Source organism: Prionailurus viverrinus, chromosome A2, assembly GCF_022837055.1.
Source record: "Prionailurus viverrinus isolate Anna chromosome A2, UM_Priviv_1.0, whole genome shotgun sequence".
NCBI lineage: Eukaryota > Metazoa > Chordata > Mammalia > Carnivora > Felidae > Prionailurus > Prionailurus viverrinus.
The window spans coordinates 116,270,203-116,414,381 of record NC_062562.1 but is presented as its reverse complement, the minus strand read 5'-3'; the positions used below and the strand labels follow the sequence as shown (position 1 = coordinate 116,414,381).

General features: G+C 36.6%; 2 protein-coding genes and 2 pseudogenes across 6 annotated transcripts; 2 read left to right on the top strand and 2 right to left on the bottom strand.

Moving 5' to 3' along the window:
* Positions 1 to 1,255: 1,255 nt before the first annotated feature.
* Positions 1,256 to 7,361, top strand: LOC125153757 (60S ribosomal protein L4-like; annotated as a pseudogene).
* A 16,216-nt stretch (positions 7,362 to 23,577) lies between these two features.
* Positions 23,578 to 96,789, bottom strand: STK31 (serine/threonine kinase 31). Of its 5 annotated transcripts, none has more exons than XM_047848935.1 (24): positions 96,669 to 96,789; positions 94,962 to 95,008; positions 94,821 to 94,873; positions 90,027 to 90,125; positions 84,452 to 84,526; positions 82,119 to 82,277; positions 76,913 to 77,271; positions 75,605 to 75,779; positions 68,993 to 69,108; positions 66,472 to 66,631; positions 63,562 to 63,684; positions 59,438 to 59,617; positions 57,274 to 57,390; positions 55,849 to 55,968; positions 53,154 to 53,285; positions 51,806 to 51,907; positions 50,054 to 50,134; positions 48,088 to 48,213; positions 47,347 to 47,472; positions 46,873 to 46,959; positions 46,069 to 46,218; positions 41,237 to 41,359; positions 30,862 to 30,930; positions 23,578 to 23,937 (listed from the first exon to the last, which is right to left on the bottom strand). In XM_047848935.1, the coding sequence occupies exons 1-24, from the start codon at positions 96,725 to 96,727 to the stop codon at positions 23,710 to 23,712; spliced, it is 3,066 nt and encodes a 1,021-aa protein (XP_047704891.1). In that variant the 5' UTR covers positions 96,728 to 96,789; the 3' UTR covers positions 23,578 to 23,709. The 5 variants fall into 5 exon arrangements, with proteins under 5 accessions (XP_047704891.1, XP_047704892.1, XP_047704893.1 ...); XM_047848936.1 differs by lacking the exon at positions 96,669 to 96,789 and adding an exon at positions 96,541 to 96,627; XM_047848937.1 differs by lacking the exon at positions 96,669 to 96,789 and adding an exon at positions 96,541 to 96,622 and having other exon boundaries at positions 94,962 to 95,000.
* An 8,165-nt stretch (positions 96,790 to 104,954) lies between these two features.
* On the bottom strand, positions 104,955 to 126,679 carry FAM221A (family with sequence similarity 221 member A). Its single transcript, XM_047851037.1, has 7 exons — positions 126,555 to 126,679; positions 124,083 to 124,256; positions 120,622 to 120,812; positions 118,837 to 119,043; positions 112,153 to 112,260; positions 108,787 to 108,869; positions 104,955 to 105,054 (listed from the first exon to the last, which is right to left on the bottom strand). Exons 1-7 carry the CDS (start codon positions 126,617 to 126,619, stop codon positions 104,986 to 104,988), a joined length of 897 nt encoding a protein of 298 aa, XP_047706993.1. The 5' UTR covers positions 126,620 to 126,679; the 3' UTR covers positions 104,955 to 104,985.
* Positions 126,618 to 129,117, top strand: LOC125161292 (60S ribosomal protein L6-like; annotated as a pseudogene).
* Positions 129,118 to 144,179: the final 15,062 nt, after the last annotated feature.

The following is a 144,179-nucleotide window of genomic DNA, read 5'->3' as shown; positions in this document are numbered from 1 at the left end:
AAAGCTTCTGCACAACGAAGGAAACAATCAACAAAACTAAAAAGCAACCGACAGAATGGGAGAATATTTTTGCAAACGACATATCAGATAAAGGGTTAGTATCCAAAATCTAGAAAGAACTTATCAAACTCAACACCCAAAAAACAAATAATCCAGTGAAGAAATAGGCAAAAGACATGAATAGACACTTCTCCAAAGAAGACATCCAGATGGCCAACCAACACATGAAAAAGTGCTCAACATCACTCATCATCAGGGAAATACAAATCAAAACCACAATGAGATACCACCTCACACCTGTCAGAAAGGCTAACATGAACAACTCAGGCAACAACAGATGTTGGCGAGGATGAGGAGAAAGAGGATCTCTTTTGCATTGTTGGTGAGAACGTGAGCTGGTGCAGCCACTCTGGAAAACAGTATGGAGGTTTCTCAAAGAACTAAAAATAGAACTACCCTATGACCCAGCAATTGCACTACTAAGTATTTATCCAAGGAACGCAGGGTTGCTGTTTTGAAGGGACACATGCACCCCAATGTTTATAGCAGCACTATCAACAATAGCCGAAGTATGGAAAGAGCCCAAATGTCCAATGATGGATGAATGGATAAAGAAGATGTGGTACATACATACAATGGAGTATTACTCGGCAATCAAAAAGAATGAAATCTTGCCATTTGCAACTATGTGGATAGAACTGGAGGGTATTATGCTAAGTGAAATTAGTCAGAGAAAGACAAAAATCATATGACTTCACTCATATGAGGACTTTAACACTCTCCACTCTCTGCCCCTCCCCTGTTCATGCTCTCTCAATAATAAATAAATGTTAAAAATTAAAAAAAAAAGAAAGAAAAGAAAAGAAAAGAAATTATCCTTCCATCTCATTTCAAAAAAATAATACGGGGAAATACATTTTAACTCTTAAGAATATAAGGGCAATAAATAGATTCATGAAAAAATAGTAGAGTTGCACTTCACTTTGGTCTCTAGAATAGTCTCAGATAATTTTTCCAACCCCAAAATTGACTCACTTCTCCCAGGAGATATTACTGTAAGATTTATGGCACTTGCTAAAAAATGAAAGGTCTTATCTCTCTATCTCTCTCTCTCTCTCTCTCTCTCTCTCTCTCTCTCTCTTTTTTTCAGATATGCCTTGTCTCAATAACCCATACTGAAGATTTTCTAGAATAAAGACTCATACCTCTTAGTGTCTTCAGTATCTACCCTGGTTCCCCACACATAATTTCAACGATGATAAATGTGATCCTTGCTAAGAACCTAGCCTCTGTGCCTCATTTTCCTTCATCCTCTGTAAAAGAATACTACTACTATGGTAGGAAAAGATAGGATTCAGTAGGGAAAGATTAGAACCTGAGGTCCTTGGGTAGGGAAAAACACATATTTTGGAACAATGCTGGGAGTGTCTGACCACAGCAAACCCCCTCAGGCATAAGGTTCCTCTTAAGAATGTAACAGACACCACCAACTCCCCCTCAGTTTTCCCTCAGGAATTTGACAAAAAACCTGACTAAAAATAAGTAGACCATAAAACATATGACCCACAAGGAATGGTATGGTCATAGACTACCCCTCACACAATGGAAATGAGCCAATAAGAAATGGACAACACAGCACCTAGAGTTATCCAGCCAATGAGGGTAGAACCTGAGAAGGAATAAGGGGGAAGGGAAGAGGGGGCTGACCAAAACCGTATAAAACAAAGACCCTTGCCTATAGTTGCGGGTATTCACTTTCCAATGCCCCTTCTTTGTAAAGAGTACTTTCATACTATTCTTCCTTTCTGATCTTATACTCTAATAAACTTTTGCCTGCTACTCAGTTTTGTTCATTTCTTTATTCTTTGAAGCAACAAGCCAACGAATCCTGGGTATTGCGGTAAAAATCCTGCAACACTACTTGTACTTTATAGGGTTATGGTAAAGATTCCATGAGATAATGTAGACATAATGCCTAGCACCCACCTCATCTTGGGTATTGTGATAATTGTACATAGCCTTTAATTATGAAACAAAATAACATTTCCATATTCACCAATTTTTAAACACAAAAAGGAGGTGAAAATTGAAAGCAAGGAAATTAAACTAACAACCAACGTATATTTTAAAATCAATTGTTCTCTCAGGGTCTGAAGGTTTACTTAATAATATTGATGGGGTTCAGGACAAGCCACCCTAGAATGTGCCACTTTGGCATATGGATTATTTGACTGGAAGGCAATCAAGGCATCTCTCAGACTCAAGAAGAGCTTTTTACCTCCCCCTTAACTACCTAAAAAATTTTAGATATGGGACTTGTATCAGGAAGAGAGCAATTACCAGAGATAATTTTTAATCAGAAAGACTTAACTGCATAACATGGCAAACATTTGCTCTTCTCGTCTTCCTATGAATTGTCTTCCTTCCCTTTGAGCCCAGATGCCTACCCTTTTCTCTTTAGCCTAAGATGGCATATATACTATCTTTGACCCTCTAATGCCTGTGTCAGGCTCCCATACATACAAAATTAAATTTGTTTTTTAGTCAATCTGTCTTATTTCAATGTAATATTAGTCCAGCCAAAGAGCCTAGAAGAAAAGAAGGGGAAAGTTTCCTTCCCCTAGAACATCAAAGTCTTCTATGGCTACTCTGGCTCTGATTGTTACTGTGAAAGTGCTAAATTCACATGAGAACAAACCACACGCCTTCCCAACTTGCAAAATAAAATGATTTTGTCAAGTTCATTAACTAGTAAAAAATAAAATTTAAAATAACCTCTAAGAATTATGAAACAGAAAAAAAATTGTCATTTAGCAGGGCATAAAGTTTATTATTTAAAGAAAAAGCTGAAAATTCTTACAATAGCCCAGAAGAAATTATCCAGATTTTTCTACTAAAGCAAATTGTAATCGCATATTTATCTGCTATGACTGATGCTTATGTAGGGATTGAAAATATATAGTGGAAATAAAAGTTTCTGAATCATAAATCAGATTGCAGAAGATGATGCAACCCATGACTCAGGCGAGTACAATAATCATGATCAAAATTATGCATGCATTTTTCATATACACTTTCCAATAGGAATTGTAATTTGAAGTTATCTGCTGATTATCATAAGTGGAGCTGATGTTAGATAAAAATGAATCAAGATATTCAAGTAGAAGCAAATAAATGTTAAAATATTAATCTGTATATTTGGGGGCAGTTATAAAGAACATGGTGATAATGACCTAAATCTGTACCTAGTATAACTTTGTTTAACAAGTATTTTATATTCCCCAAATATCTGTTGTAAAATTCTTTCAGCGGTAACTAACCTTTCTCTAAACAAACTAGTAATGGTTTAAAAAAAAAGCGTGAGTTAGAAAAGAGGGGAAAGAGGAGAGAAAAGACAAAGGAAGGGAGAGAAGGTATGCAAGACAGGTATGCAATATAGACATTACTTACTTTTCAAGGAAATGAAGAACAGTAAAGACCCTCAAAGTTCCAGCCCTTCAGGCTATATATGAAATGACTCTTCTTTGTCAAGTATAATTAAAAGAATACATGTAAAAGCAGAATACAGTGACAAAACATAAAGTTTGCCAGTAATTTAATTCTTGAGCTAAGTAATTTTGTGGTCCTATTTCTTAGAATATTTCTTTTTTCTATACAACAAAAATCCTTCTGAAAACAACTATAATGTTTTGGGTTGTTGTTGTTTTTTTTAATGTTTATTTATTTTTGAAACAGACAGAGGGTGAGCAGGGGAGGGGCAGAGAAAGAGGGAGACACAGAATTCCAGGCAGACTCCAGGCTCTGATCTGTCAACACAGCCCAGTGCAGGACTCGACCTCATGAAGCACAAGATCATGACCTGAGCCAAAGTAGGACACTCAACCGACTAAGCCACCCAAGTGCCCCAAAACAACTATAATGTTTATTCATGATGAATCTTTCCATCTTACTATAAAAAATTCTAAAACATGATATTAAATTCCTTGAGAAAGACATCTCTACTTACACTAAAATTCTCCCAACACCTTTTATTCTGAATAGCTTTATTTTATGAGAAAAAAAAAACTACTGTTTCATAGACAGCTTATCAAATATTCTCTCCTTTAAAAAAGGGGCGGGGGGGGAGACTTTAAATTGGAAAATCCTTCCCCCTGGTTATTCCAGTTGAGAGTTTATTTGACCATACCATTAGGTTCTTGCCTCCATGATTTTATCCTCTGGTGTGTAGAAACAAATTGATAGTCGATGGCATCTAACATAGAGAGAAATTGAGGATTCCTTTAAGGGGAAGAAAAGAAGAGACAGTATTTTTGTTTAAAATGGATTTCAACATAGTTAGGCTCTATTTTCCTTTAAAAATGACAATGTTCTTTTTTACAATTAAAAGCAGAAAAATATTTTTATCTGGGAGCTATTTTTAAACTATGAAGAATATTTAAAATTAATCATTCTCTCCTTTATTAAAAGAAAATAAAAAGGAACAATCATACTTCTTAAAGAATAGATTTTCCAATTCCTTCAAAACAGCCTTCAGAAAAATGTTTCAAATTATTCTTTTTGCGTACCTATTCAACAAATATTCACTGCATGCCTGTCATTGTGCTAGACATAGTTCCAAACCTTACAGAGTTTATGTTTAAAGAGATAAGGACATAAATCACACTAAAGAAAAATTATAGTTCAGATGAGTTTTCATTGTACAAAAAAATATGAACATTTGCATTTCCATAACTAATTTTAACCTTCTTAAAATAATCATTTCAAATAACATAACCCAAAACTTTTGACCTGGATGCTGTGGAGTTAGAAAGTCAAGTTCCAGGTAAAAGAAATTGTGGCAAAGACTTTATGAACAATAAAATAAATATGTAACCTAAATTACTTTAGATCTTAATGAAAAAGAGATTTACTGTACCCTTACTGAATGAACAAAACAAGTCTGATTGCATTTGGAAGTTACCTTTCTAAAACGTTCCTTGAAGATGCTTATCCCAGGATGTATGGGTCCAGAGCTACACCTGGTGGCCAGTTTACAAACTTACAAGAAACTGTTCTAAATCTTTTAATGGAAACTTAGAAGTTATGTCTCTGTTAATCAAAAATATGCATAACAGGGGGAATTTTAAATTTTTAATGAAAAATAAATATAAAAATATTACAGTATTATAACTATATGATAAAGTATAACGACATGTTAGTGGCAGCATTTAAGTGGTGATATATGGATATTCACTGTAAAATTCTTTTAACTTTGTTGTATGTTGGGAAATCTCCATAATAAAATGTTGAAAAAATTAAGGATTTTTAAAAACATTCCACCACTGTTATTTGTAGCACAAACACCTTTTTAGGTATTGTTTCCCTTATGTATGAGCATAATGCATGTCTTTATAATTCATGCTTGTGTAACAGTCTATTATATTGACATACAATGAATTATCAAACAATTTACTTGTTTCACATTTATTCAATTTCCAACTGAATATCTAAAAATTCACATTTTTGTTTCTGTTAAATCGTGTTTCTAAGACAAATTTTTATGACTGATATCACTGGAATCAAAGGAGATAAATATTTTTATGGCTCATGAGACATGATCAAACTACTTTATACTAACTTCACACTGCTTTCCTAAATGGAAACCCACACCAATTTAACCACAACCATAGGACCTAACCATTTTAATAATTTGCTGCTTTATTAAGCATAAAAATATAATCCAGAAGTTAATTTGCATTCTTTTATTTTTTAAATTTTTTACATATTTATTTCTGCATTCATCTACTGGAATCTTAATAATTTTCTTATAAATTTGAATAATCACTTTGTTATAACTATTAATCCACTGTCTCCTACACTCAGGTAAGTTTTTCTCATCAGCTACCATTTTTTACCATTTTCATTGTTTATTTTTATACATTCTAATCTGTCAGTATCATCTATTGTGATTTCTTCAATCCATTGAGAACTAAGAAATAGACTATTTCTCCAGAAATATAATAATAAATATTCTAAAATGTTTTGTTTTCTTTTTTTTCCAGTGGGAGCTGTAGGGTTGAGAAGAGCAGGGCTCTCTCCTGTCCCCGCCATTACATATGCTTATCCACTGATATCCATGTACTCTAAAAAAGGGGCAGTCATTGAGCAAAAAATACTTTGCCTGCTGGGTTCAAGGCTCCCATTTGACCTGATATTGTGAACTTTGTTCACACCAACTTGCACAAAAACAACAGATAGTACTATGCTGTCAGTGAATTAGCCAGTCATCAAACCAGTGCTGAATCTTGGGGTACTAGCAGGGCAGTGGCTTGAATTCCCAGAGTTTGAGGTGGTGGGACTCACTCTTCTGGCCAGGGTGCTTCTAGAAATATGTGTCATGGGGGCCACATGTTTGTACCAACCACTGGCACCACAGAGTGAACACAACACAAGCAATACGTAATCTGCTCTGCCTTGGCTGCCTCCTCAGCCTTATCATCACTGCTCATGTCTTAAAGATCATCGTATTGAGGAAGTTCCTGAACTTCCTCTGGTAGTTGAAGATAACGTTGAAGGCTACAAGAAGACCAAGGAGGCTGTTTTGCTTCTTAAGACACTTAAAGCCAAGAATGAGATCAAAAAGGTCTATGCCTCTCTGTACATGAGAAATGGCAAGGGCAAAATGTAAAAAAAAAAAAAAAAAAAAAAAAAAAATTGTTGTATCCAATGCAGGGGATCCTGCATTATCTATAATGAGGACAAAAGTACCATCAAGGCCTGCAGAAACATCCCTGGAATTAATCTACTTAATGTAAGTAAACTGAACATTTTGAAACTTGTTCCTCGTGGGCATGTGGGATGTTTCTCCATTTGTACTGAAAGTGCTTTCTGCAGTTAGACGATCTGTATGGCACTTGGCATAAGGCTGCCTCTCTCAAGAGTGACTATAACCTTCCCATGCACAAGATGCTTAATACAGACCTTAGCAGAATCCTGAAAAAGCCCAGAGATCCAAAGAACCCTCTGAGCACCATCCAAGAAGAGTCATCACAGAGTCCTAAAAAAGAATCCACTGAATAACCCGAGTATCATGCTGAACATAAATCCATATGCAAAGACCATGTGCTGGAACAACCATTCTTCACCAGGCCAGGAATCATAAACTCCAGATGGATAAGGCAGCAGTAGGCTTAGAGGCCAAATCAGATGAGAAGGGGTATCTAGGCAAGAAGCCTGTGGGAAGAAAAGAAAGAAGGCTGTTGGTGTGAAGAAGCAGAAGAACCTTTGGTGGGAAAAAGGCTGCAGCTACGAAGAAACCAGCAGCTGAGAAGAAGCCTGCAGAAAAGCAACCCACCACGGAAGAAGCGAAGCCTGCTGCATAAATGTTTACTCCGTAAATGTCAAACCATTATGGACAGCTAATTTTGAAAAAAGACCTGATCAAAGGCACTGAGAAACATGAAAAAAATAAAATGTTTTCAGGGCACCTAGGTGACTCAGTTGGTTGAGCTTTGGACTACTGATTTCCACTCAGGTCATGATCTCTAGGTTCGTGGGATGAGCCCTGTGTGACTCTCTCTCTCTCAAAATAAATAAATAAACTTTAAAAATAAAATGTTTTTATTTTAATCTATACACATTCAGTTCAGAAAGTAAAGTTCCTTTCCCCCGCATCAGGCTTCACACTGACAGCACAGATCCTGCTTTGGATTCTCTCTCTCTCTCCTTCTCTCTGTCTCTCTGCCCCTCCCCTGCTCATTCTCTCTCTCTCTGTCTCTCTCTCTGTCTCTCTCTCTGTCTCTCTCTCAAAATAAATAAACTTTAAAGAAGAAGAAGAAGAAGAAGAAGAAGAAGAAGAAGAAGAAGAAGAAGGAGGAGGAGGAGGAGAAGGAGAAGGAGAAGGAGGAGGAGGAGAAAATGTCGCTTTAAGAAGAGAAGAAGGAAATAAAAATGTAGCTGGTAAAACTGAGACTTTATTCTCCCATATCACTGTTTTTATTTTTATTTTTTAAGTTTATTCATTTATTTTGAGAGAGAGAGCGCACCTGTGCATGTGTGTGAGCAGGTGAGGGGCAGAGAACAAGTGAGAGAGGATCCCAAGCAGACTCCATACTGTCAGCATTGAGCCCCACCTGGGGCTCAATCTCACAAGCAGTGAGATCATGACCTGAGCCTAAATCAAAAGTTGGACACTTAACTGACTGAGCCACCCAGAAGCCCCCAGAGCACTGTTTTTAAATGTGGTCCCCCCAAGTAGCTGCATCAGAGATACTTAAGGGCACTTGTTATAAACATACATTCTCAAATCCCATCTCTGTTATATTAAGGCTGAATCTCTGGGTATGGACACTGGGAAATTTCCATTTTTTAAAAAGATAACCAAGTGATTTTCATGCTGATTTTGGCCCAAAATCACAAACCAAGAGTAAGATTCTAGGTGAGTCACACAGTGGGGTTATTAAGATGCCTGACAATCAGGAGATACTCAAATATGTTCTGAATGAATAATACATGCATCTTTTTCTCACAGGATAGTTTTTTGAGGTATAATTCACACACCACAAAATTCACCCTTTTAAAAAAGTGAACAATTCAGTGGTTTTACTATATCCAGAATTGTGAAACCATCACCACTATCAACTAGAGAATATTTCCATCACACCAAAAAAGACATTTCATACCCATTAGTAGTCACACCTTCTCCCTACTACTCCCCATCCTCAGGCAATCCCTAATCTACTTTCTGTCTTGACAAATTTACCTATTCTGGACATTCCACAATACCCAGATATGAAATGTTCAGATAAATGAAATCACACAGTATATAGTCTTTTGTGACTGATTTTCACTTAGTGTCATATTTTTAAGGTTCATCAATATTATGACATGTATTAGTATTTTATTCCTTTGCATTGCCCCATAACATTCCATTGTATGAATATACCATATTACATTTATCATCAGTAGATAAATGGATTTTTTCCATTTTCTGATAAATATGCTGCCATGAATGTTCATGTATGAGGTGTTTGTGTGAACATAAGTTTTCATGTTTGCCAGGCTATATGGTAACTCCATGTGTGACATTTAGGAGAATTGTCAAACTGTTTTTCAAAGCAGCTGCACCATTGTATGTTTCCACCAGCATTCCAGTTTCTACCAGTCCTCCCCAACATTGGTCATCTGACTTTTTGATTCTAACTGTCCTAGTAGGTATGAAGTATCTCATTGTAGTTTGTTTTGCATTTCCCTAATGACTAATGATATTGAGTATTTTCTCATGTGCTTATTGGCCATTTTTATCTCTTCTTTGGAGAAATGTCTCTTCAGACCCTTTGCCCATTTTTAAATAGTTTTTTTTTACATTATTATTGAGTTGTAAGAGTTATTTAAACTAATTACAAGTCCTCTAGCAGATATAGGAGTTGAAAGTATTTCTCCCATTCTGTGGGTTGTTTTTTTACTTCCTTAATAGTGTCCTTTGAAGCACAAAATTTATAATTTAATAAATTCTAATATATCTAATTTTTCATCTCTTACTTGTGCTTTTGGCATCGTATCTCAGAAAACTTTGCCTAACCCAAGATCACAGAGATTTACATCTATGTTTTTTTCTTCTAAGAGTTTTATAGTATTAGCTCTACATTAGGTCTGTGAACCATTTTGACTTAATTTTTACATACAGTATGAGATAGGAGGTCCAACTTCATTCCTTTACATATCCAGCTGTCTCAGCATCATTTGTTGAAAATACTTCTTTCCTTAGTGAATGTCCTGATACACTTGTTAAAAATCAACTGACCATAATGAAATTTATAAAAGAAACTGTCAATCTTAGGGGCGCCTGGGTGGCTCAGTCGGCTAAGCATCTGACTCTTGATATCAGCTCAGATCATGATCTCTCTGTCATGAGATGAAGCCCCACATTGGGCTGCACTGACAGTGTGGAGCCTGCTTGGGATGCCCTCTCTCTGCCTCTCCCCCGCTTGCTCTGTCTCTCTCAAAACTAAATAAATAAACATTAAAAAAAACCTCTCAATCCTATTTCATGGATCTGTATGTCTATCCTTACACCAGCACCCACACCATCTTGATCACTGTTGCTTTATAGTAAGTTTTGAAATTAGGAGTATGTTCCTAGAAAAATTAAATTGTTCTCCTTTTTCAGTATTGTTTTGGCTATTCTTAGTCTATTATATTTCCATATGAATTTTAGCATCAGCTTGTTAATTTCTATAAAAACAGAAGCACAGATTTTGATAGAGATTGTGTTGAATCTTTAGATGATTGGGGAGTATTACCAACTTGCCAATATTATCTTCGAATCCATTATTACTTTGAATTTATTTTGGTCTTCTTTACTTTCTTTTACCAATGTTTCATAGTTTTAGTGTACAAGTTTTACACTTCTTTTGTTAAATTTACTAATTATTCTTTCTGATGTTATTGTAAATGGAATTGTTTTCTTAATTTTGCTTTCAGTTATAGACATTTCTAGGGTATAGAAATGCAATTAATTTTTGTGTAATGATCTTGTGTCTGCAACCATGCTGAACATATTCTAAAAGATTTTTAATGGATTTGTTATCTATGTACAAGATCATGTCATTTGCAAATAAGGACAGTTTTACATCTTCCATTTCAATCTAGATGTCTTTTATATCTTTTTCTTGTCTAATTGACCTGGCTAGAACAAAAATAGTCAAGTGTTGAATAGAAGTAGCAGGAGTGGACATCTTTGTCTTGTTACTGGAAAGCATCCATAGCCTTTTACCATGAAGTATAATGTTAACTGTGGGTTATTTATAAATATTATCAGGTTGAGGATGTTCCTTATTATTCTTGGTTTGTAGAGTGTTTTTATAAAAGGGTGCTGGATTTTGTCAAATGCTCTTTCTGTATTTATTAACATGATCATGGAGTTTTGTCTTTATTCTGTTAATATAGTATAGTATATTGATTTTCAAATATTAATCAGCCTTGTATTGAGATAAATCCCAGTTGTTCATAGGTATAATCCTTTTTAAATGTTACTAGATATGGAAGAAGGAAAGATGGCAAAGGAGAAGGATCCTGAGTTTACCATGTCCCAAAGATACACCAAGGTAACAGCTAGCACTATGCAACTAACTCTGAAAATTACTTGCAGACTGGCAGAGCAGACCTACCATCGCTGGTTGCAGAGAAAATGCCACATCAAAAAGGGTAGGAGAGGCAGAGATACTGTTTGGAAACAGACCCCCTGAGTGACCAACCACAAATGGGAGGGACAACACAAGCAAAGAGAAGCAAAGGGATCAGACTCCACACTAGGCACTCCCAGTACTGGGGAACTGCACTGGGAAGACGAGCCACCATAATGTCTGGTTTTGAAAACCAGCAGGGCTTAATTCAGAGATTTAAAACTTAGTGGGCTGGGGGCACCTACGTGGCTCAGTCGGTTGAGTGTCCTCTTGATTTTGGCTCAGAATGTGGTACCAGAGTCAGAGGATCAAGCCCCGTGTCAGGCTCCATGCTCAGATTCTCTCTCTCTCTCCCTCTGCCCCTCTCCCCAACTCATGCACTCTCTCTATATATAATTTAAAATTTATATAAATTTTATATATTATAAAACTCTCCTGGCTTAACTCCAGGAGAGCTGGAAGGAAATAGGAAACCAAGTTTCTGACCTTAATACCCAGCATACTAAATAACTCAGCCCAAGACAAAGCACAAAAGCAGCACCTGGGGTATACATAAAGGACATTTACTGACTAGTATTAGAATTTATGCCAGAGGGGCAAGGACCTACAGATTTCTACAGGAATAAAAGTGCTAGTGGACACCATTTTTCTTCCTCTGCCCAAGCCTGGATAGCCAGACCTTTGCAGGAGCCAGTGCCAACATTCTTCATCTACCTTGCTAGCACCTCGTGCCCTGTTCCATTTTTCCCCTGTGGCCCCACCCCATCCAAACCACTTGCCTCAGAAGTATTCCTTCAAAGCAGCTCCTACCCCACCACACCCAGCAGGAAGTCTCAGCCAGGATCAGTGCCACTCCAAAGTGACACCCTCACTGAGGAGGCAGAGGGGATAACTACACACACCAATGCACCCAGTTCCTGCAGCCAAGCCTTTCAGCTGGCTGTGCAAGGAACAAGCCCGGTCTTTCTGTGGGCATGCAGCTATGACAGAAAGGCTAACTACAGATGGCTATGCTGACTGTTAACCTCACCTACCAATGAGCCTGTAGCAGCTTTCACCAAACCATTCAACAATACAGAGAGCAAACGATGCCCGATGCACCTACAGCAGGCAAAGCAGGTCACTGAAGCAAGCTGGGCTAAAAACAATCATGGCTTAGATACAACAGGAGGGTGTAAAGAGCCCACACAGGGGACATCCAGTTCTGGTGACTGGCAGGTGTTGCACTATAGGGTTCCACAAGACCTCTTCTACATAAGACCACTACTTTAAAGACCAGGAAATGTAGCTTACGTACCTAATACATAAAACAAACAGAGAGTTAGATAAACCAAGGAGACAAATATGTCCTAAATGAAAGAACAAGACAAAATCAACAGTAAAAGAGCTAAATGAAATGGAGATACATATGCATGATATAAAATTCACAGTAATGGTCATAGAGATACACACTGGATTTAAGACTGGATGAACTCGATGAGAACTTCAACAAGGAGACAGAAAATTAAAAAGAAAAATAGAACTAGTCAGAACTGAAGAAGTCAATAACTGCAAAGAAAAATACACTAGAGGGGCGTGTGGGTGGCTCATTCAGTTAAGTGTCGACTTCAGCTCAGGTCATGATCTCTCAGTCTGTGAGTTTGAGCCCTGCATCCGGCTCTGTACTGACAGCTCAGAGCCTGGAGCTGCTTCGGATTCTGCATCTCCCTCTCTCTCTGCCCCTCCCCTACTCACAGTCTCTCAAAAAAAAAATGAATAAATGTTAAAAAATTTAAAAGAAAAAACACTAGAGGGATTCAAAAGCAGGGTAGAGGATGCAGAACAGATCAATGATGTGGAAGAGAGGATAATGGAAAGCAAGAAAGCTGAGCAGCAAAAAGAAAAATAATAAAAGATGAGAAGGGTTTGAGAGAAATCTGTAGCATCATTGAGAATAATAACATTCACATTATAGAGGTCTCAGAAGGAGAAGAGAAAAGGGAAGAAATAATAGCTGAAGACTTCTCTAGCTGGAGGGGGGGTTGGGGGTTGCCAGGGAGCACAGAGAATGCCAAACAAGATGAACTCAAAGAAATCCATATCAAAACACATAATAATTAAAATGGCAAAGATTAAAGATAAAGAAAGAATTGTAAAAGTAGCAAGAGAAAAACAACTAGTTACATACAAAGGAAACCCCATAAGGCTATAACCTGATTTTTTAGCAGAAACTGTGCAGGCCAGAAGGGAGTGGCTTAATATATTCAAAGTGCTGAAAGAAAAGAACCTACAACGAAGAATACTCTATCCAGCAAGATTATCATTCAAATTAGGAAAGATAAAGAGTTTCTCAAATAAACAAGTGTTAAAGGAATTAATCACCACTGAAACAGCCTTATAAAAATGTTAAAGAGAATTTTTTTCTTTTTTTTTTAACTTGTACTGATAATGCTTTATTTTATTTTTTCAGTTGAGAGGTAAGTATACACATAATCATTATGTTTGGTTTTAGGGGTTTTTTTTTGCATCTTTGCATACTTGAAAAACAATTTTTTAACTGAAAACATTAAAAACCCAGCTGAACATCTATAATACAAAATATTCTTATAATAATTTTTTTTAAATTTATTTAATTTTTAGGGAGACAGAGACAGAGCATGAGCAAGGGAGGGGCAGAGGGAGAGGGACAGAGCCTGCTGTAGGGCTCGACTCACAGACCACAAGATCATGATCTGAGCTGAAGTCAGATGCTTAACCAACTGAGCTACTCAGGAACCCCCAGACAGATAATATTCTTAAGCTCTTTCTCTCCAGGAAGCACCCCCAGAGGCAGATAAGCTCCCTCCTTTGGACTGTGGTCCTTCTCCATATTATATGTTTAAAGTCACAAGAAGTCCTTCTCATGTTGCCATCTGGAACATATAAGGTTAAGTACCATAGGTCACATTATTTTTCCTCATGTCATGAGGCACACTGCAGAACACAGATTCCTTGTTTTGTTGGCTTGCACCCTGAAGCTTTCTTCACAACCCATGTAATCCAGGAGTACAATGAAGATTCTACTATTTATTTGTCCCATGTTTTATTTCTCCTGGACCTCCCGTGAGATACCTCAGCAGTAGAGCAGACAATCAAACATTTAATCTATGAAGCAGGAAAACTAATGGTGTTTATCCCTCAAGTCAAATGACCAACTGAGCTACTGGGACTAAAGAGAATTCTTTAAATTAAAAGAAAAGGGTATAACTAGAAAAAATTATAAAAGGAATAAATGTCATGCATAAAAGCAAACATGGTAAAGGTAGGAGATCAATCACTTATAAAGCTACTATGAAGGTTAAAAGAAGTAGTAAAATCAATTATATTTATGAATTCACAAAATTTAAAAATGTAAAATATAACAATATATATATAACATGGAAGGAAAATTAAAAATGTAGTGCTTTTAGAATGTGTTCAAACTTAAGCAACCATCAATTTAATATAGACTGCTATAGGATGTTACATATGAACCTCACAGTAATCACAAAACCTATAATAGATACATAAAAAATAAAGAGTTAAAAAGCTAAGCATAACACTCAAGAAAGCCATCAAACTTTGGGGAAGAGAATAAGATAAGAAAGGAAGAAAGAACTACAAAACAACCAGAAAACAATTAACAAAATGGCAATAAGTACATACCCATGCATAATCACTTTAAATGTAAATGGTCTAAATGCTCTAATAAAAAAACCACAGGGTGGTAGAATGCTTTAAAAAACAAGACCCATCTATATGCTGCCTGCAAGAATCTTACTTCAGACCTAGGGACACATACAGACTGAAAGTGAAAGAATGAAAAAACATAAAACAGGATAGCAATACTTATCAGAGAAAATAGACTTTTTTTTTAAAAAAAGTGGGCTCCATGCCCAACATGGGGCCTGAACTCACAACCCTGAGATCAAGAGTCACATGCTCCAATGACTGGGCCAGCCAGGCACCCTGACAAAATAGACTTCAAAACAAAGACAGTAGCAAGAGAAAAAGGATATTACATAATGATAAAGGGATCAATCCAATAAGAGATAACAATTGTAAAGATTTACATACCCAACATAGAAGCACCTAAATACTTAAAAGTGAATATTAATAGACATAAAAGGAGAAATTGACAGTAATACAATAGTAGGAAACTTTAACACTCCACATACATCAATGGATAGATCACCCACACAGAAAATCAGTAAGGAAAGAGTGTTTTTAAACAACACATTAGACCAAATAGACTAACAGATAAATAAAGAACATTCTATCCAAAAAAAGAATACATATTTGTTTCAAATGCACATGAAACATTCTCCAAGATAGGTCATGTTAGGTTGCAAAACAACCCTCAATAAATTTAAGAAAATTGAAATCATATCAAGCATCTTTCCAACCACAACACGATGAAACTGGAAATCAATTACAAGGAAAAAACTGAAACCTCTTCTTTAAATGTTTGGTCAATTCAGCATGAAGTGATCTTAGCCTGACGTTTCCTTTGTAAGAATTTTATAATTACTAATTCTCTCTCTTTCCTCATTATCTATTCAGATTTTCTGCTTCTTCTAGTGTCAGTTTCACAGGTCTAGGAATTTGTCCATTTCAGTTATGTTATCTAATTTGTTGGCATACAGTTGTTGATAGTACTCCCTTATAATCCTTTTTAATTCTGTAAGGTCTATAGTGAAAATTTTTTCATTTCTGATTTTAATAACTGGAGTCTTCTTTTTCTCGGTCAGTTTAGTTGAAGTTTTGTCAATTTTGTTGACGTTTACTAAGTACCAACTTTTGGTTTCATGAATTTTCTTTATTGTTTTTCTATTCTTTATTTTGGTTCTCATTTCCTTTCTTCAGCTTGTTTTGGCTTTATTTTGCTCATCTCCTTCTAATTGTTAACTAGATAGAAACTAAGATTAGATTAGGTTAGTTTTTGATTGACCTCTTACTTCTTTTTTAAGTAACCTGCTGTCCATTAGGTCTCAGGCCTCCATGGTGTTGCTCAGCAAGCAGATATCCCACTGCACTCTGGTCACATTGCCTCCTGGCATCAAGGCTGGATGGTTGTTGAAACTAGCTGGAAACCAATCTACAAACTGAACAGAGTTCCTTGACTTCATGGCTGTAATTGCAGCATTCACATCCTTAGGGACCATATCCCCTCTGTATAGTAAGCAGCAGGCCATATACTTGCCAAGTTGAAAATCACACTTGACTGGTTGGCTAGAGAACTTAAATAGTGGTATGACTGACACAGAGATCTACTTGCAGTAGGTTTTGTCAGCAGAGATGATGAGGGCAAAGGCTGTCATGGGGAAATGTATTCTCAGATAAGGTACAGTGTTAGTCTGGAACTCAATTAGGTCTACATTCAAGGACCCTTCAAACCAGAGGGAAACAGTAATGGAAGATCTATCAGCCTATTTATGCAGTAATAAGACAGGTGTTCTACCCCAACTACATGATGGCACATGTCATAGATGGTCATGGGTGGTGAGGATAGAGCTGTAAGGCTCTACTGCAGCAGTGGGGATCCTGAGCGCTGGATACACAAAGAACTCCCAATTTAATCTTCCTGCTATATTCTATCAAAAGCCACACTATTAAGAGATATGTGAATCCTAATTCAACATCTCCTCCAAAGCTTAAGAAAATTAAAAATCCCTTTCCCTTAAGTCCTCTAGTGTTCTGCCAGCTTTTGGATCATCTCTAGTTCAAGACTGACAATCTCTGACCCCACAGAGTTGTGAACCCAGGCGTGGCTGTTTGTAGCATCTTCCCTCCGTTATGCTAAGAAGCTGCTCTAGGTGGAAGAGTGAATGGTACTTCCCTGTAAGAATTCCATCTACAACAGTTGGTTCTTGATCTGGGAGGGGTTCCTTGGGCACACACTTCCCAGCTCTTGCCTCACAAAAAAAGGTATCAAAAGGCACTCATAGTCTCCATTTTAATTTTTCCAACTGATGCTTTTTATTGTCAAGAATGATGTCGCCTGGCTGGATTCCATATTCCAGGCAACTGTGTTCCCAGAAAGTGCCCCCAATCTGAATACCAACTTCGCCAATGTTAACAGAAGGGCATTTCCTCTTGTTGATCTGAAGGTGTCAACACTGCCCTGTGATAGTGATTCTAAATTGTCTCCTAAAGACAGCACATAATCTGATATTTTTACATATACTTTTCCAGTTTGTATCTTTTGATTAGAAAGCTTAATATACTTTATATACCATAAAATACATTTTATGTATCATTTTATGTACAATAAAATATATTAAGCTTTCTCTTAATTTTTCTATTGTCTTCTTTAGTGTTCGATATTTCTAATATACCATTCCCTTGTTTCCCCTTTACATTTTTTATTTACTTAATGGCTTCCCCAGTAACTACAATTAAAACTTTACTTAAAACAATCTAGTTTGCTAGCTTTAATTTCAAGAGGAAACAAAAACTTTACCCCAATATATTTCCATTTGCTCCCCTCTCCTTTGTGCTATAATTGTCATACAATTTGTATCTTTACACATTTTAAGCCCCTTCAGTTTTATAATTAATGCTTTATGTAGTTTTCTTTTAAATCAGACAGAAGAATTACAAACAAAAATACATATTGTCATTTGTATTTACCTATGTAGTTACCTTTACCAGTGTCTGTATTTCTGTGTATGGATTGAAGTTACTATCTAGTGTGCCTTTACTTCAGCCTGTATTTTTTTTGTAGAGCAGGTATTCTCTCAATTTTTGTGTATGTAACAATGTCTTAATGTTATAATGTCTTAATAACACCTTCATTTTTGCTAGATATAAAATTTTGGTTGAGAGGGTTCTCTTCTAACACTTTGAATATGTCATCCAAATGAATTCTAGCCTCTATTTTTTTAAGGTTATTTGTTTTGAGTGAGAGAGAGAGAGAGAGAGTGCACATGTGTGCACACACAACAGTGGGGCAGGGGCAGACAGAGAGGGAGAGAGAGAGAATCCCAAGCAGGCTCCACACTGTCAGCGCAGACACGCTGACCACGAACCATGAGATCATGACCTGAGCTGAAATCAAGAGTGGGAGGTTTAACTGACTGAGCCACCCAGGCAGCCCTAGCCTCTGTTATTTCTGATGAAAAATCAGCTGTTACTCTTATTGAGGATACCTTGTACTCAATTAGTCATTTCTCTTGCTACTTTCAAGATTCCCACTTTAGCTTAGCTTTTAATAGCTTATGATATGTTTGGTGGTAGATCTCTTCAAGTTTATCTTACTTGGAGTTTTCTAAACTTGAATATGCAGATTCATAATTTTCATGAAATTTGGAAAATTTTCAGCCATTTCTTCAAATATTCTTTCCATCTCTTTCCCTCCTTTCTGGGACTCCCATTGTGCTGTTGGTATCCTTGAAGGTGGTCCCAAGCCTCAGTCTTTTTTTTTTTTTTTTTTTGGTGTCTGTTTTATTTTCTTATTTTTTATTTTTTCAATATATGAAGTTTATTGTCAAATTGGTTTCCATACAACACCCAGTGCTCATCCCAAAAGGTGCCCTCCTCAATACCCATCACCCACCCTCCCCTCCCTCCCACCCCTCATCAACGCTCAGTTTGTTCTGTTTTTAAGAGTCTCTTATGCTTTGGCTCTCTCCCACTCTAACCTCTTTTTTTTTTTCCTTCCCCTCCCGCTTGGGTTTCTGTTAAGTTTCTCAGGATCCACATAAGAGTGAAACCATATGGTATCTGTCTTTCTCTGTATGGCTTATTTCACTTAGCATAACACTCTCCAGTTCCATCCATGTTGCTACAAAGGGCCATATTTCATTCTTTCTCATTGCCACGTAGTACTCCATTGTGTATATAAACCACAATTTCTTTATCCATTCATCAGTTGATGAACATTTAGGCTCTTTCCATAATTTGGCTATTGTTGATAGTGCTGCTATAAACATTGGGGTACAAGTGCCCCTATGCATCAGTACTCCTGTATTCCTTGGGTAAATTCCTAGCAGTGCTATTGAATCCTCAGTCTTTTCAGTTTTCTTCTTTTTCTTTCTGTTCCTCATTCAAGATAATCTCAACTGACTCATCTTTAAATTCACTGATCTTTTGTCAATCCAAATGTGCTCTTGAGCTTCTCTAATGAATTTTTCATTCCAGTTATTATACTTATCAGCTCCCTAATTTCTATTTGATTCTTTCTTATAATTTCTCTTTATTATTTGGGGGGATATTATTCTCATACCTTCCTTTAATTCTTTATATATGGTTTCCTGTAGTTCTTTGAACATATTTATAATAGATGATCTAAACTCTTTGTGTACTAAGTTCAACATCCAGGCTTGCTTTGGACAGTGTTTCTTGATTGCTTATTCTTTCTTGCACACAGACCATTCTTTCCTGTTTCTTTGCATCGCTCACTTTTGTTGTTTTCAAAACTGGACATTTTAAATATAGCAATTTCCAACTGTGGAATATTTTTTCCCCTCTCAACCCAGAGTTTATTGTCACTACCAGTTTTTATTAACAATGATGATGATGTTTACTTAGTGACTTTCCTGGGCTAATTCTATCAAATGTGTACTCTTTTCATGTTGAGCTTTGTTTAGTGGTCAGTTAATAATTGGACAGACATTTCCTTAAAATGCCTGAAACCAATAAACCTCTGAACCTTTGCTTAGAGGCTATATTTTAGAGCACATTTTCAACACCCTGGCAGTTTAGAACTCTGCCTTAGCCTTCACATCCTGTTTTCCAGAACCTCAAGATCAGCCAGTGTGAAAGATCAAAGTCTTTGCAGGACGTACACACAGCTTTGAACATGTCCACAGCCTTTAGAAATCCAGGAATTCATTACAGTTTTTCAAAGCAGCCTATTAACACCATTCCCAGATTTTCCTATTAAACTGTTTTCCCTCAACAGGTGTTGAGGTGTTACCACCTCAGGCAGCTGTGATGTTCAACAAATGCCATGACTTTTTTTTTCAACAAATGCCCTGGGAAAAGAGTTTTTCCACTGAGCAAACTCTGACTCAGGTCAATAAAGACAAGCCCTGTGCATGGGGCTTTCCAAGAGAGCTGCCATATAGGTCAAATAGTGACAATTCCTGGCAATGGTGCTTTTTGAGAATATTGGTTATTAAGCCATTGGTTTTCACAGCTAACATGACTGTAAGGCTGCTGGTTTATGAGGCTACTGCAGAGCTGGGGGCAGGGGCATGGGAACAGGACAAGTTAAAACATGACAAAGCTTGCAATTCTTACCAAGATTCAGTTGTTTCTCCTTGAATAAATGTTCTTCAAATTGATGCAAGTCCTTGGTTAATTCCCAGAGTTCTGAAAAAGTTGATTTTGACAATATTCTGCCAGTGTTCTTATTGCTTTTATGGAGGATATTTTCAGAAGTCCTTACTCTGACCAATCCAGAACTGCTTCCACATGTAGTTGTAATAACAGAAGATATGTTATACCAACAACTAAGAAATGATAAAGCATGTCACTTGCTGAGTTAACAGATGTTGACATTTAAATACATCCTGAAATGACTTAGCATTGATACTATGAAATGAACCAGAAGCTTCCCATAAATTTCTTTTCAGAAAAAGTTCATATTCTTAATTCTCTCCTTTTCAGTACCTTGATCTAATACAGGACATTTTATTTGCCTCAATTACTTTAGTGAAATGTGCCATCCTTGACTCTTTCCTCACATCCATTATTTCCCTGCCCAAATCATCCTGATTAGCTACTTTATTCTAACATAAACTGGACTGTGCAATTCAGCTGCTCACAAGTTTCTAATAGTTTCATCTCTTATAGAACTCACAATCCTCTATGATCTATGTGCAAAATACTTTTCCAAGCCCATTCTCAGCTCCCCCATTAATGTCCTATACTCCAGCCAAATTCTTGCCTTTTCCCAAATCTACTCTTTGAGCTCTTTTAATTCCCTTGGCCTGAAATACCATCTCCATTTACAAACAAGTGAAATTCCATTGTTCCTCTAAAATGGTTCAAATGTCTATTCCTCAACCTTATCATTCTTCTCTTGCCTTTCTTTCTTGTAGTGACATACATTATTGCTTTTCTTATAGCTCATTATACTGCATCATTCTCAAACTGCCCACAGGACAGTGAACATATCTACTTGCCTTTGCATTGCCGTTAAACATATATACACATATTTCAAGAAACATATGTAGCATTTGGGGTGCCTGGGTAGCTCAGTTGATTAGGCGTCTGACTTCAGCTCAGGTCATGACCTCGCGGTTTGTGAGTTTGAGCCCCGCGTCAGGCTCTGTGCTGACAGCTCAGAGCCTGGATCCTGCTTCGGATTCTGTCTCTCCTTTCTCTATCTGCCCCTCCCCTATTCTGCCTCTCTCAAAAATGAATAAACTTTAAAAAAAATTGTTTTAAATAAACATGTGGCATTAAAGAGATACTTAAGAATTTGTCTCTTTTCATCACACATCATTATTTGCCATTTTAAAACAATAAATAAAAATAAATACTACCTTAGTATGCCACAAAATCTAATTGCCACCCCAGTTTCACAAGAGAAAAGTTGCTAGGCATTATGTGGAAAAAAAAGGATCTCACCAATTTTGGCATACACTGGGTTAAATAAAACTAAACAGTTTCTTTTCTAGACATTTTAGAAATGTTACCATCTAATGTGTATAATCAATCTCCAATTTAGCATTCATTATTTTCCAAACAACTAATCACAGAACTCTTTTTGTGCTGAACATCCCAAGGGACTAGTGTTCAGCAAAACACATTTGGAAAATGCCGGTCTAATTCTTTAAACACTGAGTATAAACAAAGTGATCTATTCTTTGTTCTTTTTAATTATCCAAGTTTACTTTAAACCTAACTACTGCATCTTTATAACTGAATCAGCTAAAATTAAGCTCTACTATAAAACAGGAAACCCAAAAAGTAGCAATGGCTTGAATGTGTGGCAATGGTTCTCTTTACTATGCATTAGAATATGACTTAAAGTGCTTGTTAAAACACAGATTTTCAGGCTCTACCCCTGGATTCTCATTTAGTAAGTCTAGAATGGAGCCAAGAATCTGCATTTCTAATAAGTTCTCAGGTGATGCTGAAGCTGCTAGTACAGGGACCACACTTTGACGTAAGGATTTATTCTCTCAAGTAATATGAAAGGTTGAGGCTGGTACAGAAGCTGCAGAATATTAAGGACATTAGCCCCTTCTAACTTGCTACTCCATCACTCCAGTCAGGGTTTCATCCTGACTTTCATCAAAGTCACTTCATGATCCAAGGAGGCTGCCTAAATTCTAACCACCATGTTCACTTCTAAGCAATAAAAAAGGGGTAAAGGCAAAAGAGCACATCTCCCAGCTAAGTCAGCTCCTTTTAAGGAGCCTTATTTGCAAGAACTTATGCAAAAGACCTCAACTAATGGTTAGGAAATGGTAAATGTAGTCTTTTAGGCAAATACATTACCATCCCAAATGAAACTGGGACCTATTATTAACAAAGAAAGGAAGGCTGGGTTTTAAATAGGCAACTAGATACTCTACCATACTACTTTAGTCCATATACACTTCAATCACCAAGTTCAACTGGTCTGCCTTCTAATTATTTCATAAATTTGTCCCATGAGTTTCATCACTATCTCTATTTCTCTAGACCTTCTTTTCATCATTTCTCACCTACTTTATTTTAACAGCCTTCTAACCAGTCTCCCTACCTCCTATCCTGGTAGTAAGCAGAAGACGGATTTTGAAGAAGGTAAAGCTATTTAAAATTCTTCAACGACTCCACATTTTCTATAAAAGGATTAGGTCTGAGTATTTTGCTATTTTTACAAAGCCTTCACCCACCTACTATAGGACTATTCCCTGCCTATACTATTAAACACAACAAACTGTTTCTCCCTTCAGTGCTTTTATAATGCTTTCTCTGCCAATTAAGATACTCTTGCCCCTCCTTCAACTTTATTACTCATTCTTTAACATTTCACTAAGGTACTACCTCTTCCAGAATGCCTTCCATGACATCCCTCTTCCACAGTGTAAATATCCCTCCTGTGCATTCCCATAAAGCTCTGTACAGGGCTATCACTGGATATTCCACATTGTATGATGAAGATTCATTTGTATCTCTGACTTTCTCAATAGACTGTGTGCTTTATAAGCGTACAGACAATGTTTTAATCACCTTTATATCTCCAGAACTGAGTACAAAACCAATTATCATTTGTTGAATGTATCACCTTTCACCATTAGCTGGCTCATATAACTGAAAATCTGCATATGATTTGTTCAAAAATCTAATAACTTTTCTACTGTAAGTATCATAGTCTAATTATGCAATTTCAAAAAGTAACCACAGACAAAAAATCCTTCCATAACAACTCCAGTTAAATGAAATTTCAAAGTATACAATTTTTTGTATAGCCAAACATCTTTTATTTTTCACAACTGGAATACTAGACACAACCTAACTAGCTCCAGAACACTTCCAGATTTTTTCTGTTTATTTAACTAAACAGTTTTAAAAGGAACATCTGCAACAACAAAAAAATACTAATCTATCAATCAAAGTTGGCTTCACCATTTCTTGTCTTTTCCTTATATTTATTCAAGTTCTCCGTCTTTAATTCTTCTTCCTCTTTATATTGGGTATATTCAGTATCTTTTTCTGGGTTTGGAGGTGATTTCCCCTTTGGCACCAAGAAACATTCAGCATTCCAAACCTGCTCAGCAGTCATTGAACTTCTACAATAGATCAAGCTATAGAGGAGGGATTTGACATTACCATCCTGCAAGGAAAAAGACAGGTTACAAAACAAAAGTAAAATCAAAACAAAAAGACAAACCTCTATAAGGAAGGAGGATCCAATTCAAAAATACTTTTAATCAATAACACAAAGCTAAAATCAATTTTTCCTATTTAGATTTTTTACGATTTCTACAAAATTCAATTAATTTTTATTGGAAAGGAATTATTATTCCTATAATAAAACAATGGCACTGAATTACAAGGAAAAACTGTAATAGGAAAGAGAATCACAGCTGAAATATCTCAAAAACAAGTGAAATTCCAAAAAAGAGTATTTTAAGACTATTCCTTTTCCCTTTTTTTAGGGCACTGGTCAGAGTTTGACACTATGAAATTATTACACTGAAGCTCTGTCTGGAAGGGTAATCTCCTTTACTGATCAACTGTCTCTGGTTTCAGTTTTGAGGTTATCACCTCTAGGAACTCTTCAACCACCACCACCATTGTCATCATTCTCATTTTTTTTTCAATTTTTATATCATCATCATCATGGGAGCCAGAATTTATTAGGTATCACTATTTCAAAGTTATTTGTATTATCAATTTAAACAACACTATAAAACTGCTCTTCCATTATTTCCACCTGACAAAGCATCTGGGTATGTCTTTTTTTCCTCTCTATGATGACTCCTAACAGAACATATTTCACACTGAATAAAAATCACCTATTTATTGCTACTGTCCTCATTAGACTCTAAGATCCTCAAGATCAGAAATTTTAGTATATCACTTCATCCCCAACACATCCCCTAGCACAGTGGTAGGGATATAGCAGATATTCAGTAAACACCTGCTAAATTTATGATTGACAATGCCCACATTGCACTCTACAGAATGTTTTTTAAAATGTTTAAAGACAGAAACTTCAACAGATATAAACAACTAAAAATTACAAAATCTAAATGAGAAAAAATTAGCACATGCTTGTGAAAACCACAAAAGTAGATTTAAAATAAGTAGAAAATCATATCAGGATTTTGAAAAAAGACTCTCATCACAAATGTGCCAACTTTCCCTAAGTTAATTTATAAACCTTATACGATTCTAAAAAAATATAATCATTTTTTTGGAACTAGATTTAGTTAACTGTAAAGATCTTTTAGAAAAACAATAAGCAAAAAGTGACATGAAATCTCTAATAAAAAAATAGCAATGAGGAAGAAATTAGCCCTCCCAAGTATTAAAAGGTAAAAATCTGTTAATTAAAAGAATATAACACTGAAATATGAAAAAAACAAACCAATGAAACAAATTAGAAAAACTAAAAATAAACTCCAGCACAAATGAAATTTTAGTATGCAAAACAATGGTATTTGAAGGGAGGATATAACTTTTTAATAAAAGGCATTGGGACAAAGGGATACCCCATGGAAAAAGATCAGATCTATTCCTCACACCAAAGGATAATTCCAAATGTATCAAAAATCTAAATGTAAAAAATAAAATTATATAAGTACTAGGAAAAAACTACTCAACTCCCGAAAGTAATGACAAACAAAAAATTCTTCCTTAAGCTTTTCCCTCTCATAGATTACTAAATTTCACTAAATCTTAAAACACAATTAAAGAACAAATACAAAAACCATCTCTCTAAAACTCAAACTTAGGGGCACCTGAGTAGCTCAGTCAGTTAAGATCCAACTTCAACTCAGGTCATGATCTCATGGTTTAGTTCACAAATTTGAGCCCCGCATCCGTCTCTCTGCTCTAAGCACAGAGCCCTCTTCAGATCCTCTGTCCCCCCTCTCTTTGCCCTTCCTCTGCTGGTTCTCTCTCTCCCTCTCAAAAATAAAATAAATAAATAAATAAATAAATAAATAAATGTTTTAAAAAATCAAAACCAAAATTAATTATGTATCTGATGATATAATCATATAGAAAATAATTCAAGTAACTTTAAGACATGTATTTTGACTTTACGATCTTAGTGGGATAAAATTCTAATGAGATATATCCTAAGAACAAATAGAAAAACCTACCAAGAAATGTTAAAAACTATATTCAAGAACCTTAAGTATTTCTAATAATATCATTGTTATTACTAAACTATTACATTTGTTGTAGAATAAAGCTATTATGTAACTGCTAATATCATAAATATTAAGATAATTAGTGTAAAAGGAAGAGGAGATTTAAATTTAAGTAAAATGTCTATAATCTTGAATTTGACTTGGAAAAACTTATACAATGTATTCATTTTTACTTTTCTTTTTTTTAAAATTTTTTTTTTTTTTTCAACGTTTATTTATTTTTGGGACAGAGAGAGACAGAGCATGAGCGGGGGAGGGGCAGAGAGAGAGGGAGACACAGAATCGGAAACAGGCTCCAGGCTCCGAGCCATCAGCCCAGAGCCTGACGCGGGGCTCGAACTCCCGGACCGCGAGATCGTGACCTGGCTGAAGTCGGACGCTTAACCGACTGCGCCACCCAGGCGCCCCTACTTTTCTTTTTTTTAAAAAAAAATTTTTTTGATGTTTATTTACTGGTGGGGAGGACAGAAGTGGATGAGACAGAGGATCCAAAGCAGGCTTTGGGCTGTCAGAGCCCAATGTGGGGCTCGAACTCACAAACTATGAGATCATGACCTGAAGCCAAAGTCAGACACTCAACCGAGTCAGGCGCCCCTCATTTTTACTTTTCTAAAAAAAAATATGCACTGCCTTTTGAAAAGATCCAATAACAATGAGCAACCTTTAAACCCAGATCTTTGTCTCCAAATTTCCAACTAAAAGGATTCAGGATTCCTTGGAAAATTGGCCGATCCAGTTATTAGATAAGGATTGTAGAAGATAATTAGGTACATAGTATCATGCAAAAATCAATTTATAAAAGACAGATCTGTGAAAAAAGTCACAGGATGCATCTTAAATAACATTCTCCAAAAAATGGGACGCGAGCAAAAAATTGACTTAAAATTAAATGAGACACATGAAACTATGTTTAAATCTATTACAATTTTAAAATATTTAAAACAAAATTTTGAAATCTGACTGATGTCTTCTGGAGGATACAAAGACACCAACTCACTATTGTTAAAATTGCTTTCCCTGAAATTACTGAATGAAGTAAAATTTAGGGTAACCCAATATCTGGTGAGACAAAGTTTATTTTTACAGAAGGATTCCAATTAATAAACACAGATGCAGTAACAGAACTGAAAAATCACCATTCTTCAATAAAACAAAATACCTATACTACAATCATCAATGCTAAAACTATTAGGCAGTAAATGGAAAAATTAATTAATGCATAGATTAGGCTGAACCCATTGATAACTCTTACTGTGACACCTGACACCTTATGACACCCCTCACATGATACAACAGATGTGGAAAGCACCACCTATAATACATACTTGGTGTAAAAACTGAATCTGAGGGGCGCCTGGGTGGCTCAATCAATTAAGCATCCGAGTTCAGCTCAGGTCATGATCTCGCAGTCCCCCCTGTGTCAGGCCCTGTGCTGACAGCTCAGAGCCTGGAGCCTGCTACAGATTCTATGTCTCCCTCTCTCTCTGCCCCTCCCCCACTCACACTCTGTCTCCCTTACTCTCAAAAAATGAATAAATGTTAAAAAAAAATTTTTTAAACTGAATCTGAATTAACTATGTCTCCATATCTACAAGTTTTTTTTTAACTGGAGAAAGGGGAAATATGAATACCATAAAGATATAATCAATCAATTCCAAAATGTGAAATTAAAGTTTCTTCACCAAATAAATGGCATGTAGAAAAGGATGTGGGTGTGAGGAAACTTTACAGATCACAGGAAATTTGATATATTAACCAAATACAAGTTGATCTTGCTGAGATCTTGATCAGAAAAAATACATATATATAAATATATTTGAGAAAATTAGGAAACTAAAACATGACCTTGAAGAATTATTTCTGGGTGGGGGGAACCTGGGTGTCTCAGTCGGTTGAGTGTCCAACTTCAGGTCAGGTCCGTGATCTCACGGTTCATGGGTTTGAGTCCCACATCAGGCTCTGTGCTAACGACTCAGAGCCTGGAGCCTGTTTCAGATTCTGTGTCTCCCTCTCTCTCTGTCCCTCTCCTACTACCACTCTGACTCTGTCTCTCAAAAATAAATAAACATTAAAAGAAATTTTTCTAATAAAAAAAATAAAAAAACATTGCTGGGAAGGTAAGCTGGTACAGCCACTGTGGAAAACAGTATGGAGGTTCCAAAAAAAATTTTAAATAGAACTACTATATGATCCAGAAATTCCACTTCTGGGTATTTATTTGAAGAAAACAAAAACACTAACTCAAAAAGATATACGCTGCAGTATTATTTTATAATAGCCCAGAACTATAATAGCCCAAAACTAAAAACACTAACCCAAAAAGATGTTCACTGCAGTATTATTTTATAATAGCCAAGATATAGAAACAACCTAAGTGTACATCAACAGATGAAGAAAATGTGGTGTAAATTATGGAAGCAGCCCAAGTGTCTACCCATAGATCAATAGATATAGAAAATGTGGGTACATACACAGACACACACACACACACACACACACACACACACACACACACACACAATAACAATACGAATATTATTCAGCCATAAAAAAGAATGAAATCCTGCCATTTGCAACAACATGGTTGGACCTAGAGAGTATAATGCTAAGTGAAATAAGAAATGCTCAGTCAGAGAAAGACAAATACCATATCATTTCACCCATGTGTGGAATTTAAGAAACAAAACAAACAAGCAGAAGAAAAAGAGAGACAAAACAAGAAACGGCCTCTTAACTGTTATTGTGTAACTGACAGAGGTATTAGAGGATAATTAATTCACTAGTTACCATGTAACTGCATAGTGTTGGCACAAGGATCAATAAACAAGCCAAAGAACAGAATAGAGCCCAGGATTCATGAGTACATGGAAATTTGGCACAGAACAGAGTGGCATCATTCATCAGTGGGGACAGACTGACACTTGAATAAATGGTGCTGGGTCAACTATCTATCCACATATAAAAAGATACAATTAGAACCTTACTGAATATATACAAAAATGGATTCCAGAGAGATTAAAAATACAGAGGGGAAAGAGAGGAAAAAGTGAGTCCAAAAAATGGCAGATGAAGAACATTTACCACAATAGAAAAGATTCATTCATTCAAAAAATATTTAATAAGGTCTTACTATACCTCAAACACTGCTATGGACACTAGGGATACAATGATGCACAACACAAAGTCCCTGCCCTTACTGAGCTACAGATTAAATATAATTTTTTAAAAACTTAATGAAACAATAATCTATTTTTATTTTTTTAATGCTTATTTATCTTGAGAGAAAGTGAGCGAGTACAAACAGGAAAAGGGCAGAGAGACAGGGATAGAGAGAATCCCAAGCAGACTCTGTGCCATCAGCACAGAGCCCAACATGGGCCTCGAACTCACAAACTGTGAGCCAGAATCAACAGTCAGATGGTCAACTGACTGAACCACTGAGGCACCCCACAATAATCTATTTTTAAAAGGACAGATACATACATAGACTTTTCTGGGAAGATTCACAATAACAATGGTGCTTCTGGATGGCTGAGGTACATAATGATAGAGATGTGCTTCTTTTCGTAACTTTTGAATATTTTATCATACATATGATATATTAAGGAACTACCTTGAAATCAACATAAGAGCTGTACAACAGAGAATGAACTGCTCTGAACTTAAGCAGAGGCTGAAGGCCATCTGTTGGATCTATTACTGAAGAAATTCTTCTGAGGGCTAGAAACTAGTGAATTAATCATCCTCTAATACCTCTGTCAGTTACATAATTCCATGATTTCTCTCCACTTGTGATATCGCCCCTGTAAGGTCTAGACTACAGTTCCCTCATTTGTTTGATAACTATGTGTGACTGCAAAACATAAAGACAGCCCCATTCCCAGCACTAACAGCTGCCTCAGATCACACAAGCAAATACTACACAAGCCAAGTATTCTTCTAATTTGATTTCCACAAGTAGCTACCCACATTAAATAAAGACTTCTATTTATTCACCTTCTTTATGTATACACCTAGCAGAGTGCCTAGCACACAGCTAATGGATTACAACCTGCGGTAGGCAAACTTCTAAGATGTTCCCCAATGATTTCTCCTTCCTGGTATTCATGTCCTTATACAATCCCTTCCTGCTGAGTGTAGGATTGACCTAGTGAGTTGGTTATGAAAAACTGTGACTTCAGTCTAGCTAACAGACTCTGTCTACTACTTTCTCTGCTCATACACTTTGATGAAACAAGCTGCCATGATGGAAATACGGCAAAAATTGAGGGCAACTGCTGGTCAACTAGAGGGGAACTGAAGTCTATCAACAATCATGTGAGCTTAAAAGTAGATCTTCCTCAGCTGAGCATTAAGATGACTACTACAGGGGTGCCTGGGTGGCTCAGTCGGTTAAGCGACCGACTTCGGCTCAGGTCATGATCTCGCAGTCCGTGAGTTCGAGCCCCACATCGGGCTCTGGGCTGATGGCTCAGAGCCTGGAGCCTGCTTCTGATTCTGTGTCTCCCTCTCTCTCTGACCCTCCCCCGTTCATGCTCTGTCTCTCTCTGTCTCAAAAATAAATAAACGTTAAAAAAAAAATTAAAAAAATATAATATGATCTTGAAAGATACCATAAAGACTATTTTTAATTATTACTTATATTATTTATATAATTTGTGTGGAAAATAGACAATCTAGCAGCATTTTCTAGCAATAATTCTCTGGCAGTGGTGTAAGCAAGGCATTTGAATTTTTTCAGTATTTCTTTATTGTGAATGCCATTTTGCATTCTTACAAAAAAGTAGAGGGCATTTTCAAATATTTACATTTTACATTACTGCTACACCTACAGCATATGTTTCCAACCAATAAATGACAAAAAGACCACATACCAAATGAAACTGATCCACTTTTGGGATTCCATCTTCATTTGTCTCAAATTTCTGATTTTGAACAAAAAGCTGTTAAAGAAAATGAGAACAAATAAATTCCCAATGTAACAAAACATTAATCCTTACAACCCAGTCAAATCTGGAACTCTTCAGATTCTGCAGAAAAAAGAAGGGCTCACTCAAAGGACACACATTAGCTTTTAAAGAATAAAAACACTTTCATGTTAATAACTACTTGTTCACAGATAACTGAACAGTTCCTGGGGCTCCTCAAGTATCAATCAGATTTGATGAATATACTACATGCAATTTCAATACTTCATCACCTTTTGAGTAAATATATTAAAACTCAGCAGTTTATATCATGTTGGTTGTATACATTAAGTACAAATAAATTAAGCATGTTTCTTTCCTCCCTAATACTTAACCTGTATAATTCAAGAAATACGTGTTAAACTTTTAAAACTCTTACATATGGAGAATTTCTTTCATACACAAAGTATTCCAAATCCTATGTATTTCACCCAGCACCAACAACCATCAACCAATGATCACTTTTACCCTATGCACAAACCCATATATATTATTTTTGAGGTAAATCCTGTATGTTTCATAATTTCATCTGTAAATATTTTAGTACATATTTCTAAAAGATAAAGTCTTTTATTGTGACACAATATTATCACATTAAAAATCAGTAAATTTTTTTTAGTAATTCTTTAATACAGGCATACCTCAGAGATATTATGGGTTTGGATCTAGACCACTGCAATAAATCAAATATCACAATAAAGCAAGTCAAATGAATCTTTTGCTTTCCCAGTGCATATAAAAGTTACATTTATATCATACTGTAGTTTATTAAGTGTACAATAGCATTATGCCTAAAAGAAAAACTATATATATATATAAATTTAAAAATACCTACTGTTAGAAAATGTTAACCATCATCTAAGCTTCAGTGAGTCATAATCACTGATCACAAATCACCATAATGAATTTAATAATAATCAAAAAGCCTTAAATATTATGAAAGTCACCAAAATGTGACACAGACACTACGGAGACAAATGCTGTTGGAAAAACGGCACCAACAAATGCTTGACACAGGGTTGCCACAAACTTTCAATTTGTAAAAAATGCAGCATCTGCAAAATGCAATAAAGTGAAGCACAATGAAACTAAATATGCCTGTATAAAATATCATTTTCAATTTTTTTTAAGGTTTTATTTTTGAGTAATCTCTATACCCAACATGGGGCTCAAACTTAACAACCCCAATCAAGAGTTACATGTTACACCCAATGAGCCAGCCAGGCACCCCTAGTTTTCAAATTTTTACTCATCTCATAAATATCATAAGTTACTTTACTTATATAAAGTTTATTTAAATCCATACCCAAATAAGTTCCACACACTGTAATTTAAAAATGAGCAAAAAGACAGGGTGCCTGGGTGGCTCAGTCAGTTAAGCATCCAACTTTGGCTCAGGTCATGATTTCACAGTTCACAGTTTGGGCCCCACACTGGGCTCTCTGCTGTAAGCATGGATCCTTTGTCCTCCTCTCTCTCTGCCCCTCCCCTGCTTGTTTCTCTCTCTCTCTCTCTCTCTCTCTCTCCCTCCCTCCCTCCCTCCTCTCTCTCTCTCTCAAAAATAAATAAACATTTTTTTTAATGAGCAAAAGGACTTCTGGTTTATTCCTGCTTCTCACCATTAAGTAAAACTATGTTTCAAATAACATAACAACCAAAGGCAATCTCCAAAAGGTCAAAAGAGGAAAATAAACTGATTAGAGACCCTGGGACAGGAGGAGTGAGAGTGACAGGGTGTCTTAAGGCCCCCACATAAAAAAAACAAAAACAAAAAAAATGTGACTCAAATAGGATAAACTCAAATTAATGAAACTTCTGAAAACTAAAAACAAAACAAAATAATCTTGAAAGCAACCAAAGAAAAACATTATCTACTGAGAAATATCAATTTGAATAACAGAGAATTTCTTATGTGAAACCATGGAAACCAGAAGGAAGTGGCACATCTTTCACCCGATAAAAGAACTTTCAACCACAAATTCTATATCCAGCAAAACTATCCATCAGGAAAAAGGGTGAAATCAAAATGCTCTCCGATGAAGGAAAACTAAAAGAATATGTCACCAGAAGACATACTTTTAAAGACTGGCTAAAGGAAGCACTTCAACCAAAAAGGAAATAAATTTTGAAAAGAGTACGGGGTGCAGCACCTGGGCGGCTCAGTTGGTTGAGCATCCAACTCTTGGTTTTGGCTCAGGTCATGATCTCACAGTTCATGGAACTGAGTCCTGCAACACACTCTGTGATGCACAGCCTGCTTGGGATTCATTCATTCTCTCTCTCTCTCTCTCTCTCTCTCTCTCTCTCTCTCAATAAATTAAATAAACATTTAAAAGAAAAATGAATACTGGAGCATCAGGAAGGAATAACAATGGAAAGAACAGAAATATGAGGGAATACCAAAGACTATCCCTCTCACCATAAGTTTCCTAAATCATATACAATGACTGATTGTATTACACTATCTCACATTCAAGACAATGCTGGTTAAAAGTAGGAGGGCAAAGGAACCTAAACAAAAGGCTTCTACACTTCACTCAAAGTGTTGAAACACTGATACCAGTAGAATGTAATAAGACACATACATATAATATCCATACTAACAACTAAGAAAACTATAGAAGGCAATACACTCAAAAACACCATAATAAATCAAGATCAACTCTTAAAAAATATTCAAGTAACCCAAAGGAAGGCAAGAAAAATCAATAAACAAGAAACAGAAGAAAAAAAACAAAACAAATAATAAAATGATAGATTTACCCCCAAAGTATCAATAATCACCTTAAGTGTTACAACAACATAAATTGACCTAGAGAGTATTATACTAAAGGAAAGTCAGACAGAGAAAGATAAATACCATATGATTTCACTTCAATGTGGAATCTAAAAAACAAACAAAATAGACGCATAGATACAGAGAATAATCTGGTGATTGTTAAAGGGGTGGAATTTGGGGGAGATGGACAAAATATGAGACAGGGATTAAAAGATAGAAACTTTCAGTTATAAAATAAACAAGACATTGGGATGCAATGGAAAACATAGGGCATATGGTTAGTAATAATTCAGCAACTTTATATGGTGACAGATGGCAACTAGATTCACTTCATAATGTGTATATATAAATGCTGAATCATTATATTGTGCACCTGAAACTAATATAATATTGTAAGTCAACTGCATTTCAATTAAAAAAATAATAAAATTTCCTAGTGTTAACTAGAAAATTCCCACGTTTTAAAAATATTTCTTAAATCACCATAAGTGTCTACTACCTCCATTAAAAAGCAAAGACTTAGCAAATATAAAACACAATGCAATAGTATGTACAACCATATTTACAAGAAATTGACTTCAAATTCAACACAGTTTTAAAATAAATGGATGGTAAAAAAAAAATACCACACAAAATTAATTTTAAAAACAAAGAGATGGTCATATTAATTATAAGATAAAGTAGATGTTAGAGTAGAGAAAATTAGTACAAAGAAGGATATTACATAATGATAAAAGGATCAATACACCAGAAAGACATTACAATCCTAATATGTACACACCAAACAATAAGATCTTAAGATATAGGAAGCAGAAATGGTAAAGTTGAAAGGAGAAATACACAAATTCAAATTAGAGTTGCAGGCTTCAGCAGCTCTCTCAATAACTAATGAAACTACTAGATGGAAAAACAATAAGGATAAAAAGATATGAAGAACATAATTAACCAACAAGATGTAATTTACATGTATATGTATAGTAAATTCCACCCAATAACAGAATACATTTTTTTCAAGATCTCAAGAAATATTCACCAACATAGACCATATCCTAGCAATAAAACAAACCTCAACCAATGTTCAAGGATGGTATCACATAGATTACACTCTTTGGCCACTATTAAATCAAAGTAGAAATAGAGAAATACAGTAAGAAAATGTCTGAACACACGAAAACTAAATACCACAGTTCTAAATAATTCATGGTCAAGAAGAAATCTCAAAGGAAGTTAAAACATACATAAAACAAAATGAAACGGCAGGTAAGGTTTGCTCACTGATTCCTGAGATTCCCAGCAGCGTCCAGACAAACTCTTAAGAACCATGTGGTTCAAGTGCTACACGCTGAAATAGATTACTATTTCCCTTACCTCTGTTATCCTACACCTTCCAACAAAAGCTTCAATTTCCTGTATTAAAACTCTTCAGAAGTAAAATAAGTGTGGCTTCCGTTTTCCTGACTGAACCCTAACTGAGTCCTCAAAACTACATTCTATCCAGCATCAAAGCAAATTGCAGATTATAAGTTAATAAAAAGAAAACTACAGGCCCAAAAATGGTATCACTCAAGTTAAGCTCCCAAGTCAGTAAACCAAGACTTATTAATATCTAACTTAACTTCAGTTTCAACCTCCCCCCAGGAATGTAACCTCTAGCCAATCAACATGGGAATTTCCTGGTCAGCACTAGGAAATTTACTGACAAATCCCCTTTGTTCCCCTTAGGAGAATGATCTTGCCTAAAACAATGGATTTTTTGCAAATGATTTCTTTTATTCTACTTCCACTTTACCTTTAAAAACCTTTCCTTTTCTATAGTCCTTTGGAGCTCGCTTCTACTTACTAGATGGGATATTGCCAGATCCATGAATTGATTAATAAAGCTAACAGATCTTTAAAATTTATTCAGTTGACATTTTGTTATTTAACAAAGGATTATCTTCTAACAAGCCTCTTACTAAGAAGCTAATTAGCCTCTTATTAGCATGAACTAGCACACTGATCTAAGAGATAATTGGAAAATTTTGAGAATTCATAACAGGTAAAAATGCCAAGGCATGATTAACTAGAAGGCAAAATGAGGGAGATGGAAGAATCAAAGAAGAACACAAGTTGTTGGCTCAGATGACTGGAAAAGGCTATTGGGGGAAAGTTGGGTGAAATGGGATAGTAGTAAAGAGTGCACATTCTGGAGACAGACTGGCTGGGTTTGAATCTTGGTTCCACCTCTTAGCAGCCATGGGATCCTAGACAAATCATCTAATTTCTCTTTGCCTCAGTTTCCTCACTTATAAGGCTGTGGGGAATAAGCTTAGGAATTCCCTGAGCTTGCACCGATGGGTCAACAAGCCATAAAGAAATAGAAAGACACAGGATGTACGCATCCAAAATTAGATAAACAAGATTAGGTAAACAGGGCAAAGGCCCCCAATATAGGACAAAGGTATAGGAACAGGAAATCTCAGGATGAAAATACCCAAGACTGGGTAAACAAGATTAGGTATTCAGGGAGGAAGCACCCCCCAATGTAGCACAATAGCAGAAAGCTGCTTTCACAGGAAGGACGGACCAAAATAGGTAAATAGTTAAACAGGGCTATAGACAGCAGCAGGGCAAAGTTGCCCAGAGTGGAGCTAATTAGCAAAAGATAGATGCCTTGTTGACCCTGATGTAGCATGCTCTGTCTTATTCCCTAGGCTAGCTAAGATAAACAGATGGGGTACTTCATGCCTGCTGTAAACAACCATCTGCCTGGCATCAGGACTTTGTTTTTTATTGACCCAAACCCCTAATATGTTTTTATTGACCAAAACCCCTAATACTACATATCTTCAAAACCCCCTTTCCCTCACACCTATGAGTTAATGTTCACAGTTTAATTGTCTCTTTGTGCACTCCCATCATGCTTATAAGTCTTCTGATCCTAGTAAAAATGGAGCAAGGACCCTTACTCAGGCTCTTGTCTCCTCCTGGATATTAGCCTCTCTCTCATTTCAATCCTGCATCCACTCTCTTGCTGGACAAGAGAGAACTCCAGACCCAGAGTCTACTACACATAAGGCCACTGCAAGAATTAGGTTGGATAAATACATGCAAAGCAACAGATATATAGTAAGCACTCAATAAGTATTACCTATTTTTGTTTTTTAAGTATCACGTAACTCGGGACATAGGGTTAGCAATGTAAAATGTTGTCTTTATAAGGGCCTCTAGTCTTATCCCTAAGAATAGCTTGGTAATTAAATGTTGACAATAGTTGAATCTGGTTGAAGAGTATAGAGTTTCATGATTCTTTGTTTCTGAGTAAAAATTTCCACAACAAAACAAAAACTAATAGTTGTGCTTATCCTAACTGGCCCACTTTGATCTTAGGGATAATGGTTTGTATGACAGACTAGATTTCCTTTCTTATAATTGCTAGAAGAAAGATTCGAGCTATCATAGTGGCTTATCCATAGAAAATGTATTCATCAAGGATAGAAAAAAAGGCTTGTTTTTCAATCAGTACTATTCCTTTTGAGTGCTATTTTCAGGTCATATCTGAGCCCAATGAACATGACCATGATCATTTTGCAGTGTCTGCTATAAGAATGGTAACACATGAATTGTGTATCAGCAGTACTAAACAGGTTTCTGTGGTGGATATTTGGTAGTACTCTCATTCATGGTTTGATTTTATGTTCACACCCTCTTTTTCTTTCTTATCTACTTTCAACTTATCATGTCTTGTTCTATTTTAAAGTACTTCTGTGAATGAATTGCCTTGTGTCCTTTCTGGAACAATATAAGGTATCTAGTAAATTAAGATGAAGTTATGCAGCAGGAATGTACACACTACTGGAAACTCTGGCCAGAGAACTGGGTTACTGTCATAAATGTGGGAGCTCTAACAAATAAATGGTACCAGACACTATGAGAGTAAATAAGAAAACCCAAGGAAAGGCTATACAATGAAAATTTTAGTAGAATGTAAGGAAAAATGGTGGGGGCACTAACACTTAACATGCATTAAAGAAGAGTAAAAGAAATGCCCAGTCACAAAGGTAAAAGGAACTCAGAAGATGTGCCATAGAAAACAATGAGTAAAGAAATTACTGTGGGGGCACCTGGGTGGCTCAGTTGGTTAAGCTGCCGATTTCAGCTCAGGTCATATGATCTCACCATTTGGTAGTTCAAGCCCCATGTTGGGCTCTGTACTGACAGCTCAAAGCCTGGAGCCTGCTTCAGATTCGGTGTCTCCCTCTCTCTCTGCTGCTCCCCCACACACATACTCCCTCCCTCCTCTCTCTCTCTCTCCCTCTCTCTCAAAAATAAACATTAGAAAAAAAAAGAAAGAATTCACACACCCACACAACATTGAGTCTTCAGTCTATGACCATGATGGCTTCGTATCTGTCTTTCTTTGCCCCTGCCCTGCTTGCACTCTCTCCCTCTCTCTCAAAATAAACATTAAAATAAATAAATAAATAAATAAATAAATAAATAAATAAATATGGATTGTTTGTTTTGAAATTTTTTAATGTTTATTTCTGAGAGAGAGAGAACGAGCCTGGGAGGGGTAGAGAGAGAGGGAGACACAGAATCTGAAGCAGGCTCCAGGCTTTGAGCTGTCAGCACAGAGCCTGACATGAGGCTTCAACTCACAAAGTGCAAGTTCATCACCTGAGCTGAAGTCCAACACTTAACTGACTGAGCCACCCAGGCACCCGTTTTGTTTTTGTGATACACCAGACTTAACCATATTTTTAGGCTGACAGAGAAGTACAGAATAAGAAGAAATACACTGAGGCAGTAATTGACATCCAGGTATAATTTATATAAAATACCTTATAAGTCAGTTAAGCACCAACTTTGGCTCAGGTCATGATCTCATGGTTTGTGAGTTTGAGCGCCACGCTGGGCTCTTTGCTGACAGCTCAGAGCCTGGAGCCTGCTTCAGATTCTGTGTCTCCCTCTCTCTGCCTCTCCCCTGCTCATACTCTGTCTCTCTTTCTCAAATATAAACATCAAAACAATTTTTCAAAAAAAAAAAAGGCCTAGAACCATTTTTGCTGAAATTGTATTGAATCCATAGACTTATTTAAGAATTCACATCCAGGGGTACCTGGGTGGCTCAGTCAGTTGAGTGTCCAACTTTGGCTCAGGTCATGATCTCACAGTCCATGAGTTCAAGCCCCACGTCAGGCTCTGTGCTGACAGCTCAGCCTGGAGCCTGCTTCAGATTCTGTGTTTCCCTCTCTCTCTGCCCCTCTCCCACACACATACACTCTCTCTCTCTCTCAAAAATAAACATTAAAAAAAAAGAATTCACATCCACACAACATTGAGTCTTCAGTCCATGACCATGATGCAACTCTCCATTTATTTACATCTTATTTAATTTTGCTCAACAATATATCATAGTTTTCAGGGTATAGGTCTTACGTATCTTTTGTCATGTTTATCCCTAAAAACTCTGTATTTTTGATACCTATATAAATGATTTTAATTTCAATTTCCTATTGTTGGTTGCTAGTATAGAGAAATACAGTTAATTATTATGATGACTACATCCTGAAACCTTGCTAAACTTGTTAGTCGTAGTAGCTCTTAAGTACATTCCTCAAGACTGTACATAATTAATCATGTCATTTTTGAATAAAAACAGCTTTACTTCTTCATTTTTAAACTGTATGCATTTTATTTGTTTTTGTAGTTTTATTATACTGGCTAAAACTAGGATCAGCAAACTCTCACTTGCACACCAAACTTATGCCACTGCTTATTTCTTATACAGCCTACATGCCAAGAATGGTTTTCACATTTTTAAATGTTTAATAGAAAATTAGGAGTGTCTGGGTGGCTCAGTTAGTTAAGCACCCAACTGGATTTCAGTTCAGGTCATGATCTCACAGTCATGAGATAAAAACCCACATTAGGCTCTGCACTGACAACACAGAGCCTGCTTGAGATTCTCTCTCTCCTCTCTCTCTCTCTCTCTCTCTCTCTGCCCCTCCCCTGCCTTCACGCTCTTTCCCTCTCAAAATAAATAAACATTTATTTTATTTTTTTTTAATATGAAATTTATTGTCAAATTGGTTTACATACAACACCCAGTGCTCATCCCAACAGTGCCCTCCTCAGTGCCCATCATCCACCCTCCCTTCCCTCCCACCCCCATCAACCCTCAGTTTATTCTCAGTTTTTAAATAAACATTTAAAAAGTAAAATAAAGGGGCGCCTGGGTGGCACAGTCAGTTAAGCGTCCGACTTCAACCAGGTCACAATCTCGCGGTCCGGGAGTTCGAGCCCCGCGTCAGGCTCTGGGCTGATGGCTCAGAGCCTGGAGCCTGTTTCCGATTCTGTGTCTCCCTCTCTCTCTGCCCCTCCCCCGTTCATGCTCTGTCTCTCTCTGTCCCAAAAATAAATAAACGTTGAAAAAAAAAAAAGTTAAAAAAATAAATAAATAAATAAAAATAAAAAGTAAAATAAAGAAAAGAATACTATTTCGAGGCACCTGGGTGGCTCAGTCAGTTAAGCATCCAACTCTTGATTTCAGCTCAGGTCATGATCTCCCAGTTCGTGAGTTCAAGCCCCATGTCGGGCTCCAGGCTGGCAGTGCAGAGCCTGCTTGGGATTCTCTCTCTCTGTCTCTCTCTCTGCCCCAATCCCTGCTCACTCGCTCTCTCTCTCAAAAATGAATAAATAAACTTGAAAAAAAAAAGAATACTATTTCATGACACATTAAAATTATATGAAATTCAAACTTCAATTCCATATAAGGTTTTACTTATTTACTTATTGCAACAGAGCCATTCATTCATTTACATATTTTATGGCTACCTTATAGAGCAGCAGAGACTGTATGACTCACATAGCCTAAAATATTTACCATCTGGCCCTTTATAGAAAATTTTGCTGACCCCTGGGCTAGAACCTCCAGAACAATGTTAAGCAAAAGAAATAAAAACAGAAAAATATAAAACAAGAAAAACAAAAAAAAGAAGTAAAAACAGATATTCCTCCCTTGTTAATACCAATCCCTCAAAATTCACAGGAAAGAATAGGTTTAAGCCATGGATTAAAAAACAGCTATTTGGTTTATAATGAAAACAGGAACACTTACTCAAGGCTCATTTAACATTTACTTTCCACATATGCAGGAACTGCTTACAGATTAATATAGGACAAAATTATCTTCACTGTTAATATTGTCTTAAAGAAAGGTAAAACAATAGCATAATATGTAAAATATATATCAAGCAAATTGTAGAAAGTATACAATAGGTGACAGGAAGTATATGAATAGTTTTTGAAAAAACTACAAAAAAAAGAAAAAACAATTTTCTACTAAATTTTTCTAATTCTTCTAAAAATCTACCACTGCTTTTCATCCAGAGCAATATGTTGAGCAAAACCACTATAATATTATCACTTTATATACTTAAGTACATACAAATATGTTTGTACATATATATATATACATATATATATGAAACTAATCTATTACAATAAAAAATTACATACCCATAATAAAAGGCAGCCATAAGCATACAAGTCAGAACTTGGAGAAGCAGGCTTTCCCATTTTCAGTTCAGGTGATATCAAACTCAAGTCACCAACCATCATGTTCACTGAGGCTCGCTGGTTCTACAAAAACAACAGGTTAAAAATTTTAGAGGCAACACAGATGAGTTAAGTCCTCTGCATTTAATTAACACAAAAAAAAACAAATTCATTTGAAATATTTCATTCTCTCTTGCTTTAAAATATTTTTATTCAATTTTTGCTATTATAAATTGCTCTTAAAATTAGTCTCATACAATTAATAGTGAGACTTTGGTTACATTTCACATTACAGATTGAAGTAGACTAAAAACCAAAAAACACCAATTATTTAAATAATTGGTACTTCTTGTAAAAATAAAGTTCATTAGGGCAAGAAGGAGTGCTATTTTCTAATTCTGAAAATTCTAAATAACTTTAAAAACTGGAAGTCAACAAAGTACTTTTCTTCCTTACTGATCATTATTTTTTAATTTGCTTTCTAATTTTGTTTATGTTTGTTTGTTTGTTTGTTTGTTTGTTTATTTATTTATTTATTTATTTATTTATTTATTTATTTTGAGAGACAGAGTGTGAGCGGGAGAGGGGCAGAGAGAGGGAGAGACACAGAATTCAAAGCAGGCTCCAGGCTCTGAGCTGTCAGCACAGAGCCCGACTCCAAGCTTGAACTCACAAACCATGAGATCATGACCTGAGCCAAAGTTGGACGCTTAACCGACTGAGCTACCCAGGCGCCTCATTTTTTAAAATTGTTTTAATGTCTATTTTTGAGAGAGAACAGGAGCAAGGGAAGGGCAGAGAGAGAGAAGGAGACATAGAATCCGACGCAGACTCCAGGCTCTGAGCCTCTGAGCTGTCACCACAGAGCAGAAAGTGGGGCTCGAACCCGTGAACTTGTGACCTGAGCCGAAGGTGGACACTTAACCGATTGAGTGACCCAGGCGCCGTGATCGTTTTTTTTTTTTTTTTTAATTTTTGTTGTTGTTGTTGTTGTTTTGTTTTTTTACTCTTGAGAGAAAGAGAGACAGAAAGTGACAGGGGAGGAGCAGAGAGAGAGGGAGACACAGAATCTGAAGCAGGTTCCAGGCTCGGAGCTGTCAGCACAGAGCCCAACACGGGTCTCAAACTAACAAACCGTGCAAGATCATGACATGAGCCGAAGTCAGACGCTTAACTGAGCCACCCAGGCACCCCTGTTTTTTGGGGTTTTTTTGAGGTACCAAACTATTTTACAAAGTGATTCCTCTATCTTTTCACATTCTCATCAGCAATGTTTGAGGATTTCAATTTCTCTGCATTCTTGCGAACATTTTATTGTCTGACCAGTTTTTTTTTTTGAAGTTTGTTTATTTAGAAAGAGAGAGAAAATCCCAAGCAGGCACCCTGTCAGAGCCAAACCCAATGTGGGTCTTGAACTCAGGAACAGTGAGATAATGACCTGAGCCAAAATGAAGAATCAGATGCTTAACAGAGTGCAACACCCAGGTGCCCCAGAGCAATTCCCTTTTGACTAGTATAAGTCATAACGCTTTATACTTCAGTCATCTGCAAATCACAGGGTAATGCCACCTGTGTATATGCAGTCTTAATGGTTTTCATATGGTAGCTCAAAAAGATGAGAAAATGAAAATGTAAAACTATAAAGAAATGCTGGATTATGAAGGATTTATACAATGTATACTTATTGAAATATTTATCCTATTAGTTTATCTGAAAATTCAGATAATGTCCTAAGAAAAACAACTAAGTTAGGAGTTTAAAAAGGTTCTCAGGGGCGCCTGGGTGGCGCAGTCGGTTAAGCGTCCGACTTCAGCCAGGTCACGATCTCGCGGTCCGTGAGTTCGAGCCCCGCGTCGGGCTCTGGGCTGATGGCTCGGAGCCTGGAGCCTGTTTCCGATTCTGTGTCTCCCTCTCTCTCTGCCCCTCCCCGTTCATGCTCTGTCTCTCTCTCTGTCCCAAAAATAAATAAACGTTAAAAAAAAATTTTAAAAAGGTTCTCAACTGGTAAGGGTCCTGGTTAACTCACCTTTTGAGCATGCCATTTGCAATATTATACATATCATGATTACTCCAAGAATTATTCTTCCCCCTTTATACTGATTTGTCAACTGTCGTTATCCCCCAAAACATTGTTTTAATTTTCATTTAAAATTATTGACACTGAAATACTGATTAAACTCACCTTTGCTCAACTTTTTCACACTACTTTCAGATTGAAATATTAATCAGGAAGAAAAATTTGAAAGATAGTCTGTTGTCAAGATCACTGCTTTTCAGACTTTATAGTGCATGTGAATCACCTGGGATCTTGTTAATATGCAAATTTTTATTCAGCATTTTTGGGATGGAGATTGTGCATTTCTTCTTTTTTTTTAAGAGGCTCTTTTTTTTTTTTTAAACATTTATTTATTTTTGAGACGGAGAGACAGAGCATGAACAGGGGAGGGGCAGAGAAAGAGGGAGACACAGAATCTGAAGCAGGCTCCAGGCTCCGAGCCATCAGCCCAGAGCCTGACGCAGGGCTCGAACTCACGGACCGCGAGATCGTGACCTGAGTTAAAGTCGGACGCTTAACCGACTGAGCCACCCGGGCACCCCGTGCATTTCTTAACAAGCTCTCAGGTAATGCTGTAGCTGCTGGTCTTTAGGTTACACTGTGAGAAGCAAGGATAAACATACTGGGAGGAGAAGACATAATTAACAATTAGTGGTATGTGCTAAGTAATTATCGTGCTAATTACCTTTACCTTTACAATCACTCTTTAAGGTAGATATTATTCCCATTTTATAGTTGATTTAGCCTCAAAGAGTTTAAAACCCAAGGTCACACAGCAAGTAAGTGGGAGGGTAAGAATTGCAGCCAAGGTCTGTCTGAATCCAGGGTTCATGTTCTTGTTACTGATCATCCTTTGACATTAGAAATCATTGGAAATGGTATATTTGGAAAATGATGGAGAAAGGGGTAGTGGGAAGAGCCCAGATGGCTCAGTGGGTTAAGCATCCGACTTCAGCTCAGGTCATGATCTTGCGGTTTATGAGTTAGAGCCCCCTATCAGGCTCTGTACTGACAACTCAGAGCCTGGAGCCTGCTTCAGACTCTGTCTCCCTCTCTCTCTGCCCCTCCCCTGCTTGCTATCTCTCTCTCTCTCTCTCTCTCTCTCTCTCTCTCTGTTAAAAATAAACATTAAAAGAAAAAATTTTTTAAAAAGGTGGAAGAGTTACTATAGAGCAAAACAAATATATATAGCAAAAAATTCCACTACCAAGGGAAATGAAAGTATATGTCCACACAAAAATTTGTCCATAGCAGCATTATTCACAATAATCAAAAAGTGGAAACAACCCAAATGTCTATCAAATGATGACTATAAAACCGAAATATGGTATACCCACAGAATAAAATATTACTTGGGCATTTTAAAAAAGGAATGATGTTCAGATGCATGCTATAAGACACATAAACCTTGAAAACATTACACTAAATGAAATAAGCCAATCACAAAAGGCCACATATTAAATGATTCCATTTATAGGAAATGTCCGGAATAGTACATCCACAGAGATGAAATTGAATTAGCAGTTTCCAAAGGGCTGAGTAAAGGAGGAAATGAGGAGTGACTGCAAATTTGTATGGAGTTTCTTTTGGAGGGAGTGTCCTGAAATTAGAAAGGTGATCAATGCACCACTGTGTCAATATACTGAAAAACAATACTGATTGTACACATGTATAATATGTGAATTATATCTCAATAAAGCTGTTGTTTTAAAAAAGAAACTTGGGGCGACTGGGACGCTCAGTCAGTTGAGTATCCAACTCTTGACTTCAGATGAGGGCATGATGCCAGGGTCATGGGATCAGGCCCTGCATCAGGCTCCATGCTGCACATGGAACCTGCTTAAGATCCTCTCTCTCTCCCTCTGCCACTCTCCCTTGCTCATGTGCACATGCACTCTATCTCTAAAAAAAATAAAATAAAATTTAAAAAACTGCTCCCTTGTGATCATATATATTTTGAGGCCACCCATTCTGCCAAAAAAAAAAACAACAGACCACAATATGCTTTCATTGTCTGATATCTCCTATCTCTACAAACTGCTTGTTCTGAAGTTATAAGACACCAAATTAGCAACTAATGTAGTTGAACCAGCACTTAAACTAAATGGAAAAGTCCAGGGATGCCTGGGTGGCTCAGTGAGTTGAGCATCCAACTCTTGATTTCAACTCAGGTCATGATCTCACGGTTCATGGGATCAAGCCCCAGATTCTCTCTCTCCCTCTCTCTGCCCCTCCCCTGCTCACATGTTCTGTATCTGAAAATAAATAAACTTTAAAATAAATACTTTTACATAAACAAACAAAAAAAACCCTGAAAAGTCCAAGGTTCCCAAGTTTCTAAAAATGTCCATTAATCAAAAAATAGCAAAGTACCTATAACTACATTCAATCTACATGGGGGAGGGCACAAGCAGAAGGGGACACAGGAGTTTTCCTTGTATATATCCAAGGAATTAAATATTTCTTGATGATGAAAAAATAATTAACAAGTAGTGTCGTCAATGCCAATGAATATAATGTTAGTCTGCTCCTAATACTTAGGTTTAAAAAATACAATACACAGACTTAGAAACTCTTGTTCTAGCACCTAGCTGGTAACAGTTAATTGTTTATATTACATGCTACATGTCTTAACCAAGGCAAAGATCTTATAATAAATTACCATATTATGTAAAAGGCTGAACTAATGTCTAATAATATTAAATATTAACCTATTTGTAAAACCACTATATTTTACCACAGATTTGGTGAAGTCAAAATCTCCAACAATTCCTTGTTCACGATTTAAAGCAAATACATTGTTCTGATGAAGTGATCCATGAATTATGTCAGCCTTGTGCAATGTATGCAGGCCCTGGGCAACACCTCTCATGACCTTTAAAGCTTCCTACAGATAAGCACACAAAAAAGAAGTCAGGAAGTAGGCAAATCATCTTAACACTGAATCTCTTCTTTAATTAAAAGACTTTCCAGGAGAGTACCTCCAAATGATCCTTTAATAAGAATATAGCATAGAGAAGGAATTAAAGACCTGAAGCCCTGATTATGTAACATCATACACATATAACTTAAGACACTACAGCCCCTAAGATTGAGATTACAAATAATGAACATATAAAGCACCTAGAAAGAGAGACTAAATAGTGTTACCAGATAAGAAAAATCAGGGCATCCTGTATTTTTATTACTAATTCAAATTTACAATACAAATTAAAGCTGTTACTTAAGCACTTATAATATCAAATACACTATACTATGCAATTTACATACAGCACAGCTTACAGGTTGTAAGCATGGGCTTTGGTACCAAAAGACCTAATTTCAATTCTCATCTTTGCCTCTTGCTGAGGACCCTGTGCAAGTCACTGAATCTCTGTGACCCTCATTTTTCTCATCTGTATATAACAGCATCACAGGGTTGATGTGACAATGAAATAGCCTGATACCAGGCAAAATTTTACATAATATATAAAGCATGTAGTATTCCCTCTAACATTAGGTGTTATTTTCTCATTTATTAGAAATAGTGTTTTTTACTCACTTCTGAAGTTAAAGGCACACTGGCTTGAACAGCACTCAGGTTTGCCCGAGGATAGTACGGGACCATCAGATAAGCCATAGGATCAGACTAAAAGCAAAACAGAATGAAACTCAAAGTGAAAAATTCTTCAATGTATTTTCAGTATATAGTGATTATACAAAATAAATTTCTCTTTATGTTAAAAGGAATGAACTACCTTTTTAAAGCTTGGAGGTAAAACTGTAAATAAAATGTTTTCTGTAAGAGATTAGCATAAAAACTTTACCAGGGTACCTGGATGGCTCAGTTGGTTAAGTGTCTGACTTCAGCTCAGGTCATGATATCGCGGATTGTGAGTTCGAGCCCTGTGTCAGGCTCTGTGCTATCAGCGCAAAGCCTGCTTCAGATCCTCTGTCCCCCGGCCTCTCTCTCTGTCTACCCCCATCATGCTCTCTCTCTCAAAAATAAAATAAACATTAAAAAAAAAAACTTTACCTTACACAAAAATAGGAATATCAGTGGTAGCAACCCAGAGTCTTCTTTAGTTTCTCTCCAAGCTCTGTGATAGGCAGCTGTTCTCTGAATCACCCTGGCTTCTGTGTCCACATCTACAGAATAGCCCTGATACCAGAAAAAGAGGCAATGATAATCCCAACATTAAAAATCCTACTATAGTTATACATCATTCCAACTTAAACATAGTAATTATAAATTAAATTACATCTAATTTTATTTTTTAATTGTATAAGTACCTTTTCTACCTGCTTTGAATATATAAATTTCCTTTATAATTTAGAAAGAACAATTCTACCTATACCTTAATAAATATTCTATAACACACTGCCACAATGGCCAAATTAATTATCCTATTATGATAAACAGTTTCCCAGATCAGTAAAGTAGCCAAAGAGAAGACTGTATTGGCAAAATAGCTGAGATTTCTAAGAGAAGCATAAGAAAATAAGAACTTTAAAAGGCTAGAATTGGACAGAAAGTAATAAGTTCACCCAAAAAAGAAAACCAAGTGTATCCAATTAAAGACATGTGTTATTTAGGGAAATGAGGGAAACTCTGAATTCAAAATTAGGTCTGGCAGCCAAACTGGAAGCATAATCATCAGGCTAGTCAACTCATATAATTCAAAAAACAAGCAGTGGATTTTCATTTTCCTGAAAGTAATGCCACCACTCCCCTGTAATATGTCTGAATCTCCCATAAATCAAAACTTAAACTTACCTTTAAAAGAATTATCTGTCCATTTACCTCAGAACAAACCAAAGGGCGCTTGCCACTAAGTTCCTTCATGGGCTCAGCATCAAGAAGATCCCGTTCCAAACTCATAGTAAGAAGACCACCAGATTTCTAGGCACAAATTTTTGTTACAGTTGAAGAATCCAAACAATTCCACTACTTTTAAATCATCGACATAATTAACTACATGCTATGAGATGGTTTGAACATCATCAACCCTACTAGAGAAACCAATAAAATAAAAATACTGAAAGCTTCCTAGTTTTTTTAGTTCCTAGCTCTTGAAATCCTCTCACCCAAAGTATAATTAACATAAATGTAATGGCTGCTACAGTTCCAGAACAAATTCTAAATATAACTGGGTTAATCAGACATGCATCCAAAAAACCCTGATGTTTACTTGGAAAACTTCATGTGTTTCCTAAAAAATATTAAAATGATGACAAATACAAAGAAGGTTGCATAATGAGAATGAGAACTCTAAAAATTATGACCCCTATGAAGTAATTCTAACACCTCTGCCTCTGAAGTGGAATCCTGAAAAGTGAAAATGGCTTTCAAATATTTTAATTCTATTAGATATTTCTGCCACTCTTTAAAAGGAATAAAATTTTTGCACTAAAACCTGACTACCAACATTTTAGATCAAGGTAAATCTTATCGTGGTGTAGTTTTAGTAAGAAGGGTTGCAAAAGTGTTTTCTGGTTTTTATTTTTATGTGTTGTCAATATATTTAAGTAAACCACAAAATATAATCAACCAACAGGGCTTTCCTAGGCATACATCACAAACAACTTAAAATCAATAAAAGAGTCCATCAGCTATGATTAAAATGTTTTATAACGTTCCATAATGAAGAGATCAGCACATTTTTAAAAACTAATTTCCAAGTCCTACACAGCACCACATACTCACCCACCATGCATCCTACATGAGAGAGTGTCTAAGCTAGAATTAAATAATTATGAGGAAAACACCACATTATTTTAAAGTCTAGCCTGGAAAAATTTGATAGTAATTGCTGTAACAATTTAAGGAGACTTTAATTTTACGTATTTATAGTTCATAAGTCTATGTGTACAACCCTTTCTGTACTACATTTAAGCTATTATCATGAGTTTAATGACAATCTTACAGAATAGATATTTCATCTAGTCCCTTATCCTTAGCAGGCAATGTAAAACACAGAGCTAATAGCCCTAAGAGTCAGAGTTTACCAATCCTGCTCTATACTGCCCTTCTATCTAATACATTGATCTCCCACGCTTTGAATCCTGCCTACCTAGAAAACTATACCCATGTCAACATCTCTACTTAACCAGTTCTCTAGAATTCTTTACTACCTGCTTTAACTTAAAAAATATATTCTGCTTAAATTCCTCATGAGTGGCACTGTCCTGCTTTTATTCTAACTCCTTTAAGTTTATTTATTTTGAGAGAGAGAGAGAGAGAGTGAGGGAAAGAGAGAGCATGTGAGTGGAGGAGGGTCAGAGAGAAAGGGAAAGAGAGAATCCCAAAAAGGCTCCAGTTGTCAGCACAGCTGACAGGGGCTCGATCTCACAAACTGTGACATCATGATCTGGGCTGGAATCAGTCACACACTTAACCGATTCAGCCAACCAGGCACCCCTATTCTAACTCTTGAAACAATAGCTAAAACTGTTTTATCATTTAAGAAAATAAACACCTGTCATTCAAACAAGTGCCATGCAATGTACTGAACAGACATGAAGAAAAGAGAAAACAGAAACAAACATGCAAATTAATATAAACATTAAAATACAATATGCCAATACTAAAGACAATCTTGAGGAAAAGTTCTAACATTACCCAGAAACTATTCATCAGGAACATTTTCATAGTAAGGATAAATTTAACACTAACACACGATTGTACCATCACTTTTAACCCTCTCTGCAGAGTAGTAATTTTCAGGGGCAACAAAGCTTACCATGTACTTAAGTAATCCTATTTCAGGAAAAAGGAGAGGCAGCTCAGGAAACCATTTATGTACCAAACTATTCAGCTTCTCCTAAATTTAAAAAATATTTTCATTAAGGATCTATATGTATGCGTATAGGTCATATATATTCAATTGTGACATGTTGGTCTTCAGGAAAAAAAAACATACCAGTAACTCCCTTATTGTATCTCTAACAAGATACATAATCTATTGTATATAGATAGCCTAATAAGATACGTAATCACTGACTTTGCCTTCTACCACAAGAAATATCATCTTGGATCTCAATTACCAAGTCATCTTGGATCTCAATTACCATCTTACTAATAGAAGAAAAACTTAATTACCAATTTTACTCTTGGTATACATAAATAGGCACAATATCTTGCCTAAAATCAAAGTATATAATCACTTCCCAGCTAAAATGAAAATGTGTGTTGATAACATCAATTTGCATCATAGAATTGTCATCATTTCTCAAAATATTAAGAACACACTTAACATTTTAAAATAATAGCTATTTCATTTAGGAGAGAAAAAATCATAAAATCCTTGAAAGAAGAAACAAATATGCAGCCCTACAAAAGCTACTGTGAAGCAAATGTGAAAACTGAGGATCCTTAGAAAAGTCACTTGTCACATTTATTAAGTAAAACTTTTGGATACTTGTCAAGTCACTGGGAGACAGCTATTTATCCAAGGTTCATAAGGCAAATAATTAAATACACATAAGGAAAATAATTAAATACACAGTCAGATGAGATTACTATAAACTATAACACTTTAAATGTGTATTATTTTCATTGTATTTTTAATGTTCAAAGCAGTGTCTACCTTACTTGTTCCCCATAACATCCATGAAACATAAAATAGTCTTTCCATTTTAAAATGGAAAAGATCCTTCCATTTTAAAAAGAAAATACACTCACAAACTCTCCTAAATATTAGCATAAGAATAGAGACTTAAGGGGGCGCCTGGGTGGCGCAGTCGGTTAAGCGTCCGACTTCAGCCAGGTCACGATCTCGCGGTCCGTGAGTTCGAGCCCTGCGTCAGGCTCTGGGCTGATGGCTTGGAGCCTGGAGCCTGTTTCCAATTCTGTGTCTCCCTCTCTCTCTGCCCCTCCCCGTTCATGCTCTGTCTCTCTCTGTCCCAAAAATAAATAAACGTTGAAAAAAAAATTAAAAAAAAAAAAAAAAAAGAATAGAGACTTAAAGAGGTAATTTCCCCCCAAAAATCAGGTAGTTGCATTCTGTTATATTCTTCAACTAAATTATGCTGCCCCATTAGTGTTTTCATTGCAGCATTACGTTAAAACAGTGTTCATTTAGATTTTAATAAAGGAAAAAATCTTTAGCTTTGTATGAAACAGAAAACATGCAGTATGCAAAAGTATGTTTGTGTTATAATCTTGATTCTTGCAAAAACAGGCAGAAAGTAGACTAAAAGGAAGTTAAGTAAAAAGTTAACAGTGATTACTACTGTTATAACTGTATGGAAAAGCTACAGGTGATTTTTTTCCTCTTTATAATTTTCTGTGATTTCCACATTTGGTACAATGGTTATGAATTATTTTCTCATCAGAAATTAATTTCTAAAGTCACATAAACATTACTATGCAAACATAACTATGCCAATATAATCTCCAGCCTTGTCATTATAGTCTACTTCATAAAATGGATATATGAATTCAATTTCTAGAGTAAAAACGAATTCAAAACTTCAAAGAATTAAATACTTACATATTCCTCCTGCTCACGATAAACTTCCTGAAAGACACTATTGCGCAAGTCAGTTATTTCTTGTTTTATTTTCTCAATTTCAGATCCATCATGGTCATCAGACTTTAACCAGAAAGAAAAAAGTGACCTTACAGGTTTATTAAAGTAGACTCAAAACAAGTCTTCCTCGTATACTAGAATATAACTTCTATAACAAATCGCTCTGATTTCTATGTATCCTTCTGTACCTAGCACATAACAGACCCTCATAACACCCGCTGAATTAATATTTATTACTTTATTCTAACACTGATTTTTCCCAAACCTACAAAAAGGATTAAAAACTAAAGACATAAATGAACACAGATTTTTCTGGTCTCTTAATTTGCTATACATTTTCTCCAAGAAGATGACCAACTGCCATCACAAAGTAAATGTCAAGAATAGGAACAAGAATACAATTACATTCCCTGGAATTGTTTTCTACATGAGATTTGGTTTAAAAAAAAAATGAGTAAATGTATGGTATGTCTATTAAAGGAAAGACAATGTAGGACTCACAAAGACTCCACAAAACTCCAATAATAAATTAGCCACCTTAAAAAGTACATATGTTTTCAACATTGTATTTCTCCAAAAGTTAAAAAATTTCAACTAAAAAAGACCCCATTCCCCACAGCCCAAAATAGAATAAGAAGCTAGAAAAATCTTTAAACCATTAAATTAGTTTCACTTCAAGCCCAATTAAGTGCTCCAAAGAGGAAGAGAGACAGTTCAAGTTGGATTAAGATATAATGAGGATTCCTTTTGTCTGTAAATCAAATCCTCAAGGGAACCCAAGGAATTACAAATTTATTCAATTTCAAACCTAAAGCAGAAGGTTAGTCCAGATTAGAGTGTCTTAATTCTTCCAGTTCTATTATCATATGAAAACAACTTAGTATATTCACAAGAAATAGTTTGTCCAGCCATTAAAAAGAGAGCTAACAAAAAACATCATGATCTTAAAAATACTTTAGGACAAAATTCTACCTTTAGAGGAGTACCTTGCTTTAATAGGTGTATATTATAACAGGTATTGTAACAGTCTAAACCAAAAGAATTTTTAAATTATTCTCAAGGATTTACAGTTACTAAAAACCAAGGCAGCAATATAAAATGTTTCTAAAGAACATTTAATGACATGGTAAAATGTTCACACTATTAATGTAATAATTTTACTTACATACAAAGAAAAAACATGAAATATATAAAAAAAAATGTAAATAATGGTTCTCCTATTTTAAAGAATGTATGTACACATTACTTTGACGAAGCAGAGTAAAATGAGGTACACGCAGAATTCAGCAAGAACCAAGAGTTTCCTTACTTCTTCCAAATTATTCTTTTCAACCAATTTCCATCTCAGTCGAGCTTTTAAATTTTTCAGTGTCTTTTTAATGGACAGCAAGTGATCCACATTGGGGCTTTTATTTAAATATTCGATAATCTGCCTCTTAAACTAAGTAAGAAAAAAAGTTATTGTATTTTCAAAACATAGACAACAATATTTATTGAAGTCACTTACTGACCATTTATTATATTTCTATTAAAATTCAACTAGTATTGAACTGAGTTCAGAATGAAATAAGAAATTCTACAATTTTCAACAAGACAATTCTACTAACTGATTTCTTAGTTACCACATTTCTTTTCAGAAGAATATCAGTCCCAGCAATCAAAGTAGCAAAGGGCAAAGAAATATTTCACGCTGAGACCCACAATGAGGCACATTTTGCTAGAGATGATGCAAACTGGCATTTCTAGTGAGGATGTAAACTGAAATTACCTTTCCCCAAAGTAGTTTGACAATATATATCAAGTTTTTCTTTTTTTTTTTTTAATTTTTTTAACGTTTATTTATTTTTGAGACAGAGAAAGACAGAGCATGAACAGGGGAGGGGCAGAGAGAGAGGGAGACACAGAATCTGAAACGGGCTCCAGGCTCTGAGCTGTCAGCACAGAGCCCGACGTGGGGCTTGAACTCACGGATCATGAGATCATGACCTGAGCCCAAGTCAGACACTTGACCGACTGAGCCACCCAGGCGCCCCAGTATGTATCAAGTTTTAAGAGTGTTCATTCCTTTTGGGACACCTGGGTGGCTTAGTAGACTAAGTGTATGCTCTTGATTTCAGCTGAGGTCATGATCTCCGATTTCGTGAGATACAGCCTCACATCAGGCTCCTTGACAGCACAGAGCCTGCTTGGGATTCTTTCTTTTTCCCTCTCTCCGTCCCTCCCTCTCCCTCTCTCTCTCTCTCTCATAATAAGCTCTAAAGACAAATGTTCACTCCTTTTGACTTAGTAATTAACAATTTTTGGGAATCTATCTTAAAAACACAAAAATTATGCAATGTACATAAAAATTATGTACAAAATTATGTATGTACAGTGTTATTCATGGTTAAAAAAAATTAGAAGTAACCTGAACATCTAACACAGATGAAAGGTTAAATCATGTTATACATCTATGCAAATGATGATGTTATAGTTGCTCAAAATGACAGTATAGAAGAATCATTAATCACATAGGCAATATTCATAATACACCATTAAATGAAGAAACATCTTCAAAACAACTTACAACACAGTGCAATCAATGCACGAGACATATATATATATATATATCTCAGTGTGTGTGTGTATAAGTCACCATCCAAAAAGAAAATACTCTGAAACTGGCACTGATCATTAGGCAAGGGGATTATAATTGATATTTTTACTTCTCCTTATCTTTCTGTTTTTAGCAAATTTTCTACTGTAAACTTGTATAGGCATAAAGATAACAATGGTTTTTTTTGTTTCGTCTCCATTATACTTAATTTATTTTTTTATTCTTGCTTATTTATTCTACACAGACATTTAGAATAGAGCAAGGACTCATCAAGTTTAGTTGAATATTACATACCACCTCTAATTCAGTCCCACAGATGAAACCACACTAAGTTTAAACATAAGTAACATTACCACAAGTAACATTATCCATGTTCTGGATACCCATCACCAGGGAAATGTTAAACCCCAATGATACAGATTTAAACCTCAAAAGTATCATTCTAACTATAAGGTTTTTTGGTTTTGTTTTTGTTTTTTGATTTACCAAATTGGGATCTTCACAGATCCTGACTCACAGATTTCTTTCTTTTTTGTTTTTAAAAATTTCAAGTTTTTATTTTAATTCTACTTAGTTAACACGGAGTTGTAATATTAGTTTCAGAAATAGAATTTAGTGATTTATCACTTACATAGAACACTCAGGGCTCATCACAGTAAGTGCTCTCCCAATACCCATCACCCATTTAGCGCATCACCCACCCACCTCCTCTCCAGCAATCCTCAATTTGCTCTCCATAGTTAAGAGTATCTTATGGTTTGTCTCCCTCTCTTCTTTTTTCTTCCTTTCCCCTACGTTCATCTGTTTTGTTTCTTAAATTCCACATGAGTGAAATCATAATGGTATTTGTCTTTCTCTGACTTATTTTACTTAGCATAATACACTGTAGCTCCATCCACACATCCATGTCATTGCAAATGGCAAAATTTCATTATTTTTGATGACTAATATTTCATTGTGTGTCTATGCATATATACACCCCCCACATCTTTACCCAGCAATTGCACTACTAGGTATTTATACAAAGGATAGAAAAATAGGGATTCAAAGGGGCACATGTACCCTGATGTTTACAGTGGCATTATCAACAATAGTCAAATTATGGAAAGAACCCAAATGTCCAACAACTAACGAATTAATAAAGAAGATGTGGTAAAGGTTAGGTTTTAAAGAATACAAGGAAATCAAAGATTTATAACAATCAAAAAATTCAACATTTTTTATCAACTAAATTGTTGTTTCCACTGTAGGATGAATTTAATTACAAATCAGCTAACAATGGCTACACTGTTTTCCTAGCAATAATAATTACCTACACACTGGATATTAAACTATTTGAAAAAAAACTTAAGTCCTAAAAAATTCAAAGCATCAATATATAAGACCAAAAAATAAAGCATAATCCAACCTCAATACTGTCCTTGTACTTGGATTGTACTGTAGCGATAAGCCTTTCCTCTAAACGGATCTTTTGTAGTACTTGACTATATGTATTTAAAATGATCTCCTTGTCTGCATCACCTTGCTCCTAAGTGAAATAAATCATACATATGGAATTAATGACAAAAGAGTATCCAAAATAATTTAAACCTACAATAACAATGAATAAATTTTAAAATGTTGCCTTTAAGAAATTTCTATTTCAAAGTATTTCTTAAACGTGTATATTTTTCTAAGCAAAAGGGAGACTGATGTCAAAGATGTTCATATAGGAAATTTTGCTCCCATTACACTATTATTCCTATACCTTTCTAGAGTAGTATTAAAGGAAATCAGGGATACCACTCCATTAAATGTAGGAACTAAACAGAACTTCAACACTTTAAATTATTTTTAGAAATCATCTATTAAACACTTCTAAAATCAAGTCTGACAAAGAAGTAAGAACTTCCAGTTATAAAATAAATATGTCATGGAGATGAAAAGTACAGCACAGAAAACATAGTCAATAATACTGCAATAATGTTACAAAATAAACATACAGTGACTAAGCTTATCCTGGTGAGCACTGTGTGATGTACAGAATTGTCAAATTACTATGTTGTACACCTGAAACTAATATAATGCTATATGTTAATCATACTTCAACAATAAAATAATAAAATAATAAAAGTAAAGTTTGACTAAACCTTCTAAATACAGACTATTTGAAAATAGGGAATACAGTAACATAGATGTATTTTTTAACGCTAATCTGAATAAGGTTGCAAGAGGTAAAAAAGAAATAAGTAAAATGAACAACATAAGCAATGAAACTTTTGTAAGCAGCCTGAAAAACTGGGAAGGAGTCCCAGTAAGCAATAATAACATAAGGAGTTATACTAATTTCTAACTTGGCACAGCAATAGAGAACATACACAGTACCTAAAGGAAGATACTAATCAGTCTTGTGTATATACTTCGAAAGCTCTCCCAGATTTTATTTCAATTTTTCACAAATTCTAAAGAGTCTTTCTCTTTGAGTATGATAAACCCAAGAATCAAATGACACAGAAAGCTGATACACTCAGATTAAGAAGAATTTTCCTAGAATTTTTCCTAGAATTAATTTCCTAGGAGTTTTCCTAGAATTAAACATTAGGCTTTATTTTTAATGTGAAAGTCCTATTAAATGAAAATATTACTCTGTGGTAGAATAAGAGTTTGCATTGTTCTTGGACTAGAACTTGGATTAGAACTTGACAGGGTTTAAAAAAAAAAAAAAAGAACTTGACGGTGTTACTATTTTAAATAGGTCTATAAGAAGAAAACTAAGATCAGTCTTCATACTTTCTAAATAGCAAGAGAAACTATATTGCTTCAAAGGAAGCAATAATAGACTAACATTACTCACAATCAGAGAGAGCTCCAGCTCTTTGCAGACACTTGACTCAGTCTTCTCTAGGATTTCATCAATAACACCAATTGTGTCTTCAGAAGTTAGTGGTTCTTCCACAGAGAGATTGAAAGCCTCATTTGCAAAAAATTAAAACATGAAATATCTCATTTAATTATTTCAATTAGTATTGTGTCCTTATACCTAGAACAGAGCATTAGCCTATGCACTGGGCAATATGGCGGAAATAAGGATACACAAGAAAGATAAACTACCCTCACAAAACTTACACATCAAAGAAGAAAAGGTAAGGGGCACCAGGGTGGCTCAGTCAGTTAAGCATCTAACTCTTGATTTTGGGTCAGGTCATGATCTCACAGTTCGTGAGACTAAGCCCCCACGCTGGGCTGTGCAGACTGCTTGGGATTCTCTCTCTCCCTGTGTCTCTGCCCCTCCCCTGCTCACATGCACATTCTCACTCTCAAAATAAATAGACATTAAAAAAAAAAGTACACACATATTACACACTAAATACAGATTTTTTTTAACATAATCTGTGGTTAAGAGACAGAAGAGGACAATACAGAGGAAAAGTATGAAAAAAAACAAACAAACAGAAATAAGACCAAGATTTGGGGGGAGGGGGGAAAGTAAAAGAAGCAGTCAGACTAAAAGCTGGTAGGAATCTTGGGGCACCTGGGTGGCTCAGTCAGTTAAGTGACCAACTCTCAATTTCAGCTCAGGTCATGATCTTACAGTCCATCTCATGAGATGGAGCCCATCAGGCTCCATGTTGAGGGTGGAGCCTGCTTAAGATTCTCGCTTCCTCTGCCCCTCCCCCAACTGCATGTACACACACGCATGCACACACATGCTTTCACACTATCTAAAACAAAAAACAAAAAACTGGTAGGAACCTTAAGTGCTCAGGTGAAAAGTTAAAAGCTGATAAACAGTAAGCAGACAATGTCAGGCCTTTCAAATAAAAAAGGCCTTTAATTATACCTGCTATTTGGTGGTGACCTGCTAAGTATTTAGCAATCTGGAGATTAAAAATTAAAGATTAAACCCAGATGACTTCCATCTCATTAGGAAAACAAAGGTATTTTCTATCAGGAAATAGACTTTATTAAAATAAAGTGTTAAACAGAATAAAATCAAGGGCCCAAATTATAGAATATAAAGGTCATAACTAGTCACTTTGATTTCAGAGATTCAGATATGTGATTATGGAGATATGGATTTGGGATATGGAAATGAAAGAAAAGGGTAAGTGAGAGTTAACCTAAGCAGAGACACAATGCTCATCGATAATATAAGAAGATAAAGAAATAACTTAGTTATACTAATATATCTACTAAGAAGTGCCAAAAATGAAGAGTTCTGGAAGTAGCTGGAGATTAAAGACTTTTTTTTCCAAAACAAAGCTAGAAATGCATGTTTGTAAATCATTCACACAGATAAATGCCACCACGGATATCCCTGCCCTTGCTGAGAAGGTTGTAAAGCAGACAGAAGAACAGAAAAAACAGAGAATCAGTATCAAAATGAGGCTGAACTTTAACTAGGTTTCTGAGTTCATTATACAAAACCATATGCCCCCATAGCTTTTAGAAAATTACATGGTGTTTTTACAGTAATAAATAAGAACTAAAAAGAATGATACAAAAAACACCTTTTCTAATATCTAGTATCAACTAAGACTAGTGTTCTTCACTTATTTCAGATATCTTTAAGATATTTAAGATCTCTAGAACAGAAAAGATTTAAACACTGCCAAACAATTCACATATTTTAAGCATGACTAGTCAGTCAACTAATGTTAAAACACGTCTTGCTAAAAAGGAAACTAAACGAAGAGAAAGCTCTACTACCCTCTAAAACACATATATATACAGTTACACTACAGCTATAGAATATACACTACAACTTGTAATAAATTCCAATAATACTGTCTTATACCCACAACAGCTTACTGAAGCTGTTTTCATATATACTCCTAGAGAATAGAAATAGGTAGGTCCCTCACTCCTTCACCCTAGCCCTGTTCTCCTCAATCCCTTTCCTCCTTTTTCCCTCAGATAAGTAGTAAATTATATTTGAAAAATTATTCCTAAAAAGCCCACATTCCCTGGTTTATGCTGCAACACCAACACCACCACTGGGCAGGAGCTCTTATTACCTTCACAGTGTTCTGGAACCATCCTACAAGACGTTGTAGAGAAACCTCTGTTTCACTTCTAACACTGGTGAACTCCTCTCTTTTACCACACTTCCAGTCATAAAATTTCTTAAGTATTTCTTCAGAGTTCACCCCTTCTTTGGCCTTTCCATATACTGCCTCTAAAGAGGTTGACAAATCCTACAAAAAGATATTTCTGTTTATTAAAGTTTAGTAACTTCATATTAGGATTCAAACACTATATTATAATCTATGAGACATAAAAGTAGTATGTTGAATCCCTATCCTTGAGAATATTATAAATAAAACTTAGAAAAGTTAGGTATGAAAGCATAAAACTACGTAGAAGGTGATTTACTTGGACTATAATAGTGTAAGTTAGACAATTCTATTAAGGAAGACACTGAACATATACATGTACTCAAAAAGCATTTTTAGGGGCGCCTGGGTGGCGCAGTCGGTTAAGCGTCCGACTTCAGCCAGGTCACGATCTCGCGGTCCGGGAGTTCGAGCCCCGCGTCAGGCTCTGGGCTGATGGCTCAGAGCCTGGAGCCTGTTTCCGATTCTGTGTCTCCCTCTCTCTCTGCCCCTCCCCCGTTCATGCTCTGTCTCTCTCTGTCCCCCCAAAAATAAATAAACGTTGAAAAAAAAAATTTAAAAAAAAAAAAAAAAAAAAAAAAAAAGCATTTTTAAAAGGACTAGATGAGACCTTAGAGCCTAGTTGCTCTCTCTAGGAATCAAACTCTAAAAATGTTGCTGAGGGGCACCCGGGTGACTCAGTTAGTTGAGCATCCAACTCTTGATTTCGGCTCAGGTCATGATCTCAGGATCATGAGATTGAGCCCCACATTGGGCTCCATGCTCAGTGTGGAGCCTGCTTGGGATTTTCTCTCTCTCTCCCTCTGCCCCTTTCCCCACTCATGCTCTGTCTCTTTCTCTCTCTCTCAATTTTTTTAAAAAAATTTTTTTAAAAATTAGAAATGTCACTGAAGCAAGAGGAAAACTTAAAAGGTCCCAGAAATTTTTATCACAAAACTCTTAAGAAACCTTTGGAAAGACAGAAGACAGTTGGTGCTTAGCAAATAATGAATATAATCACTGCAAAGTGGGAAAAAGCCTGCACTGCAACAGAAAATAGCATGTAGGAAAAGAAAACCTTCTTCATATGCCCTTCTCTCTCACACCGGAAAGCAGAAGTACAAAACAAGAAGCAATGGGTTTATACAAGTACAGTATAGGAACCTAGATGAGGCAAAAACTGATAACCAGTACAGAAAAGTTGCCCACTCCTAAACACTTTTCTTCTCTTTTCCCATGAATACCTGGTACCATTTACACCCAAGGGTAGTAGCCCTGGAAAACAGTAGTTAGTGGCTGAGGCAGAGGGACTGGGAGGTCCACTGAACAGTAAGATCCTCTACAAGAAAAGCCAACAGGAAGTATCTGAACCCAGATTGTAACCCTAGAAGCTCTGACAAACTATCCCATCCTATTCCCTAAACCACCCGAAGTCTTTTAAGTTATGGTCCAAACTTTCACCCCTTCCTAGGACCCCTCTACCACCCTATCCCATACCTACAAAACAGCACAAAACTAAGACAACTTATAGTTTTCAAAGGGAATATAAGATCTTTGAAGGGAGGTTCAGAGGAGGGTGAAATGTGTGAATAAAACAAGAACTCTGAAAGAAATATAACAAATTAAGTCATCTTATAAAAAGGAAAGTCACAAACTCAAAACAAGCATAACAAATACTCTCAACAAAAAGAAATATTGAAAATACAAAGCGAAACCAATTATTTACAAACAAAAACCAACTGAAGTTATTAAGAATAAAAAAATAATCTTTGAAATAAATAACACAATGGGTTGGCTAAGCTGCAAAAAGGATACAGCTAGAGAACCAATTAATGAGCTAGATGGTTAAGTCAAGGATTCCTCAGATACCTCCAAAAAGACACAGAAAAGGATAAAAAAAAAAAACAGAAAAAAATGGATTAACAATTAAAATATGTAGAGAACATTCTGTTAGATCTCCATTTAACAGAAGTCTCAGAATGAGAAAAAGTAAATGGGGGGAAAGGAGGAATAGTTACCAAATATTTCCTAGAGTTAAAGAAAGATATAAAACCCCAGACTAAATTGACTCAGATTAAATCTAAACTTAAATATGTTGAGTGCAATTTAAGGAACAAAGTCAAGGGCAAATGTTAAAGTTTCCAGTGAGGGAAAAGGTCACAGAACAAAAGGCAGACTGATACCAACAACAATGGAAATAAGAAAACAACGGATTACTGTTGTCAAAAGCTTGAAGGAAAAATGGGCTTTGGACCTAATATTTTACAGCCAACTAAACAAATGTTTAAAGTGCTTAAATGTAAGCAATTATTTTAGTGTTTAAATAAGATATCCTGAGACATTTAATACCTCACAAAAATCAACCACACAAAGACATCTTTGAAAGCACTCTTAGAGAAAATACTTTCATACACAGAGAAAAATCAAAAGATACCAACAATTTATAAAACAAGAATGAGGCGATAACTCTAAAGTTTTTTATCTGAGTTATGCTATACAATACCCATAACACTCTGTGCCTAAAATCCTAAACAACTGTGGTTGTTCGGTTACCCGATCTGGGAAAGGGAAATTCAAAGGAGGAAGACACACCACAGGCAAGTGAGAATGTTCTAAGATATAGGGGGAGAAGGTAGAAAAGGAGGGAAAAAAAAGAATCCATGATAAAAATACAAAATAATTACAGAAATAAGTTCTATTAAAACAGTAATTACAAATACATAAATCAAGTTACCCATCAAAAGATAATTTTATACATTAGATTCTTTTAAAAAATGATCCATTAGTTGGGGCACCTACATGGCTTAGTCAGTTAAGCCTCCGACCTTTGATTTCAGCTCAGGTCATGACACAGCTCATGAGTTTGAGCCCCACATCAGGCTCTGCACTAACAGTGTGCAGCCTGCTTGGGATTCTCTCTCTCTCCCTCTTTCTCTGCCCCTCCCCGGCTCAAGCGCGCGCTCGCTCTCTCGCTCTCTCTCTCTCTCTCTCTCTCAAAATCAGTAAACTTCAAAAAAAAAAAAAAAAAGATCCATTAGCATGTTGGCTAAGAAAGACATTTAATTTAAAACAAAGGATGGGAAAAAGGAAAGATCTACAAAGCAATTATTAACCAAAAAAACAGGTGGAATAGGAATTTTTAAAGGAAACAATATTTTAACACCACAAGGGAAAAACAAAGTTATATAGTGGTTAAAAAGAAAACCAAGTTTAAGGGCATCTGGGTGGCTCAGTTGGCTAAGCATTTGAGTCTGGCTCAGGTCACAATCTCATGGTTCGTGGGTTTGAGCTCAGTGTCAGGCTCTGTGCTGACAGCTTGGAGCCTGGAGCCTGCTTCAGATTCTGTGTCTCCCTCTCTCTCTTCCTCTCTCTGTCTCTCTCAAAAACGAATAAGCATTAAAAAAAATTTTTTAATAAATAAATAAACATCCTGGAGTTAAATGAAGAAATGCTGAGGACTTTCAGAGAAAAATTTTAAACATCATTAAAGGAGACAATAAAAAAAAAAGATCTGAATAAGTGAGGAGAAAAATTATGTTAATAGGTAGAATGATAATACTGTCATGCCCGTTCACTCCAAATTAAAGTCATTGCTAGGATGGAGGAAAAGGGCTGAAGACAAAGTGCCATAACATCCTATAGCTATTATACTCTAGCTCCTAATCCTGGATCTTAAAAGCCCTAAAACTCAAGGATCAGGACTCTTGTAACTCTTGACGTGACCCTACCAGATTTTCTGCTAAAAACAGGGATTCACATGCCTGCTACTGCTTCTGTCTCTATGAGCTTTCCCAGTGAATGCTGCTCTAGCAAGCATGATGTGTCTGACCATTTTACCTTATTTGCAAGATAGACACACGCACATATATATAAATATTAAATAGATAAATGTAAAATTTTAATTCTATTAAAAAAATCAGAATTCATCAAAGAAGACAAGAGAAAATTTAGCAGCCATCAGTACTATCTGAGGTCTCTCGGCTCATTTCACCTCTCAAATGATAAACGTATTTTAATGTATATATAATATATTTTTGAATTCTAACCTGCAATGTTTTCAAGCGTTTATTAAGAGGTAACTCATCTACTTCCAGAATAAAAACTTCTACTGCCATGTTCAGCTTCTGTTGCGCTTCATTTCTTTTGGCAATCAAAATACTCACTTCATTCTGGAAAAAGAAAACAAAGAATAACCGTCATTAATATATCAGGTTTTTTTTTTTTTTACATACTGACCTATATCAAAAAAAAATGATCTCTTAAAGTGAATAAAATTTAACATTATAGGAGCGCCTGGATGGCTCAGTCGATTAAGCATCCCACTCTTGGTTTTGGCTCAGATCATGATCTCACAGTTTCATGAGTTCAAGCCCCAGGTTGCACTCTGCACTGACAATGCAGAGCCTGCTTGGGATTCTGTCTCCCTCTCTCTCTGCCCATCCTTACTTGCACTGTCTCTGTCTCTCTCAAAATAAATTAATTTTAAAAAATTTAACATTACATTCTTCAAACACAGTAGCCTTTAAGACAAATCTCTCAAAACCAAACAAAAAAAGACAAATATATCTCTCCTGAGATCGCCAAACTCACAGAGTTCTTTCCCTTAATTAGAAATAAGATATTTAACAATCCTAATTTTTCCTGTTATTTGTGCAACAATGAAATTTTTGTTTTTCTTAAGAAAATTATACAAGTTCTATTATTACATACTACCTCCCTCCTACTCCCATTCCACCCTCAATTCCTTCATCTACTTATCCTTCAAGATTCAGTTAATCACCATAGTAAAACCTCCAATTTGCCTAGGTATATAGAGATATCCAAGAACCCCATACATGATTTCTATTATAGTACTTATCAAACTATATTGAAACTATTTGTATATCTCTCCCATACCCAAGAAGGATAGAGAAGATCATGTCTTAAACAAATCTGTATCTTTGCTACCTGTAACAATATCTGGCATGAACACTTAAAAGCTTTAGTTTTAGGGGTGCCTGGGTGGTTCAGTCAGTTAAGCATCTGACTTTGGCTCAGGTCATGATCTCATGGTTCATGGGTTCAAACCCCATATTGGTCTCTGTGCTGACAGCTCAGAACCTGGAGCCTGCTTCAGATCTGTGTCTCCCTCTCTCTCTGCCCCTCCCCCACTCATGCTGTGTTCTCTTTCTCTCTCTCAAAAATAAATAAACATTAAAAAAAATTTTTAAAGCTTGAATTTTAGAATATTTTTTGTGTCCACCCAGACCATTTTATAGCTTTATAGACTAAAGAAAAGAATCTCTTCATCAAAAATACAAATTCATAAATGAAAATAACAATGCTAAGACCCAAATTAAGTTCAATAAGGGAAATAAAATGGCAACTCTGAGTGGCAGTTATGACTGTATTTATCCAATAATCCACTCTTCGGCCTATCAAATGAGCTTTAGGGCAATGAAGCCTAAAAGTAAGTCCTGAAAATATTAGCAATAAGGAGAAACAAATATCACTTTTAAAAAAAAATCACATTTGTTCTACTAAAATACTAAGTCCTGGAGCTACATTAAGCCCTCTTCCTTTCTGTCTTGAATCACTGTCCTATGCTCAAACCAGAAAAACAAAAGTTAAAAAACAGTTCTTATTCATCTTATTACATGAAAATACATTATGAAATATTTTAATATTGATGGTACAGTTTAAATGGGGAGAGAATAAATATACTCTGCAGACATACCTGGGTTGAAATTCCATATTAACACTTAGAGCTAAGTAATCTTCAGCAATTTCCTTAAGCTACGTGGGCCTCAATTTCCTCATTTATAAATAAGAGCAAAAATGTCCTTTCAAAAGTAAGTGTAAGAAAAAGTTTATAAAGTACCTATTAACATTACCTGTGTTTCATAGAGATTCAAAACTTCTTGCTTCTGTCACTTTTTTTTCTTCTATCATCAGAATTAATCAGTTAGGGTCAAATATGTAAAATGACACAAATATAATCGCTTCTCCAAATTAAACATCCCCGACATTTCCAAAGGCCTAGTGATTCTGTTCACTTCTCAACTGAGAGCCAGCTAGGTTGCCAACTGGGCAGCCCAGGTATGAACTGGGAAGACGACTTTCAGAGTACAATCCCCAGAGGCAGAAATCACCAATACTTACAACAGGGCAACTCCAAACACAAGTATAGAGCTTACAGGTACTTTGGAAAGCTATGACTGTGGTGAATTATCTTTACATGAAAAACAAGGGGTTCCGTTCAGCTCAATATGATAAACTAAAGAAAACTGTGAGAGGAAATAAATATACTTGTACCTATGCTAATAAAGAATTCATCGGAAATAATCCATTCTCCATACCCCTCCCCTACCCACAAATAATCACCTCTAAACAAGGGGTGCTTTAATAGCATTTAATAGTAAGGCAGAGTTGAATACTGAAGCTTAAAACACACCAATCAGACCCAAAAACAAGATACATTATCAAGTGTCAAAGTCACCCTGGCTTACAAGCTTCACTCCCCTCAAAAGCCACCATCTTTTATAGGCATAGCTTCCAAGATCCCTCAAGGATGGTATGCCCAGTTGCAAAAGCCTCCACCAATTCTTTGTACTTTATAGCTCCTCAAGTCCAGATATAAATTACCAACTAGGAAGTTTTATTTATCTAAACTAGTAACATGACTGAATTATCATTTTATCAAATTACCAAGGGAACAGAAAGAGAATTATCCAAAGGTCAAATTCTCATGCAAAAGGGGAAAAGATTTTGTTGACGCTTTATCCGCAGTCACCATTATCTATCCTATTTTTTTTTAACAAGGCAATAAAAGATATCAAATTAACATGAAGATGCTATAAAAATTAAAGATTTCATACAAAGTAGCACTACAGTATCTACAATCCTTCTTCTTTTTCAAAAGATATCTCCTTATGTTCAACAAATAAAACCATAACAGAAAAAAATTCTTGACCTACCACATTTTCACAAATTTGTATGTTCTCCTGAGCAAGACTGTATTCTGCCCAAATTCTCTCTAATTCAGTCAAAGAAGCTGGGTTAGTAAAGCACTCTTCCTCTAACACTTGCAAAGCATCTGAAAGGTCATTTCCAAAACGAACATTGATGTTGACACGTCTATTCAAAAACAAAAGTAAAAAGGAAAAGATCAAAAAACATTTTTAAGTTCGGGACACCTGGGCGGCTCAATCAGTTAAGCATCTGACTTCAGGTCAGGTCATGATCTCGCCATTGGTTGAGTTCGAGCCCCAGATGAGGCTCCAAACCTAGAGTCTGCTTCAGATTCTGTGTCTCCCTCTTTCTCCTCCCCTCCCCTGCTCATGCTCTGTCTCTCTCTCAAAAATAAACATTAAAAAAAAAATTTTTTTTAATGGATGTGGGAAGAAGTTACACTTAAATAATAATGGTCTAAAGTAACTATGTACAACATTAACATGAAGAGGTACTTTTTAAAACCTTACGTAAAATCATAAATAATTAGTATAACTTATAATTAAACATACATTTGGTTGAGGGGCATGTGGGTAGTTCAGTCAGTTAAGCATATGACTCTTGATTCTGGCTCAGGTCATGACATCACTGTTCAGTTCATGAGATCAAGCCCCACATCAGGCTCTGTGCTGACAGCGTGGAGCCTGCTTGGGATTCTCTCTCTCTCCCTCTCTCTCCCCCTCTCTCCCCCCCTCCTCTGTTCACACGCATGTGCTCTCTCTTTCAAAATAACCATTAAAAACTTAAAAATATTTGATTGAGAAAAAGAGCAAATAAAACTTGTTAAAAAACCTTTACATAAAGGACAACTTTGGAAGTCTGCAGAACTTTAAATGATATCAAACAGACCTTAAATTTTGGTCTACAATTAGATTTCTGAATACTTCCTTAAAAATGTTAGACTTGGCCAATCTTGCTTACCAAGACTACAGCCACATAGTTCTTGTACCTTAATAAGCAGATTAGCATTTGTGGAATTGAAAAAAGAAAAAACAAAAAAACATTTGGAGAAGCAGGCCAGTTAGCAAAACCAATGAGGACCATCCATATTCTTTTCTAGTTTCCAACTAGACTGCCACCATTCTAACGGCACATTATTTCCTCAAAGATGGATTAAAATTATTGGGTTATTTTGGTCCTAAGTCTGACTCACAGCTGTGCCAGTGTAGCCACTTAATTTTTGGTAGTGCATCAAAAGTTGATTAGGTTCTAGAAGGACAAAATTACTCAAACTACCTAAAGGCTTATAAACCAGATGACAACTGATGGATTTATACTGGAGTATATAAATTTCTACTGGACAAAACACCAACACACAGTATTAATTCAGGTCACCAACTTCTTAGTGTTTGAAATTACATGAGAAAATGAATTACTGATTTAAGTTCTTTGTGTAGATTGGAAAGGGAACTAAGTTTTCTTGAGAACTATTTTTTTCCACATTCCAGAACAGGGTGACAAATTATCACTAACCAACAATAAAGCTATTCTCTATTAATATAAAATACCTACATAAATCATATATGGAGTCTAAGAAAAGCCAAATAAACTGTGTACAAGACTTGCTTATCAATTTCTTCTTCTTCTGACTCTAGGAAGACTACTTTTCTGACTGTATGAAAACCACTTTTTTCTTTCTTTAGATAGAGTACTATTAAGTATTTAAATTACCGAAATCTATGGGGTACCTGGGTGGCTCAGTCAGGTAAGTACCCAACTTCAGCTTGGGTCATGATCTCGCAGTCCATGAGTTCAAGCCCCACATCAGGCTCTGAGCTGTCAGCACCTGGTGAGTCTGGAGCCTGGTTCAGATTCTATGTTTCCCTCTCTCTGTGCCCCGCCCCCACTTGCAGTCTGTCTGTGTCTCTCTCTGTCTCGAAAATAAATAAAACATTAAAAAATAAAATGAAATAAATTACTGAAATCTTTAGTTTCAGTATAAGCCTGAAAATAACACTAAGAACTCCAACTGGACTTCGTAGTTTCCCTTCAAACTACCACTTAGAACTTGTGTTAATTTTTACATTTCACTCTCATAGATGACTTTAGAATATAACTCCATGTGGGGGCGCCAAGGTGGCTCAGTTGGTTAAGGGTCTGACTTCGGCTCAGGTCATGATCTCATGGTTGGTGATTTCGAGATCCGCGTCGAACTCTGTGCTCACAGCTCCAAGCCTGGAGCCTCCTTCGGATTCTCTCTGGCTCTCTCTGCCCCTTCCCTGCTCGTGCTCTGTCTCTCTCTCTCTCCCTCTCAAAAAATATATAATAAATATTCAAAAAAAAATTTTTTTTAAGAATATAACTACATGTAATGACAAAGGAATGCTGACAAAAATACTATAAAATTTATCTCAGGAGTTTTAGTTTTTCTCTTTGAGGCATAAAAATATAAAGATTAAGTCTCAAAGCAAAAATGGTGGGCATACAATTTAAATAAAGTACTAACAAATTGCAATTATTTTAAATTGTCCTTCTTAAAAAACCTACCTAATTTCTTTCAGTATTTCAACCTTAGCTGCCAGATTTTTCATTCTGGTACCTACACGAGTCTTCAGAGTGCTTTCTAAATGTTTAGTCAAATCCATGGTAGTTGCTTTCTCTTGCTGCAACAAAAAATAAGCACATCTTAGTGAGTCTCAAACAGGAAACTGTATTTCTACTGTCACTTACATGATTTTAAGGCATAACTAAAATTTTAAAGGTTAAAAAATTTGGGGGCACCTGGCTGGCTCAGTCAGTGGAGCATGCAACTCTTCATCTTGGGGTCATGGGTTTGAGCCCCACTTTGGGCACTGAAATTACTTTAAAAAAATTTTTTTAATGGTAAGCCAGAGGACAACTGACTTCCCTATAAATTGGGATCTGAAAAAGATAATATATTCCAGGCTTCTACCTTCACACAGATTAGGGACTCATTCACTGAGTCAGATTAGGATTCATCCTAATAAGCCAAACAGAAACAAATTTCATATAATACATGTCTTAATACTTAAATTTTAAAAAGATAAGTAAAAGATCCCCATAGAAACCCAATGATTCTCAATGACAATTTATTTTCTGACAAAGTCTTATGTCATTCTACATTACAAAAGAATCAAAAACATTATTTACTTGACCCAAACTAGATTAAACTCCCTGATTCTGAGTGGTATCTCAAATACATGTCTACCATAATCATCCAAAATAACATACAGAGCAATAATATAAAGATCTGGCAGTTTTATTCCAGTTATACTACAAACCAGATATTATACAGTTAAACATAGAAATACTACTCAGTATTTGAACAACATGCTCTTCAGTTAAATAAAAAGAGAGAGGGGGCGCCTGGGTGGCTCTGTCAGTAAAGCGACCAACTTCAGCTCAGGCCATGATCTCACAGCTTGTGGGTTCAAGCCCCACGTCGAGCTCTGTACTGACAGCTCAGAGCCAGGAGCCTGCTTCAAATTCTGTGTCTCCCTCTCTCTCTGCCCCTCCCCTACTCACACTGTGTCTCTCTCCCTCAAGAATAAAATAAAACATTTAAAAAACTGAAGAAAAAAAAAGAGAGAGAGAACCAGCATATACTGAATGTTTATTACTAATATGCTATACTCAGGTATGCTCATGCCCTTCTGCTCTCATTTGTTGAGCAGGAGACATGAAGAATCAGTTATGTTTGTTCTTAACTCTGTTTACAACTACTGGAATTGTTCTTATAATTACTCCAAAATTGCATAAACATAAGAAATAGAAGTGGGAAAATAAAAAGTTGTTAAATCTTTGAAAAAGTGCTTACTGATTTACAAAGACTACATTAAAACAAATCTTTAACACAAGCTGCTAATGAATTATATGTGGAAGAGAACTATAAAATATGAGGGAAAGAACCATTTAGATCTAAAAAAAAACTGTGAAATTAAACTCAAATATCTTGAATTTATTATTAATCCACTTATAAAAAATAGAACTCAGATAAAAACAGTATGGTTTTTAAGACAAAGAACAAGTAAGACAAACAGAAAATATGTCAAATTTAAACCCAACCACATCAATAATCACATTAAATGAAAATTAGCTAAACATTCCAATTAAAAGATAGGAGATTATCAATCTGGATAAAAAAGCTTACATTCCACAATATGCTAAGACACACTAATCACACACAAAAAGATAAAAATTAAAGGATGGAAAAGATATACCATGCAAACATGGCTATATTAATATCAGGCAATGTGGACTTTAACACAGGAAACATTCCCAGGGATACTGCATAAAGAAGAGTCAATTCATCAGGAGGACACAGTAATCCTAAATGTGTATGCAATTAATAACAAAGTTTCAAATTCACACAGTAAAACTTAACAAAAAAGGAGAAAACAGACAAAACCACAATAATATTTGGAGATTTCAACACTCCTCCCTGGATATGGATCAGACAAATAGAAAATCAGTCAGGATACAAAAGACTTCAACAACACTATCAACTGATTCGAACTACCTAACATTTATAAAACACTCTACCCAACAACTATAGAATACACACAACTTTTTAAAGTACAAGGAGCATTTCCAAAGACAAACCATATGCTGGGTAAAAAAGCAAATACAATAAATTTTAAAGAACTGAAATCATAGAGTATGCTCTCTGATACCAAAAAATTAACTATTTCCCCCAAATTAATTGGGGGGAAAGCTCCAAATATGTTAAAATTAGGCAACATAATTCATAATTCAAAAAAATCACAAAATAATTTTAAAAACATGTTTAGGGGAACCTGGGTGGCTCAGTTGGTTGAGTGTCAAACTTTAGCTCACGTCATGATCTTACAGCTTGTGAGTTCAAACACTGGGTCAGGCTCTCTGCTGACAGTTCAGAGTATGGAGCCTGCTTTGGATTCTGTGTCTCCCTCTCTCTCTGCCCCTCCCCTGCTCAAACACTGTCTCTCTGTCTCTCAAATAAATAAACATTAAAAAAAATTTTTTTAATCACACAGCTAGTAAAATAAATTAAATAAATTAAAAAACAAAAATGTTTAATTAATAAAACACAAATATCAAAATCTGTGGGCTACAAATAAAGTGATGATTAAAAGGAAGTATCTTTCGGGGCACCTGGGTGGCTCAGTCAATTAAATGTCCGACTTTGGTTCAGGTCATGATCTCACTCAGGTCGTGATCTTGCGGTTTGTGAGTTCGAGCCCTGCATCAGGCTCTGTGTTGACAGCTCAGAGCCTGGAGCCTGCTTCGGATTCTGTGTCTCCCTCTCTCTCTGTTCCTCCCCTACTTGCACTCTGTCTATGTATCTCAAAAATAAAGATGAAAAAAAATTTTTTTAATTTTTTTAAAAGTACTTTAAATGTTATAAAAGAACAAAAGATTTTAAAAAATGATATCAATTTCCATCTAAAGAAACTAGAGGGGCAAATTAAAGAGGAAGAAAGGCAATCATAAAGCAAAGAAATCAATACAAAAGAAACAAATTAAAAAACCAAGAGATCTAGGGGTAGCTCAGTCAGTTAAGTGTCCAACTTCAGCTCAGGTCATGATCTCGTTGTTCATGGGTTCAAGCCCCACATAGGACTCTGTACTGACAGCTCAGAGCCTGGAGCCTGCTTCAGATTCTATGTCTCCCTTTCTCTGTCTGCCCCTCCTCTGCTTGCACTGTCTCTCTCTCAAAAATAAAAATAAACATTAAAAAAATGTTTTTAACCAAAAGATCCAAAAATCAGTTCTTTGAAAACATTAAAAACTTCACATTTCTGGTCCAGCATGTAAAAAGCCTAGAAATCACCACACCATCTTAACAAGTAAAAAAATCTAAATAAACTGAAACAGCAACAAGTCTTGAAACTTTACATGAGGTGAGGTCGCAGGGCAAAACTGCTACCCCCAAAACTAGAGAGACAGGCAAATAAAAGCCATCCACAACTTAACTAGAGCAGAAACTTCTGAGGGAAGCAGTCTGGTATAGGTACACCTCAACTTTAACTGACAAATGCTGAAGGCTCAAGGTGAACAACTTGGAGTTAGAAACTCCAGGCAGAATGTCATCAGGATGTCCATCTGTTTTGTGAATCTCTACCAGGTTCTCATAATATAAATATAAAAAAGTCCCCTCAAGCTCCCAGGGAAAGGGGAAAAGGAACCATTTTGAAATATGCCAGAGTATTCTATTCTTAACAAGATCTGCCCTCATGGAAACTATTTAAACCAAGCCTAACTTGCTGGGGTTTTATCAGAGACTAACCTGAGGGAAGGAAAATACCCAACTCTAGCCCACTCTAGCCACCCTGTCCTACCTAAAAGGGGTGGGTGGTGGGGGGAAGCTTGTGTGAAATTCAAAGTCCAGAGACAGAGGACTATAAAATGATCCTTCCTCCCCCACACCTTATCACCACATTACTAAAGGCTTGATTACAGCAAATCCCTTTACCCAGGACATTACGCCCAACTACCAATAAAAAATTACAATATATAGTAAAAGACAAAAAAACACAGTTGGAAAAAATAAAGCAAGAATCAGAATCAGACTCAGACATGGCATGGGTAGATACTCAAACTGTCAGGCCAGAAATTTTAAACATGGTATTATTAATATGCTATGGGCTCTAACATATAAAGTAGACAGCATGCAAGAACAGACAGCCACTATAAACAGAGAGATGGAAATTCTAAGAAACATACAAAAAGAAATGCCAGAGATCAAAACCACTATAGCAGAAATGAACCATTTTGATGCACTTATCAGTAGACTGGACACGGCTGAGGAAAGAATCTTTGTAATCCAAAATATGTGAATTCATATGTCCACAAATAGAGGTGTACAAAAGTTAAGTACACAGTGGTTTCATTCATAACAACTAAAACCAGAAACAAACAACCTAAATACAAACTGTGGTATATTGCTACAATGGAATACTACTCTGCAATAAAAAATGAACAAACTTCTAATACACACGACATAGATAAATCTCACAAACAATATGTTGAGTTAATGAAACCAGACACAACAGAGTATGTATCAGAAGATTCCATTTATATAAAGTACAAGACTAAAACTAAACTATGGTGATATAAATCAGAATAGTGGTTGCCTTGGGTAGGAGGAAGAGAACAGACTATAAGGAGGCACCAAGGAACTTTATGAAGTTGAACTAAACATTTTTAATGTTGAGTAGGTAAAGTAAATGGCCTTTAATCCATTTACAGTCTTCATGGAAAAGGATAGAGGAACACACTCAGAGAAAAGAAAAGGCAGGTGATTAATCTCCTTGTCAATTAGACTTCTAAAGAAAACAGACTATTTTCTAAGAGAAAGAGTTCTTATCTCTGAAATGCCCTTAGGAGGATGTCCCTAGATAAATGAATAGTATTTATAATAGTTAGAACCCAAGATTTATGGATTTATGAGGCAGAGCTCCCTATGGATATGGGTTTATGGATTTAACGGCTGAAAATTCAGTTCAGTTACCAATCTTGACCATTGATTTATTGAGCCTAACGAAACCCTGATTAAAACAAAAAACAAACAAAAAAAATCCAGGGATGCCTGGTGGCTCACTCAGTTGGTTAAGCGTCTGACTCTTGGTTTCAGCTCAGGTCACAATCTCATGGTTCATAGGATCAAGCCCCACTCTGTTCAGAATCCCAAGGATTCTCTTTCCCACTCTCTCTCTGCCCCTCTCCCCTCAATAAATAAACTTTAAAATAATAAGAACTTCCAGATTAGTGAACAAACCAACGTACTGGGAGAGTGGCAAGCTAAAATAAAATACCCTTGCTCCCCTACCCCACCTCCACCCTCATCATAACATCCTCAGTGCATCTCTTCCTTTTATTTGGTTGTTCCTGCATTATATTCTTTATAATAAAACTGTAATCATAAGTATAGCACCTTCCTGAATTCTGTGAGTTGTTTCAGTGAATTATTGAACAAAGAGAGTAGGGATCATAGGAACCCTCAATTTATAGGCAGAAGTGGGGTAGCTGGGGGACATGATTATGGCTGGTATCTGAAACAGAAGTCTTATGGGACTGAGTCCTTAACTTGTGGGTCTGTGCCAACTCCTGGTATTTAGTGTCACAAACGAAATGCAGGACATCCAGGTGGTGATATGAACTGTAGAAACAGTGTTGGAATAGTACATTTAGTGTACATCTATTCTAATGTACATTAGAAAAAATGTACACATTTAAAAAATACACAGTATTCTTAGGGGAAAAAATGCCCTGAATCTAAGCAAACCTTGAGACCTAACTACCATAAAAGGAAATAGATGGAGATAAAGGAGCCTCTTAAGTAATGCAAGGATGCAGATTAAGCAATTTAAAGAGACTTATCATCCAAAATGCAATGCATAGGCCTGACTGAGATCCTGAGTGGAAGAAACTAAAGAGCATTCATAGAAATCCAAGAAATCTGAACATTGGCTATTAAAAGATATTACAGAATGACGGTTAATTTGTAAGTGTGAACAGTATAATGGTTGTCTTTTTTGAAATTATTTTCAACTAGAGATACACATTAAAACATATACAGTAGAATATTATGAATGGGATTTGTTTTAAAATAACTCAGGAGGAAGTAACTAGGTGGCTCAGGCCCAACAGTGCAGAGCCTGCTTGGGATTTTCTCTCTCCCCCTCTATCTCTGCTCGTTCCCTGCTTGTGCTTTCTCTCTCTCTCTCAAAGGAAATAAACTTAAAAAAATAAAATAACTCAGGAAGTACAAATTTTTTTTTAAAAGATTGCCCATGTGTTTAATAATTGTAAAATTAAGTGATGAGTACACAGGATCAATTATTCAATTCTCTCTCTCCTTCTGGAATGTTTGAAATATCTCATAGTTAAGTTTTTTTTTAAAAAACATAAAAGGAAATGTAAATGAGAAATTATTAATTAGTCCTTCAAACATTCAATGAAATCCAAAGATGATTAGTTTGGAGTATAAGACAAAATTTCATCTGTAAACAAATATAAAGAAAGGACAGAGTGAGAGAAGGGAGAGAGAAAAGGAAGACAACACAAAGTAACAGAAAATTAAACAAAGAAGAGCAGAGGAGTACACAGATTTCCTAGCTGGTCATTCTTTACCTTATACCAGTGAACATACCATACCTGCAGCTCCTGGATGGTCTGTTCTACTTTGGATTCTAAAGTTTTATAACTTTCAAGAAGAACCTCTTTTTCTGCTTTAAGCCTTTCATTTTCTTCAATCAGTTTCTGGTCCTGCTTAATTTTTGCCAGGCTGACATTAGACCCTAGATTCAAGTCTCCAACAGCCAAACTGTCCCTATTAAAAGCAAATTCACTCATTTTAAAAACCAAATTGTGTAAGGCTGACAGAGATCACAAACTAAATCATCCTAGACTTTTTATACCACACTATACCTTAATTTTGAAAACTAATTTAAAGCCTTTATCTAGTTTGGGGCACATAAGTGGCTCAGTCAGTCAAGCATCTGACTTCAGCCCAGGTCATGATCCTCTGCTTTGTGGGTTCAAGCCCTGCGTGGGGCTCAGTGCTGACAGCTCGGAGCCTGGAGCCTGCTTCAAATTCTGTGTCTCCCTCTCTCTCTGCCCCTCCTCTGCTTGCAATCTGTCTCTCTGTCTTCCCAAAATAAATAAACATTAAAAAAAATTTTTTTTAACCTTTATCTAGTTCAACATTATAAAATATTTTAATGCAAACTAGGTTTTATAACTAAGGTCACACTTCAAAAACAATGCTACCAACAAATATATTCCAACTGCCTTGTAGCAATATCAACTCAGGCAAATACAGTAAAGTGCATTCTATATCAGTTTCTTCCAATTCCTCCTCCCCATCAACCCCACTCCAGTTGTTGGATCATTACACAGAAGTATACAAATGGTGTGATACTTACAAACATTAAACCTGGCTTTCTGCTTCAAGTTTATAATTCAAAAAGTTTAAAATTCACTAAAAAGTGAATTCCCTTTATAATAATCAAATTTTACCACAGTAAGTTATCACAGGAAGAACAAAGAGTTTCTCTTTTGTTAAAAAGGAAAGGCAATTCCCTGAAATCCATTAAAATATTCTTAAAGCCATAGGAAAACTTCAAAGTTTAACTGAAATTCTGGCCCTGCCCAAATAATTCAGATTTAGGGACAGATTTTTATTTTTGATAAACATATTCAAAAGAATTAGTATGAGGAGTTGGTATGTGAACTTTAAACAACTGAGAAATGACTTTTCTTTCAAAGTGGCTTTTAATGAAAATATTCCTGCTAAAACAGACAGGAATACATGTTTGAGAAAAATAGAAATGAGTATCATCCCTCAAAATCACTGACATGTAGATGAGGACTCCAAAACATAAGCCTTCCTTCTACTATGAGAAGAGCTTCTTCCATGAATTAGAAACTAGGTTAAGACTAAAATCCACACAACAGTCTTACTTTGGAAACGTCACATGATTTCCTGCATCATTTTCATTCTTCGAGTCCAGAATCATCCTCCCACTTAAACGCCCCTTTGGTCGGCTAAAGGCTGACTGGTTTGATCTGTGTCCCCATGTAGGAATGGGGCTTTTGAGGTTCCTGAGGACAAGCTGACCAGGATCTGATTTTTTTTCCTCACAGATGTTAGTGCTGGAAGTAAGTCTGCATTTTTCCGCAAATCCTTTCTTAGCCACCTCTTCCCCTATATCCACACTGCCATACTCAGCCTGAGCAATAACCGTTCCATCTTGATAAGTTGCTTTAATTCTCATTTTTATTTCCTTTTCAAAAATCAAGCTCCCCAGAAAGGTTCTTCCCTAAGAAAGAAGAGGAGGAAAAAAAGAGGTAAACCAACTACACCAACATGTTTATTTTGTTTCTACCCAGTTTTTCAAACAACCATACTTCTTTCATGCTGAAATCTCTATAAAAGTAGTCTTACCTTGTTGTTGACTGTACACAAATATATTTCTGTATGTGTATGCATATATTCCAATTACACACTTAATAAAATCTTCCTTTCCAGAAGTAGAACTAGAACCTGTATAGGCAGCCATATTTATAAATTTTAAATTTTTAAATGTGTACCAATTAAATACCCTAGAATAGTTGTTTTAAAGCAAGCAGACTGTGTTGACCATTTTGGCCCCAATGAAATGAAATGGTGTCCTGAGGAGTACAGCACATAAAAATGAATTCTGGTATCTAGTTAAGGGGCTCAAATTCAACAAAACTTTAAAAATAGTTTTAGAGGGGCGCCTGGGTGGCGCAGTCGGTTAAGCGTCCGACTTCAGCCAGGTCACGATCTCGCGGTCCGTGAGTTCGAGCCCCGCATCGGGCTCTGGGCTGATGGCTCAGAGCCTGGAGCCTGTTTCCGATTCTGTGTCTCCCTCTCTCTCTGCCCCTCCCCCATTCATGCTCTGTCTCTCTCTGTCCCAAAAATAAATAAAAAACGTTGAAAAAAAAATGTTTTTTTAATTAAAAAAAATAAATAAAAATAAAAATAGTTTTAGAATCAGAATTAGGTACTCTGGTTAGGGGTGCATGGCTAGCTCAGTGGGTGGAGCATGTGTCTCTTGATCTTGAGGTAGTGGGTTTGAGCCCCACCTTGGGTGTAGAGATTACTTAAAAATTAAATCTAAAAAAAAGAAAAAAAAAAAAAAGAATTAGGTACTCTGGTTTTAAAGTAAGACAACAGGAGAGAAAAAAAAAAAAAGGAAATCATACCAGTGATAATCCAAGTAACAAGAGCATAAACACCAACTAAAAACTAGAAAATATGAGCTGGCTACATTTAAATAAAAAAGGAGGGGGCAGGAGAGGGGGAGGAGGGAGGGAAAAGAAAAAATTTCAAGGTCCAAGGAGGAAGAGGAGCTACAGAAAGAAAAAAAATGTCAAGAAACTAAATAACATTGGTAGGAAGTAACTATCTTCTCTTTTTTAACTATACAATATTACTGAAGAGTAGAAAAGTGTACGTAAAGAGTAAAAGTGAAACCTGTGTGGGAGAAGTTCTTAACCTTTTCTGTGCCATGGGCTCCTTTATCAGGCTGATGGAACTTTTGGAATACCCCTCAGAAAAATGTTTTTAAATGCAGAGAAAACTATTTCACTGTGATACATTTTAACCCCCAGTTAAGAAACCCTGTACCTAGAATATATCTGAAAGGGCACAGGAAGGCAAACTATATATGCTCAAGGATCATCAAGCATCCACAAACCAAATTACAAAGTATATTAAGTTTATAAAAACACAGTTTTTATCAATTTTTCAAACCACAAAATGTTTAAATACACACATCCTGAGAGGCTTGAATTTACCAAGAATACCAATATAGATAGCAAAGGCGGTTCAGTAGGCATCCCCAACAAATGAGGGATACCTAGGTGGCTCAGTTGGTTGGGTGTCCGACTCTTGATTTCTGCTCCAGTCATGATCTCACAGTTCATGGGATCAAGCCCCAAGTCTGGCCCTGTGCTGACAGTGCAGAGCCTGCTTAGGATTCTCTCTCTGCCCCTCCCCTGCTCTCTCTCTCTTTCAAAATAAACATTAAAAAAAAAAGCCATCACCAATAAATGAGATGAAGCAAGCAAAGCTAACAAACTCAAAATACAACTCATAGAAACATATCAGATTAAGATTTTGATCAATCAGAACACAGTTTTGGATTAACCTCTTTCATACAAAACCCCTTGGTTTCAACCCTTTATGCTGAAAGTTTATCTAAAATCAAGTACAACTGAGGCACCTGCATGGCTCAGTCAGTTAAGCATCTGACTTCAGCTCAGGTCATGATCTTGCAATTTGTGAGTTCAAGCCCTGAATCAGGCTCTGTGCTGACAGCTCAGAGCCTGGAGCCTGCTTCAGATTCTCTGTCTCCATCTTTCTCTGCCCCTCCCCAGCTTGTGCTCTGTCTCTCTCAAAAATAAACATTAAAAAAAGATTTTAATAAAAACAAAATAAAATCAAGTACAACTTCCACTCCCAACCAATATTAATGGAAGTGACAGTGTCTGAAAATTATTACTGGAATATGTAGAATTCTTAATATCAAGTAACTCTGTCTTTGGGCAACATATGGATTTAAATGGAAATAATCTACTTTGTACAAAAGTTCCAATTACCTGAAGCTGAATGCTCCAAAGGTATACTACTCCTTGCTTAGAATATTTTATGCAAAAATCTGATTTTAGACTTTTCTCTGAAGTCAAATTCCTTTTAGTTATGGCCACCAATAACAATTAGTTGTTCAACAAAATTCTCCCTGAATCATTTATAATCACAAAGAAAGAACCCTAAATTTGGAATAAAATCTAAGTTCTCCTAAATTCTAACTAACAGAAAGAATGACCCAGTAGATGATACATGGGTATTTTAATATTATAACTTACCATAAATATATTTTCTACATATTCTTTTTTAAATGTCAAATAGTTAATTTTTATAGTGAGAAATGTGTTACAGTTCTCATTAAATCTTGCATGCTGGAAAGAGATATATTTATTTTCAAAACATATTTAGGCATTTAAAAGGCATAAGATTTACCTGTTAAATAAATCTGGTCATTGTTTTAGAACACAGAGCTTTCAATGATTAAAAAGATGATGTCATTTTTCTAAGACATATTTCATTCTGTTTCCCAAACTGGTAAGCTTTATTCAGAAACAAGAAAGCATAACTTTCTTTCTACTTTAGTCTACCTAATCTTGTCTGGATATATTAGAAAACAGGCAAAAAGGCCTTTAATCTGTTATACCCAAATTCTAATCTGTACCTCTCATTCCCTGATACTATGTAAATTTTTTAAAACAAGGGAGGCATTTAGGGCATAAATCTTCTGAGCGTCAGCATTTGTAACCACCATTCTGAGTATCAATTTCAACTGTGTTATAACATGGGTATAAAAGTACTGGTTTAAAATGTATTGAAGTTATTTTAGGGCCAAGGTCACCCTCTGGAAGTCTCTCTCTTTTTAACTAAATTTCTACTATTCATTTGTTCAAATGTTAGATAAATTGGATGGTGATCTAACACGTAACAGGCAAGAGCAGGGAGTTCAGGCATACAAAAATAAATAAAATACTTTTCTCTACTAAGACAGTCTTATCTCTACAAGCTCACTATCTTGTGGAGCAAGAAAAAGACCACAACTCTGTATGCCTTATACACTGAGTGACTAAAACAGCTGCAGGGGAATGGATGGTGGGTATTAGCAAAGACATTAATACAGGAAATTTTATTTGAGCCTTAAACTGAAAATTAATGGCTAGACATGGGATTCTTGAGCAGAGACACTCAAGAATAACTATTTTTTTCCAGAAAACATTCAGTTTGCTAATTAGCTGAACTCCAATCAACAGTCTTTTTATTGAACTTAAACATACAAACACAAATAGTACCACCTGTAAAGAACCTATGAAGCATACAAAACATTACCAATAACTAATGTTTATTCCTCAGTTCCAAAAACAACTTTTAAAAATGACCTTTTATTCTTATTCATGTTTGTTTCAATTAACATAAAGTTTATATCATCTTACTATGAGAACAGAACAGACTTGGGTTCCAGCCTTAGCTCAGCCATAATTAGCCTATGACTTTAAATAAGTCATCTAATTGTTCTAGAGCCAATTTCTTTATTTGTAAAGTGATGAGGTGAGAGCAGATGAATTCTAAGGTCAATAAATTTCTAGGCTTGCAAGAAATTCAAGACAAGCCTCTACCTTGGTCAAAACATCTACATGAAAGGGAAACATAATAAACTTCAGATTTTAAACCAGAAACTTAGGGCTATCAATTTATAATAATATCTATGCTTTACTCTGTATTTCTGAAAGTCTTAAGTTCCAAGTACAGAAATGTTTCTTCGAAGTAACTATAGTGCAGACAAAATTACACCCAACAACCTACAAGTTTCTCAAATTAAAGAAAAAAGGAGGCAAATAGGTTTCTGAATTTTACTATTCCTCATGGGATTAAATCATTTTTAACATGTTATTTGAGCTACTAAATTAAAAAATATAAATCTGATTACTTAGCAGTATAGTATCTCCTCAACAACAGTAACACCCACCAAAAGAACATCATTACTGCACAGGAGATTTAAAAAGAGGTAGAATTTAAGACTACCCCTGAAACCATGAAATATCGGCCAGAATTAGGCTACTAATCCAAAATTTAATGGAATGAATACAAACTAGAATCTAGATAGTAGAACATCACTGCCAACTGCTATACCAAACAGAATGAACCCTTGCCAAAATGATAAAATCTGATTAATTCACAACTCCACTTTTTGTGGTATTTATGGCCAGGGCTAGGTTAAAGATCACTCTTATTTAATACTCTCTCAAAAGCAAAAGATAACAATAATTATCATTTTCTCCATCATAAGAGACTCTTAAATTTTCACATGAGAAGAAACTATTTACACTTATTATGTAAATATATATACACATACATATCACTCTGATCATCACAAATGTTTACATGGCAAAGATAAGCACAAATAGTTGTTTTTGAATCGTTCTATAATTCATATTTTTCACTAATTTATACAGGCTTTTATATTAAAGAATTAGAAGAATTTAACTACATTTATATTTTGTTTCAAGCACACAGCTTTACCTCTATTATCAAAAATATTAAAAATCTGTGACTTGCCTGATCAAACTGGGTAACTTCTTGGCCAGAAGGAATCTGTAGTCCCCAAAGTCTATACTTTTTGGCAACACTAGAAAACTGCAGATCCAAAGGAATCTCAACTATATCAGATCGATTTAGAATTTCAGTATTTCCATAGTCAATGTATCTCACCAGACACTGAGAAAAAATTAGACAAATACTAACACAAGGGAACTTAGATTAAACATCTCCAAAGAAACCACCAATTTGCTGCTTTCTGTTAATTACCTGTAAATCAAGACAGCCTTTCACCTCAAATTGACAAAATGTATTCAGAAACAAGAGCTCAAACAATACCCCCAAAGTAAAGAAAATCCATCCATAGTTCATGAGATTCCAGTGATTTCTGTTTGGTTGTAAGTTAACTAGCTATACTAGTATCAACCAGTACTATCAAACTAGTTATACTAGTATCAAACAGTACTACTATCAGACAGTACCCCTGATTTCAGTTTAGGTCTTAATCCCAGGACTGTGAGATTGAGCCCCGTATCAGGCTCCATGCTGAGTGTGGAACCTGCTTAAGATATTCTCTCTCTCCCTTTCTCTCTCTCTATCTCTTCCTCCCTCTCTCCTCCTCTGCCCCTCTCCCCCACTCATGCTCTCTTTCTCTAAAATTAAAAAATAATAATAATAAATAAAAAAGGTAAAGAAACAGCTAATATTTAAATAAACAAATCTATGAAGCTTATGGCCTCCCCTATCTCAAATGTTAAAATCAATCAACACTTCTAAATCCAAGTTGGAAACAGTAACACCTGAAAAGAAAAGCAAAATTCTCAAACTTCCTTTGGTAAAATTAAGCTCATCCCAGGTGTTAGACATAGGATATGAATTAAATTCACCCTCACATCCAGCTCTATTTAGAAAGTAAAAAAGAAAATGAGTTTATCATGAGGTCAAAGCCATCTTGCCCCTTAATTTTAAAAAGTTACAGCCAAAGCAAAAGCAAACACAATATATCATCTCCAGGTGTCAAATTGTGGGGAAAACATCTAATTAGAAAGATCTATTTCACCAAGATAAACCATTACCTGTGATGGTAATAAATCATGAGATTTTTTTTTTTAAGTTACTCTGAGCATTATTTGTTTTATCTTATCATATCCTTTTACACCAAGAAAAATATTTTATAAAACATATACAGGGGCACCTGGATGGCGCAGTCGGTTAAGCGTCCGACTTCAGCCAGGTCACGATCTCGTGGTCCAGGTGTTCAAGCCCCGCGTCAGGCTCTGGGCTGATGGCTCAGAGCCGGGAGCCTGTTTCCGATTCTGTGTCTCCCTCTCTCTCTGCCCCTCCCCCCGTTCATGCTCTCTCTCTGTCCCAAAAATAAATAAACGTTGAAAAAAAAATTTTTTTTTAAAACCTATACATTTAAGAAAATATTTTAGGGGCGCCTGGGTGGCTCAGTCGGTTAAGCGGTCGACTTCGGCTCAGGTCATGATCTCGCGGTCCGTGAGTTGGAGCCCCGCGTCGGGCTCTGTGCTGACAGCTCAGAGCCTGGAGCCTGCTTCAGATTCTGTGTCTCCCTCTCTCTGACCCTCCCCCATTCATGCTCTGTCTCTGTCTCAAAAATAAGTAAACGTTAAAAAAAAAAAAAAAGAAAATATTTTAACTCCAGTAAAGCAGATACAGGAAAAAAAAAGTAAAGGAAAGCCTACAGAGATGCTTTTACACAGCCTGTGATGTGTAACTGCCATCAAACAGCCATTCAGAATCTCATCTCCACAAATCCCCTTAAAATCTCCCTCAAGTTCAGTTTAAAAAAATCAAATAGCTAAACATAAAGAAAATTCATCACATTTAACCAAAGCATGAAAAAGCAGTAAGCCAATCTTCATTAACAATATGCAAATCAACTAAGCAAAAGATAAAGAGAACTTCTTTTGGGTAGATCAAATGTTCTTTTCCTACTCAATCTTAATAGAATGAACTTTTAAAGTTACTTAGCAAGAACCAAACATGACAATTAAGAACCGAGACACAAAGAGCCCACTGGTCAGCAAAAATCATTCACAAATTACGTAACCTATCCTAGGACAATGTGCAGTAATTATATGACAACTTAAATTCAGAAGGATATTCCTGAATCTAACCTGGATTTTTTTTAAGCAATTCATTCCTTTGTGTTCACTAGGTAAAAAAAAAAAAAAAAAAAAGTTTTAATCAATTTATAAGTTCATTTGAACCAGATCTTCAGATCTTATTACTACTATATATAAGGAATGAAGGGCTAAATAAGCATCGAATTTTCGAACCAAAATAATTGTCACTCGGGGCAAAAAAAAAACCGAAACACTTGCTCCTGCCTTTTCATCACTGATGATTTTCAGTACTTTGCATCTGTACCAACATTTATCTTCAGAAAATAATCCACCATAAATCTATAAAGAGAAAAAGAAAGTAAAATTATTTGGCACTTTAATGATTCAAAGCATGCTACATAGATCAGAATGGCTAGCATTTATTAAGCACTTACTAAATGGCAATAAGCACCTTATATATAATAACTTATTTTATTCTCACAATAACTGTAAAAGGCAGATACTTTCTGTTCACCATTATATCCCCAAACTCATAAGCTACAATTCAAAGTCAGGCAATCTGATTTCAGAGTCCATAATTCAATTTTGCTTCTCAAAAAAAAAAAAAAGACATAAAAAACAAAATTCAAAAAGAAGCATATGCATCAAAGACTTAAAATCATGCTATTTTAATGTCTGAAGACATAACTGGTACAATTAATTGTTCTTAAAATATAAAGATGCCAAGTACATACCATAAATCTCAACCATGTGGGATCCATACATCCTACCAGCCAAGAAAGATTCTTATACTTTTTACTTTATATGTAAGGACTCTAGTGTTATTAAATGGATAGAATTAAATTAGATAATATTCTTAATACTGAATTTTATTTTAAATTTATATTTTAACTTAATTATGTTAAATATAAAAACAAAGGAGGGGCACCTGGGTGGCTCAGTCGGTTGAGCACCTGACTTCAGCTCAGGTCATGATCTCGAGTTCATGAGTTTGAGCCCCACATCAGGCTCTGTGCTACCAGCTCAGAGCCTGAAGCCTGCTTCTTATTCTGTGTCTCCCTCTCTCTCTGCACCTCCCTTGCTCACTCACACTCTGTCTCTCTCACTTGCTCACTCTCAAAAATAGACATTTAAAAAAATTTTTTAAAAAACAAAGGAAAATTTACATACTTTATGTCAATTTTTCAACCTTAGCACTACTGACATTTTCAAACAGGATAATTCCTTGGTAGGAAGATGGGGCAGGGGCTCATTCCCGTCCTGTGCACTGTAGGATAGTTAGCAGCATCCTCCTTAGCCTCCACCTACAATGCCAAGAAGCACCCTCTCCGGTGTGGCAACCAAAAATGTCTCGAGACACTGCCAAATTATCACCTGGGGTGAGGGTGGGGGATACAAAATCACCCTAGGTTGATAATGACTTTCTTTTTTTTTTTAGTTTATTTGAAATCAAGAGAAAGACAGCGAAAGAGCACACATGAGCGGGGGAGAGGCAGAGACAGAGGGAGAGAAAGAATCCCAAACAGGCTCCATGCTGTCAGTGCAGAGCCCAACATGGGCTTCATTCAATGAACCATGAGATTGTGACCTGAGCAAAAACCAAGAGTGGATGCTCAACCGACTGAGCCACACAGCTATTTTAAATCATTCATTTTAATCATACATTCTCAACAGGGTAAATACTATTCTCAAGGGAGTGAAAACTGGTTTGGAAGAGAGGGGTGTCTTCAATATTACAATTGTTTGTAGCCCTCCAAAGTTCAAACCTATCTGACAGCATAAACAGATAAATAGTGTATCTATGGTGTTAATATGTCTTGAGGTGAGGAGACTCATTAGAGAAAAAATACCTTAAAAGGGCATATGAAAGGTTGGAACACTGCCTTAAGTGAAGTGTAAAATTAATTTTGAGGGTGCCTGGGTGGCTCAGTCAGTTAAGCATCCGACTTTGGCTCAGGTCATGATTTTGCAGTTTGTGAGTTCAAGCCCTGCATTGGGCTCTCTGCTGTCAACACAAAGCCCACTTCGTGGGACAGATCCTCTGTCTCCCTCTCTCTCTGCCCCTCCCCTGCTCAGGCATGCGCATGCTCGCTCTCTCTCTCTCAAAAATAAACATTTAAATAAAAAATATTAATTTTAAGTGTATCACTCTGAAGTAAGACAAATTCACAGATTTTGAAGCAAAGATATATACAGTATGAAATACAAAAATCCTCAACTTCCCAAAGCAACAAAGTACAAATCAATTCAGAAACACAATGGATATCTAACAAAGCAAATATTACAAAGGATAGGTATGAAATTAGCACTTAACTCTGGTTCCCTCAGCTAACATTCAAAAACTGGAGAGCAACAGAGAGCACAAATGGCAGGGTACATTCTCCCAACCATCTTACTTCATTTTTCAGCAAGCAAAAAGGTTTAGTAGCAAAAATAGCTCCTATCCAATTTCAAACTCTGCAAAAGGTCACATTAACCTTTAGTTAAGACTTTGTAATAATATGCTAATATAATTAAAAATTCAATATTAAGTAAGTGACATAAATGGAGCATCACTGCAACCCAGTGTACATAGAGGTGGGGATACTTGTATCCAAGAATAGAGCTTGGACCCAACAAAGCTGAGGAATCTGAAGTTTTTGACTCTGTTAGTGTGAATAATCACAAAAACCAGCACAAATACAACTCTATCTTGAGGAAATTTCAACACTTTCATAACTTTCAAACGCTATCATAACTACACATGCACTCCCATTGTGCCGGGTACCAATCTTCTCCTCTCACAGCTCCACTATTTATAGCCCATGACCCATCTACAGGATGAGAGGCAGATACTCATTCACTTCGGAAAATTTACAAAGTATAATCCATTCATAAGTAACCAGAGTGGCTGAGTAATCATTTATAATAGGAAATCTATTATTGAAACTAGTTTGAGTATTTTGTAAAGCAAGTAATTTATTTTGCATTCAACAGAGGAAAAGTGGGTATATTTTAATTTATAACACTAGTAAACACAGTCCTAGGCTACAAGGATGCTTAAAAAAAACCTAGAAGTTCACAAATTCTAGTTAACCATTCTAATGTTCAGCTCCAACCTACATTCTTTCCTCCTAATCTCTTCTTTTTACACATTTTTATATATGCCATTGGGGTTGTAATTATTTTAAAATATAAGTAATAGAGGCATAGTATTAAAAGACAATCAAAGCACATCAAAAAAAGTAAGACTTCCTTACAAACACTCTTCAACATACACCTCCTAAAAATAATTTTACACTTACACTAATTTTACATATATGCTAGGATATGTTTATTTACACAAATGTGCTCATTTTACATCCACTATTTTATATACCTAATTCCATATTAAAATATAGAGATCTTAAATAAGAGATCTTATTTACAAACAGAGCTTAGAGTTGGGTGAGGCAAACAAGGCACCCATGGCCAAAATTTAAAGAGGCACTCACTCTGAGGTGTACGTTAGAGTGCCTCCTTAAATTTTAATTTAAATGTAAGTGCCTCCTTAAAATTTCAATTTACTTTACCATAGTATCAGCATCTGAAATAACTAAGTATTCCAAAATAAGGATCTACCACAATTCATTAATTATTCCAGTATCAGATTAACATCTAAGGGGGTGGGCTCTCTGAGTTTGAATACTTGATCCATTATAAACTAGTGGGTGACTTTCATAAAGTTATCATAGCCATGCTTCAATTTTCAAAAACACATATAAAATAACAGCATCTGCTTCATAGGGATGCTATGAGGACTAAATGAGCTAATATGTGTAAAGTGCTTAGAACACTGTTTCACAAAGGATAAGATTCAATAAATGCCAGCTACCATTACTACTACTACTACTACTACTACTAGTAGTAGTAGATATTTAGTTAATCTCCATTTTACCTATTACAAATAATACTGCAATTAATCATAAAACACCCTTCTTTGTGTACTTATAAAAATGTCCAAAGGGTAAATTTTTGACAGAGAAATTGATGTATCCAAGAATATAAGCATTTATTATTTCAAAAACACTCATTTATAATCACCTGGTTGAAAACAAAAACTCCAGTACAACTCAATAAAGAAAGGATGACTGTTTTGATAAGTGATGCTGGCATAACTGGATAACCATATGGGAAAAAAAATAAATTTGACTTCTACTTCACATCATAACCAAAATTTTCCTGGAGCTAAACCACAGCCCCAAATGCAAAAGATAAAAGCTTGAGGTGTTGGGAGGAAACATAGAATATATTCATGACCTTGGGTTAAGTAAAGGGGTCTTAGATAGGAAACAAAAAGTATATACCAAAAAAAAAAAAAAATTATAAATTAGACTACAAATGACATAAAGAAAGTGAGTAGGGAAGACACAGATAAGGAGCACATACTAACAATACACATGTAAGACAAAGGACTCATATCCAAATTATGTAATGAATATATATAGAACTTCCTACATATCAATTAAGACAACCTTGGAAATGGGGAAAAGATGTAAAAAGGCACTTCACAAAAGAGGATATTCAAAAGGCTAATAAAACTATGAAAATAGTGGGGCGCCTGGGTGGCTCAGTTGGTTAAGCGTCCGACTCTTGATTTCAGTTCAGGTCATGACCTCAGGGTCAGCTGTAAGATAGAGTCCCACATCAGGCTCTGTGCTGGGCATGGGGGCCTGCTTGAGATTCATTCTCTCTCTCCCTCTGCCACACCCCTATGTGCACTTTCTCTCTCAAAAAAAAAGAAAAAAAAAACCTATGAAAAACTACAACTATGAAAATATGGTGAAGCTCTGTACTCAGGAAAATAAAATCAGAACACCACACTACACCCACCAAATGGCTAAAATTTAAAAGAATGACAATGCAAAGGATTGATGAGGACAGTGAGGAACTAGAATCCTCATACTTTGCTGGTAAGAATAAAAATTGGTTCAATACTTTGCCAAACTGTGGCCAGTACCTACCAAAGTGAAACATGCCTACCCCATGATTTAGCAATTCTACTCCTAGGTATGCAGTCAAAATAAAAAAGTTAATACATCCAACAAAAAACTGTGTAAGTATTTCATAGTAGCATAATTCACAGTAGCCAAAAACTGCAAACAATCCAAACGGCCATCAAAGGAGAACAAACATATCAACTGTGGTATATTTATACAAGTACTGCATAGCTTGAAAAAGAACAACTACCAACACCAATACACACAATAATATGGAAGAATCTCAGAAATTCTGCTGAATGAAAGAAGCCAGATATACACAAAAGAGTGCACACTGTATGATTTAAGAACAGGTAAGTGAATTTTCAGTGACAGAAATCAGAATAATTACATCTTGTTAGAAGGACTACTGACGAAGAATTGACTGAGAAAGGGTCTGCAGGAATTTTCCAGGAAGAGGGAACCATATCTTGATCTGAGTGATTACTATATCTTGATCTGCATAAAAATTCTTTAAGCTGTACAGCTATGACTTGTATGCATTACTGTATGTAAATTATACCTCAATTTTTAAAAAAAAGAAAAAAATCATCAAAATTTTCTCCATAAAGATAACTTTTACAGATTTTTTTTTTGTCAATCAGTGTCGAAGACAAGGATTGTGTTTTGTTCACCATTGTATACTCAATGCTTACCACCTTAAGAGCACACAGTCCATAGTATTTTTGAAAGAATAAATTTATTATGACTATAGTTTATATCACTTCTAAAAATTTGCCTCTCTTTTTCAAATACATCAAAACTTCCAACAATTATAAAATCTAAGACATAAGAAAGCCATCAGGAGAGAGGGAATAATTATACCTGAGAATATGGCTCACCTTCTTTGGATCAAGATTCCCAAAAACTGAATTGGCATGGGGACAAACTTCAGACAGTGAGCAACCAATCTTCATAATATCCTTATTTCTACTGATACTCTAGAAGGAAGAATAGCTATAGTGTAAAATTCAATACATTATTTGACAGTGCTATACAACTGAGAGTTCTACTAAGCATTACTTAAAAGATTTTGGAGCATTCAAGGTGCATCTAAATCGCTCAGTTTGCTAAGCGTTGGGACTCTTGATTTCGGCTCAGGGCATGATCTCTCGGTTCAGGACATCAAGCCCCACGCTAACAGCACAGATGCTGCTTGGAATTCTCGCTCCCTCTCTCTCTGCCCCTCCCTCACTCATGCACTCTCTCAAAACATAATAAACATTAAAAAGATTCTGGAGCATTAGAGATTAAATCAATTTCTTACAGTAACATTTTTTCATAATTCAAATGAGTTCTTTATTAAGAAGTGGTACTACGCTTTAGAAAATCTTTACTTTGCAGTGAGTTCAAATTACTTGGAATTCAAACTAAGAAAGCAAAAACTATTAAATCCTAAAATGTAATATAAACAATTGTGTCTGGATTTTACTATACATCTAATGGCTCAAAATGGATAGCATATTTTGGTCAAATGATGAGTCTTCTCATATATTTGTTGTTGGATAAAACAGATGTAAAAAAAAAAGTTAAATGTATATAATCCTCTATACACAAATACTGTAATCTAGTTAGTAAATTCATTTGTCATGGGTATGGGCTAACAATTTTGAAGTGTATACTAGGATCGAACAAATAAGTAAATATACCACAGACAATGAGAGCAGGAAAGAAGTTACAAAAAAAAGAAAGAAGGCTAAAATGAACCTGCACTGTAGAATTGGAAGATATTCATATGAACTCATAGTATGTATGTGTATATATACACATTTGTGTGCATATACATGCATATATGAAAGATACAAAAATATAGATATGTACATGTGTACGTTTTTATACACATATTTTTTCCAGCTCTGTCTGCCGACAGGGCCTAAAAGCAATGACACCATCAGCAAAAAGCACACCTAGTGCCCAGATCTTGATATCTAAACACCATTCTCCAATAAAAGGAACCAGGGTTCTGGAGAGTGGTGGATTCCAGGATGAAGATAGGGAAAAAAAGATGATCCTGGAATTTTTGGTCATGCCAGAAAGTAAAGAAATGCTCAAAAAAGAAATGGGGATATGTTTTAAAAGGCACAACAGCCTATGTGAATAATCTCCTGATGCCCAAAGCTGCAACAATGTAAACAACAAAGTAAGTAGTGATAGTGCTGTATTATAGCCCATGGAATAAATACCCATGAGTCCATATTAACCTAAATAATTGAGTAAATAAATGATTGGAGAAGATACAGTGCTTCCTCACAGAAGAATTCCAATTAATACATGCAGAAAGCATATGAAAAATTAAAAAAATCATCATTAGACAATGACTACAGTAATAAATAATAAAATTTGTGGGTGAAAAGTTGAAGAGAAACACAACTAGACAATCTTAATGTATCTCCCTCTAAAACATTTATTTATTTATTTATTTATTTATTTATTTATTTATTTATTTATTTTCGGGGGGGGAGAGGGCACAAGTGGGGGAGGGGCAGGGGGGGGGGGGAGAGAGAGAATCTCAAGCAGGCTCCACACTGTCAGTGCAGAGCCCAATACAGTGCTCAAACTCATAAACCATAAGATCATGATCTGAGCCAAAGCTGGACGTTTAACTGACTGAGCCACCCAGGCACCCCTAAAACACTTATTAATTACAAAAGGAAAAACAGTAACCTTAAAGTGAAGAAACGCAGCAGATACCACCTTAACCAAGTGGATAAAGGTTAACATTATCAATAATGATTTATCAATATCATGAATCCCCAAGATAATGCACTAGAAAGGACAAAGTATCATTTCTGTAGTATTACAGCCAATCTATTTATGAAAAACCATCAAACAAACCTAAACTGAGAGATGTTGTATAAGTGACCAGTACTCATCAAAACTTTAAACTGAGAAATAGTCTATAAGTGACCAGTACTCATCAAAAATGTCAAAATCAGTAAAGACAAGGATAAATAAAAGAACAAACCAAAGTTAGAAGAAACTAAAAAAACATGACAACTAAATACAATGAGGGATCCTAGACTAGAAAAAAAGATGGGAGCACCTGGGAAACTCAATTGGTTAGGCATCCGATTCTTGATTTTGGCTCAGGTCATGATCTCACAAGGTTCGTGAGATCCAGCCCTGAGTCAAGCTCCTTGCTCACAGTGCAGAGCCTGCTTGGGATTCTCTCTCTTCCTCTCTCTCTCTGCCCCTCTCCCACTCACGCATGCATGCGCTCACACTCTCTCAAAATAAATAAACATTTTTTTAATTTAAAAAAAATGGAAAAAAGACAATGAAAAAACTGTTGAAAGTTGAATACAGGCTGCAGCTAATTATCTGGCTTTGTTTAACTGTATTATGGTTATGTAAAATGTTAGCAGTACTGGAAGCTACATGAAGGGTATAAAGAAAGACTGTACTAATTTTATGACCTTCCCATAAATCTAAAGTTATTTCAAAATAAATAATTAAATGTACATATATGTTCTTAATATATCAACAAAATATTTTGTAGCTATATGACTAAAATAAGGAAATATCTTTCTTTCAAAAAAAGGTGAAGGCCACTTATGATTCCTTCAGCTGCTACTCATTCCACTTGGCCTACCAAAAATTCTCATGTAAGTGGCCTATATGGCAGCAATCCATGGAGTCAGAAAAACAGAGAGTATAGGTGAGAAGAACTTCATCTTGATCAGCCTCCACATATTTGTGAATATTTATTCTTTATTTATATCCCATTCCAACTCCAGTCAAATTTTATAACTTGCTTCTTGAAATAATCATTCAATTCATATGAATGCCATTAGTAGCTTTAACTCTTAATCTTTTCATACATTTATGACATGTTTCATAACTTCTTAAAATGTTTAAATTTCTACAAGGCCTCCACTTCATGGTTGATATCAGAGGTTGGCAAATTTTGGCCTCCACCACTTGCTTTGGTAAATAAAGTTTTAATGGATCACAGCCACATCTATGTACTGTCTTCGTAAGCCTTTGCACCACAACAGCAGAGCTGACAGAGTTGAATAGTTACTATAGACTATATGGCCCACTATCCCTAAAATATTTACAATCTAATCTTTTACAGGAATAGTTTGCTGTCTCCTGGTTTAAATAATAACTCCAAATTCGGATGCCTGGTTGGCTCAATCGGTTAAGCATTCAACTTCGGCTCAGGTCATGATCTCACAGTTCGTGGGTTCAAGCTCCACATCAGGCTCTCCACTGTCAGCGTAGAGCCTGCTTCGGATCCTCTGTCTCCCCCCCCTTGTTGGTTCTCTCTCTCAAAATAAATAAATAAATTTTAAAAATTAAAAAATAATAACTCCAAATTTAATCAACAGCTTCACAAAAAGGTCAGTTGAAATCAAAGTCTACAGCTGCACTGATCAATAGGCAATACCCTCCTGAAATGTAGCTAGTCTGATTTGAGATAGAGTATACTATAAATCTAAAATACACATCAGATTTCAAAACTTAATATGAAAAGGAAAATAAAATTCTTGTAAATATATCTGTGTTAACTGCATTTTGAAATATTTTGGATATATTGAGTATATTAAAATTTATTTCACCCTTTCTTTTTAGGTTTTCATGAGTCTGCTAAATTTTAAATTACTTATGTGGCTCACACATTTCTACTGGACAGTGCTGGTCTAGAAAATCTTATTTAAGCTATGAGCTTAAACATATCTATCATCTAATCTGGGACATTGTTGAGTGACACAGTTGCTATTAATACAGAGACAACATGCATAAAACATTTGGGTAGAATATATTTGCATAAGCAGAAAATATTTGCATAAGCAGAAATACAAATTTACCACAAGTTTTCTAGGAATATCACCCTTCCACAATGTTTTCTATATAGATATAAGAACAGTGGTTAATCAAGTTCTTCTACAACTTTTCTTCTCGTAAATTCTATTTCCCATATTGCCAATTCGCTCCACCACCACAAAAGAGTTCTCATACTGCAGTTCTTACAGAAAAATGCCATACCTTTCCCTCCCATATTATTTGTAGTTCACAAAATTAAAAACTAGTGAGTAATTGTGTAATTAGAGGAATTCACCTTTTTAAATTCTAGAACACAAGCACTTTGGTACTTTGCTTTATATTTAAACCTAAGGAAACTTATCTGACTTGAAGTCCATAGAAAACTATAAATGTTCCACTAGTGCTTCCAACTTCATGATGAAAGAGAGATTATATGTCAAATTCAAAGTTAAAGTATTAAAAAAAATTACATTAAAAAGGTAATATCTTTCAAGAAACAATCTTATAAAAGACCCCTAGATGGGGCTATAACTTCACAAATATAAGTTTCTTAGCGCATTCAGTAATTTATGCAGCCTAGATTGTTGGTGTTAAATTGAGTGTAATTCTGAAACCACAACTATAATCTTGCTGCTTTCTTTCTTTTTTAACTCAGTGCATTATAAGCATACTACTCATAACTCAGGTAGTAAGTCCCAGCTGTAACCAGTGCGCTTCCAAAAATGGCTTGTGTTAAATGTTCAATAATTAGGCACTGAGAATGACAAGGATATCTATATTCTGGGGTTTTTGTTTTTGTTTCTGTTGAGCAGGACCTGGGTTGGTGGAGGAAAGGGATGGGGAAAGAAATCAACCAGGCTATTTACCTGGGCCCAAAATGTTACTGCATCTTCCACATGACTTCCAACCACATCTTCAACTAAAACCAAATCAAAATGCAAAGAAAATTAGAAATTAATCAAGATTATCTAGCTCTTACATCCAAAAATAATTTTTAGTGTCAGTACCTTTATTGTAATGTGTATCTTCATCCATCTGGGCAATTCCTGAAAAACTAAAACAATTCAATACCTTAAATTAAGTTCTAATAATCTGTCCATTCACAGTGAATCAAGAAAGCCTAAACTGTATAATGTTCAAATTCCTGCAAGTATGTTTTGTTCCTAAATAAAGTTATCAAAATTCAACCTCTATATCAAACATGACCTGAGAGATTTTCTCCAGTAATTCTTGTCTTGAGTATACTGTACTCTGCAATTTCATCATATACAATCTCTATCTTTTGAAATTATCTCTTTTAGCCAAGATTTTACAAATTTACACTGAAGTAGATATCTAGACATATTCTAGTCAGTTACATAAATCAATACTTCAGAACAATATGCATATTCTTTCAAAAAAATTGATGCCCTCCCAAAAGGAGAGCAGGACTTCTACAATTCAAACAAAAAGAAACACTACAAATATATAGAGACCAAACGCTTCAGACTGGTAATCAATTTTATTTAAAAGGTACAGTGATTTCTATTTTTGAAGAGATATTTCAATTAAAGACTGCAAAATCAAATCAAATTTTGCCTATTACTTCAAAACTAATTTTCATTACATAGTATTACACTTTCTAACTCCAAAATATTTCAAAATAAATGTCTACTCGTTTATAACTTTATCATTAATATACTAGAATACTGCCCTTTACATAAATGTTAGTTCTTGGAAGGAAACAGAAAACAGACTTTTCAAGAGCTTTAAAAGTTACCGAAGAACTGTGTTACACCAGAGTTTCAAATGCTCCCTCAAGTACTTACAGAAGAGAAAAATTGTCCCAGGTTAAAAAAAAAAAGTCAAAAATTTTAAACTTTTATTCTTCTGGTTTTTGTTATACCTTATATAGTTTTTCATACATTAAGCTGCATGAAAAGGTGTTCAAAATACGTATCCTACCTCCACTACTGGTCAAAATCTTTTTTTTATTTAATTGAGCAAAAAGCGTAAAACCAAGATGAAATGTTTAGAGAGACTGTATTTCTCTGTAAGCCATTGGCTTAGATTTAGTAAAACTGAAAATATCTGGAAATCCCGAGAAGCTGTATGGTTCATCATAAAATCTGATTTTAAAAGGGGTCAAAAAGACTTTCCCGCGATGATTATGAAGAAACCGACGCTGTACCCGCTTCCAGCAAAAGTGGATTACCAGATGGCACTTCCAAATCTCCAATTCGTGGCAAAATTCGGAATAAGTGAGTCCAGGTTGCCCCTTGACACCTATTTTATGAGGGATTTTGAAGTTTAAATGGCACAGAATTTGCGGGAAAAGAGAACTCCACCGCACAACAGGCCTGCAAGACCCCATCTCCACCGAGACTACGTAGGCCCAAGTTATTTGTAAACAGGTTTCGCCTCGCAGCCCTGCACTCAAAACCGGGGGTGCCCGGCACCCTCAGAAATAGGTGGGCGGCTCCAAGGCGAAGGCAGGCCAGGAAATGGGCCTTACCCCATACTTGGGAGACCTAAAAGGCAAGCAGAGGTGAAAAGACGGTCCTTGCGGCGGCTACCACCGCACCTACCAAAAAGACTACCACTGACCTCACACTTTCCACCACAGAAGCTCCAGAAAAGTGCCCCTGACCCCACATGCTGGGCCCTCGGCCCTCCACCGCCCGCCACCGCGGCTTGCCGTCAGCCCGCCGTCGCGCACGTGCAGAGAGACTTACCACGCGTGCCTAGGTCGCTCAGGCCCCGCACTGCGCTTGCGCCCACATTGCTGCGCCATCACCGTGGCTTTTCGGGAGCCGCTGCTTGGTTCACGTGGCCGCCAAAGCCTGGGGCCTGGGGCACAGCGTGCTGGGCGGGGCCACGCACGGGAAAGCTGCGCACAGAGGCTGCAAGTGCGGGGATTCCTGAGCTTCCGGGCTCCACGCGCGATGGCAGGTGGGAGGTTAATTTTACAAGGCTTCAAATAATGACGGAAGAGAGTGGTTTGGATTCCAGTCTACTAATTTGCTCGTATTGATTTAAATTTTAAAACAACCGAAATAGAAGAATCCCAACATTTGTTATACAAGTTGGAAAATAAGTAAATGAAATGTGACTTTTAAATCAGTAGCTTTACAAGCACTTCCCAGCCAAACCTTGGCATCAGATCTTTCTCTTATTGCGGCCTTTTCTCAGAACAGTAAGGAACAAAAATTAGTAGAGCTTAGCTGTTATATGCACCTATTTGTGGCAAACTGTGCACAACAGTTGAAAGTTATCTCTGTTGGGCGCCTAGGTGGCTCAGTGGGTTGAGCTGGGTTGAGCCCTGGTCTCTTGATTTCTGCTCATGTCACGTGAATTTAGCATGAGCTCATTTAACATTCTCATTCTCTCTCTCTCTCTCTCTCTCTCTTCCTCTCTCTTCCTCTCTCTTCCTCTCAGAATGGAGCCCATCTCTGGGCTTGATCTCACAAACTGTGAGATCATGACCTGAGCCAAAATCAAGAGTTGGACGCTTAATCTACTGAACCACCCAAACACCCCATCCCTGTTAATTTTTAACAGCTTTACTGAGGTATGATTAACATCCAGTAAACTGCAGTTATTAAAAGTATGCAATTTTATAGGTGAACATATGTATACAACTGTTGAAATCATCCTCACAATCAAGGTAACAAACATTTCCTTCACCACCTTCAAAAGTATCCTCATGCCCCAGAAAAATACTTGGCTTCCCCCCCACACACACACACTCAAAGTGACAGGTTCTGCTTTCTGTCACCATACATTAGTTTGCATTTTCTGGAATTTGATGTTAATGAAATCATGCACTATGTATATTGTCTGGTTTCTTTCACTCAGCATAATTATTTTCAGATTCATCCATTTTGTCTGTGTATAAACAGTTTATTGCCCATTATTGCTGAGTACTATTCCATTACATGAATATAACACAACTTATCTACCTTTTAATATTTAGATTGTTTCCAGTTTGGGATTGTTTCAAATAAAGCTGCTATGAACATTCATGTGCAAGTTTTTGTATGGGCATATGCCTTCATTTCTCCCAGGTTAATACCTAGCAGTAGAATGTTTGGGTCATATTATTGCATGTGTTTAAATTTTTAAGAAACTCCTAGACTATTTTCACAAAATAGTTTTACTATTTTATATTCCCACACCAGTGTTTAAGAGTTCTAGTTGCCCCGTATCCTCATCATCATCTTATATGGTCTGTGTTGTTGTTATTTTTAATGTTTATTTTTGAGAGAGAGAGAGAGAGCATGGAGGAGGGGCAGAGAAAGAGTGAGACACAGAATCTGAAGCAGGCCCCAGGCTCTGAGCTGTCAGCACAGAGCCTGACTCAGGGCTCGAACTCATGAACCATGAAATCATGACCTGAGCTGAAGTTGGACACACGACCGACTGAGCCACTCACGTGCCCCATATATAGATTTATTTTTCTTTTTCTGTATTCTTATTTTTATTTTTTTAAGTTTACTTACTTATTTTGAGAGGCGGGGAGAAAGCAGGGGAGGGGCAGAGAGAGAGAGGGAAAGAGAGAATCCCAAGCAGGGTCCACACCAGCAAGGCAGAGCCCCAGTCAGGGCTCAAACTCACCAAGGATGAGATCATGACCTGAGCCAAAATCAAGAGTAAGTTGCAAAAAAAAAAAAAAAAAAAAAAAAGTCAGAATGTTTAACCGACTATATATGGTCCATGTTTTTAAGTTTAGACATTTATGTAGTCTAGCATCTCCTTGTAGTTTTAATTTCCATTTCTCTATTGACTAAAAATGTTGAGCATCTTTTCATGTTTATTTCCCAACCATACAACTTCTTAGGTAAAGTGTCTGTTCAGACTTGTTCCCATTTTTTAACTGAATTCTTTCCTTATTGAGCTTTGCAGTTTGTTACATACTGCGGATATAACTCCTTCAAATTTGCAAATATTTTCTCGCAGTTTGTGGCTTATTTTTTCATTCTCTAAAAAGAGTATTTCAAACAGCAGAAGTTCTTGATTTTGATGAAGTCCAATTTATAAGTTTTGTCTTTTATGGATCATGCTTTTGTGTTATATCTAAGAAATCAGTGGCTAACCCAGTTCACAAAAGCTTCCCATATTTTCTACTAGAAATTTTACATGTTTAGGCTTTGTTTAGATCTATAATTCTTTTTGAGTTCATTTTTGTATAAGATGCAAAGCATGAATCAAAGTTTATACTTTTGCATTTGGATGTCCAGTTTTTCCACCACCATTTGTTGAAAATGCTATTATTTTTTCCATTGAAGTGCCTTAACATCACTGTCAACAATCAACTGACCAGGGGTCCCTGGCTGGCTCAGTCAGTTGTCTGACTTTGGTTTTGGGTCAGGTCACAATTTCACGGTTTATGGTTTTAAGCCCCGCATTGGGCTCTGGGCTAATGGCATGGAGCCTGTTTGGGATTCTCTCTCGTGCGCATTCTCTCCCCCTCGTCCCCCCACCCTGCTCACTCTCTATCTCAAAAATAAATAAACGTTAAAAAAAAATCAATTGACCATATATGTGTAGGACTATTTCTGAATTCTCTATTCTGTTACACTAATATATTTGCTTTTGTCTAAAAACACACCATCTTGATTATTGTAGTTTTATAATAAGTCTTTAAGACTTATTATAGACAGATACTTATTATAAGGCAGGTACTGTAAGCCTTCCAATATTGTTCTCTTTCAAAATTGTTTTAGCATTGCAGTTCTGTGTGAATTTTAGAATTACCTTGTCAATGTCTACACACACAACACATACACAAAGTCTGCTGAGATTTTTATTGGAATTACATTTAATCTATACACTGAGAATTGACATCTTAACAATATTGAGTCTTCTGATCTATGAACACTATCCCCATTTTTTATATATTACTTTATTTCTCTGAGCAATATTTTGTATTTTTCAATGTTTTTTCAATGAACAAATTTTTCAATGTACAAAAGGTTTTGTACATCTTTGTCTAATTTATCCCTAAGAATTCTTTATGCTATTGTAAATGTTATTTTCTTGACTCCAATTTCTAGTTGTTTCGTTGATCGTATATAGAAATATATATTGTATATTGTATATATATTTGTATATTGATCTTATTTTCTGCATCCTTGCTAAATTCACTTATTTCCGGTGAGTTTTTTTTAGTATATTTAATAGAATTATCTGCATATAAGTCACATGCAAATGAAGACTTTTACTTTTTCCTTTCCAATCTGGGTATCTTTTCTTTTATCTTTCCTTATAGCAATGGCTAGAACCTCCAGTATGTTGAATGCAAGTGCCAAGAGCAGCCATCCTTGCCATGTTCCTCATCTGAGGAGGAAAGCGTTTGCCTTTCAGCATTAACTATGATGTTAGCAGTGGCTTTTTAGTAAATACCCATTATCAGATTGAAGAAATTACCTTAATTCTTAGTTTGCTGAGAGTTTTTGTCTTGAATGTGTGTTGAATTTTGTCAAGTACTCCTACATCTATTAAGATGGTCATGTGGTTCTTTTTTAGTTTGTTAATATGATGAATTATATTAATTTTCATGTTAAGCCAACCTTCCATTCCTTGGAAAACACCCATTCAATCATGAAATATTATCCATTTTACATATTCTTAGATTTGCCAAAATTGTTAAGAATTTTTGTATCTATGTTTGAGAGGAATTAGTCTGAAACTTTCTTTTCTTGTGATGTCTTTGTCTGGTTTTCATATCGGAGTAATGCTGGCCATATAGATTAAATTGTAAAGAATTCCCAACTTTAATTTGCTGGAAAAGGCTATATAGAATTAGTCATCTTTGCTCCTTAAATGTTTGGTAAAATTCACAGTACAGCCATCCGGGCCTGGAATTTTCTTTGTGGGAAGATTTTTAAGTATAAATCAGTTCTTTAATTGATATATGAGCTAACAGCATACAATAAAGGGCTAAACAGTTTATTATTGAATGAGCTTCAGTTTTTGTATTTCAAGGAATTTATCTATCAGTCTAAGTTGTCAAATTCATTGGCATAAAGTTGTTTATAACATTCCCTTATTATCCTTCTAATAGAACATATAGTGATGTCATAACTCTCATTCCTAATATTGGTGATTTGTGTGTTCTCTTTCTTTCTAGCCTTTGCTGATCAGTCTGGTTATAGAGGTTTATCAATTTTATTGGTCTTCTCAAACAAACTGTTTTGTTTTATTCATTTTCTCTATTGCATTCTGTTTTATATTTCTGCTTTGGTCTTTATTATTTCCTTTTTCTTATTTTAGTTTTCATTTTCTCTTCTTTCTCCAGTTCCTTAAGTTGAAACTGATTTGAAATCTTTCTTCTTTTCTGATATAGGCATTTGATGCTATAAATTTTCCTCTAAATACTGTTTTAGCTAAATCCCACAAATAGTTTTCATTTTCATTCAGTTAAAAGTACTTTGATTCCTTTTTTTACTTTTTTCCTCTACCCATGGATTATTTAGATATTATATAACTTAGAAATTTTTGGAGATTTCCCAGATATATTTGTTACTGATTTCTAATTTAATTCCATTATGATCAGAAGACATCATGACCTGAATTATCTTAAAAGTATTGAGACTTGTTTTGTGACCTAGAGTGTGGTCAATCTTAGTAAATGTTTCATGTGCATTAAAAAAAAATGTGGGTTGAGTGTTCTGTAAATGTCAATTACATAAAGTTGGTTAATAGTTGTTCAAGTCTTCTATATCCTTACTGACTTTGTGCCTGTATAATGCTTTGGTCAAGGGAGGCCCCTGGGTCATTAACTCTGACCCAAACCTACAGCATCTGAACAGTATCTGGGGCATGAAGCAAGTGTTATCAATGTAGGCTCAAGGACTCTTTCAGCTTCTAAGTAGAGTATATCTGTCCCAATTATATATATTTAGGTACTTTAGAAATAAACAAAAAGTGGGGCCAGATACATTATACTCACTGGGACAGACTTTGGTTAGGACTCCATTTATCACTGGGTTGCATACAACCAGAGGAGCACAATGGTGTTTTGGGTTCTTTGGGATCCATATGAGTTCAGATGCTATATCCAAAAGTCCTTGGTTGAAAAATCTGAGTATTCCTCTTTCTCCACTGCATAGTTACACTAATGGGTGCCCCTCTGGGGCAAGTATATACATGATGTTTATCATATATACTGGAGGACCCCTCCTCAAGGGAATCTGGGCTCTCCCTTCTATGAGTGGGCTCTAGATCTGACCTACCTGAAGTCTGAAAACTAGGTGAAGAATCCAGTAGTTACACAAGTGGATTTACAAATCAAGTAGCAACCTAATCAGCTGTCCTTCTGTCTTGCCCCTTGGAACACCACGATTTTAAACTCCTTCACAGATCCATGCCTTGATATCCATTAATTATGTCCACTGGGCATCTGACAGTTCAGTTCCACAACCTGGCCTTCAACTGCATCCCATCATCTACATTGATATCAAGGAGCCCAAGATCATGGCAGCATCTTCTACCATCAATTCTAGCCTGTAGATGTCAGCCACAGCCAATCTTCTCAAAATTGCCAGTATACTCTTCACCATTACATTTTTTATTGCCTTAATTGTGAGTGTCATCTGAGCCTTCACAGGGAAAACGCTCAAGTGGTAGCTTCTGAAGTTTCAAACAACACATCCATTCTAACATTGTGACTTCGTTGAGTTTTGTGACCCCTTCCTCAATACCATGCCAGATAAATTCTAGCATTTCCACCATATCTTCCAGATGCCACCCTAGCAGTGTTAGGACCAACTCCAGATATCTAAGGCATTAAAACCCAAGTTAGGAGTTTAAGTGCTACCATGTTACTCTCTCCTATCAAGCCATATATTCCATCCCCCTCCAACACCTTCGAGACCTACTCCCAGGCATATTTCCCAGGTTCCTGCCAATACATTTTAAGAAGAACCTGCAGTTCATTCAGTTGTAACTTATCCTCCTATAGGAAGGACTGTATTTCCCCACTTAGGGTATGCTGAGACCTGATCCTAGTTATCAGTTTGGAGTAAGGAGAGGTAGCAGGGGTGGGTCTTGAGGAGGGCAAGTATCATCTTACAATGCAAGTGCCCCCGATAAATTCTATGCAGGATCTCCAAACAAGTGTACTCTGATCTCCATCAGCAAAGTGGAGGAGAAGAGTCTGCTTCTGTGGCTCAGAGAACCAAGGGAACATCAGAGTTCAAGTTTCTCAGGCTCACCAACACAAATATTCCCATTCTATGATCCAAGGTTCTAATCTTTTCCTGTCAGCATGCTGACTTTGCTGGAGGAGATGATTGAGGCTGTGCATTCAGTTTCCTTTGTGGCCTTGCCACCTTTACTATTTGGGCTGGATCATCAGCACAGATTGCCAGCGTCTGCAGATGAGATTTTTCCTTAAAGGGTGCTATGGAGGCAGCACTCTGGCTTTCACAGCATCCCTTGACTTAAATAGCTAACATGAACCTATGCCATTTTCTTTTTTCACGCTTGTTAAAGCAGTTAACAATAGCTAACCAACATCTCCAGCTTTATAATTTCCATTAATCTCATTTCACTGTAATGCCACAGCTACTGTGTAACCTAACACTTCACCTTCCACCTACACCCTACCCAAATCCAATTCAGAAACTGTGACGCATCCATATGACAGAAGTTATCACTACACCACTTACCACTAGCTATTGGGTCTTTGTTATCATCAGTCCAGTGAATGATCCAGTCACAGAATCCAAACCAGAGGGTTTGCTTTTTAAGGCCATTCCTGGTACCCATCTTGGCCTGGGTTTACCAGCCACCCAAAAGCAAAGCCTAAGACAAATACTCACATACAGGTATTTATTTGAGAAGTAATCTGAGGGAACCAGAGAGAAGGATCAGAGAAGTTAGAGAAGTTAGAGAAAGCTAACATAACAATATATTATGGAGTTGGTCACAGCTATGGGTGACTGGTGCTCAATCCCACAGGATTTTCTGAGGAAACATAAAAGGCATCTCAGAACTATCTTCCTAGGAGATGGAAGAGAGCATTTACCCATTAGTCAAGGGTGGTCCTGAGGTCATTAATTCCCCCATATATTTCATACATCTATGATGCATCCCAAGTCACAGTGTCAGAAGATCCCTGGAGAAAAAAGCGAGAGAGTCATGAAATGCTCCCAAGATGAAATGCCATCAAATGAAATTTGTACTTTTGTCCATAAGAAGCTGTCAGAGTCTGCCTCAAACTGTTTCACAGCAGTAATGGAGTAAGAGGTGGGGCCAAGAAGATTTGAAGTAGCACACGAGAAGTGTCAATACAGTTATATACAACCCATAGTTAACAAAACAACTTAAAAAATCAGTAGACACCACTAGACAATGATTATATAATTTTAAAATATAGCTTTTTATTTAAAAACATAAATCAAGATTACAAAGCTTGAAAAATAAAAAATCAAGATTTTAACTTACTCATTTTAAGCAGTGGTAAAAACCCTCAATAACATATTTAATTTTCTAAATAGCCTTAAAAAGATAATGTATGACAGACTAAAAACAGTTACTGTATTTTCTCATTTTGACTAATATGAAAATAACCTCATTTGTTAGGAGAGACAAAAAGTATATACAAGATATGAAATCATGACTTTTGACAGAAGTAATATAAAGTATTCTCACTTGTTTAAATAAATTAAGAAAACAACAATGGGGCACCTGGGTGGCTCAGTCAGTTGAGCGTCCGACTTCGGCTCAGGTCATGATCTCACGGTTCGTGGGTTCAAGCCCCGCGTCAGGCTCTGTGCTGACGGCTCAGAGTCTGGAGCCCGCTTCAAGTTCTGTGTCTCCCTCTCTCTCTGCCCCTCCTCCACTCACACTCTGTCTCTCTCTCTCTCTCTCTTGATCTCTCAAAAATAAATATTTAAAAAATGTTTTAAAAAAATTAAGGAAACAACCAAAATGACATTTTTACATAGTAAAAGAAGTAAATAACTTGGGAGAAAATAAACTATTACTATATTTAAATAAACACAAACAAAACCTATTTGGATGATGGTTTTAATTTGATAGTCTTCATGAAGGTTTTGTACTTGATGGCAACAGTGCTTTTCCTTTCTGCTTAGCAACCTTTTCCATTTTTATCTGTAAAATTAAAATATTTGTTGATACAATAATGTGTAAAACATCCTAAAGAAAAAAAGGTTGTACACACCTTATTTGGATTCATGTCTCATTTATCACAGCCATTTCACACAGTTACTTAGCAATTCTTAAGCTGCTAAATTCTAAAGCCAAAATCTAATAGTTAAAGGGACCTAACTGCATTTTTAAACTGTGGTTTGATTTCAACTTTACAGAAGCATTTTAATAAAAATAACATAGTGAATATTGCTTTGGAGAAAATTACTAAGTGTATTTTAACTTCCACTTAAAAACTGTCTTACAAAAGCTTAAATACCTAACCATACATCCAGCCTATGCATATTCCCTACAGAATATACCTAATGCAGCTGAATTATCTCTGGCACATGGGCTACTGTAAGGACAGTTTCCTCTACTTCTGGTTTTCACATTTCCACAGTTACATCCCTGAAGGCTCCACTATAACTGAAGCAAAGAAGCAGCTTGCATTCCCTACTAGTGGCTTTCTGACCTTTTGGAAACATTTAAACCCCTTCCATGGGAAAAAAGGTCCCAGAGAACAGAGAGCCCACTTGCCTCTTACAATTCCCAGAGGCAACACCACTGCCTTCTCTCTGCAAGAGAAAGGGGGACAAAATATGGGGCATGATAGGTGGAGGCAGGGCCTCCTACCTTCTAAGGTGATAGGAATAATATCAAGAAACCAGAAGGGACCTAGTACCCAATCTTATCAAATTGTAAATCATAACATCCCGATAATAAAATGTTTATATCTTACATTTGTCTCATCCCCATTTTTTCCCCTCTCTCTCCTCTCTGAGTTGGTTAGGACCTGATTCAGAAATCATACATTCAGGGGTACCTGGGTGGCTCAGTTGGTTAAGCATCTGACTTTGGCTCAGGTCACAAACTCACGGTTCATGGGTTCGAGCCACGCATTGGGCTCTGTGCTGACAGTACAGAGCCTGCCTGGGATTCCCTCTCTCTCTCTCTCTCTCTGCCCCTCCCCCACTTCCTCTCCCTCCCTCTGTCTCAAAAATAAATAAATAAGCTTTAAAGGAAAAAAAAAAAGAAATCATGCATTCATATCACTCTTAATACACTGGATCAGTCAGCAGGTCATCTGAAGGACCTCCAAAAAATACCTTATATTAAGGCAAAGATTATAGGCAAAGATTATAAAAGCGTATTTGAATCTTTACCATTTATTAACTATTTGAGACAAGCTACATAACCAATAATTTTCTCATTTGTAAAAAAAAAAAAAAAGGTCATAATAGGTGGTTCTCAGGGTTGTTCTAAAGGTGTAAATAAGATTAAATAAGATCGTATATATAAAGATCTAGGTACTTAATAAGCAGTCAACAAATCCTTTCCCCTCATTTAGGGCCAAGTGTTAGCTTTATGTAATATCAAAAAAGAGAAAATGCTAAACAACCAAACAAAGCTAAAGCAGGGTTTCCTCACTTAAAATAGTACTTAGCAAATACATCTACCTAATCTAGTGTCTGAAGAGCAAAGATATCTCCCCCTTCCTTTTTTCTTTTTCAATTTCCTGGCACTAATAGCAATAGCACCTTGCACCTAGTTGGCCTTTGATAACTGTTTCCTTAATAAAATTCTCCTTTCTTGGGGATAGGAGACCAAGGGTCATCCACAATGGAAGAAAATAACTTGACCTAAGATATAAAAGCAATGAAGCAACTCTTCAATAATATCTAAAAGTAGTTAGTAAACCATGTGACCAAAAGGCATCAACTATCAAAGCCAACTCATATTTATCATAGATTCTTCACCACACTAAATGTTACCAATGATTAGCAAAGGATACAAGCAAAAACCAGATACAGACATCACATTGCTTTCTAAAGGGGCCCTGACCTATCAGATTGAGCTTCCTAGTTATCCCTTTTCCCTCAACAGTGCATGGAGTAAAATGCAAGTACTAATAATGTGTATAGTACATGTCAGCTCAGAAGAAGTTGTTTAGCTTTGAACTTCTTAGTTTTTATACTCCATTAATCACACAGGCTGGTGAGTTTATAAGCTGGGTCTCATAAATCCACAAATCACACAAGCTGGAGAGTTATAAACTACATCTCATAAATCCATAAATTCTAGGTCTATTTATAATAAGTAGCCTGGATTGGCCAGGTATATCCTCTAAAACAATCATAGATAAGAACTCCCCCCATTATCTTCCCACAAGCAAACACCAACTGGCATGTTTTCAAGGTAGTCAATACTACCCAGGCTTCTGGAGGAAGGAAGGAAGGAAGGAGTTCTAGAACACTGTTCCTCATGAGCCTAGGATGAAAAACTAAAATTCAGCTGTGCACCTGTGTATTCCAAGAATGGAGACTGATTTAATTCAAAAAGTCTATCCTTAATGATACTGTAAAAATAGCCTTTTCTTTCTTCACTCTGGCCATTTAATCTCCCTTCCAGAGATCCTACCACCACCTTTTACCTTTAGATGAGTACTTTCTAGTTAAGGTAGCCACTAGCCATACGTGGCCTACTGAGCAATTGAAATGTGGCTGGTGTGACTGAGGAAAATAATTTTAAGTTTCAGTTGATTTAAATTTAGATTTATAGAGCTACATATAATGAATAGCTACAGCACAGGTATAGAACATTTGCATCACTGCAAAAAGTTCTAGTTCTTTCTCTGCCTTAAATCATATCTAGGACACTCCCCCTCTGCTTCAAAATTCTTCATCAGGAAAACCAAGCTGATCTCTGCCCCCTACACCCTTCCTCTCCTCTTGGAAGGTGAATTTATTTAATGGTCTCCTTTTACCACCCTTCAGTTACTCAATAAGCTACAACAAAAAGTGACAAGAGTGTCTTTACTTTCTTATCACTTATTACCCAATTGGAGAGATAATAAATAGCCACTGAACAACTATAAAATAATCCTAAGAAAAGCACTTTGGGTAATGTACCATATGGATGGATACCATTCCCCATACCTCATCAAACCAACACACTTTCATCTGGCAATAACCAAAAATAAAGCTATCAAATATGAACACTGCCAGGAAACGCATCAAATGTGTAACTTTATGAGATGTATGAAAGTGATGATCAATCAATAAGTGTTTACTTTTTCAATTTTCCATAAATATTTATTGAAAAGTTATTATGTGCAATGCACTGTAGTTAATTCTGAAGAAAATATAAAAAGGAACGAAATACTGTTTATCCCTAAGGAGTTTATAGTGTGGTGGAGAACTGATGAAAATTATCACTAGTGAAAGCTGGGAAAACATCAATACTACAGTTGCTGAGCTCTCAGGATCGCTAACATACATTTAGGTTTTGTGTTCTGTTTCTTAAAGACTAATGGGTAATTTTAATTTGAGTCTAGATATACCTTGAATGCACTGAGAAGAAAAAATATTACATATTAAAATTTCAAGATTAAAAAAAAGAATTCAAGATACACGTAATTTACAAATCTGCTGATGGTTGGTGTTTATTATTGACGATTTTATTTGTATATTTAATCAATATTTATGACCTTCATAAATTAGCATATTAGATATCATATTATTCATTCATCCTGTTTCTCTCTGAATCATTCTAAATAAGCCTCAAGTCCTAATACAGCTATAAGTAGAGACTTTATAAATTATTTTCAATGATGATCCACAATCAATATGTAATTCTACTGTGTCTTTGTCACAATTAAATGCTTAAAGTAAGCAGATTTCCCCACAGACTTACCCTTTCTTGGTATCGTCTTTCAAAGAAAGCCATATCATCCTCTTCAGGTCTCTTTAAGGAAGAAATTTGACCACTTGTACCTACTAATAAAGAAAAAAAATTCTATGTGATATATTTACATCATTATAAATTCTCCTGAAATTAAAAAAAAAAAAGAAAGAAAACTTTACTGTTACCAATGATGAATTCTTATTTTTCAAACCAGAATGGTCTAAATGGTAATTAATCCTACCACCTAATTATTTTTTAGAGTTCAGAGAATTGTAAGACAAAGTAATTTTTATTGGCAAACATTCTGCTAATGTCCAACTGGTTCATATTAAATAATACCATATAGCTACTTCACATAAGAGCACACTTTGCTTTCTTCAACGGCATTTTAAATTTTATAGTGAAACTAGAAATTCATGTAACACCATAACCAATAACACACAGAAGTAATTACAGAAGGTCTATGCTATGGTCTGAATGTTTGCGTTCCCCTCAAATTCATCTGTTGAAATCATAATGCCTAGTGAGATGGTCTTAAGAGGTGGGGTCTTTGGGAGGTATTAGGTCATGAGTGTGGAATCCTCACAAATGGGACTGGTGCTCTTACAGAGATCCCTCAACTCTTCCACTATATGAGGACACAATGAGAAGGGACCAGCTATGAACCAAGAAGAGGACCTTCACCGGAACACAACCATGCTGGTGCCCTGATCTTGGATTTCCCTACCTCCAGAACCATGAGAAATAAATTTTTGTTTATAAGCTACACAGTCTATGGTATTTTGTTATAGCCACCCGAATGGACTATGGCAGTGTGTATAAGCAACCAAGATACTACCTGCTTTGAAACTTTTCAAAACTAAAATAATTTTAACCATTTTCCATGGTATTCCTTTTTTTTTTTTTTTTTTTTTGAGAGAGAGAAAGAGAGCAGGGGAGAGGGGCAGAGGGAGAGACAGAATCTTAAGTGGGCTCCATGCTCAGCACAGAGCCCGATGCAGGGCTAGATCCCACAACCGTGGATCATGACCTGAGCCAAAATCAAGAGTCAGATGCTCAACCAAGTGAGCCACCCAGGCTCCCCTTTGGTATTCACTTTTTAAAGCTAAACAAGCAATAGTTTATGTTGTAAAAGGAATTTAAAATTGCTTCAGGAAGGAAAATCAGGATTTCATGAAGAAAACACTAAGGGCACTAAGAGCCTTGTTCCATGAAAAGTTCACCTTCATTTCAGGTGAATGTGCTGCTTGGGTCCTTTCATATCCAAAAAAGAATACCAACGTGAATACATGTTCTAGTTTTCAAAGCATATAAATTCACCACAACCAGCAACACAAAAATCACCTAACTACAGACAATCAGCACAGAGTATAACCACACTCTGTCAACTATCTAACAAAAGCCTATTGAGAAAAATAAGAAAAAATGCTTAGAATATGTGCTGCCTATCCATTCATCTCAAAACTACGGGTCTTTCTCTGGATCATGTTGGACCATTTGAGCTAAGTCACTTGTAGAATCACCTTCATTGAGTTGCATTTTAATGATATGTTACCATTTATCCGATAAAACAGTATTTCACCACTTTTATCAAGGTGACTATCAGAAATGAGCAACCACATGCTGCATTTGCTGAAAAAAGTTTTCAAGGACCTTGGGCCACTGCATCATTGAGGTTCACACTATAGACACATCTTTAAAATATACCACTGGTGGGGTGCCTGGGTGGCTCAGTCGGTTGAGCATCCGACTTCAGCTCAGGTTGTGGTCTCGCAGTTAGTGAGTTCGAGCCCTGCATTGGGCTCTGTGCTAACAAACAGCTCAGAACCTAGAACCTGCTTCAGATTCTGTATCTCTCTCTCCCCCTCCCCCGCTCATGCTCTGCCTCTCTCTCTCGGAAATAAATAAATGTTAAAAAATAATAATAAAATAAAATAGAATAGAACAGAATAGAATAGAATAATAAAATAAAATAAAATAAAATAAAATAAAATAAAATAAAATAAAATAAAATAAAATAAAATAAAATAAAATCCAGCACCAGTATACCTTTCATTAACACTGTGGAACTCACAATAATATGATGAGTCTTTCTTTTTTTTTTTTTTTTTTTAATTCCTTTTTTTTTTTCAACGTTTATTTATTTTTTTTGGGACAGAGAGAGACAGAGCATGAACGGGGGAGGGGCAGAGAGAGAGGGAGACACAGAATCGGAAACAGGCTCCAGGCTCTGAGCCATCAGCCCAGAGCCCGACACGAGGCTCGAACTCCCCGACCGCGAGATCGTGACCTGGCTGAAGTCGGACGCTTAACCGACTGCGCCACCCAGGCGCCCCTGATGAGTCTTTCTAATAATGAAAAGTATTTGGCTGATCACACCTTTCTCTGTGCCTTGGATGCCACTACCCTCAGTCAAAACTAAAGCTTAATTACATCATCAGCAATTACATCAACCTGGAAAGTTGATATAATTGTATCCTTTTTCTTGGTTTACATTTCTTACTTCTATCTATATTTTATCATTACTTTGTTGTGTGTTGTTTTTGTAAGTATGTAAGTAGCCCTAAAATCCCTTGTGGAGAAAGTCAGGGTACATGAAAAGATTATATGAAATTATTTTAAAAAATTCTCATTTAAAAATACTTGCAAATATTAAATACCTAATGCACCATAAAAATTCCTTCTTCAGGGGCACCTAGGTGGCTCAGTCGGTTAAAGCGTCCGACTTCGGCTCAGGTCATGATCTCATGGTCTGTGAGTTCAAACCCCGTATTGGGCTCTGTGCTGACAGTTCGAGCCTGGAAACTACTTCAGATTCTGTATCTTCCTCTTTCTTTCTGCCCTCCCCTGCTCGTGCCCTGTCTGTCTGTCTGTCTCTCTCTCTCTCAAAAATAAACACTAAAAAAAAAATTCCTTCTTCAGTGTTTTGTCTTAATAAAGGAAATAGAATACAAGTGCTTAAAATTAATAAAACTCATGTATATGTATAATGTATAATTTATATGTATATGCATCATTTATAAATGACAAAACCTTGCTAATTTATACTTACCACTGGGTTACATCCTGATTGGGAGAGCCTGAAGGATCAAGGCAGTCCACTAGAGGGCTCTCTTACTCAGACATCAAAACAATCACATGCAAAAATAAGGTTTTAAAACTTTAAATTATTGAATTATTAGAATACTCATAATGCTCCTGTTTAGAAATTTTGCCCACCAAAAGAAGTTTCTTGCTTTTTTCTCAGTGCATGGTTAAAAAGTAAAATGATAACCAAATTGTGGTAATACTGAAGAAAAAAAGATCTAAAAAATGAAATCAATCTACATTCTTATTTACCACATCCAAAAATATTTGTCAATTTATTTTCATTACCATCTGTTAGTGTTTCTGGAGAAGAACTAGATGATGCTTGAAATGCTTTCAGAAATGGGTGGTCCATGGCTGTAACTGGAGAGTCTAAAAATTCCATTGAAGGTGCACCTGATAACAAAATGCATGAAGAATGAAAATTAAATCTCTCTGTTAAAATACAAAAAAGTTATTTCCGTGCAAAATAAATTAGAACCTCAGCAGAATAATTAGAAAAATCCTTTCTATAAAAAAGAAATTTTTAGTTAAATTTTTATCTGCCATGTAAAGGGAATTAGGTAAAAGTATTTTTTTATTTCTCAGAGATCTTCTTCACAGAAAAAAAATTATGCATGAATAAAACCTTAAAATAGTCACAAAAACACTATCAAAAGCAAGTCATTCATGGGGCCTGGGTGGCTTAGTCAGTTAAGCATCCAACTTCAGCTCAGACCATGATCTTGGAATTCATGGGTTCGAGCCCCACATCAGGCTCTGTACTGCCAGCTCAGAGCCTGGAGCCTGCTTCAGATTCTGTGTCTCCCTCTCTCTCTGCCCCTCCCCTGCTTATGTGGATGCTCTCTCTCTCAAAAATACATAAACATTTTTTTTTAAATTTAAAAAGCAAGACATTCGTGACAAAGAACCTCTAATTGAAGAGGGCAGAATAAGTGTGTTTTTACTCTGTTCCTCTCTAGGAAACCATCTCAAAACGAAGTATGAAAAATAAAGAAAAATTCAATTAAATAAAGATTCATCCACAAATTATGAATACCCATTGCTAACTACACTGACTTTTAAATCAAAAGTAAGGAAGCTGGGGGCACAGTCGGTTAAGGGTCCGACTCTTGATTTTGGCTCAGGTCATGATCTCACAGTCCGTTAAGATCAAACCCCGCATGGGGCTCTGAATTGACAGTACAGAGACTGCTTGGGATTCACTCTCTCTCCCTCTCTCTCTGCCCCTCCCCCTTTCACGCTCATTTGCATGCGCTCTCTCTCTCTCAAAATAAATAAACCTAAAAAACAATCTTAAAAAAAAAAATAAAATTGAGTACTTCCTTATAACCTAAACCTAAACAATTGCTCATTTTTTCAGATTCCTGTCTGTTCCTTCCCTAGCTCCTGTCTCATGTGGCTTGTAGGAATATAAGACAAGGGACTCAGGTCCACTCAGGTCCTTGTGCTGTCCTCTGGCTGCTGAATGCACTACTTATCTCAAATGCTCAAGGCTGGTAAGTGGTAATTTAGACCCACAGCTTGGTAGGTCCTAACGCGTGTTCTCACTAAAAGTCAGACTCCTCAATGCCTACAACTTCCTCTATTGAATCCCCCAGAGCTCAGGGGACCCACCTTTAGCTCTGCTCGGTGTCCCCTTGCAATGATAAATGTCAGAGCATGTCCACGGCCTAACAGCTCAACTGACTGCCAACCACCCACTAGGAGTTGGAAATGATGGACTCCTTCTGCGTCATAAAGGAACCAAATTCCAGCAAGATACCATCTCGGTCCAGGACTCTACATAGCTAACAGAGCAGATGTCCCTCTGCCCCAGGCTCCCCTACATCTGATATCAAGACAAAAACAACTTATTTCCTCTCTTCACTCTCACCTTTCTTCACCCCACCTTCCCCTGGGGGCAAAAAAGGGAGAGATTTTCTTTCCTTACATTATAAAGATGCTTAAGTGATAAAATACCAGAAGTCACAAGAAGGCAAATATGCCAGCTCTTCCCACTATTCCCTAGCACTGTTCTGCAAGTACCAGCCATTGTAACTAGTCAAGAGTAAGAGCCAGAAATATTGGAAAAGGCAAAAATACCATTATTTACAACATCAACCAAACATTTATTTTAAACTCTTAAGATTAAGTAATAATGACTGGTAACAGAAGCAATCTTTTTTTTTTTTTTTTTAATTTTAAGTAGGCTTCCACAACCAATGTGTGACTTGAACCCATAACCCCCAAGATCAAGAGTCACATGCCCTGAGTGAGCCAGCCAACATTTGCTTTTTTATAAACAAATAATAACCAGCTAGAAAATTTAAAGGAAGGAAAAAAAAAAAAAACCCACGTATGATAGCTATTTAAAAAAAAAAAAGAAATACCTAGAAATAGAATTAAGAAAATTAAGAAATAGAGGACTTTCATGAAGATAACTTCAGAATTCCACCCTACATAGAAAAAGACAAATGAAGATACTCAATATTTTAAAATATCAATTCTTCCTGGAGCACCTGGGTGGCTCAGTCAGTTGACCGGCTGACTCTTGATTCCAGCTCAGGTCATGATCCCAGGGTTGTTGAGCTCCATGCTGAGCGTGGTGGAGTCTGCTTAAGACTCACTCTCTCTCTCTCTTTCTCTCTCTCTCTCAATCAGGGCACCTGGGCGGTTCAGTTTGTTAAGCACCTGACTCTTGGTTTTGCCAGGTCATGATCTCATGGTTTGTGGGTTCAAGCCCCACATCAGGCTCTGTGCTGACAGTGCAGAGCCTGCTTGGGGTTCTCTCCCTCTCTCTCTGACCCTCCCCTGCTCGCTTTCCCTCTCTCAAAATAAATAAATAAACTTTAAAAATTCAGGGCACCTGGGTGGCTCAGTCAGTTGAGCATCTGACTTCAGCTCAGGTCATGATCTCGCGGTCTGTGAGTTTGAGCCCCGTGTCAGGCTCTGTGCTGACAGCTCAGAGCCTGGAGCCTGCTTCAGATTCTGTGTCTCCCTCTCTCTCTGCCCCTCCCCTGCTCATGCTCTGTCTCTCTCTCTGTCAGAAATAAATAAACATTAAAAAAAATTAAAAAAAAAAAAAAGATTCTCTAACTCTGCCCTTCTCCCCTGCTTATGCTCTCTCTCTCAAAAAAAATAACAATAAATACAAAAAAAATAAAAAATAAAATATCAATTCTTCCTACATTAATGTATACATTCAATGTGTTATCAACTAAATAATAGAATATTTTGTAATAATAGAATGTTTTCAAAAAATAATGCCAAAGTTCTGAAAAAATTAGAGAATAAGAATAGTCAGGAAAATTCTTTTTTTTTTTAATGTTTTTACTTATTTTTGAGAGAGAGAGAGAGAGAGAGATACAGCATGAGCAGGGAAGGGGCAAAGAGAGAAGGAGACAGAATTTGAAGCATGCTCCAGGTTCTGAGCTGTCAGCACAGAGCCTGACATGGGGCTCAAACTTGTGAACCACGAGATCATGACCTGAACCAAAGTCAGATGCTCAACCAACTGAGCCACCCAGATGCCACAAGAAAATTCTTAAGTAACAAAATGAAATCATAAATATTAATTTATTATAAAGTTATAGTATTGAAAACAGTATGGTTGTTGCACAGAAAGAGGCAACAATGAGGCACACTAACAAGCCCAGAACAATTTCTGAGTTGGAGCCAAACCTACCGCTTACTAGCCGAATAACAAAGAACAAGATATTGCACTTTTCTGTGCTGAGTTTCCTTATCTGCAAAATAAAAGTAATAATAGTACCTAACTCAAAGTTATAGGGAGGACTAAATGAGTTAATAGATGTAAAGAGGCTAGAAAGACTCCTGGCAGTACAAAGCTGCAATCATCATCAATAACATCATTATTTTTTCTGTCACTTATAACTGGATCTTCTGTAACTATTTCATGAGTTTAATACGATCATGCACCCAAGAAAACTGAAAAATGATTTACTTATGGAATTTAACAAGCTAGTTGTACAATTACCTAGAAGAGAAAATGCAAAGATATATCAAGGAATCTTGAAACACACACACACACACACACACACACACACACACACACACACATACACACACAAACAGGAGGAATTTACCATACCAAACATCAAAACACTCTATGAGGAATAATAATTAAATGTATGTAATATTGGCACAAGATAGACAAATAGTCCAATGCCACAAAACAGCGAGTATGACAGAATGTGAGAAAGATAAACTTTCAAATAACTAGGGAAAGAACTGTGTTTGGATAACTTGCCACCAATTTGGACAAAACCTGAAGTTATACATAACTCACACTTTCCCAAAAAATATATTCCAAATACATTAAAAAACAAAAAAATTAAGTATTAAAGTAAAATGAAGGTGAACATAGTTATAAAATTGCCTCCAAAATTTAAAAACTGTATTAAACAAACACAAACCAAGGGGCACCTGAGTGACTTAGTCAGTTAAGTATCCGACTTCGGCTCAGGTCATGATCTCACAGTTCATGAGTTCAAGCCCTGCATCAGGCTCTGTCTGTGCTGACAGCTTGGAGCCTGGAGCTTGGAGCCTGCTTTGGATTCTGTGTCTCCCTCTCTCTCTGCCTCTCCCCTGCTTGTCCTCTCTCTCTTTCAAAAATAAATATGTAAACATTAAAAAAAAAAAAAGCCAAGACAACAAATGACAGATTGGAAGAAAATATCTGCAAAGTAAATGACAAAAGATCAGTAGACAGAATATAGAAGACTTCCAATAAATAAATGAGAAAAGTTAAAAGCATAAAAGTGAGCAAAGTATATGAACAGATAAGTATAGAAAGTAAAATGGCCAATAACTACGAGAAGACTCTTATCCCACTAATAACTAGGGAAATCAAACTGAAACAATAACATTTCACAGGTCAGACTGGAAAAAAATTGGGTTTAGTGATATCAATGATCAGCATAAATGTGAGAAACAGGGAAGCTAAAAAATCATTAGAGGAAGCATAAACAAGTGAGGCATTGTTGGAAGGCAATTTGACAGCATGTATTAAATCTCACACACTTCAACCCAACAATTATTCTACTTCTCTGTATCTACCTTAGGCTCAAATTTATGTAGTATACAAGGAAGCAAGTTCAAGGATGTTTTTGGCAGGACTGTATGTAAAGGCAAAAAACAAAAAGGAAACCATCTAAATTTCATGAACAAGGTTTAGAAAATCCCACAAAGCACCATGATCAAAGGGGGCCTGGCCAGTGGGCAGGGCTGAGAAGGCAAGATCAGCCCCATGCACTTGCATTTTACAAGGAAACGCTCCCAAGAACTGTAAATATGTACATTTGTCTGACTGTGCGCCTTTAGTGCAGCATTGTTGATTTATTAAAAGCAAAAAGTCTCAGGGAAAAAAAAGAAAAAAAATCACAGAAATGGTTTAGAAAACCTGATAAATCTATAGTGTGAAATATTATGCAGCAGTTTAAAAGAATTAAATAGATTTGTGTGTCCTGATATGACAGGCCTTCAAATTTTTTCCAAGATAAAAACTATAAAAATGTATGCTAAAAAGAAAAATAAATATCAATTGTTGACAGCAAATTACTCTCTGAAAAGAATCTCGGGTAAAGAGAAGTGTTTAAGGGGTCCTTGTAGTACTTCATTTTTTTTTTTCAGTTTATTTATTTATTTGGGGTGGAAGGAGAGGTGCAGAGAGAGAGGGACAAAAGAATCCCAAGCAGGCTCTGTGCTATTAGCATGGAGCCCTACAGGGAACTCAAACTCACAAACCACGAAATCATGACCTGAGCTGAAATCAAGAGTCCAGCACTTAGCCAACTGAGCCACCAGTTGGCTTCATTTCTATTGTTTGAATCTTTATAACAAGAAAATGTTTGTTCATCTTTATATAATTTTTGTAATGAAAAAATGAAAGAAAAAAAAAAGAATACAAAAAAGTTCCTACACAAAGTATTTAAAGTAGATAGGAACCTGGGCCCCTAGGTGGTTCAGTTGGTTAAGCCACCAACTCTGGATTTCAGCTCAGGTCATGATCTCATGGTTGGTAAGTTCAAGCCCTGCATGGGGCTCCACACTGTGAGCATGGAACCTGCTCGGGATTCTCTCTTTCTCTCCACCCTTCCCTTTCCTTACTCCACTCGCGCTCTCGCATGTGCAGTTTCTCTGTCTCAAAATAAATAAACTTTAAGAAATTTAAAAAAAAATAGGGGCACCTGGATGGATCAGTTAGGCAACCCACTCTGGGTCAGGTCTTTGGCTCAGGTCATGATCTCACAGTTCATGGGTTTGAGCCCCGCATCAGGCTCTATGCTGATAGCTCGGAGCCTGGAGCCGGCTTGGGATTCTGTCTCCCTCTCTCTCTGCCCCTCTCCCGCTCATGCTCTGTCTCTCCTTCAAAAATAAATAAACATTAAAAATAAATAAATAAATAAATACACGGGAACCATATTCTCCCCAATCCTAGTCAACTCAGAAGGATCAAAAAAAGAAGAATCCAGCTACCTTCAATAGTTCAAGACACATCCAACAGAACTTTTCCCTATATTACTTAACTTTCATGTATGCAAGCAGTGTGTGCATACATTATCATGTGATAACATGTACACACGTGCATAGACATACGCACACATAGACATAAGGCTGTTTCCAAAATGAGATGGCTATAATGGTAAAAACATGCATACAACAGGGTAACAGTTAGGTAAACTCTATCATATCAAATAAAAGAAATATTCAGCTATTACAAACAGGGTTGGGTTGGGATTTGGATATTGGGGTAGGCGTGATCTTTTATTCTTGTGTTTTCTAAATTTTCTGTAATAACCATATATTTTATAGTGGCAATAAAACCTTTATAAAAAATAAAAATAAAATGAGAGACTTTTTCTGGAAAAAAAACAAAGAATATAAAGTATAAAACAAATATAGGGCTTCACTATTGTCAGCACACATAAAACAGTATGACAAACTCACATTCCATAGATTGTCACTTACCAATCCCACTGTCATCTAATCGCATGTAGCCTTCTGCCAGTGAGCTGAAGCCAGTCAAACCTCCCATTGCTGCATAAGGGACATCCTGTCCCACTTGTTTTCCCTGAGCAAGTCTTTCTTGCTTAGTTTCCACTACTGTGTCATGAGCATATGCAGGCTGACCACAAGCACAAGTGAAGCAACTATGGAATCCTGAACACTTGGAACCTGAATCAAGATGTAAAGGGAGTTAAATGTCTTTAAATACAGGTACTAAGCTGTGTGCCCTCAAAATGCTTAGCTTGGCCACAATCACCTGAATCCAGATCCCTCTATGCTGTCCTCTGGCCTCTGTAACTCTAATCTCCAACCCTAGAATTCCCTCCCGGCCACTGCTCTTACTTCTGTAAGGTACTGACGTGAATAAGGCAAGGTAAGGCATGTAGCAGAAAAATAAAATAAAATAAAATACTGGAAAAACCAGCTAGGACCAAAAGAAATTGGGCTAACACCGGAGAGCTAGGAAATGTCTGCCCAGTGGTAGGATCAGGTGAAGAGAAAATGTGGAAACCTCCCTATGGATTAATGCCCCATAAAAGCCACATAAGAAAGCCAACCCACAGACATAAAAAGGACACAATGGAATACTGTTTAACAATAAAAAGGAAAGAAGTACTGATACATGCTACAAAATGGATGACTCACACAAACATCATGCTAAGTGAAAGAAGCCAGTTACAAAAGGCTACATATTCATTTATATGAAATGTCTACAATATGCAAGTCCATACAGACAGTAGGTAATTATTGGTTGCCTAGGGGTGGGGGAGAAGAAGGAATAAGAAATGACTACTAATGGATATGGAGTTTCTTTTGGGGGTGATGAAAATGTTCTAAAATCGACTGTGGTGATGGTCACACAACTCTATGAGTATATTAAAAACCATTAAACTATACTCTTGAAATGGATCAGTTATATAGTATTTGAATTATGTCTTAATAAAATTGCTATATATTAAAAAAAAAAAACCCAAGCCATACTGAAATGGAAGCCAAAATACACCATTAACAAAATTTTACATGCTCACACTTCCAAAAAGTGTGTACATAATAAACAATAAATAAGTTTTATTTGACTACTTCCATAGCCAATGAAACATTTATTCCTGCCACTGTCATTAAAAATGTTTTATAACGTATTTCAATTCCAACTGCTATGAAAACTGGAATAACTCTCTCCTGAATAAATTACTGAACTAATGTCCTACCTATTTCAAGGGGTTTTTAAAAGGATGATCAAGTAAAAGGGCCTAAAGGATCGGGGCTGGGATTTGGGTACAGCTATTGAGGTAAGAGTGCTGTCACAAATAAAGTGTTAAAATTATTATGTTACATTTTGCTTTTCCCATCAGCCTACGCTTTAGGCAATAACGTAATAATCTACCAGCAAAGCATAACATTTTTTTCAACTTATCAAATCCTTTTTAAAAGCCTGTAAATACAATTTAGTTGATAAAATCCCCACTCAAAAATTTAAATCACATCACATCTAGGTATTCTTTAAAATCTATCACTATCATTTAACTTATTTTAATTACATGAGGTTAAGGCTTAGGATTGCAAAGCATACAAATAACTCCAAGTTTTTCCACAAAAATAACATGTTAGAGTAGCTGTCCATCAAATTTTTCTGTGTTGTTTAATACTGACAACACAGCTGAATAAAACTGCCACGAAGACACATTAAATATTCAATAAAGAAGTACAAACATTCTGTTGGGTGTGTTTGTAATAACGTTAACTCACAGGCATTGCACATAAAGCCAGGCGCAGCCCTGTGCTGATCGGCAAAGTGCTTGCACCTGCAGCGAATGGGCTGCGCACCATTGAGAGGGACATAAAGGTAAGCCCTGCACAGGCAGCCAGTCACTCGGCAAGGGAGACTAATAGGGCGCTGCTGTGGAATCGTTTCAAAGTCAGTTTTATGTTGTTTATACCTAAAAAAATAAAAGGGAAGAAGTAAAAACAATACAAGTATTGCTGGAAATTAGAATTGGTCTATTCTGTTAAATGCACAACTATTCTTTTTTATTTTGCTTTTCTTGCTAGTAAGGTAAAAATCAACTCCCTTGCAGTATTTCTGTCAACTATGTCAGAAATTGGTCAGAAAAATCTTTCACTCTTTTATATTTTTATTTTTAGTTATTTAAGAACAATTTTCACAGCAATATACAAAGAAATAGAATCCGCTTAAAATACTTACCACTACAGATTCTTTAACATGGACAACCTAAGAGTGTGAAAAAGGTTCTTTATAAAAATTCTTTTTATCAAAGTGCATTACTTAAATTTATTTTCACAGGTGTGCTACTTAAAACTGATATGAGTTCAATAATGTAATTTATTTTAATATAATTTAATTTTTAACTTTTAATTTCAAAATAAATTGTCAACATTTTTAAAAGCAAAAGCTCTTTGTTAATTAAAACACTGTAATTTTCTTAAATAGGCTAGTCACTTCCTGCTCTTAAGGTGACACTCAATAAAAAAATATTAAATTTATTATTCTCAATATTAAGCTAAATAGTACAAGTTAAAATAGCAATGAGATATCATTTTTCACTTATACATAATTCACAATACTGTCAGGAGTGTTACAAAAGAACCAATCTCATTTACTGTTTCAAGAAACTTAAAAAGATCCATCATTTCCATAGTGTATATAATTTCAAATATAACATTTCCTAATATATATAATTGTTGAATCACTGTTATACACCTGAAACTAACATATCAACTACACTTCAATAAAAATAAAAATAAAATCATCAGATTTAATAGAAAAAAAATCCTTTAACCTGACAGTTCATTTTTTAAAAATATACCCTAACAAAATAATTCTGTGTATAAAGAGTTTTGTGCATAGATAATATCAGCAATAGTACTTACAATAGCAACATACACACATAAATACATACACAACACATTAATAAAGGAATGAATAAGTAAACCACTAGACAACAGTTTTTAAAATTTTTAGCAGTGAAACCCCTTTTTCAAATAAAAACGTTTACAGAACCATAATATATAAAGTAGATAAAAGCAGAATTGGTTAAAGCAAGGGAAAGAGCCAGAACTAGAGTCTGTCCTTCCCCTAACCTCCCCTTCTACCTGGTACACCCCTGAGACTTCCTCCAAGGCTCTGGGGAACATACAATGAACACCACTGGACTAGCTAGAATATTGAGCACGTATTAAAAACCTTGTTTAAGGGAAGCCTGGCTGGCTTAGTCAGGTGAGCATCCAACTCTCAATTTCAGCTCAGATCATGATCCCAGGGTTGTGGGATTGAGCTCACTTGGGATTGATTCTCTTTCTCCCTCTGCCCCTCTCCCTGGCTCACACTCTCCCTCTCCCTCTAAAATTAAAAACAAAAAATTTTTTTCAAATTAAAAAAAAAAAATCTTGTTTGTGATTACTACATAACAATGGGGAAACATTTCTCTGAATCTGTCATTAAAAACTTAATATTTGTGAGCACACATAATTAACAACTAAATGAACTGTGAAGAAAAAATACATGAATATAGTAAAATGTATTGATAGCAGCTGGCTTTGGGTGATGAGTCTTCTTTCTACTTTTCTGAATATTCTTCATTTACCTTAATAATTATTATAGTATTTATAGGGGCGCCCGGTGGCTCAGTCAGTTAAGCATCTGACTTTTATTTCAGCTCTGGTCATGATATCATGGTTTGTGAGATCGAATCCCGCATGAGCCTCTGCACTGAAAATGCAGAACCTGCTTGGGATTCTCGCTCTTCCTCTCTCTCTGCTCCCCCCCCCCCCCACTTTATACTCTCTCTAAACTTAAAAAAAAATAATAATAAATAGGGATGCCTGAGTGGCTCAGTCAGTTAAGCATCCGACTTCGGCTCAGGTCATGATCTCATGGTTTGTGACTTTGAGCCCCACGCAGGGCTCTGCACTGACAGTGCAGAGACCTGCCTGGGTTTCTCCCTCTCTGCCCCTCCCCCACTCGCTCACACACCCTCAATCAAAAATAATAAATAAACTTAAAATATAAAAATAAAAATCTTTTAAAAATAATAATTATTATAATATTTATAATAGGGAAAAATCATAGTTTAGACAGAAATCTCACTGAGTGCTCAACTGGTACTAAAGAACTTAATGATGAAAGTTGGGTTGGGTCAATTTTGAAGGTTAATTCCATGCTACGTAATTACACATATATGAGACTAGCAGTAAATTTATACAAGGATAAATGATAAAAACAACACAAATTTACCAAACTCCTCTTCAATTCTGAAAGATATCAACATAACCCTCATCCTCCATTCCTCCGTGGTGTTTTTCATCGGGGTTGCTAAATACGTTTCAAGTAGATCTATACACAACATTACTCATCCTAGCAACCGCTTAACAACCTTTGGCAGACAGCAAGTCTGTAAATAGCAACTCTACAAAGAGTCTCTCACCAGAGCGCCCCAGAAACTATCAGAACAGGGCAGCTCTCCTTCCACAGTTTCTTTGAACAGAAAGTTAAAAGTTGTTACCTGAAAACACATAATAGGTTCAGTGATTTTTTTTTCATGATGCAGCTTTGTCCTTTTGAGTTTTACAACTGTGACCTGTGACAGTAGTAAAATTTAAAGTAGGACACAACAAACACAGCTAAATGCAAACCTCAGGTATTGGCAATACGCATCAATGACTGGAGCCTCCTGTATTTTCTTTCCTCCCTGTGCTTTACTTGGAAAAAGACCATTTGCAATAAAAAGCTGTGTGCTTGTATTTTTGTTTGTTTAAAGAAAGGTATCAACACAACATGTTTCTTAAAATACAAAGGGAGATTAGTACATTTGAGGAGAAAAGCTTCTATTTGTAGGTTGTAACCTGTTCACTATGGGTCAACTCAAGCAACTCTTAAGGCAGTTTTGCATTCTGATGACCTGTCCTCTGGTACCTCATCCAATAGTGGGTGAAGTAGACCCCTGGCAAAGCTGCAGGGGTACCAATCTTGTTTAACCAACTGCAAGAGAAAAGATACTTAGGGTGATGGACTCCATAATGAGTTCTAATAAGATATACTGGAAATTTCTTCATTATAGCAAAAAAAAAAACTTTTGACAGTGTCTGGGTTATTATATAAAGCCTATTTTTAATGTTTCTCAATTATCACAAGTAATGTTATTTATCAAAGGAAGTACACTCTTCTATAGTTTTATATTTTCTAATCTTACCTATGTGTACAAAAACACAGTGTCTCTGGACCCACAAGTTTACAATCCATTCCAGTTGGTGATCGCCAGCTCACAAATAATCTGTTTTGTAAGCGCATCGGTAATACTTTTTTTTTGTATTCTTCATATTCTTCAGGAGTAAAATGTTTCCCTCCATCGTCCTCACCAACAATTCTACAAGAACAAAAAAGTCTCTTAAGCCTTGAATATTTATTTTCCAGATTATAAATAGCAAACTCTAAAACTAAACTACACTTGTACAGTCAAAGGAAATGCGGCTTCAGCTTTGATTTTTTACTTTAGGCTTATGTTAATAGCAAAATTGGACACAATGGTAATAAAACGTTTGCTTCCCATGTAAAACAGGATTATAAATAAAGAAGACAATGAACTCATCTGACTTTACCGATCCAGGTTTATCACTGGAGAATTACCACAAACCCATCACAATTCTTCCTTTGATCCTGAAGCAAACATGCTCATTCTTTTCATTAAACGCTGGAGCCTAATCTCCTAAAAATTCTAATATTTTCCTCCTTTAAAAACAGTACTCCCCTCAAAAAAAAACAATAGTACAAAAAACATCAGTGCAGAAGACAACATGGGTAATGGAAACCCAAATCCTGGCTGGGAGTTTAAACCCACAAATACCCTTGGATCTGCACAAGCTCAAACCCACATCTGTATTGGGTAATCATTGTTGAATTCCAAAACTACAACTTCAAAATCTTATGGAAAAAATCAAGCCGCCACTATTTCAAACGGTAGTTACATAATAACCAAGGGATCTAGTTCAAATGCATATTCAGATTAATAGGTTTGGAATGGGCCTGAGAGTGTGCATTTCCAACAAGTTCCCAGGTGATGCCCATACCACTGGCCCATGACTGTTACACCTTGAGTAGCAAGGCTCTAACTTTTACAGCGAACTGTTCCAGGTTATTTACGTTTACAAAAATAATTTTCTTTTTTTTTTTTTTTCAACGCTTATTTATTTTTGGGACAGAGAGAGACAGAGCATGAACGGGGGAGGGGCAGAGAGAGAGGGAGACACAGAATCGGAAACAGGCTCCAGGCTCTGAGCCATCAGCGCAGAGCCCGACGCGGGGCTCGAACTCACGGACCGCGAGATCGTGACCTGGCTGAAGTCGGACGCTTAACCGACTGTGCCACCCAGGCGCCCCTACAAAAATAATTTTCCACCAGGCCTTAATATCTGAACCAGGCAAAAGACCATATATGAAGGCACACAATCCACACATCTAAACATCTAAATCTCTAATAAGTTATCAATCAACAGCAAGGCCCACAACTCCCTCACAGGGAAAAGCCCTGAAGACTTGGAGGCTAAAGGAGCCGGCTCTGCCCGCGGTGAGGGTTGGATGGAAGCTGTTCTGGGCACAGGACTCATGGCCTTACCTGGACCCACCTGAACTGGAGATAAGGCCTGACCCATCGAGCTACTCATTCTTACTTGTCTGACTCAGAATTACCATTTCTACTTGTTATCAAAAACTATACCACCTAGACAGCCAGAAGGAGTGAAGATCAGCTAAGGAATCCGTTTCCCCCAACGTCCCTGGGTGATTTGGAGCGACCACGTTTAAGCAAGGCAGCCCCTCTCGCTCAGGTTTCCCAAGCCGCTCAGATTTCCAGGCGGGGCGGGAAAGTGCCTCACGCCGCTTTACACACACACATTCTCCTCCCCGCAACCCCCCACCCCCGCCCCGGGGCCAATCCGCCCCCCCCCCTTTCCACACCCCCACCACCCACCCGCGCCGCCGCTCTCAACCGCACATCCTCCAGCCTGTCCCTCTCCAGGAATTCCCACTCACCCAGTCTCCCAACTACCAAAAATGTTTCTTGGGAGACCGGAAAAAAATAACACGTCTCCGCAGGTGCATCAGCTTTCCTCAGGGCCCAGGGCAGTGAGTGGTGTCCTCAAACCAAAGCGGTGGCTCTGTTTCCATTTCCGTGATAGGAGTTTCTCCAGAACCACCGAAACTACACCAGTAGTGTCTTTCTCCTAAAAACAGCACCTCGGGGTTGGGAGCACGTTTGAAAGTTCACGACATACCCTATTAACTAAACTAACATGCAAACGATGTCTGTTATTCCTTATAACGCCAGAGCACTCAATGTGTAACTCTTCAGTGGCCATTTAGATAAAAACACTTGGACCTCGGCATAAATAGAAGAGTTAAAAATTCTTCCTGGAAGGGGTCAAATAGGGAGACCTCTTAAACACTTTTGGAAGAGACTTATTAGAATAGAACTGCATGTCATTACAATATTTAATTACAAAAAGACGAAACTTATATCAATGTAAGTAAGCCTCCCCAACAACCCGGGAACAGATTCCCGGAGCCCCAGCGGGCGGCGCCCCGCCCCTGTCCGCGCCACCAGCACTCCTCCGGCGACGGGGACGCGGCCCGCCCGGGTTTTCCTCACCCCGCCAAACCGCAGCCTCACCTTCGGTACTCCAAATACTCGTCCACGACCGCCGCGCCGCCGGAAGGCAACGTCAGCCTCTCCATGGCCGGGGGAATCGAGAGACGCCCGGCCGCGCGCTCGGAGCCGGAGGAGCTAGGAAGCCTGCCTCTGAGGAGCCGGGCCGGCTCCGCCCCCACCGGCCGCGCCCCCTCCCGCCCGAGTCCTGATTGGCCGGACCGAAGACCGCAGCGAAGGCCCATGGGCGTGCGCTTCCACCTGGCGGCAGCTCCCGGCGCAGGAAACCTTCCGTCTCCAAGCGCAGCCCGGCTTGGAATGCTGTTTACTGCAAGCACAAACCTGGTGCCTGTTGCCTCTCCCTAACCCCTGGTCTTGCAGGTCTCCTTGTAAGATAACAAGTGACAAGGGAGTTCAGTGCTTTGCATGTAACGGATGCCCAGAACATGGCTTATTTCTTCATACAGAGCTTCCCGCTGATTTTGAAAAGGTTCTGGGTCGTTGGAGGCCCAGCTCCCCAGATTCCCCCAGTCGTGTTTTCAAAACTGGCGTTTAAAAACCTATGATATAGGGAGGGGCCTGGGTAGCTCACTGGGTTAAGCATCAGACTCTTGATATTGGCTCAGGTCGTGAGTTCACAGTTTGGTTTGTGAGATGGGCCCCGGTCAGACTCTATGCTGAGAGTAAGGAGTCTGCTTAGGAGTCTCTCTCTCTCTCTCTCTCTCTCTCTCTCTCTCTCTCTCCCCCTCCCCCCAGCTTGCATGTGTGCTTGCTCTTTCTCTCTCAAAATAAAAATTTAAAAATTTTTAAAGTAAATAAAAATAAAATTTAAAACTGTGATGTAGGGACACCTGGATGGCTCCTTTAAGCATCTGATTCTTTTTTTATGTTATTTTTATTTATTTATTTATTTTTGAGAGAGAGAGAGAGAGAGAGAGAGAGCGCTTGGGGGGGGGGGGGGGGAGGGCAGAGAGAGAGGAAGACATGGAATCCGAAGCAGGCTCCAGGCTGGGAGCTGTCAGCACAGAACTGTCAGCACAGAGACTGACTCAGAGTTCCAGCTCATGAATCCTGAGATCATGGGTCAGAGGCTTAACAGACTGAGCCACTCAGGCGCCCCTAAGTATCTGATTCTTGATCCCAGCTCAGGTCTTGATCTCAGGTTTCTGAGTTTAAGCACCATATTTGGCTCCCCGCTGAGCATGCAGCCTACTTAAAAAAACAAAACAAAACACAAACACCCTGTGGTGTTAAATCAATAGTCCTGGGTGTCTGTGTCCAGTTTGGGTGTCACTAAACCACCGTGTTCTTCCAAGGTAGTGAAAGGTGGTTTAAGAGAAAACAAATAAAAACAATATAGTCAAGATTTTTTTACACCTTTGAAAATATTCTCCACAAAAAATTTTTTTAAGATTCTGTTTTTAAGTAATCTCTACACCCAGTGTGGAGCTCAAACTCACACCCCAGAGAACAAGAGTCCTAAGCTCCACCAACTGAGCCAGCCAGGTGCTCCTGCACAAAGTCTTTTTTAAAGCTGAATTACAATGCAGAACATTTAGCAGCCCAGAAAAAGAATAGGAAATCAATCATTACTCAAGGAGTCCTTAAACTTTGAGGCTCCCTACAGATCACCTTTAGTGCCCTCTATAAATTATCTGGGAGGAATAATTGGCAAACAGAAAAATAATTGGCTGAACTGTAATACTTTATTTCAAAAGTACTTTCCTGACTCTTTCCCATCTTGCAAGTTGGCAGACGAAAAAGCTGAGAAGCCGATACTAAGGAGAAGACACCTGAAGCCAAGAAGGCTGATGCTGGTGGCAAGGTTAAGAAGGATAACCTCAAGGCTAAAGAAGAAGAAGCCCCACTGCAGCCGAAACCCTGTCCTAGTCAGAGGAATTGGCAGATATTCCCAATCAGCTATGTATTCCAGAAAGGCTATGTACAGGAGGAAGTATTCAGCAGCTAAATCCAGGACTGAAAAGAAAAAGAAGGTACTTGCTACCAGTTGGTGTGACAAGAATGGTGGTACCCGAGTGTTAAACTTTACAAAATGCCTAGGTATTATCCTACTGAAGATGTGCCTCGAAAGCTGTTGAGCCACAGCAAAAAACCTTTCAGTCAACATGTGAGGACACTGCTAGCTATCATCGCCCCTAGGACCATTTCCATCATCCTCACTGGGTGCCACAGAGGCAAGAGGGTGGTTTTCTTGAAGCAACTGAGCAGTGGCTTGCTACTTGTGACCAGACCTCTTTCCTCAATCGAGTTCCTCTGCATAGAACACACCAGAAATTTGTCTTTGCCACCTCCACCAAAATTGATATCAATAGTGTGAAAATCCCCAAACACCTCAAAGATGCTTACTTTAAGAAGAAGCTGAGTAAACCTAGACACCAGGAAGATGAGATCTTCAACAGGGAGAAAGAGAAATATGAGATTACATAGCAGTGCAAGGTTGATCAGAAAGCTGTGGACTTGCAAATTCCACCAAAAATCAAAGCTGTTCCTCAGCTACAGGGCTACCTCCCTCCACTCTGTGCTTTCTCTCACGAATGGAGTTTACCCTCACAAATTGGTGTTCTAAATTTCTTACAAAAGCCTAATTAAATAATTGATCTATTAAAAAAAAAAAAGTACTTTCCTGAACACTGTATTTCAGGTCCCAAAGACAAGATGTTATGTAGAAATATTGTTTAGATGCCCCTCCCTCTTTCCTTTTCGGTGCCCCTTTTCTCCTTTCCAAAGGCTGTCTGCCTGCTCAGGCAGGTCCCAGTCCCACTTTGACATCCTCACTACTTTTTGTTAATTACTCTCCACCTGAATCTTATCTCATAACTCGGCTTAGCCAATGAACTTCAGAGACTCCCAAATACATTAGAATTTTATAGAGACAGTTTAAGGTTAAAAACTTTTCAACAGCCAGATAGAAGAGTAATCCCAAAATGGGATTTTAGGAGAAAGAACGCTGCTCTCCAATCACACCCGGTGGGCTGCTTGCTGTTGCCCGTTTTATCTCTTTATGAGCACCAACCCCTGCTTTTAGGCAGCAGCTAAACTAGCAAATATAAATGGCAGAAAGTGCCAGGCTATGTGACCTTATAGAAAGTGGCAGGGGAGTGTCTATGTAGGCAGGTACAAGTTAATGAGTCCAGAAAGAAATAATTAAAATAGACTTAGTGCAATTGTAGACTCTTCTAGGAAGATGCTGGAGCAATAAACTCTGACCAAAAAAGTCAATAAAAATATAAGGCATGACAAATAAGACAATGGAACAAAATTGAAAATGTTATTCTAACCTTTTATGAAACTGACACCTTTGCTAATTAAAATACTATATATGGTTTTGACCTCTGCTTTAAAAAAAAAGTATCGTGGGACTATAATTTCCTCTAAAAGTTGTCTTAAGTGATCTAGGAAATAGATGGACAGATGGAAATGAAAAAGGGACACTTGCCTTGGTAAGTGTTAGATATTTTACATATACAGTCTTGTGTTTTTTTCTGCAAATAACAGAATAAATCAACTAACAGTGGCTTAATTAAACATAGGGTTTTCCTCATCTTTGTTGTTATTCTAAAATGTTGGGATGTACCTGGATGGCTCAGTCAGTCAAGCTCTGAGACTTCGGCTCAGGTCATGATCTCACAGTTCATGAGTTCGAGTCCAGTCAGGCTCTGTGCTGACAGCTCAGAGCCTGGAACCTGCTTCAGATTCTCTGTCTCCCTCTCCTTTGCTCAGCCTCTGTTTCTCTCTCTCAAAAATAAATAAGCATTAAAAAAAATGTTTTAGGGGTGCCTGGGTGGCGCAGTCGGTTAAGCGTCCGACTTCAGCCAGGTCACGATCTCGCGGTCCGGGAGTTCGAGCCCCGCGTCAGGCTCTGGGCTGATGGCTCAGAGCCTGGAGCCTGTTTCCGATTCTGTGTCTCCCTCTCTCTCTGCCCCTCCCCCGTTCATGCTCTGTCTCTCTCTGTCCCAAAAATAAATAAACGTTGAAAAAAAAATTTAAAAAAAAAATGTTTTAAGGAAATGTTGGTGTAGACGGTTGCTGGCATTGGTTCAGGGCATTTTCCCCATGGCTGCAAGATTTCTTGAAATGCTTTCCAAATTCAAGAAAGAAAGAAGGGAGACAACCAATGTCAGCTATTCCTCTTTATCAAGTAAGAAAGTTTTCCCAGAAGCCACTCCAAAACCTTTTCATTTACGTGTGATTGACCCAAACTATGTCATATGGCCACCCCTAGTTGCATAAAGGAGACTTGGAAAAGAAGCATAGTACTTACATTTCCCAGGCTTTGTGAGAGGTCAAAGAGAGGGTTAAAAACATGGACTTGCTTAGTCAGACCATAAGGTCTGCCACAGCTCACCCCTTGAGTTGCTTAATACCCATGCACACCTTTCTTCGCATGGAGACATTTTACACTGCATGCATTCATCAGACCCCTAAGGAAAGCAACCCCAGAGTTTCTATTGCATTCACCTGGAAGACTGGAATCTCGGCAGTCTATTCTGCCATCTACTCTTAATGGTTTGGCAGTTGATAGCTAAAAGACAAGACAGTTGTTTACCCCCCTCACCTTCCCCAAATACCCAATATTACAGTGATGAGGGTAGAATAGGATAATTACAATAAAAAATTCTCATTAAAGGGGCACCTGGGTGGCTCAGACAGTTAAGCATACGACTGTGGCTCAGGTCATGATCTCATGGTTCATCCAGCTCTCTGCTCTCAGCACAAAGTCTGCTTGAGATCCTCTGTCTTCCTCTCTCTCTGCCTTTCCCTTGCTCTCTCTCTCAAAAATAAATAAAACATTTAAAAAGATTCTCATTCAGAAAAAGGGAGAACGGGAAATACACAGAAAACACTAGTCCATGGCAAATACCAAATTCTGCCAGGCAGGAATAATAATGACTCCAATTTCCAACAGTGGAGAAAGTTCCTTGAATGACCCATCAGACCAGGCAGACTCTGATTTTGCTCTCTAGAAGGATGTCCCTTATTCATCCCCTCCCAATTCCTGGTATGCCTCCTTGGAAGATATTCTAAAGCCATCTATGGCAGCATCTGATGCGGGCACTGGGGAAAGTGACTTTTCTGGGGGAAATGCACAACTTTCACAATCCTTGCAAATGCAGGATCCAGGGGATGGTGAGGGTGGAAGAATCTTTAGTTATCCAAGCAAGCTTGAGAATTTGAGGGCAGTATAGTTTCCTCAAAAGTTTAGCAGGCTTCAAGTGTTTTTCTTTTTTCTGATCAACTATATGTATGGGTGACCACAGCCAAACACCCGTTTAAACAAAATCAATTTTTCTTATTTTTATTTCAACTCTATTATACTTACAAAAGCACATATATAATATATATGCACAGTTCAGTTTTTTTAATATAGTATGAACATCCAAGTAGTAGCTTCAGCTTAAGAAATAATCAATACCAGTAATTTTTTTTTGCTAATATTTCCTTTTTTTCTTATAGAAAATCCATCCCTAAGTCATGGTTAATTTTGCATGCTTTTGAACTTTATACGATTTGTTCTTTTGAAAATTGTTGAGGTTCACAACGCTGATGTCTGCATTAGATATCCTGTTTGTTTCTGAACAGTAATCAAGTAATTATGTAAAATTTACTTATCCATTCTACTGTAATGGACATTAGATTGCTTCCATTTTTTGTTATTGTAAACATTGCTATTATGAATGTCCAATGTACATCTCTCTTGGTGCAAGTGTTTTTCTAGGGCATGTTTGAAACAATTTTATGATATGTAATTATACCCCCATAAACCTGTAAAAAGTATACATGACTTTGAACAAGTTTCTCTAGGACAACTGTTCTTGAAATTTAATGTATGTTAAAGTCATTTAGAGAGCTTGTTAAAACATATTGTTGGCCACATCCTCAGAGCTTCTGATTTAGAAGGTCTGGGTGATACTGAGAATTTTTATTCCTAATGCTTCTTCTGGTGGCTGGAGACTCTTCTAGGAAACATACAGAGGTGTAGAATTGCTCAGTTGTATGATAAATGAATGTTCTCCTTTCTATAGAAAGTCAAATTTATGCACCCAGCATCAGTGTAAAACATATCATCACCAACATTTGAAATCGTCCACCTTTTTAAAAAAGATTTTATTTTTGAGTAATGTCTGCACCCAACATGTGTCTTGAACCCACAACCCCAAGATCAAGAGTCACAAGCTCCACCAACTGAGCCAGCCAGGGACCATCTGGAATTGTCCACTTTTCATGCTTACCAACATTGCTGTTCAATTTGTATCTCTCTAACGATTAATGACACTGCACACCTCTTCATTTTTACTGAGGATCCCTATTGTCTCTTCTGTGAAATGCCTGTTCACAAATTTCTCCCATTATGAGTGCTTCATTCATTGATTTATGGGAGTTCTTTACATGTTTTGTATAATATTTTTTTGTTGTTGGTTGTATGTGCTATAAGTATCTTCTCCAGATGGCAGCATAAGTTAACAAAAATTATTTAATGTCAGACTAATCTATCTTTTTGTTTCCGGTTTGTGCTTTCTTTTTTTTTTTTTATTTTTTTTAATGTTTATTTATTTTGGAGAGAGAGAGAGAGAGAGAGAGACAGCACAAGCAGGGGAGGGGCATAGAGAGGGAGACACAGAATATGAAACAGGATCCAGGCTCCAAGCTGTCAGCACAAAGCCCAACACGGGGCTTGAACTCCAGAACCGTGAGATCATGACATAAGCCAAATCTGGATGTCCAACCAAATGAGCCACCCAGGTGCCCCTGTGCTTTCTATGTCCTCTTTCAGAAATCATTTCCTAACCAAAGGTCATACGTATATATACTATATATTTTGTTTTCTGCCATTTGTTTCTGCAATCTGTATCTATATTGTATTTGAAAAGGTTTACATTTAGAATGTTAATCTGGCTAGAGTTGACTTTTGTGTATGGCCTAAAGTTAAGGACCTAATTTATGTGTTTTCAGTTTTAATATTCAACTGCCCTGGCACTAGTCATCAAAAACTTTCCTTTTTCTACTGATATATCAAGTGTCCAAATATGTATGTACCTCATTATAGATGCCTTATTATGTACCATGGTCTATTTGTCTATACTTTACCAAAATCCCTATGTATTACTGCAGCTTCAAAGTAAGTATTAATATATGGTAGTCTAAATACCACAAATTTTTTAATTTGATATTCCATAATTTAGGAATTACTGTTAATTGAGCTCTTATAATGGTACTGTGGTTACACAAAACAATGTTCTAATTCTCAGGAGACGCATGCTAAAGTATGCTTAGGGTCAGGTGTCATAATGTCAAGCAATTTACTTTTAAATGACTCAACTGCCATTGAATCTAACTTGTCAGTATTCAGGTCTTCATTTTGCTATAAAGCCTCTGTGTGTTTGAAATGATATGATCATGATATGGTAATATGATCCAGGAAAATAATGTTAGGATGGTAATATCCTTCAACCTGACAACTGCTTACTGCTTTTAGGATGATGGTTTTGTTTCTTTGAAAATATTTTAGGGGTGCCTGGATGGCTCAGTTGGTTAAGCGTCCAACTCTTGATTTCGGCTCAGGTCATCATTCCATGGTTCATAAGTTTAAGCCCCACATAGGGCTCCATGCTGACAGTGAGGAGGGAGCCTCCTTGGGATCTTCTCTCTCCTCCCTCTCTCTCTGCCTTTCCTCCTCCTCCTCTCTCTCTCTCCCTAAAACATAAATAGAAAGAAAGAAAGAAAGAAAGAAAGAAAGAGGAGGAAGGAAGGAAGGGGGGAGGGAGGAAGGGAGGGAGGGAAAGAGGAAGGAAGGAAAGAAAAAAGGAAGAAAAAAAGAAAAAAGAATACATGTTCTTCAATTGTTTGGAGATGTATTTTTTTATGTCCTTTAAAATAAGCTTATTAATTGTTCAGATCTTCCGTGTTACTGATTGTGTGATACAGCAGTTGTTGAAAGAGTGGTTGTTAAAGTATTTCATTCTGATGATTTTGGCAATTTCTCCTTTTAGTTACATAATTTTTTTCCATTAATATTTAATATTCATGGTTTTGATAATATTTCAGTATGTACCTCTAAAAAATAAAGATACTTCTTTAAAATATCACTATACCACTATAACATCTTAAAAAATAATAATGCTTAATGTCCTCAAATACCCAGTGTTAAGTTTCCCCATTGTCTCAAATATGTTATTTCATAATTGGTTAGAATCAGAATCCAAACAAGGTACACTCATTACATTTTTGTACAAGTCCCTGTTTGGGATGCCTCTTTTGTACCACTTCAGATCTTGTCATTTTAGACACTGCTTCACTGGTCAGTTCCGTGGGGCCTTCAGCCAGCCCCACACAAGTACAACCTGACCCTGCCAGGCTCTCAGTCCATGCTTCATGCCTTTCTCTCCCTGTCCCTGGGGTTCTCTGTTCACAGTGCAGGAAACTGCTTGCTCTTCAAACCCAGAAGTGCATGGGAGCATCCTGGATCAAACCCTGGGAGCACACTTTGACCAATGGGGAATGTGAGCCAATAAATATGTCCCTCTTTCTCCCCTGTGGATGTTTCTGAGATGCATCTCATATGGCTCCTCAGAGAGTCCCACAGGAGGGAGCAGTTTCCTGATTCATAACCTGTCCTTGCACTGACTCTTTTTCCTTCTCTGTTTTACTTCCTGTATCTCTGGATTCACACTCTCACATAAAATATTTGCACTTTCAGGATAACCCAGGGTAAGACAGTGTCCTCAGTCTATTTTAATCTATAGGTTTATCCTCTCCCAATCCCACTTTATTTTTTTTAATATTTATTTATTTTGGGGAGAGTGCAAGCAGGGTCAGGCAATTTACTTTTAGAGGGGGACAGAGGATCCAAAGCAAGCTCTGAGCTGACAGGCTGACAGCAGCAAGGCAGATGTGGGGCTCGAACTCACAAACTCAGAGATCATGACCTGAGCCGAAGTCAAGCTCAACCGATTGAGCCACCAGGTGCCCTGCCCCACGCCCATTTGAAATGTATTTGTTGAGGACACTAGGCCCGTTTTTCTGTACAGTTTTCCTCCTTCTTTCCTTTTTTCTTTCTTTCTTTCTTTCTTTCTTTCTTTCTTTCTTCTTTCTTTCTTTCTTTTTTAATGAGAAAGTGAGTGCAAGTGAGCAAGAAGCAGAGAAAGAGAATCCCACAAGGGGCAGAGAGAGAGAGAGAGAGAGAAACCTGGTTTCACCTGAACCAGGGCTTGTGCTCACCTGAAGGGGGCACAAGTTCACCCAAAGCGGGCTCAAGCTCCCCCGATGTGGGATTTGAACTCACGAACCATGAGATCATGACCTGAGCTGAAGTCAGATGCTTAAAGACTGAACCACCCAGGCGCCCAAGTTTTCCACATTAAGTTTCATTGAATATTAATCCTTGGGTTATGCTTTATCTATTCCTCTGTACTCTATATTTCCTATGAACTCTCTAGAGCCTTGATTAGATTGAGGTCCAAATTCAGGGCAAGAATACCTCATAGGTGGTGTCAACATTTCCATCTGGAATACATATATGAGGTTTGCTTCTTTCTTTTTCATAATGTTAAGATTGATCACTGGGCTAAGTTGTTGACAGCCTGATCTATACTGTGCCCCTTCCACTTTCATCAAATCACTTCCTTCACTTTTTGTTTTATATATATATTAATATTTATTTACATATTTTGAGAGAGAGTGTGTGTGCATGTGAGTGGGGAGGGACAGAAGGAAAGAGGGAGAGAGAGAATCCCAAGCAGGCTCCAAACTGTCAGCACAGAGCCTGATGCAGGGCTCGAACTCATGAACCGCGAGATTATGACCTGAGCCCAAATCAAGAGTGGGTGGCTCCATTAGTTGAGCCCTGTTTTATATATTTTGAATACTAAGCTTATAATAGGCAAAATAAGTTTAGAATTTAAATTGTTATAATTGTTACATATTCCTGTTGCACTGAACTACACATGAGTATGAAATAAATCCATTTCTAATGTTGTTTTTAATTTAAAATCTACTTTAGTTGGTACAAAAACAGACACTCAGATCAACAGAATAGAATAGAGAACCCAGAAATGGACCCACAAACATATGGCCAACTAATCTTTGACAAAGCAGGAAAGAATATCCAGTGGAATAATGACAGTCTTTTCAGCAAGTGGTGCTGGGAAAACTGGACAGCAACATGCAGAAGAATGAACCTGGACCACTTTTTACACCATACACAAAAATAAACTCAAAATGGATGAAAGACCTAAATGTAAGACAGGAAGCCATCAAAATCCCATCAGAAAAAACAGGCAACAACCTCTTTGATTTGGCCACAGCAACTTCTTACTCAACATGACTCTGGAGGCAAGGGAAACAAAAGCAAAAATGAACTATTTGGACCTCATCAAAATAAAAAGCTTCAGCACAGTGAGGGAAACAATCAGCCAAACTAAAAGACAACTGACAGAATGGGAGAAGATATTTGCAAACGACATATCAGATAAAGGGTTAGTATCCAAAATCTAGAAAGAACTTATCAAACTCAACACCCAAAAAACAAATAATCCAGTGAAGAAATGGGCAAAAGACATGAATAGACACTTCTCCAAGGAAGACATCCAGATGGCCAACCAAAATATGAAAAACTGCTCAACATTACTCATCATCAGGGAAAAACAAATCAAAACCACAATGAGATACCACCTCACACCTGTCAGAATGGCTAACATTAACAACTCAGGCAACAACAGATGTTGGCGAGGATGTGGAGAAAGAGGATCTCTTTTGCATTGTTGGTGAGAACGCAACCTGGTGCAGCCACTCTGGAAAACAGTATGGAGGTTCCTCGAAAAACTAAAAACAGAACTACCCTATGACCCAGCAATTGCACTACTAGGTATTTATCCAAGAGATACAGGTATGCTGCTTTGAAGGGACACATGCACCCCAATGTTTATAGTAGCACTACCAACAATAGCCAAGGGATGGAAAGAGCCCAAATGTCCATCGATGGATGAATGGATAAAGAAGATGTGGTGATACTCCACACAATGGAGTATTACTCAGCAATCAAAAAGAATGAAATCTTGTCATTTGCAACTACATGCATAGAACTGGAGGGTATTATGCTAAATGAAATTAGTCAGTCAGAGAAAGATGAATATCATATGACTTCACTCATATGAGGACTTTAAGACATGGAACAGATGAACATAAGGGAAGGGAAGCAAAAATAATATAAAAACAGGGAGGAGGACAAAACCTAAGGGACTCTTAAATAGGGAGAAAAAACAGAGGGTTACTGGAGGGGTTGTGGGAGGGGGGATGGGCTAAATGGGTAAGGGGCATTAAGGAATTTACTCCTGAAATCATTGTTGCACTACATGCTAATTTGGATGTAAATTTCAAAAATAAAATAAAATAAAATAAATAAATAAATAAAATTTAAAAATAAATAAATAAATAAATAAGAATACTATATATAATACATATAACATGAAAAAATAAAATAAATTTTTTATATTTAAAATTTATTAAAAAATTATTTTTTATAAAAAATAAAAAAATAAAATAAAATCTACTTTAGTTGATATTAATGAAACCATGCCAACTTTATGTTGATTGTATATCTTTCTGGTCCTCTTATTTTCAACAGTAACAAGCAGCCAACACACATCAAAAGCCTGAGATTTTTCCAAACGTTTCTCCTTAAACTATAGCCAAGTTATTGTTACATATTCTTGTTCCCAAAACATAGCTGATAATAATTTGACCAGCCCTCCCACTGTTACCACCAGCCTACGTTCCCAGTGCCTGCTATCCTAACCCCTCTACTCAGCCAATTCCATATTTTAGATTCTCTTACTTTAAGCATCCCACTTATGGAACTGAATTCACTAGAGTTAGGAATGCATTCTGCTCAAAATAATAGAAAACTTAAGTGGCATAAGTAAAATCTAGCTGGTTCAGCAGCTAAATGACATCATGACTGATGTCTGCCATTTTCTGCAGTGAAATTGGACTTTTATTCATTATCATAAAATGGCTAATGCAGCATCCGCCCTCCTCCCTGACATTTCTGGTTATCAAACTCCTGTCCCCAAAACACAGCTCAAATGTCCCCAGCTCTGGAAAGGAAGGAACTCTATTTCCCAGCCCGGCAGGTTTAGGTCCTTTAAAAACACTGAAATAGCTAATAGTATGAATTTTTTTCATGAATATTCAGATAATTTCTGATTTCTGGGCTTTATTGCTTATGCTGGCAATATTTCTGGAACATCTGTCTTTTCCCTTGTCTGCTATGCAAACCCTTCACCTTTAAAATTTAGGACAAGCATCCAGTCTTCTATAGGGTCTTCTTTGATTCCCACTTTCCAAAGACTGTCCTTTCCCTGAACCTTCTGTTATAAAACTTAGCACTTAAACTGCATGACTTGTCTCTCCCCTGTAGGAGACAAAGTCCTTCAAAATCTCACAAGTAGCCCCAATATTCTTCAGGAAGACAAAAGAAGGTGAGCTTTCTATCTATGGCCACGTTAGAAGTCTCAGACTGGTCTACCCATGAGTTATTGGATCACACTGACCTCAGATCTTCTGAGCCGGCTCCCTGGAGCTAGGAATCTTTACTAATTAAGAACTCCAGGCTGCCTATAACTTTGCCTTCATTCTGGAAGGAGGTGAGTGGAAAACTGCCTCCAGACAAGCCTCAATCAATATGAACATATTGAAATGTTATTTGAGTTGTAGAGTACCTTCACTTCTAGCCTGCGTTTTGGAGGACTTCAGACTGACAAGATGATTGAGTACCTGAACACTACAATCTTTTCAACCCGACATGATGTGAGTCTCTGATGGCCTATGACAGCATCACCTCCAAGCCAAACCTGGAGAAACATGTCTTTGAGAGCTCCAAGTTAAGTTCCTGAGCCACTTCTACTTAGCTGAGAGTTCTAAAGCACATATCAAGAGTTCTGTAGGAAAGCCTTCCCTGTCTCTAGTCTATCACAGATACTGATCATTTCCTGTAATTCCAAGTTAGGGAAACCTCAGCCACATTCCACCCAGAGGAGGTAGTAGAATAGAGAGGAACGCCTCAAAGATGTCATCATGGGTGTCTTATCAAAAAGACCCCTCCTTGAGGCGCCTGGCTGCCTCAGTCAGTGGAGCATGCAACTCTTGATCTCAGAGTTGTGAGTTTGAGCCCCACATTGGGCGTAGAGATTACTTTAAAAAATCAAAAAGATCCTGCTTAACATCTAGATCTGGGGATTCCTTCCAAGTTCTATCTCCATTCCCCCTCTGTACTTCACTCTATTTCCAACCCACTAGCTATATCTGGCTGGGCAGACAGAGACACAGTAGTAAGATAACGATTCTGGGAGACAGAAGAAATCCAATGAATAGAGAATTTTTTTTTGTTATGATGTAGGGATATCTCACTGGCCTTTACCAGTGCCTAGGATAAATATTCTATGTCGGTTCCCACCAAACAACTTTCTGATTCAAAATTTAGCTTCTCAAGTATCTTAACACTGAAAAAGTAGGAGCTAGGAGACTCTAGCACCATTAGGAACAAAGTTTATTCTAAAAGAACAAAGTGGCATTTCTGTTTAAATACCTGACTCAAGGGGTGCCTGGGTGGCTCAGTAGGTTGAGTGTCTGACTTTGGCTCAGGTCATGACCTCGCAGTTTGTGAGTTCAAGCCCTGCATTGGGCTCTGTGCTGACAGCTCAGAGACTGGAGCCTGCTTTGGATTCTGTGTCTCCCTCTCTCTGCCCTTCCCCACTCATGCTCTGTCTCTATCTCTCAAAAATGAATAGATGTTAAAAAAATTTTTTTTAAATACCTGACTCAAGTACTGCTAGTATAATACAAAAGTATACACAAGTATACAAAAGTATAATACTTTTGCAGAGCTTCCTGTGTGCCAGGCACTCTTCTCAGAGCTTTATATATATTAACTCCTTTTATCCTAATAACAATCCTATGATGAAGTAGGTTTAATTGTCGTGGTTCTCATTTTCTGAATGAAGATACCCAGGTATAAAGATGTTAGATAATTTATCCAAGGTCATATCTGTTGCTAAGAAGTGGTAGAGTGGAGATTTGAACCCAGATAGTCTGGCACAGAATTCATTCTCTCAGCCACTCTGCTGTTCAGTGTGGAATCTACCTGCAAAGGCAAGGCCCAAGCCTAGAATTCTAACCACTATGCTGATCCTAACAAAGGCGGGCCAACACTCCCACACCTTCCTAACAACTCAAATGATGGTTCATTGTCCAAGCCAGATCATTCATTGTTTAAATAGAGAAATACAGAATGTGTGGTATATAATGTATGTCAAAGTCTTATTAGAAGAGTTTTCACTAATGCTCAAATCATTTCAGATTTCAGTGTCTTTCAATATGCTGCAATATTTTCCACTCTTCATCACACACGCTCCTCCCTGCCTTTCAGATTCAGAACAAGCATCCTGTTCTCTGGAAGGCCTTCCACATTGCATCCCCCAAAGGCAATCCTTCTGCCCTGACTGCTGCAGCAGTTAGCACTTCATATTATAACCACTCTTGTTCTCATCTCTCTAGATGTGAACTCTTTGAAAGCAGAACTCTTTGGAAAGCCTCTGTTTCCCATTTGTATATGGAGAATAATAAAATTAACCACCCCCTCATGAGAATTAACTAAAATAATGTCTGTAAAACACTTACTTGACATTCAGGTAGTTCTCAGTAAAGGACGGCCACTATGAAAATACAGTTTTGTAACCTTGGGAAGCTGGTACAGTGTTGACACACAATATACACTTAATAAATGTTTGCTAAATGAGTATAAAACAATGTTCCAAAAAAGCACTAAGGATATACTTTTAAAGTCTTAGTTGAAGGTCTTTAATATAGTGCTAGCCCTGATTTGCTAGTTTTGCCCATTAAAATTTCACAATCCGAATTGTCATATACCTTACTGGTGTCATTTCATTTTTTCAGTTATAGTTGAAGGGATGCTGTGACCAAAACTGTTTCAAAATTAAAATAATGAAGGAAATATATTGAGGTAAGGAAAAAATCTCTTGCTTTTAAATTATTTCATTACTACATTTAGTCATCTTACATTTTAAGATAAAGACAATAGGCTAAAAATAGTCCTTTTGCATTTTTCCTTTTTTGGTTCCTTTCCGTGCTTCATAGTTTTAGCTTTAAATAAAGAACAATGACTGCCTTCAATTTATTTTCTAAACAGATCAAGTTCTGTTCTAATTACCAGCACAACAAAAATTTCAGTGTATCAAAAAAAATTTCTAAGCTCCTTGATGTGACCTACTTTACCGGATTACCATTAATACAATAAAAATTCCAGACTAATAAACGAATTTGGAAAATGCCTTTGAGAAATGGGTTATCTATTGGATACAAAACATTTCCAACACTTAAGTAAGTTTTGGTCTATATTTTATTTAATTAATTGAATTCATCATAAGTATCTCTAAAATGCCTATGTTACTCATCACTCAAATATATAAAAATTGATTAGTATTAGGTCAGAGAACAAACTGGTGATTGACAGAGGGGAGGGGGTTGGGGGTGGGTGGATTAGGTAAAGGGGAATAAGAGGTACCAACTTCCAGTTATAAAATAAATAAGTCATGGGGATGAAAAGTACAACATAGAAAGTGTAGTCTATAACATTGTAATAACGTTATATGGTGACAGATAGTAACTACATTTATGGTGGTGAGTATTTAGCAATGTATATAATTATCCAATCATTATGTTGTATACCTGAAATTAATATAGTATTATATGCCCACATTTAAAAACATTAGTTAGTGGGGCGCCTGGGTGGCTCAGTCGGTTAAGCGTCCAATTTTGGCTCAGGTCATGATCTCACAGTCTGTGAGTTCGAGCCCCGTGTCAGGCTCTGTGCTGTCAGCTCAGAGCCTGGAGCCTGCTTCGGATTCTGTGTCTCCCTCTCTCTCTCTCTGACCCTCCCCGTTCATGCTCTGTCTCTCTCTGTCTCAAAAATAAAAAAACGTTTAAAAAAAATTTTTTAAATGAATTAGTATAAGGTTATTTATTGTACCTTAATGCTTTTGAAAGGAATAAAACAGCCATCTTATACCATTTTATAAAGCAACTGTTTTCTTATGCAAGGAATTTCTTGTTACAATTAAAGTTAATAATTTTTACTTTATATATTTATGAAACCTGAAGCATATTTTTGCAGAATTGCAGAAGTCAGTATCAAACTTGACATAATTATTTGCATAATCCATAGACATTCCTTCCACAAATTGTTACCAAACACCTATGCTGTATAAGCACTATGCTGGATTCTCCGGATGTTGGAAGACAAATGAACAAAACCCAAAAAGTAAGTAACGATAAATATTATAAAGAAAAATAAAGCAGGTCAAGAGGAACAGAGTGGAGGGGATGAGGTGTTATGAGATCAAATAAATATCTCTGAAAACTTAGGTGACTTGAGCAGAATCCTGAAGGGAACAAGAGGGTGAGCCACATAGACACTGAGAAAGAGCTTTAGGCAGATTAGCAAGTGCAAAGTTCCCTTGGCAGAAGTGTATTGTGCTTGTTGCTAGCAAAGAGATCGGTATGGGTGGAGGGGGCTAAGCCAGGGAGAGGAAAAAGCAGGCGCTGAGACCAGAGAGAAAATAGAACCTAGATCGTAAAGGTCTTATGGATCTGATGGAAAGATGACGTGAGCCACAAATATAATTTTAAACTTTTTAGTAATTACATTTTAAAAAGTAAAAAGAAACAAGTAAAATTAATTTTAATAATATGTTTTATTCTATCCAATATATCCATAACATTATTATCTAACATGTAATCAATATAACAAAATACTCGAGTTACTTTACATTTTTTTCTTTCTTGCTAAGACTTTAAAATCTAGTGTAGGGGTACCTGGGTGGCTCAGTCAGTTGTGCAACCAACTCTTGATTTTAGTTAAGGTTATTATCTCTCGCTTCATGGGATTGAGCCCCAGGTGGGGCCCCACTCTATCAGCAGAGTCTGCTTTGGATCCTCTCTCTCCCTCTGTCTCTGCCCTTCCTCTCTCACTCTCTCTCTCTCTCTCTCTCTCTCTCTCTCTCTCTCCATCTCTCTCTCAAAATAAATAAACTTAAAAAAATCCAGTGTGTATTTTAGATTCATAGCACATCTAAATTCAGACTAGCATATTTCAGGTGCTTGATAGTCAAACGTGGCTAGTGGCTAACATGTAAGTGCAGTTATACACAATTGTAAAGCCTTTGAAGAGTTTTGTTTTTGTTTTATTTATCAAATATATACAGAAATAAAGAGAAGAGTATAATGAATTTAGTGTCATTATCACCCACTTTCAATAATTAGCAATACATGGCCAGCTTTGTTTCACGTACCTCCATCTACTCTCTCCAAACCCAAATATTTTTGAAGGAATATACTGGGGAGTTGTGAACACAGAAATGACTTTGAACAGCTCTATCTGCCAAGTTGAGAATAGTTCATGAAGTAGAAGCATGGGTGGAGACAGGAAGACCTTGTTATGAGAGTATTATAAAAATCCTGGTGAATTTATAGCACCTTAGTCGGGGGCGGTGCTGGCAGTGGAGATGGTAAGAAATGGAGGCTTGATTGAATCCTTAATATATTTCAAAGGGAGAA

Coding starts and splice junctions, on each gene's coding strand:
- STK31 (XM_047848935.1), bottom strand. CDS start 96,727: ATGGCGCAGCAATGTGGGCGCAAGCGCAGTGCGGGGCCTGAGCGACCT. Junction 57,391..59,437: donor GGTTCCAGAACACTGTGAAG/GTAATAAGAGCT, acceptor TTTGCAAATGAG/GCTTTCAATCTCTCTGTGGA. Junction 41,360..46,068: donor TTGACTTCACCAAATCTGTG/GTAAAATATAGT, acceptor TTGTTTTTGTAG/AACCAGCGAGCCTCAGTGAA.
- FAM221A (XM_047851037.1), bottom strand. CDS start 126,619: ATGGAGAGGCTGACGTTGCCTTCCGGCGGCGCGGCGGTCGTGGACGAG. Junction 119,044..120,621: donor TGGCTTTATGTGCAATGCCT/GTGAGTTAACGT, acceptor ATCTTGATTCAG/GTTCCAAGTGTTCAGGATTC. Junction 112,261..118,836: donor ATTAGATGACAGTGGGATTG/GTAAGTGACAAT, acceptor TTTTGTTATCAG/GTGCACCTTCAATGGAATTT.